Raw genomic sequence first — 115,096 nt, forward strand, 5'->3', positions numbered from 1 at the left:
ATGCTCAGACAGGGCAGGGAGACGGGACCTCCATGTCAGAGGCAGTGCACCACTAGCTCCTTCCAGTGCTAATGCCAGGCCATGCTCAATTGTATCGGTGACCTCTGTTTCCCAGACACACACCACTTAAATTCAACACAAGCCAAAGTTTACCAACTAATGGCTCTACCTTTGGGCACCTCTCTCCCCTGTGGAGGGAGGCCATCAGAGCCCAGTGACTGTCAGTAAAGCACATGCAGAGTTTCCTTCCTTGCTTCTCTCTCTGTTTTTCTTTTTTTTCTTTACTTTTCCAGCTCTATATATTCAATTCTCTTTCCCTTTCCCCTCCCTTCGAACTCCATTTTTGCCCCTTTTCTTGCCTCTGTGTCCCCACTTCCATCTCTCAGGTCCCTCCATGCACCCTCCTCCGGTGTGTCTTTGTCTCACACGTAAGTCCCTGTTTTGTCAGACTTTTCAAATTCTCTTTTTCCAAACAGCAAGGCTGAGCTTCTGCAGAGCCCACGTTCCCCTGAGACCTCAAACAGTCTCATTCTTTGGCTGAGGTAAGTTTAAGTGCAGCTGAAAGGGAGCATATAACTCCCCGAGTGTCTCGGTATGCTCCCGCTTGGTTCAGTCCTGGTGAGGAGCTGTCGAATCCGTTTGTTAGCAGCATCCCCTCGGGGGGGTTAGTCTGTCTGGCGGTGTTTTCATTACAAACCTGACCTTTTTGGGTGCTTATGGCTATTTTGTAAAAGTACACTCAAATATGGGCTGAGTAAATAGAGCCTCACTCCAAGGATGCTTTAAAAGCAAATTGGGATAAACCAATCTTTATGTGAAAGTATTAAAAATAGCTGGGATGGATCCTCAGCTGTTGTAAACTCACATGGCTGGCCTGAACAAGGTAAAGGGATTAGCGTGTTTTAAGTGTTATTTGTATCTTAGAAACTAAAACTGAATGGAAACCGGGAATGAGTATTTTTACATTCCCAGATGCCCACTTCAAAGAAAAATGATCATTTTCAGCTCTAAACCTCCTGCTCCTTCAAAAACATTACAAAATTGAGGGGAAATAAGAAGGGGGAAGGGAAGAATTTTGTGCAGTCTTATGTAAACTCAATCATTTCTTGTAAAAGCCTTTTTACATAAAAGATACCGTTTATGAAAGGTTGCCAGTCATCAGCCTGGAATGGCAGTATTACGCATTTAGTTGGGTATGCTATAGACTTACTAGCATCCACCCTTATGTCAGTATTCTTACTTTTAACTTGTACTAAAAACTGGTTTGCTATTAGAAGAGATCTTAAACATCCATATGGCCTTTATGTGATTACAAAATTGTAATGAGACATTAATTAGGTCCAATTAAGTTATTTCTGTTCTTAAAAGAAGTGAAGTTAAAGGAGGTGAATCTCTGAATTTCAGCGTTGTTACCTCCTAGATAATTGTTCAACTACAGCAGTAGTAAAAATCTACAGTGTCATATATGTGAATCTTCATATTGCTCATCTCACAAGTGCACCAGAATTTCAGAAGTTCTTCTTTCTTTTGATTCACTTTAAATGAAAGCCCATATTTGTTGGTTTAAAAGGGTTTTTTTGCATAGCTGGGATTTTACTGAACCAATTCATTCTGAAACATGCAACATTTCCTTTAGTGTTTCTTTCTGTCTTCGTTGGTACAATACCTAAACCACCCTGAAGTGCACGTGAGGACAGGAGGGACAGCACAGCATATCACCCAGCCTAGTGCAGGAGCAGTTTTCCAGCTTCTCTCTTACATGACCACAATTAACACAGATACCTTCCCCATTCCTCCAGCAGATACTTGTCCAACTGACATCTGCCATACTATCCCAGTGTCAATGAATCTACCCCAGAAGAAATTTTTTCCTCCCATGGGAAAACACACAGCAGAAGGATCCAGTGTCATCACCTGTAGGCAAGGCTTCAGTGAAGCTACAGCTTTGGCTATGCTGGGTAGGCTTAGGCTTCTTCTCAAGAGGGAGCCCAAGAAGTGCCGTTTTGAGATCACCTTCACACTAAACACCTTCTACTATAAAAACTCTCATATCAGAATTAGGAAATATCACTCCAAATTAATCATTCTAACATTAGATTTGACACAGTATGTTAACAATCATCAAAAAGTCCTCAGTTGCTTTAAGAACCCAGAACGAAATACCTATTTTTAGCTTTCAGTGCGGTTGGTAGCTCTTTCTGGTTCTTCTCAAAGCCTCAATTTTACTGAAAGCTAGCTGTCTATGAGTAGGCATTCAAATAATTATTTGGCCTATTCAAGTGATAATGCACTACAGAGTTTACAGATTTTTGAAGACTAAGAATGTGAATACATCAGCTATCTAAAAAGATAATTTTCTCATGAAAGAAATGAGAAAAAGCATGTAATGTGAGACAGGAGAATTATCTTTTTGTCCTAAAAACTCTCTTAATAACGACAGTATCTAATTTGTTTAATCTTTCACACTATGTATCCAACAATGATCTAAATTCAGCAAAGTGGTGCAAGTTTGCTGACTCTCGTATAAGAAAAATACACTTATCTATATCAGATGCCTATACAGATTTATAGTTTATAGGTGTGGAAGTCACCCAAGGTATGGAAGACCTCAAATCAGTTGTCATTAGTGCCTGGAATAACCTGGACATACAGTTCATGCAAGAATATCCAAATTTCTGAGCTGTCACCTGAGGGTTACACCTTGGGTCTCACTCAACGTTTCTGCTTTAGGTCAATAATTAATGTTCAGTGAAGCAGAAGCTGGCCCAAATCATTCCCTCGGGCAACCCGCACAAAACCCTTCTCAATCTCTTGTCCTCTGTCTTGGAGAGGGTACAGAAGGCAGAAGAGGCCCTTTCTGCTTGTCTTGGCATTAATTTGGGTCCCCAGAATTTACGCAACTATGATTTACATTTACGTTGCAAAGATTTTTGTAAATCACTTCTAAGTTTTCTGCCTCTCTCTCTGATGTGGCTGAAGTTGGCCAGTGCCTTCCCAAGTTACCAGCAGTGGGCTGGCTGAGAAATGGAGGCTTCATACCTGCAACTCTCACTAAGACTGTAAAACCCAGCTGGGATCTGAAGCGCAAATGGCTTAGCAAGTCTGGGCACCCACCTGTATGATCCTAGATTGTATAGACAGCAGTTTGCGTCACTGAGTAACACAGAAAATGAAAGGCAATTTAGGTGGTAATACGCAATTCTCACACTTGTAGTTGCTTTTGGAGGTGTCCATGAGGCTGCTGCTTGCGTGAACTTGTAGGCACATCTGAGAGGTCAGCATATATCTGCCCTGGGATAGGATGCAAGCGAGGAAGCAGCATGGAGAGCAGCAGCAGCCAGTCTACCCACAGCCATGCAGCAGCCAGTCACACAAGGAACCACTTACTGTGAAGGGGATACCTAGCACCTATGCTTCAGTGAGCCACAATGGTCTTTCTTCATCATCACACCCCAGGCTCACATATGGCCTCTTCTGACATCAAATACACTAATTGTTCTTTAAAAAGTCTTAAGAGGTGTGCAGATTTTAGGATTAGAAGAGGCACTATAGTCTGAATTCCTACTGAATCAAGCCATATGTTTCATTAGTGAATCCTAAATACAGGAAGATAATTGTGTTTTAAACTAGCATGTATCTCAAGAGCATTGACTTAAAACAATGAGGAATTCACCACTCCCCTCAACAAACTGCTCCAACTCTTAAAACCTCATTTCCTGTTTGAATTTCACTGTTTTGGATCAATGGATGATATTATACCCTCTGACATCAGGAATTTTCATCTTTGGCATGTAATTATAAGCTGGGAAAAATTCCATGACACCTGTTTATTAACGTTGAGCCCTCTTACTCTCTTGCTATGAAGCAGCATTTTTGACACCCTCAGATTATTTTGGCAGCTCATCTCCAAGGCCTTTCCAGTAGATCAACAAACTTTGATCTATTCTCACCCATACAATCAGCCACACAGCTCTATTCTCAAATATTTTGCAGACTGAGTCAACCATCAGCATATAAACAAAGCCAGCCTTGTGAATACACTATTAAAAATGAAACTGATTTTCAAAGATCCTCAGCAACAGACAAGCATCTCAAAGTGGTTTTATCCCTGAGGTTAGATAAGAATAGTTGTAATGAGCTGCTGTTATAGCGGTATGTTCCTAATGCTCCTCATGTCTCATTACGCCGTTTTTCAGTGCTGCTGTTGTCATAGTAGTCCATGAAGAACCTTACATAAGGAATAAGATGATGGTTCCGCAGTATGATTACAAAAAAAGCATAACAGATAAGTGCTCATGTTCTAGATTAGGGATTCTTACTCCCTTACTCTGTGCTGGATCATGTAACCACATGAATCATTTTGATTGCGAAGTACATGTTCTCCCGTCAGCTCAGAGGGATAAAATGGAATATTACAGAGTCTACTCATGAAACAGTGGCAGTGGTAGGACAAGAAAAAGCTTCAAACATACAACCAAAACCAATAATTTCTAGCTGCTCATGAAAATTTACTCCTTTGACTTGTACACGTTTTATTTAGAGTTCCACATACCCGTGTGACTGCGTTTGCAAAGTCCAGGGCAGCTCAATTTGGAATGATTCAGTGGGAATTGCGGGTTTATGATGGGCAGGGCCTCAATGCCTTTCTGTAATTTTCAGATATGTCTGTAAAATACGTAGAATTTTTGCCAAGGAGATGCAGTATTTGGGGATTTAGCTGGACTTCGGGGAAACATTCTTTCAACCTTTTGTCTTCCTATTGATTACTTTTGGCAGGAAACAACTTTCCTTTGCACACCCAAACAGGTTAGTAGCTGCAAGCTGTGGGTAGGGGTTTGGCTGGTGGAGCCATTCTCTCTCCCTGTTCACATGAACCTACAGAGTGAGGTAATTTTTCATTGAGATGAGACTTGCTGGGCCATGGGGGAAGGAGAGGGAAAGGCTTCCGCTGCCGTAGAAGCCTACCAAACACAAGAACTGCAGGCGGGTTATTTAGGAGGGCATCACTGTGGCTCTGCTCCCACCACAGACAACCAATTTATCATATGCTTCAATGGGAACTGGCTAGACCAATGCCAAGCAGGCTTTGTAAGCCCATATTTAATAAAACAGCTCACCTTTCCTCCCTGACAGGGCCCTCATGGGTCCCCCTGGTCCCTGCCAGTTCTGTCTGCACCTTCAGCTGGAACATGGCAGTGGCCAGCGAGAGAATATAAGGCAGGTTGTGCTCCTGTCACTATTAGCATATTGGGTCAGGTATTGCCTTGAAGGCAATACACAGGAACAGCGGTCAGTTGGTTAGTTTTTACATCCTGTGTTTTGCAAGTTCCCAGAATCAACGGGGAATTTCACCCCTAAAATCCCTTGTCCTGCACCTTCGTTCTGTCCCGCTGTCTTGGGGTGTTTATGTTAGGTTTTGGTGTGTGGCAGGGAGTAAGGGAGTGATCTTTAGGGTGGGAAGTAGAGTGGGTAGTGCAGCTGGGACCACGTTTCTGTACATCCCACTGATGGGGTGTTCACTGCTGCTAATGGGAGATTAGAAGCTCCGTGGCTCTCCAGCCTTCTCTGATGCACTGAACATCGGTTATCCAAGGCAGAAATAGAAAGAATACATATCACAGAAAGATCTCATCTGCTTTCTGATCTGTCCTGGACTTCAGCCCCCCCCTCCCCTAAGTTTTTTATCCCTCTTACTTTCTCTCCCATTTCTCTCATTTCTGCCTTTTTCTCTCACCCCTGTACTTTGTGCTACTTCATCTTTCACTGCCACTGCCATGGGAAGGCAGATCTTCCCGGCAGAGTACAACTGAGGTGCCTCCAGGCCCTGCAGTGCCACTGAATTCTTTTTGCTCCTTTTCATCCATATGCAAGATTGCTCAGAAAGGTGAAAATCCCATCGAAATGTCATGTTAGCAAAAAGCACGCATTAAAAACCCTGTGGGGATGGCTGCAAAATGGTTCCCCTCACCAGAGCCACCTCCAACACAGAAACTTCAGTTACTACTCTCTTAGCTATGAACTTAGAAAATGATAATGTCTCTCTAGTGACTTATATTTCTGAGAATCCCAAAGCACTTAGTAAGTCACATCCTCCTGAATTACTTTATCTGTGGCTGGACACAACCAGATCCAGGGTGACAACTGGTAAGTGTTTAACTTCACATGCCCATATTAAAGAACAGCTCTGGACTCAAAAAGAATCTATCCCCATTTACTGGTGTTGGGGTTTGTTTTCCCTTTTTTCTTAGGATGCAGAAAATGAGGTGCTAGTGCAGAGCTTCAGTCCATTTGGGCTATTCTCAGGAAACACCATGGAGTCTTCAGCATCACCTGGATGTCAGCACCTTGGTTTTACCTTTTAGCAGAATACAGGGACCCTGGCAAACAGCAGTCACTAGGGTGAGTCCTGCGCACACAAGTGAGGGCACTGCCTGGAGCTGCAGCCCTGCAAACGCTTTAATCACTGGGTTGGTCTGACGGAGAGGTTCACACAAACCCGGGGTCAGGACAGAAGGAGGTGGCTGCAGGCAGGAGGCAGGCAGGGAAGCCCTGGCTGCATCTGCAGCTCAATGAGCCCGCCAAGCCCTGGCTTTCAAGGGAAGAGTGTGACCTACTGCGTCACCTCCTGAAGACGAGCTGCTACAAAGGACAAATTACACACCTCACCCTCCTACTCCCTGCTCTGTTCTCCCGCCAGCTCACTTTTCAAGAGCCACTGGTGCAAAGGGCAGCTAATTATTCCAGGAATTCAAATTGGTTGCTTTCATGGTAAAGATCAAACAAAAGCAAACCCCCAGCAATGTGAGCTGGTGTTGGCTGACTGCCCCAGCGGCTGGCCAAGTGCTGGGAAGATGCATTTCATCCTCCCAACGGCTCATTATCTGGATAGAAGTCACTAGACCACAGATGGGGGAAGAATGGAGAGGAAGACAAGGATGGCACGAGGCTGAGGGAAAGGAAGCAGCAAAAAGAAGTATGATTGGAGTGAGACGCAGGAGATGAGGCAGAGGTTACCTTGGACATGCAGAGTGGCAGCACCCCTGACTGCAGCTCTGCATTCTTAAAACCACTTTACTGGGTACTGCATATTGTCTTAATTCTGTCTCCTGGGTCACCATGGGACATAGCACAGGGCTCAGGCCATGCACACCCAGGTGTGCTCATCTCTCCCCACTGCAGACCTACCTCCTTAACCAATATCCCCATGCTAAGGACATGGATCTGCACAACCTGTTTCGCTGGCCAGGACCACAGAGTGCATTTTTTCCCCTTCTACTCACTATGCCAAAACACCAAAAGCAGCCCAGGGATGTGTGGCAATGACATTTCCCATTCCCCCAAAAGCCAACCTCTCCTGTCACTGAAGAAGCCTCCCTCCTGCGACCAGGGCTCCACAGAAATAGATCTGCCTCCAATGACATTTCCCATTCCCCCAAAAGCCAACCTCTCCTGTCACTGAAGAAGCCTCCCTCCTGCGACCAGGGCTCCACAGAAATAGATCTGCCTCAAGTTAACACATTTGTGGAGAATGGCTGAATAAGACCATAACGTTGTTTCTTGTTGCCTTGACAATACACTCAAGCACAAAAGAGCTATTTTAACCCTGTACTGGGGTAATACCAGCTGATGTAACCCTGCTGGAAACAAGGCAAGTGACAGACTGGCAAACCCAAGTTTTCACACATGTGGTAGGATCATTAGGATTAAGTGGACTTTTGCCCCTGGAGTGGCTGTTTGCCCAGGAAGTCTCCAGTCTTGCACTCTAAAGGCTAGATTTTCAAGTACTACATAGCAAATCCTTGCCCAGTACACTGCTATTTCTTGAAAACAGGGCTTGAAAATACAAAAATAATGCCAAATGTTCAAAACACTCATGCTCTTTAACTAGAGCCTCATGCAAAAACTGCTGATTCCGAAGATGAGCTGCAGCCAACTTCCATGGGCAGCCAACTTCCATGGGCTTCAGGGCTGGATAACCAGGAGGTTGTTGCTTACACAGAGCTATAATTCATATTTTGCAGAGCGCTGTTTCTTTTAAATTGCTATTAATTCCAATCACATCATATCTAATTTTGGAATTCCTCAGTGACCAATATATTTTGGTGCCATGACAGCAGCATGTAGCAGTGAGAAACCAATTAAAAGCGGTTTCCTAAGCTCAGTCCATTACTTGCTCTCCACAGAACAGTGCCATTTCCTAAAGCGACTCCTCCCTTGATCGCTCTGTGTAGCAACTCCATGAATAAATCAGAAATGGGCTTTCTTATGACTGTCATCGCCCACCAGAATTGTCCTGTAGTGATGGAGGTTCAAGAGTCCTGTTTCTGAGAAGCACTGAGACATCTGTTTGAGGTCTCTCCATGCATGGTTGTATGAACAATGGTTTTCAGACCTGTCGGATGCATTGAGAGCGGAACAGGCAGGTACCGCTCTAGCTCTTTCTAAATTCGACTCTTTCTAAACGCAGTTACTCAACTTCCTGCGGCAAGGCAGAGCAATTACACTACAGATGATGAAATATTTCCTTCAGTTTACCCTAAATTCCAGTGAGTGATGTAACCAGCAATCCCTTAGTTTTGCATTGCCAAACACAGTAAAGAGCAGGAACGAATCAGTTCTCAACAGACTACTTGGGTATTTAAATCCCCTAGTGAAGCCTTTTCTGTTTTACCTGTTTCAGTTCTCTTTCACATCTGCCATCATGGTGTCCTTACACGCTTCGTCCTGCCAAGGTTAATAGTCAGAGCTGGGAATGTTCCAGCTCATTTCATTGCCTTGTCTGAGATGACATTTTAAGTGGCAAGTGCTTTGAGTTTAACTGCTGTAATGTCAAGTGACTTACCTCTGGTAGCCAATGCTGTTAGCTTGTTCAGTCAAAAATCAGCTAAATGCCTTGTTCACATAATTACGATAATTGCCTCGGAGAAAAGATAGAGAAGTGTATCTTCCATTGAAGAAAATGCAGAACTGTTAGCCTACGCTCACCTTTTCCTGCTGTTTCCTTCTCCTTTGTGAATGAATGTTATTAGTGGAACCTTCCCCACGTCTGCTCCTTGTTCTGCCCTTCCTGATTTCATCTCGGTGTGGCATGGCCAGCAATTTGCATGGATTTTTTTAAAAAAGCAGGAGCAATTTTCATGGGCGTGGATTTTACTTTTCCTCACCTGCATAAACAGGATATTTTGTTGTAAAGAAGGCTAAATGGAGCAACACGGTCATGCACATGATTTTCTGTTTGCCTAATACTAAACACAAACTTAGGGGAAAACAAAGTCAAATGTGTGTTTCGATAAATCAGGAACTTAAAGAAATCACTTCATACATTATCAGCTTCATCAGTATCTTAAACAACTCCCCCAACCAGAAAAGCTGCCCAGAATCAGGACAGGAAGAGCAATCTTTGCGACAGCCAAACCCTAGTTTCAGTTTGACATAATCTCCAGAGAGCTGGGGCTTTCCTTTGGCCTTGGGAAGGCTATGGTTGTTTATGCTTCTTCCTCTAATCCAACATAAGCTGGAGAAACTCTTGAGGTTTCTATGTACAAGGACAAATTCATCACGACTCTCCCCATAGGAGGACAGAGCAATCCCCCTGCATGAGAAACACCAGCTCCCTTTGCCTCAGCTTCCCCACTGCAGTCCCCAGCACGCTGGGCTGGATGCTTGCAGTCTTCTACAGCCCTACTATTTGCAGCACCCTAACAGCTCTCGTTTAAACAACTGAAAAACCCCACAGATTGCCCTTAGATCTGCAAGCCATCAAGAGACACTGAAATAGGCTGCAGCAGGCGAAAGCCCTGGCCACAGTGCTGGGAGGCCTTTGAAGCTGACATCACTTGGGCTGGAGGTGTTTTGAACTGCAGAGAGGAAGCGATATAAAAAGAAAAGGCTTTTATTCTGACAGTCAAGCTTAAGCCTGCCCTTGCTGTATGTAGAGTGCAAAGTCGGATCTCAAAGAGGGAAAAATAAAAGGGCTGGATTCAGCGGACAGTCAGATTTGACTCCAGCTCAGCTGTCAAAGGAATAAAGCCTTTGAAAAAGAACAAACCAAATCTTCAGTTCTTTCCCCCAGCATCAGCCCCTACCGCTGCAGCTTCAAAGGCTGGGCTATGCCATGGAGGTCCCAAAGGGGAGAGCAGGGCTGTCCCAGCACCTCTGCTGCTGCTTGAGCCCTTTGCATGCTGAGCCACACCATGGCTCTTTGCTCAGCACCATGGGACCTCCAAGCTTGTTCAGCTTCCCTGGTTAGGCTGCTGCCCACCTGCACCCCCAGAGAAGTTCTCATTGCCTAGCCCTTCCTGATGGTATTTCTCTCCTTTGAGGTTACTCTCACAGCAGCACTGGGTTTGGGTCAGTGCCGCCTCTCATATGCTCATCTGGGAAATGAGTAATTGCCATCTCCTCCAGCATCTGCTTCTACACTTCCAGACACGCACTGGTGCTCCAGGCGTGGGGGGTGACCTTAGCATAGGAGCTGGCTTGGGAGTCCACTGCAGCTCCAAAGGCAAAGGTGTGTTAAGAAAATTTGCATGTAGAGGCAGCAAATTGAAACGGCAGAGCTGGACGTCAAGACAAAAAAAAAGTGGTTCCTAATTACTTAGGTTGTATTTGCCTTTCCAAAGGGCATAACATTTTACGTGATTCATTAAGATTAGAGCCCCGGGTATATTAATGAGGGCTGTGTTAGTATGGAAATGAATCATTTTAAGGCGCACAGCTAAGCTCTGATGGTGGTTCCCATGAGGCTGCTGAGGCTAGCCCTGGGGTAACATGAAGATGCTGGTGCTTAGCATGGCCTGGCCAGCTCCAGCCTGCAGCAGGGGCTTGTTCCACTAATGATGTGGTAGCTGAGGGCGCTGGCAATCCCAGCCACAAGCTTGGCTTGCTGGGGCAGGAGAAGGGAGGGCAGTATCCTGGGCCCTGCCATGCACCAGGCAGGTATCACTCAGCAGCGCAACATCAGCAGTGAGCAAGACCCAAGGTTTTTGTGTGTGCCTGCGTCAGCCCTTGTGGTGGTTTAATAGTGGCCAAAGCAGCTAAAAGGAGAACACTGAACCATTGCTACTGCTGCTGTAATCTTGCACGCTGGTATTTTTGGTCCTAATCCTCATGGGCTGATGCTTCTCCACTGGTAATGGTGAGGATGGGATCAGTGAGGCAATGGGTAGGATGTTCCAGCCTGTGAAGACCTGCAGAGATCAGGTGTTGAGAGTGCTGGTCCTTTCACAAGTTGGACTGCAGAAGGAATAGCTGCTCCTTTGGCACTGGGTCACATACAGGCAGGAGCAGGTCTGGGTCTGGGCTGCAGGATGCTGTACACTGGATGCACATCCATCTCTGCACCTCGAGCCACCTATCAGCCCTTCCTAACATGATATTTAGTCATTACTGGGAGAAACTAGTTCACACTTTTAAGTTCTCTGAATATAAAAAACCCATTTGAGAGTACTTTAAGGATTGCTGTATAGCAAACTCAAAGATTTATTACTATTATACTCCTGCACAAAGTTCATGAGTAATTGCAGCTTTACAGCATCCTAACCTTTCACATATTTATATTTCATGTTGCATCCTTACCAGGAATAAGAGATAACTGCAATCATCTGCAAAATGCCTTGGGTGAGACAAGATCATCAGGAAAATGGCAAGAAGTAAGGTGCATGCTCCATGTTGCACTGACTTCCCTGTCACTTCTGTTCAGTTTATTAGCAGAAACCATACTTCTACTGCACTCCTGCTTTCAGATTTAATCTAGTGCAGGAGGTGCACAGCCACAGAGGGTTCTTTATTCTTTTTGCTTTGCGATATGATACTGATCACTCTGAAAAAAAGCCTTTCCTCTGTGCTGGCCTGCTGGCAACAGCAATTCTACCCAGTGACGCAGGAAGGAGAATAGCTGCGTGTTCCCAGTGTCTCCAGCCTGACCTAATCCGTCAGTTAACCAAGGCTGCTGCAAGCATCCATGGGACGACGTTTCTTTTGGCGTAAAGCGAATCTCTGGCAAGTTTGCTCAGTAAGATCTCACAGACTTTCCACAAACACACGCCTGACGTAGCAGAAGTCAGGGGACAACGCCAGAGACCTTTACAAAGGTGGCGTTAGCTTTGTTCTCCCATACAGAAATGGAGCTTCTCAACAAACTTCAATACCTTTTTTTGATCAGAAACATCCCACACCTTGGTCTTTCTGACACAAGCATCTCTCTCCAACACTGAATCTCATTATGAGTTGAAAAGACTGGCGGAAACAGCACAGCTGTAAGAGGAGGAAGTGCTAAGGTTGTTGCTTTTGTTTCCAAAGCATGAAATAAGGTATTGAATAATGAGTTTTTCCTCGTGTTGCTTGAGCTCTGTGGGGAGATTGCTACAGCTGATTCCTAGTCATGTATTTAACAGACTTACAAGCAAGGTCACTTGGTCACATATCATGTACAGGAGCCCCATGTGTTCTTTGTGCAAAAAGAGAATTAGAAGCAAAAAAAGCTCAAGCACCAATCTCTGAGTTCATCAGAAACCCAGCCAGAAACAGCCTCTGGAATAAATGCTGTAATCCCTCATCTCCTGGGGAAGGAGCGACTGTCTGACCCAGGGCACTGCTGGTTAACAGGATTAGCTTGGGGAAGTTTTGGGCTCGGTTGCCCAGAGACTGCATGTGGTCTGCCAAGGAAACTGTTTCTCTCAAAGCTGAAATGGTCATCCACAAACTCCCCATAAGAGGAAATAATAACCACAAACTTTCTCGTTTTGACACCACAGGACTGGCTGCATTACAAATGAACTTTTCCCATTCATACTCAGGTTTCATCACACTAAGAAGAAAGAGAAAAAACACTGCAACAAGGGAGAGGCTGGGAAGAAAGATCAGAGCAAAGTAACAGTCATTATAAGTAACATTTCAGGTGGTCCTTTTCAGAAATAACACAGGCAGTTCACTTAATATCTTACATCTGAAATGGTGATTCCATGTCTGGTATACTAGAATAAAGACCATTAGCTATTAACAATATGAGCTAACAGGCTGACAATACATTATCTTAAACCCTGATTATTATTAAGCATTCTAAAAGCACTCGATCAAACTCATGCCAAGACACAAACTTTCTGTCAGGAAGCTGTGATAGTACCAAAGACAAAACCAACAAAATCAGGAAAACTGTTACAGGTCTCTGGGCACTGGAAGGGGACTCCCAAGAGGAGGTCCCCATTCTACCTCCAGCTGCACCTGAGTGCTCAGCACTGGCTCTTGTACACCCCCAAAGGATAAGATTTGGCAAGTAATAGAAAAATTAATGTCACCACCCCCTACTTCCTTCATTTCAGCCCTGAGCAGGTTAGCACTGTCGGGGACATGCTGGAATGTGCACCAGGGGTGAGTGTAGACTTCCCTCGGTTTGCACCTATTTTCCTGCCAGGAGCAGGATGAAGAACAGACCTCAGAAAGAGGCAGGAGCTCTTCATGGTTTTACTTTGCTGTTCAAACTTTTTCTTCCTGCCTTAATCTTACAGCCCTGAGTCCATTACTCAGCCTGTGTCTAAAATTGAAATTATGGGGGGAAAAGGCATCAGTTGGATTCATTATCTGTCAAGTGTTATAGAGGGATTGAATCGCGAGGGAAATTTTAAAACCATTCTTCTGACATGAGTCACAAGAGTAAGCTATCAGAAGCCACGTCAAAGGCACTATAGCTGGCAAGAAACATATAGCATCTTTATGATTATTCCTTTTATAAACCCCAAGCCATAAACAATAGAAACAAGGGAAGGGAGAGAATGTAATTTCATTAAAGGAAACGTGACATAAATTTAATAATAAATAATAGCCGTTATCTAGGAAAATATGAAAAGCCATTTTCAAAATCATTAGCTCTAATCACAAATGAAATTTTGCAGCTTCTTTTCTATTTTGCACCTCTGTAATGAACTCTGATGAATTCAAGGGACTGCATGTTAAATAAAGAGAGAGAAGGGTCTAATTTGCTGCTTCATTAAACCGGCTTATTTCTGGAACGCCTTGCATATTGCTCTGAATTTCACATCTCTGAAAGGTGAAGACAATGGACTATCTGTCACTAATGTAGTGTGGCACACAATTAGGGATTCAAAAGGACGTGAATCTCTTTCCATCGGAGGTACATGCAGCGATTATTATTTTATTACCAAATACTGTCAGCATTACATATTTCCAATAGCTACAGTGACACCTGACTTGCATGTTAAATTTACACAAAGTGTTGCAAAGAAAGTCAGGCAGAGCTTATTTACACTGCATTATTCCTTCTTACGTAGGCCTTTAGTGAGTCTGGAATGGTTAAATACATTTGGAGTTCAGCACTGAAGATTTGCAGTCAGGCAGGATATATAGAAGATGACCTGACATTCGGATGTATTTTTAACATAGTGATATAGCACAAACTCAGCTTTACAAACTCTGCTTGCAAATCAACAGAGCCTTAAAGAGCACCTCTGAACCTATCTCTGGCTATCAAAGCACTGACACATGTGGATCTGAGACACTGTTCTTCTCAGGGGTAAGTTTTAATGTAATTAAAGAGCTTCCAGCTTCAACTGAAACTTAATTCTTTTTTCAAAACACTCATTAACCTTAAAGTTCTGTAACCTCTACTTGGCTCTGGCTTAAAGTGGACATGCAGCAGGAAGGGGGTTGAAGCAGTCCTGGAAACAAACAGACTCAAAAAGGCAAGCCCTTACCTGACAGAACAACACAGATGTTTCCTTAGATGCAGTATGAGCTTGGCTTTTACATCCACAACCAGAATATACGTAGTGATCTACAGGATCTGAAGAGCAGCAGAAGGAAATGATTGAGACATATTCTGCCTTCACATATATACACCTGGTACACATATATATACCTTCATATATATATATATATATACACACACACCCCTTCACACATGTACCTTGTGGTCATGATTACTGCTTATGTACCATGGCAAAACAGGTCTTCAAAACCTTGCTTGCATTCCAGCTGCTGAACAGCATCTTCCCTGGATTTCACCCTCCTCTCATTGCCCTTCTCAGTGTGAGATGCTTATGGCTGGAAGGGAGGCAGCAGATTTTGTACCCAGAGCTGACAAGTTATCCTAACAGTTTAACAAATTTATTTTAAAGGAAAGCCAGGCAGTCATTATTTTATACTAGGGTTTTTTTATGATAATTGCTGTGAAATTTATTTTAATGCTAGATCAGTATCACTAGTAAGAGAACAGGGTAACTATGTCAGGGATTTATTGAAAGTCTTCAGTACGTACTCCTTAGGATACCAAGTCCAATTGAAATTCAAAGCACAGTAGACTATTTCTTTTAATGACACTTAGCGAATATCTTCCAAATGTCTGAAAGCCTCATCTGGGAAATAAAGTAGGAGTTTAAAAGAGATGTGCAAATTTATTGGCATGAAGATGATAGAGCAAACTGGCGTGACATAACTAAACCCAACTCCACCCCACTAAAGGTACAAGTGCTAAACCTCAAAGCAGACAGGCACTGTGATCTCCTGCTATCTTTTTTGCTTCACAGACACCCAGGCATCCTGCTGGAGGACAGTTACGTCCACACATGTGCCCATGTGTGAATCGGTTCAGGAGCAGCACACACATGCCCATGTTGAGGGCCATCAAAGGCTCCCATGCAGATTACTAATGACATGTGCTGTCCTGATTCACCTTTCATTTTAGAGGTGAATGGCAGTGATCAGTGTAAAGGTTTGTGATACAAAGAAAGCTGAACCCAGTCTTGAAGATCTATGAATAATAATTGTGATCACCTTTACATGAAAAGAGTCTTCAGCCACTTGCAGGATCCAAATTGCTGTGCCAGCATAGAGGAGAGAAAGAGATCTAGTACACTTTAGAACTACAGGATGCAAAAACGAAAGAAAGAAACTACCCAGAATATTGGACTAGAGAATTTAAACTCACAAGTCAGGACATTCAAAATCATGGTTCCCGTAGCACCCATAACTTACCTCCTTGCACATATGTCGCATGTACTGCTGGGTATGAGGTTATATTTATGTCTTGCTCTTTCACTGCCAGGAACAGAGTTATGGCTGTTGGGGGAACCATAAGTTTGATTTCCAGACTTTTGTGCATTGAATCTTTAAGAAAGGGAGAGAAAAAAACCTCCAGCACTCATTTGGATGGAAGGAACCATGTCTCTGTTTGCCTTTACTTCCACTTTCTTTTCTGGTCCTCTGCCTCTTCACAGCTAGTTAAAAGTCTGGACTTTACACATGCAAAGAGGAATAGTTGTTAAAAAGAAGCAACCTGTGCCTACATGGGAAAACACCTTCCCATGCACTCCCAGTGGACTTGATTGCGGAGGGTTGCATTAAAAAAACACACTAAAGACTTCTAAATAAATTTTCATTACTAAAATATTACTTGCAGCCACCTTTTAAGATAAAATCTACTCCTTTCTAGTGGGTGATCTGCAACAATCTCTAAGACACAGCTACCTCTGTCTGGAGGGTGCTTACAACATTGGTTCAAAGTTTATCAGAGCATGACTCTTATTTATAAAAGGAGGAAGGCATGGAGCAAGGCAGAACCCCTGTTTCAGAGCCATTTACCAGCGCTCATTGCACTGTGGCACTGAGGAGTGAGGAAGACTTCGTTTCCCTCTTCTCTTTGCAAGGGTAGTAGCTGTTAAGTGGCCTTTTTTGCTGGAAATAGTATTTGGGAAATTGGCACATACTTTCAAGAAAATTTCTTCTTCTGTTCCTCTGCTCAAGTTTATTAAGTAACGCCTAAGTAAGTTGCACTTACTCAGATGTGGTTACAATGAAGGGACTGTGTCTTTGCGAAGGCGGTGGGAGCCCATGTAATGGTTCCCATTGACTTTGATAACCCTCAGATTAAGCCCTAAATTGCTTCACCTCTTTGGCTTCCCCGCTGCCTCCCCAGCATTCCCAGTTACTGTGCTGACACCCATCATGAACAACGGCAGCAAATGCAGCAGTGCGTGTGTCCAGGCGTTTGGTCACAGCTAACTGTGATAAAGAGAGAAATAAGCAGCATTAACAAAGTTAATACTCGTCATTTTGATGTTCAGTAGAGCACTGCTGCAACGGTTCCCTCTGTAAAGGGACTGAGGCTTTTCATTCCCCTTGGTCATTTATTTATAGGAGGAAATAAAGAAAAGGAAATTAACCTGGATGGGGCTACTGTGTCTCTACTCTGTGATACTTTCCTGTGGAAGATTTACCGATTAAAAAATGCTCTTGATTTGATTTCCTGGAACATTATGTTATTTTCTACTCCAATAAGGGTTTATTTCAGACATATTTCAGATGCTTTGAATGAGCAAAGATGCAAGGAAATGTATTACATTTGGGGAAATCATACAAATGGTAGATGTCTTTTCAAATAAGTTATAATGATATTTCAAGGGCAGTTTAGACCTATTCAAATTGCATATTCTCATTACCATTCTTAGCAACAGGCATAAGTCCTTCAATCTCCACACAGTTTTGTTACTCTCTCTCCACAATTTTCAATTTCCTTACAACTATTCAGCTGATTTATTATTTCCCTCCTGTATTTTAAATGCATTGTAACCTCATACATTTGTTTCACTCTCTCAGCTTCAATACTCAAGGTCGTTAATACCCCCAGAATATCCTTTGCTTATACCACAACTTAAAGTGTGCTCTTTCTTGCCCAGTGGCTTGTTACACAATTACCAGTGGCGATATCATCTTGTTTTTATATTTTTATGATTAAGTAGATAAAAATGAACTCAACTGAATAAAATGTAAGGAGATACTTGCATTCTCTGTGCCAATGCTGCTGCTCCTATTGCACAGGCAATGCAGAGATGCAAAATTAATCTTTCTTGCTGTGCTGCTTGAAAGTTAACTAAGATGAAATAAATTATATGGCATTAACATTTGACCCTTCTGATTAAGTGCTGCTTAAACGCACATCAAATTTTAAATTGATTTCATTGTACAGAGAGGCAAAACACATGCCAGCAGAAATGGTTCAAATTCCTCTTAAAAACGCAAGCATCTTTGCCAGCCACATTCCCAGCTTCCCCACCTTAACGTCTCTGTGGGTCACACTTGGATGGACACCATCCCCTTGGTCCTGTGCCCATAGAGAAGCTGGCTCAGCCTCCACACAACCCTGGCCAGTTTTGCTGTAAAATGTAAATTTGTGGTTCACCCAAGTCTCCAAACCTGGCAGTGGAAGCTAGAGGCTCATGTGAGGCCACTTATCCCTGGCTATGCTGCAAACGAAGGGCACACAGGCAGCATCCCTCCCCCTCATACAAAACCAACCCCCTACAACCCTTCACAAAACATCACACTCATCCTCCGAGCACATCATAGATCCCTGGGAATATACCATTTGTGGGAATTTGCGGTTTTCCTAACTCTGCTGATGGAGACAGCCTGTCCGAGGGAAGCCAGTCGCACACACAGAGCAGGATGTCACTGATTTAACGCAGGGTAATGGCTGCTGCCTGCTGCCATATGGGAATGTCAGCAGCGTTCACAGTGCAGAAACACAGCTGCAGGGCTGGAAGGGACCTGGGTAGACGAGGCAGCTGGTGCCTTGCCCCGAGGCAGGATCAGGCCCTGGCAGACCCTCCCTGACAGCTGATTTTCCAACTTGCTCCTCCTGGAGAATACTCCTGCCGCCTTTCCAGGTCACCCATTCAACACTGCCTGGCTCCACCAGCCAAAGGACTCTGACATCCCTGCCACCCATTCCTGCCAGCTCCGCAGCCAAGCCTGAGGAGCACCAGCTCCTCTGCAGCAACAATTTTGATATAGGCACACAGGGGAACAGTGATGCAGAACACTTCTGTTGTGATTATTTTTTTCTCTGTGTTCCTTAGTAACCCATTTTGTGTGCTGGAAACAGCAACATAACTAATGTCTGAACTCCTTAAATCTTTAAAAAGATCAGTACAAAGTCTATAAATGAAGGGCATTAGATGAAGCCATGCAGGTTTGTGGCCAGAGAGGTCTCCCCAGGACTCCTCACTTCATGCACATCCTTTCTGCTCCCAGCCCCCTTTCAGGTATAAATCCAATGAGGGAAAAAAAGAGGCATCAGTGCCCTTCCTGAGACATCCCTGATGGGGCTGAGATCACTACTGTGTATTCCATTGCAGACTGGAAGAGGTGTGAGCATAAGACATGCCAACCTCCTGTGGTGTGTTTACAGGATGGATGAACACAGGAGCTCAGACAAGAGAGAAAAGTATCTGCTTTCACTCTCTCTAACCCAGACCCTCCCCTTGCATCACAGGCTTGGATTAAAAACCAGAGGTTTATGTAAACATATAGCTTGCTTTTAGTTTGAAGCTACAATTCCTTCTTCTCTGCTAAAAAGGTCTGTTATTTTTCCATGTGACAACCTGCCTGGTGCAGGCATGGAGAGTTCTTGGAGCTGGGCTTGGGGAGAGCCAAGTAAAAACCATTGCTGAGAGGCTGGTGCTGAAACCCCCCATCCTGTCAGTGCCTGTGATCCTGTGGGTCTCAGTTCCTATGGCTTTGGTGCTTCTCTGGTTAAGAACAGTCCTGCACACCCAGGGGAGATGCCTGATGCCATTTGGGAGCTGTGGCCAGTGGTGGGTTCAGGGATACGGCGCAGCCTCTCCAAAGCAAAGTTCAGTCTCACGTTTGACTTGTGAAAACAAACAAGATGAAGGGAAAAACCCATCCTATTACTCACTCCCGGGGCAGCAGGGCTGTGTCGCCGTGGGTGTGCTGGTTCGCACGACCTCAGGCAGTGCATCCCAAGCATCCCAAGCCAGGCGCAGCAGGGGCCACGGGCTGACTCACACCCGCAGGTGTCACGGGGCTCCTGCCACCCACAGCCACTGTTCTGTGGCTGGCCAGGCTGTCTGCAGCACTGCAGGTACAGTAACCACTGGCTCCAACCCACTCCAGCACTGCGGAGAAGTCTCAACGCAGAGCGAGCCTTTGGCTCTCCTCTGTGGAGCCACAGGAAGCTTTCCCAGCAGGTTTTCAGCTTTCTTCCGCTGAACTGACCCTACTTTACCTCTGCCTCAGCGGGTGCACAGGATCCTGCTGCACCTCCAGCAGCACAAACACCCCATCTCCACACTCCTCAGTGTTTCAGCATCTTCTTGCACATTTTATCCAAGTAAAATAGCCTTTGACTCGTTTTTTGCTGGGAGTTGAAGTAAAACTGCCAGATAGACTTCACTTGTTCACTCAACTCAGGTTGGTGCAAAAAATACATCCCCACAGATGCTCCTGGACCGAATACCTCAAATACTTCAGTCTTCCACACCAGGCTTTCCTGGAAGAGGCTGCAGCAACCTCTTGGGTAGCTTTTATTGCCAAGAGATCATTGCAGCTGAGCCCCTGCTGCCACACCTTGTACCCCCACATGGGGTGGTTTTAAAAAGGGAGCTTTAGTGAGCTAGGTACTAAGAAAATACAAGAAATCAACCCCAAAGCCTGCACACATACACACAACCTCCCTTGCATCACCCCCCTGCAAAAAGCAAGCAAATTTTGCACACAGTTACTCGTTTCCATCAGCGAAGAAGCCACCACTGGTGCATCTGCTCTCTCGGCACGACCCCAAGGAGCTGGAGCTGCCATCCTCAGGGACCTGCTAATTTAGCATTCCCTGACGAGAGCTACAGAACCATGCTGCTGACTTGCTTTATGTTATCAGGACCATTAAAACACTCATTAGAGAAGGTCTGGGTTTGCTCTTTGGCCTGTGGAGCTCAGTTGAGATGCTGAGTAGCTGGTCAGGTTCCGGGAGGAGCATTCTTAAGAAAGTAACGTCTGATGATAAATTCCCAGCTACAGCAATTGCATATTAAGTGCATTTTACGCCAGCTAGTTCTGTGTCACAAGTTGTCAGTACAGATTGGTGGGGAAAGAGTATGAAATATTCATGAAGTTATCAATGGCAGCAAGATATCTAGTTAATTATGTTGCTTAGCACTTCCTCCCAGGCTCTGTCTGAATACCCAGCGCCGACTGGCTCTTTAGCGTAACTGCAGTTTGATTGTGCCTTTGTGGCAGTGTGTTCTCCGTACCACCGACACACCACTGCGCCCTTGGACCAGCTCCATCTTAATTAGCTTTGCTGCCACTGGAATTTGGCGACATGTTGTAGAAGTCACTGAAATTAACTTCTGACTCTTCCTCAGACAGATGGGACCTCGCTACCCGTGCCTGCCTCTTGCATCTGTTTAATCATTCTTTAAAGGACTGTCACAAAAAGACAATGCACCACACCGTCTGGGTGCGTCACAAATGAGGCCTTGGCTTCAGCACTGGGTTCTGAAAATGAAGGAATTTCTTAGAAGGCGTATGAATTATGCCAGGCAAGTTAATTAGTAATTTGGATCACAGCACAGAGGTTTCCAGGTAGTGGGGCCCCTTTGGCTTGTGTTACAACCCAAAAGAGCACCTGCTTCCAAACTGGCATCCTGTCCTGTCTCTTGTGCCCACTGCTGCTCCTCAGCACAGGCTGTTGATGGGGCTGGGGTTCATGGTGATCTCTGCCATTAAGGTCCCCACCACTGCACATGCTCTAGTCCATACACAGAACTGGGCTGATGGGCTTTGCATGAATGAGCACAGCAAGTGCAGGCTCTCCATGCTCCCCTGATCATGCAAAGCTTTCTTCAGAGAGCATCAGCCCATGGCTGATCTTTGACACTCAACAGACAGAGTGTCAGTGCCCTCTGGGGCCCATTCCAGCCATCAGCTGTGTCCTGGGTTCAGCAGTAGCAGTCATGTTTCTCCTCCTTGGTAGCTGGTGCACAGGAAGATGTGGTAGAGCTACAGCATACTCACACCACATGTGCATGCTGACAGCATCACCTTCTCAAAGCTGTCTGTGCTGTGCTAGTGAGTACAAGGAAGCTGGAAGAAGCTGTAACAGGGCAGGATGGGATATTCTGGAGTATTTCAGCCCAAATTCCAGACCAGAAAACTTTAAGAAATTACTACAAATATTAGCAGTGCTTGAACGGGTCTGGGGTAAGGCTGTTCGGAGGTCACTGTGCTGGAGACCTGGACCCACTGCATCTCCAGTCCCACCAGCGAGAGCTTTTGCCTGCCACAGGCATGGTCCCCTCCCCATCCTAGGAACAGCACCCAGTGAGGATTCTTTTACCCAGCCCTTGCGTTATTTTGAGCCTGGAGCCACAAAGGGATGGTGCAGCTTCAGCTGTAGCCCCGTATTGGGATGCAGGAGTGGCAAAGCAATGTTCAAATTGCTTCCTCCCTGGAGGTTTGCTTTCAAGTTTCAGCTTCAAACAAGCCCAGATTTCAAAGTTCCAATGCCTGCACTGCTCTGCACGCAGGGCGAAGGGTTTCCCTGCAGTTTCCAGAGCTTCATAGCAACAGAAATAAACCCACATCACCTGCAGGAGCCAAGCTGACGTACATGCGTGTACATGGGTTTGAGGACATTTTCTTCAGTTCTCTCAAGATGTTTTGTAAGATACCAGCAACACCATTGCTCTTTTCTGAAGTGAGAGCATCTTACTGATAGGACCATATTGCAGCATTTGCGTAACTCACAGCTAGGAGCTCCAAAAAGCAGTGCTTCCACCAGTCTTTTGAAACCCTTCATCTTACTACAGGCTTCCTTTAGTGCTGGCACTAGTGTAAATTTCATTAGATAACTCTAACTTTTAAAGGCAGGCTTAATCTGCTGTACTGTGACCTGTCTGTGTCAAGTCATCTTTCCTTATTTCAAGCAATTTAGACCCTGATGCAGCAAGGCACTTAAATACATGCTTAAGTGTCATCCAATTCAATGCAAGAGCTTTATCTCTTACCAAGACAGAGCTATAATGCCGTAAAATCTTCTCCTGCCTTTTGGCAAGCCTTTATGTGGTGTGATGCCTCTTCCATGAGGTATGTGCTGTCATAGGGTCATGGTCTTGCTGACACGGAGCCTCCCAGCTGAGCACAATGACTTCCCGCGGAATTAGGAGGAAAGATGTTTCCTAACCACAACCACATTTCTGCAAACTCTGGAATGAGGCTATCAAACCGAAGTGGGTTTGGAGGCTACGCTCCTAGTCCTTGCTCTGCGTTCTTTAGTATTGAGTACTATTCACACAGAAATAGCCATGGTTTGGCATTTATTCCTAACCCATGCTAAGCTCTTCTGTTATTTTGGTGGTGATCTCTCAGTGTTGTTCCCCCCCAGTGAGATCAGTCACTGTCCACAGACCCACAGGCCCATCCACTCACTTTTCATGGCTCCAGGAACACCATTGCCCTCCCCATGCAAACTGCCTTCTCTATAAAGGAAAGAAGTAGCTATCCTCCTCACAATAGTGTGCAAATAAGGACATGATTAAACTGTACTGGGTGCTGAGAGGCAAACTACTGCACTATGATGTTCAAAAAGCCAGAATAATGTGATGGTTATAAAGACAGACAGCTCAGGCAGAGACTGCCTAGAGCACAGAATGATTGTCAGGATGGGCAAAAATGTAGAAAATCATGTGAGTGTGTAAGCTGCCAAAGCCAATTAATCCAAAGAACATTTTGCAACCATTAGGCTTCTATTACTGTGCATGCATCGTAATTGCTATGGGTCTGCCTGGATATGATGGCAAATCTTTAATGATACTAAGTTTCTATTTGAACTTTAATTATTTTCATTGCATTTGTTTGTGCTGATTTGTTGCAGCATCCAAAGTTGGGAAAATTGACTTATTTTTCAATTTGTCATTTCAGGTGGCACTGCACCCCGACTGTCCTACAGCAAAGTACAGGAGCTTGGAAGGGCTGCTCGGAAGAGAAGAGAGGTACTGTGGTGTTCTCCTGTCTCGTCTTTACAAGCAACTTGTGCTGTTAATATCACAGCAGACAAATAGCAGGCACATGGTGATCAAGGGAACTTCTGCTGATAAAAAAATACAGAGAGCACTTCAACAGGCAGCTTTCACTGGATCATCACCCTCTATGGTAAGATTAAAGCAGCTAGAGCTTAGGAATAAAGGTGAACCCAAACCTTAAGGAAAGAACTGGATCCACATTTAACACTGGCTTAAACCAATGTTGCAACACTAGAACAATCAGAAACACCATGTTGGGTAAACCTGAGATTTCAACTCTGTTATTTGGGTTTATCCTTTCCCCAAAGACAAAAATCATGGGTTTATGTCAAATTTAGTACTTGATTGGCAACACATCCTTCCCATTAAGGACTAACAAAGCTGTTTATTCAAAGTAAAAACATGATGATATTTATCAACTTGCTCTAGTGCTGCCCCCAGCATTGTGCGACAACCACTAGTTGTCACTTTTAGAGAAATTAAATGGGGCCCATTTTTTAAATCTAGTGAATATTCTTTTATAACTTCTATCCATGTCATTAAAACTACTGCAAAATGCTGATCGTAGGAAAAAGATATGACAGGGTAAGATAGCTACAGGGGCTTTTAGGTTCCATCCTAAAAATTTAAGACACAAACCACACTGACTTGCCACCAGTTGAAGCATCTGAAACTTCTGAAATTGAATTTCCAGTCTGTAAATTTCCCACCAGATCTTGACATCTATGGAGCTGACACCTCTTCCATACTGTGGTTGCCTGCTAAGTTATGGCATTCATTTTAGTTTCCTGGACAAAAAAATGCTAACCTGCACTCTTTGAAGTCATTACTACTCTTCCAGCCCTTTTCAGCTGATTTTCAGCCCAAAATTCCTACCTGGCTCCTCCTGGCTTCAGGCCTGCCCATCAGCTGGAGCAGAAAGAGCCATTTCCAGCCTCCCTTCAGACTCAGTTCTCACCCTTTAACATTTTCCCTCTAGGGGTGCTTTCACAGCTAACCAGGTCTGTGCCCCCCAGCCAAAGCCTCCCTGCTCCACCCTGCACAGATGCCCCACAGGTGAGAGACTTGGGCAGAAAACTGCAGACACCTGGGGCAGCATCAGCCCCATAGGGTGTTTGAGGTGCCCAACCCACCATGGTCTCCATACCTTGCAGCCCAGTGGGAATTAAACAGAGATCAGACCATTCCATTCAGGCAGCACTTACCTAGGCTAGCACACAGATTTCCAGCACAAATTGCTGCTGGGAGAGACCAAGCTCTTTGTCCCCACTGCCAACCTCCATCTCCCTCTCCTATTTCCTTACAACCATTAAACCAAACAGAGGGTCTTTGCAACCCTTTGGCATATGGCAGAGAGCAAACACAGACTGGTGGGACCAGAAAACTTGTTTTCTGTCTCTACCCTTTGTTTTCTTGCTGTTATCCCTGTTGTTTCCTTGCCCCAGGGAGGTTCCAGGCAGGTGGAGAGCAGTCTCTGGGGAATGGACTTGAACACTGCAAAAGATCTGCTTCTTTCTTCACCACCATCTACCCTGAGTTTTATCTCTCCAAACCTAGATGTGATAGCCAGCCTGCAAGAGATATGCCAATCCTTTGGCAAAGGTTGTGTTGGACCAAAAGAACATACTGAAGAGATCTCTTAATTTCCTGATTAAACTAATCAATAAATAAAAGAATGTATTTAAGATACATCAGACAGCAGCGCTGCTAGTAGAAGAGGTCACCTTAGGGCGTTATCCTAGTCTGGCCGTTTTGAATTCTTAAAGCCATTGAAGAGATGTATTTCTTTAGACAAGCCATTAACTGCTAAACTTTCCTGGTTTGGTGGCACATGACTGTGAACTGTAGGTTACACTTTCTTTTTATTTCTTTACCCAGATTTTATTTTATTTTTCCAAGTTCTATAATTGCACAGTGCTCTGGGCAACTAAGAGAGAGATGCATCCTATGAATATGGCTACCTTGCCTTTCTGCTGGCATTTACCCAGCTGCTTTATAAGAGGAGCAGAAAGGAGGAGAGGCAAAGAGGGGCAGGGAAGCCAGTGAAGAAGACAGAACAGCCATAGCAGAGAGCGCTGCAAACAGGCAAGGACACCTCTTCCAGTGAGGAGATAAACAGAAAAAAAAAAAACAAAAACCCCAAACTGAACTCCCTAAAGCCCCCTATTTCTTGCAGGTCAGAGCACACTGCTTTGTTTGTTTGGCTTCTGAAAGAGTCCAAAGAGAAGGACTCTGTTTATCTGCTGCATCTGCACATAGCCAGCTGAAGGTTTTCAACCTGGTACCCAAGTATAAGCAGCTCCTCAGCCAACATGAGTCTGGGCAGCATTTGGGATGATTTTTAATATGTCTACATTACTTAGGAATGGCAAAGAGATTTGTATTGACAAAACTTACAGCATTGCCTCCCACCTCCCTTGCAGACCAGCCGTGACCTGAAATCCTGCAGGGCAAAGTGAGCCCTCAGCTGCCCCCCTCCATCCCTGCCACCATGGGCTCCTCTTCCCTTTTCTTTTCCCCATTCTGTATAAAACACGCAGAAAAGTCACAGGCAGTTCTGTAACCCGCAAAATCTCTGCCCTGCGCAGATCTTCAGGGCTTATCATTGACCACCGTGTCATGGGAATTTACAGCTCAACCCAGACACAAAACTTGCTCTAAAGATAATCACCGACTGCAATACATCCTCATGACTAATAGGAACAATTACTTTAGATGAAGGCTCACAGGTATTTAAACAAGTTAAAAGTGCTTCAAAAGCCTGATTATAACCAGCAGGCCAAAATCCAAATACAATTTTCTCCCTGGCCAGCCTTAGAAGTGGTCATAAAACACGACTGGTTGTAATGCTATTAATTATTGTTACAGTTCCTTTAGCAGCATCGTGGAGACATTGTACAGAGATCTCATTACAAGTCGAATGGACAGCTCTGTAGTGATCAGAAAGCCAACGAGCACTCATGGAAACATATTTTCAAGTTATTATTTAATAAATCTGTAAGAATACGGAGTTGAATTGTGCTAGGAAAGAGTGAGTGGTTAGCTCCTCACCATGCAGAAAGCTTTCCTGGTTTGTCTGCATCAAAGACTCATATCTGCACCTCCTACTCATTTGATCTTAATTCAGCTGAAAAAAGCTTCGCTTCATGCATTTCTAGCTATGACTTAGACATGAAACATGACGCAGTGGTCTTTGATGAATAAGGAAACATAGACTGGGAATCGTCTGTGCCAGGAAGATCTGATCTGATTTTCGGAAAGAGGTGAACATGTAGCGATGCACGCACATACCTGCAGCTATAAATAAAGCAGGAGCTGTTTGCAAGGGAACAGGAGCTGAAAGCCACTCCCCTGATTCAATTCACTGTCCCAGTTCATCTCTATAATTTTATCACCATAAAAATATCCATGCAGCCAGCATTCTTTATGCAAATTGCTTCAAGCAAAGCGCAGGGCATCAGCAGGTGCGAGGGCAAACCCATGGGGATGAAGCCAGACTGGCCTCTTGCTCCCGAGCAGTGGCTGGTCGTGGCTCCATGGGGAGCAGAGGTGGTGCTCCCCAGGCAGGAGCCTGGGTTGCCAAAACTCCCAGTCTGGTGCCTGCCTGCTTCCCACAGTCCCTCAGCAGCCCCAGCTTCCCAAGGAGAGACTGCAAAAACCTGCCAATAGGTCCTGTGAGACGCGTTAAATACCTTAACTGCCTTTGGGGACTTCTTGGTCACTTGAATGTACTGGAATGAAATAAATGCTGTTTCCAGTGCTACCTGACAGACTGATGGGCTGAAGCAGGCAGTGTGGTGGGAATCAGGGCACTGAGAACAGCCCAGAGTTTGGGGTCCACTGCTGACCCAGAAGTCCATCAGGCTCTCACAAACACATTGCTACCCTGTTCCCACCCTGCTTGCAGAGAAAGACCCTGATTTCTCCCGAGACAGGCAAATAATATTTCAATACAAATAGTTAATCACTTGAGGACTTCTTCAGCTCCTTCACTGGCAATGTGTCTGCTCTCAGTGTCTGCTCATGGGGCTGTGCAGTGTATCTCTCAAAACAGTGATAACAAATCATTATTAAGTCTTGGCTACTGTCGTGCAAAGCAGAAAACCATGGGCCAATGGTTTCTGTCTGAGAAGCAGCAAATTTTCTCCTGTGTGCCTTTTGATGCAGGACAGCTTAGGTGAGGAGTGCCCAAACTACTGAACACAGAAATCAAGGTGAAGGAGAAGGTTTGGCAACCACCAAACCTTAAAAGGTGTAGACACAAGACATTTTGAAGGACTCAGACATATGAGAAAAAGGTATGCTTTTATAGCAGATAGACCATGCTTAATGGATGGACAAACTGAAGAGGCCTGTGCACACCAGGGGAAGAAAGATTCATTATTCAGAGGACAAAATACACCAGGGACTGAAGATCCTCCTAGGACATGGACTTCAGTGCAAAACGTGCTCCAGAGTGGTGGAGAAAATACTTCACAGGAGTTTGCACAAGCATGGCTTTCATCTCCGACAGTGCCTCACTACAGACCAGAGCAATTGGTTTATGGAATCTCTAAGAATGCTTGTACCCCATTATCCTATTCATGGGGGTGACCTAAAGGTTTTGAGAAGAGTATGTCACAGTTAAGTGACTGTTAGTGAGTGGAAAGAGGATGTAAAATTGGGGCAAGTCATTGAGGCCATTTCTGCAAAGGAGCAAGATCCCAGAGCACTGGCCCAGATTGCAGATGTGGTGGAGGATGGACACTGCTGCAACCTCCCTGGAGGTAGGGAAGGTGTCAGTGGATGCCTCAGCAGGTCCTGAGCAATGCCTTCTTCCATCACCAGGGAAACCTACCTCAAACCAGGGAGAGCAGAGTGTCAACAGGCCTTTCTCTCCCAGGCAAGAGCAACCAGCACCAGCTTGCATCATGAGTGACCTCAAAGATTCCAACCACTGTAGAAGCCCACAGAGCTCTGGTTGGCACCATTTGGTTGGTGTTTGTCTGAAAGACATCCCAGCAAGGCTTGCAAAGCAAGCATGCTTCATAAACCACCATGGAGCAAAGCTCAGCTTGGTCTCAAAATCCATACCCTTCTCAAAAGACCATTCAGTGATCAATTAGATTACAGTAGTTTAACCAAACTAATACAGATATTTTTAAGTTCAGAGTCATGTGTTGAAGCAGTGCTTGCATTGTGGATATATGGCTCTCAGTACACTGTTCCCCATCTCTTATACCCTAACACAGTGTGGGTAACTCCCCAGTCGCTAATAGAATTGCAAGAGCCAGTTGTATATCCTAGAAATCTGTTGGATTCTTGCAACAAACTGGTTCTGAATGATGACAGTGGGCTAAAAAGGCACTGTTATAACATGAATGCTTGACCCAAAGCCTGCTGACACCCACAGAAATCTTTTAGTGACTTTAATAGGCTGTGGATCAAGCCTGTAGAGAGTATCACCCACAGTGCAATTCAAAATCAGGACAAACTCAATCACCTTTGTGAAGTACCAAGATCCACTTCACTGCAGCCTCTATAAACACCTTCTAATGGCAGGGTGCAGGCTTTGGGGGTCAAATAATAAAGGCTTCTCTAACATGCAAACCAGCAAGTACTGATTTTTGCAAACCTCCTCCAGGACACAGGCATTAGCTCAGGGGGAAGCGCTGTGTGCCCACTGCTCCTGAAGTTTAGTCACTTGTCTCCTTATTACAGCTTTCAATAAGCTTCACTTGAGGCAGATTCTAAAATAAAACCCAAAGCTTAAGCGAAAGCCCTTCATCCCATCCCTGTCCTGGGCAGCACTTATTCCCTGCCCTCAATCATTTCATGTCCACCTCTGATGCCAAAGGCCATGGGGTTGTGTCAGGCCCATTCTGTGAGATCAGGTCCTGTTGCAGTGTGTTATTCACTGGTTTATTGAAGATATGGTGCCAGACCCCATAATACAAATAATTTCAGAGAGAAGAATTATTCTCTACTGGCAACAGCACAGAGCTGCAGATAGGCCAGAAGAAAACAACCTGCAAGGCATTTTGTGAACGTGAAGAAATGAAAAGGCTGTTTGCCTGCATTTCACCTTGCACAGATGAAAAAGTAGTTCACGGGCACACTGACACTCATCACCTTTAATAGGTGTCCTAGGGCTAAATACTCACTCAACATGCTGGAAATGCAGAGGCAAGCCTGCAACTCATATACCTCAATAATAGATGAAACCCTTTATAGAGAGTTGTGAAGTATTTAGACCTAAAATGTTTCATTTCACTTAATTTAATAACACTTAACACTTGGAAAACTTCTATAAATGAAATGTCTGGAGATTCAGATCCCTACTGTGTCCTAATGTATCTGGAAAAGAAATGTGTCCATTTTCTGTGCAACAAATGCTCAACTGCAGATTTTCTGGATAATAAAATTTCCAGCCTAGCTATTTAATTATTCAGCTGACTGGCGGAAGAATATGAAGTTACAGAAATCTAAAGCCATGTGCTGGAAACTCTGGAGTAAGCTATAACAAATGTTTGCTTTAAAGACACCAACTAAGCTATTCAGGAGCTCATACTTATGAGATGATTATTTAACAATTATGCAAGAAAGTGCCATCTTTGCTCTCATAATCTCTCCTCATACGGTAAAACAATATTTTCTTTTTTAAAGTTACATTAAATAAGAGAAGTCTTCATGCCAGTGTTTTCAACCAAGACCTTAATCCTGTAACAGGAGGCATATGGCCAGACCCAGCCATTTCAATGGGTGCCCATACAAGCATAAATCACTGCGCTGAAAAATGCCCAGTCACACTATTAGGTGCACCCTCCATTTATTGTGCTCCTTGCTCCCTACTCTTCTGCCCTAAGCACCTCCAGGAAGGTCATCACACCTTTACCACCACTCATGACACTAATGGTGGAGACCAGCCAGCTTGTGCCATCTCTGCAATGTACCACAGAGAAATGAGAATGTTCACAGGTTGTAATGCTTAAAATCCCCATACAATACACACCCACAGTCAGTAACATTCCCTGGTTGCAGAAAGCCTCTGATCACAAGGAGGGGAAGGGGGAAACGAGGATGATGTCTATGGTCCATGCAGTTGGGATTTCAAGGAGAAAAGGAAGAAACGAGAGCATTGTAATGCTAACCCAGCCCATACTGCTGGAGTGCTGCAAGAATCGCTTCACCAGCCACTCACCCAGAGGTTTCCTGCCATTGAAGGGTCCACCAGGATTTGGTCTTTTCTACCTGCTGGTGGAGCCATGCAAGCAGGCAGCACACAATCCAGGGCCAGAACCATGATCCAAACGCATTCTCATGGCACAGCCTGTTGCTAGCCACAATATACTTCTGGCATTAGGAAATTTATAATTACATTACTAATTACATCACCAGTTGATTACAATCTGCCATTTCTGGAATTCTTTCCCTAGCCAAACACTGCCCTTGAGGCATTAAAAATATGCTGACATCCAGCAGCAGAAGTGGCAAATCACAGCATCCTTGTTATCACAAGATTCCTGTTGAGCTACTGCTGCTAAGCCCGTAGGAGCTTCAGTGTGCTCCAACCAACTCAAACTGTGCCTTCCCTCATGCTGTGGTAGCCAGTGCCACCCAAATCACAGAGGAGGCATATCAGAAAGAAGCATCGCCCACACCAGGGCAAGCCCCTGCCTCCCAGGGCTCACATCAGGTGATAAAAGCTCCTGGCTACCCACAGAGGTCCAAAAGAGACTGAAAACTCTTCTCCCTCCACTGAGTTTTGACCATCTGGTTCAGGCCACGTTTTCCACAGGCTCCTCACTACGCTACAAGATCATTTTTTCCTACAGCCTAGAGACACGGCTGCCCTGATGAGCAGACAGCACGCAGTGGCAATCAGGCACTGATTTGGGACAGATAGCACGGGATGTGCGGAGTCATGTACATAAGCGTGCTTCTTCAGAAGGACCTTGTCACAGCAGCACAGAGGCCTTGGAAGAGGGATAGCAGCAGTCAGGCACTGAGCCAGCCCCCTTGCTAAGGAGGCAGCTTGCAGCATCTCTGGGGAGAAAGCCAGCTTCCAGCTAGCCAGCGTGCTGGCATGTTTGCCATACACCCCAGGCCTCTTTGGCAGCAGTGAACATGCAAAACGTGGCTTTGGGAACAGCTTCACTGGCTTTCCTCCACCACAGGCTAACCCCACATGTAGACACCCTCAGGTGGCTCTTCACCATAAAGAGGTTCCTCTGTACCACTTATGTGGGTCTGGAGATTTTCTCCATCCTTTAAACACCCTCCTGAGAAACAACCCAGGAGAGTTATCTGCTTTTTCAGACTATTTTGCCCTTGGGGGACAGGGCCTGTTAAACTGCACCTCCTCTTCTTCCACCCCACCTTGCCCCCAGTTTGTGCTTAGCCACTGATTGTTCTATCATCACACACTTCACATCCAAACCGCTCACAGAAAATCTCCCACTTGCTGCTCTGCACCTCCTTCCACCAAGCTTGGTTCCTCCTGGCTTGTTACAACAAAGCCAGCCAGTCAACTTCTCTTAGCTGGTTTATTTTTAACACTTATCTATCCACCACTGCTATTACATCACTGCTCCATGCAACAGGGAGTTAACCATTTAACTCAAATAACTCTTTTAACCCAGCTTTTAATGACTTCTGCCCCTTCAATGTGATCTGTCTCCTGGACAGCAAGGGCCAAGTGAAAAGTCATCACATTTGTAGAACACTTCCCCTCCCTCTGCGTTGATCTTTCCAGACTTGACACAGCTTCACTCCCTACATCAACTGGCTGCCCAGGAGGTCTCAGTAGTTTCTACAGTTGCAATATTGGCTGGTTTTGCTTCGATACAGCTTGTTGGAGACACCATTAGGGCAAATCAGTGATGGCCTTTGGACTACTGAGTCCCAATGTGGACAATATCCCTGGGAGAAGATACCTCCACTAAAATATGAGAGACAGCAACCCAAACACATCACAGGATCACAATTGAGGTGTGCTGAGGCCACCTGTGGCCTGCAACCCAAGGGGGATGCTGTGTCCCCCCGTCCCCAAACTCTGTCCCTGCTGTCCCGGGTGATGGCACAAGGTATCTTGGGGAAGACTTTGCCCTCTCAGGTGCAAAAGCTGAGCCTGGACATGAGATGTTTTACAGAAGGACTGATATAATCTTTCTTGACAACTTGTCTCTTGTTGTGTGGATTTGTTCAAAAGGGAGACAGCAGTTGTTAAAGTCTGTGGGAAGGGAAAGAAAACAGTCACTGCTCCCCTGGTTCAACAAGCCTGCTGCTGCCACTGTCTTGTCAGGGGAAATTAGGCTGGAGGGATGCGAGTCACACAAAGAAGTTGTGTTTTCTTGCAAAACACTCTTTCAAAGACCTCAACTGGCCCCTTTCTGACAGTGATACTTTCCTCCAGAAGTTTCCACTGGCTCAGATTTCCCTCGGAGGCAGAAGCTGGGCTCTTCAAAGCTGGGGGGGGAGAGATGGTTCCCTGGGAGTGGGTTCCTTAGGAGCTCTGAGCATCCTGGAAGCTGAACTCTACACGAAAGGCACGTTGAGGACAGACAGTGAAGGAAATACAGATAATTTGCCTAATGAGCAGACAAATTTTTCCTAGCTGTTTTCACTGTATTTCCAGTGGAATAATCCTGATTTCTCCTGCCACGCTTCTGCTGTTGGTCTGTGCTCTGCCTACCATTGCCGTCATTCCAGCTAGCCCTTGTCTGCTCAGGAAATTCATGGTATGTGTATTTTTGTGCATGGTGCTCTTGAGATGTCTGAATAATGTTCCTGTGAACCAGGCACTGATGTATCACTCTCTGGAGAAGATAAATTTCTGTCTGCTTCCCGCATCTCTCTGTTAAGATACAGTGTGAATACAAATTCGCTTAGAAAGGTTGCGTTAAAACAATAATATGCCTTTCTCTTCTTATATTTTATATAACACAGCTATTCCCATTTCACATTGAAAATACAAGATACTGGTATTTGAATAGAAACTGAGCTTTGTTAGTTGAAGATGTCTTATAAATGGCTAATGCTAACCTTGCCTTTAGGATTTTCTGTCTGATTTTCATAAGTAAAACAGAAGAAAATACTTAGTCTTTGGTGGTTACAACTGTTCTGCAGTCCTCTGCAGACCCCCTCGGCATGTCCCCAGCCCACTCCAAGATTTCATTGGCTGCTCTGAACCCCTCCTGCAGTGAAACCCCTGGGCTGGGTCAGACCTGGCTAATCCTCAGCAGCTCTTGGGCAAAGCATATCTGAGCCCTGCTGGAAGCAGACTGAAGCCTGGTGGTTCCCCCAAGGACCTGAGGGCAAGGATCAGGCCTCCAAGTGCCACTGGGATTTCCCAGTCCTGTACAAGGACAAGACACAGCTGATTTCTGTCCCCTGCAAGGGGGCTGTTTGCAGTGGACTGGCAACAGCAGCACAGCCTGGTGCAGAGAAGAGGTGGTCACTGACAACCACCCCGCATGGCTGGGAAGATGCAGGGCAGCAGCAGCAAGAGGTGATGGCTATGGCAGGGACCCCATCCTCCTCCCTGTAGCCCCACTTCCAGCACCAAGCTAAATGTTGTGCCCATTGAAGCTAATGGTAAAAGTTATTTAACAGGGCTCTGGGGCCAGCCAACAATGATGAATGGAAAATTGTTTAATGGCTATATAGCCAGAGGACAGACTCTGCCCACCTTCACAGCTGCGTACATCCTGACAAGATGAACCCTCTGGGCCTGACAGGCTTTGCAATTTCAGCCATGTCCCTTCATGTGCAGGCACCACGGTACCAGCTATGGGGCACAGGGGCCAGGCACTGCCTCCCTCCTCTGCAGGCAACACACAGGCCACTGCCAAACCAAAGAAAAGCCAAACCAAACTTCTTCCAAAAGCACTGCCAGAGGGGCCTTTTGTTGCTATCAAAGCACAGGACACCTGCTGCCATGTAAGAGAAGAGTGGTTACTGAGTATATGAATAGCAATCTTTCCCTTTCACCAGGTCTTTAAGTCCAAGATGGGAGTCATGTGCAGACATCAACCACTAGAGTGATGGAGAATGATTTTAAATAGTGTATATTTGAGTTTGTGGAAATTGAGGCATTTCACATCCCTAGTTCACAGCCCTGCACATTCAGACCTGGGGATGCAAGGGACAGTCTGCTCCTGGGGTGGAGACAGGAGCCTATTTCTGCCAGCCATCTCAATTCCAAGCAATCTTCACTAGCCCCTGCTAGAAAATGAGTCTTGTGCTGTAGCTGAAGCACAGAGGACTCCTGCTTTTATAATACGTTGCTCCTACTGCCTGTCCTCACAGAGCCTGGCCATGGTGCCATGGGTATGCCCGTGAGGAGCACCACAGGGAGCTTGGGTATGACAGGTAAGGTGACCAAGCACTTGGTCCTCCTTCCATCCCTTTGCAAACTGTGTAAGACTATAAAAATACTTCTTAATTATGAAACTAAGCAAAGAAAGCACAAATGTAAGAATATTGTCAATGAGCATTTTGCAAAGGAACTGAAAGTACAGAACTGCTTTCAAGATAAACTCACAATATTTTCCAGACAACGAACCCACAGGAAACTCCTCCATCAGCTTGTTGGCAATTCCCAAGTTAAATGCCAGTAATCTGGCAGTGAAGAACTGGCATCCAGCACATCACAGGTTTAGAAGCTCACCAGATTCACCCCCCTTTTCAGGGCTTGTAGCGTTAACCTCATTACTCATTACAGACATTACTCATGTCTGTAAAAAAGATTTATCTTTACACTTGTTTTGCACCCAAAGCAATGCATCCCTTACTCCCACCATGGTTGCAAAGCAACTTAATGAAAAACTGCCTTCCTCTCAAGCCCGTAAGAAGGTAACTGAGATGTTAAGAAAATCTGCCATCCTTTGTTATAGAAACACATAAAGTATATTAGCTAAGAAAGATTTATTTTTGTCCCATGTTAATGCAGTGCCTACTCCAATTTACTCTAAATATAATGAGATCTTTGTTCATGTTGTTCAGAGTCCTAGTCTTTCCATCCTCAGGTCCCATGACATATAAGGAAGACCACATAGTGTTAATATGCTATTTAGTCTCCTTATAGGCAGATTGGAAACTCTTTAATGTACTAAAATATGCACTCAGTGCCGTAGAGATGCAGCACCTGACAAATGCGGACTGATAAACAACACTGATCTCTGATATAGATATGGTTGAGGAATAAAGAAAGTCCAGCAGTCACAACTGCTCTGCAATGAGCATCTCTCCATTGCACACTTTTGACACGACCATCCTTCACTGAAATTAAATGGGCAACCTCAGCACAGATATAAGCACAAAGGGATGTTTTCCCAATAAAACAGCCAGATCTCAGATGTGAAAGATGAGCAGCAATTAGCAATATTGCCCAAGAGAAATGGAAAGAAACAGAGAAACACATCTAGACCTTTCCTTGGGCTGGGAACTGGCAGTAATTTGTAGGCTCTGCTCTAATATTCTCAATGGTAGTTCATCTTACCCAGGCAATTTTCAATAAATATACACATCCTTAACATCCTACATATATATATATATACACACATATATATATATCAGACTTATTTTACAGATAATGACAAGAAAAACAAGGAGTTCCCCTAGTGATGATGTGCCCACGTAATAGAGATTGTTTCAGGATCTAGGAAGGGAGAGGAAGAGCAAAAAGCAAGCTATTTCTTGCATGGTGGAAAAATAAAAGACAATTTGGCTTATGATATGTCCTTGCACAAAACTCTCTTTTTGGCCACATTTAGGGAAAACTACCCTATAATGGCAACAAATGAGACTTTGGTCTGATCAAGAGTGAGTGAAGAGAGAAAGATTTGGACTTAGCAAACGCTTGCTTCTGCCTCCACGTTCTCCCTCTACAGTGTCTTGTTACTGAGGATATTGGATGGCACGGCATGAAACCACTCATTTTCTCACCTACAAGGCTGGAATACTGGTACTGAGTTCACAATTAAAAAGAGAGAACAGAAGCAAAGTGAGCAGCAAAATATCTGCATTGTTGTAAACTGCTAGGTCGCAGGAACTGTGAAGTCCCCAGGCTATCTTAGGATAATTTGGCACCTTTCAACTGTCACATAAAATTTCATGGGGGATGATGCTTGGCATTGTTTATATGACATTAGCTTCACCTTTCATCCTACTGGGGACCATCAAATGCAAAACTGGATTGGATTTGGCAGATCACATTATACATGGGGAAGTGAGAAATAATGCTGTATCACAATTGATTCTCCCGAAGGCACCAGCCAACCTCTGATATTTTGATACTGAGGCGATAAATAATTTCCATATTCAGTAAGCTGAGAAGTTTTTCTCAGTATGCAGATGAGGTTTATTTAAAGCACCATTTTATATTGCTTACAATTAGATTGATCTGGATGGCTGCAGGAGGAGTTTCGTCTTGGGAGCAGAGGTAAGTCCTTCATGCAACATAGGCTTGCCTTTGAGCTAAACCAGATTTGCTTGCTGGGCTTGTCATGGCTGGACAAGAGATATGCCAGAGAGGAGCCTATAAGTGATCCGCAGTTTTATGCCTTGGATACCACAATTATTGTACTTGGTTGTAAATATTTGGGCAGACACTGAAATCAACAGGTCATGCCAAAGGTCTGAGCGAGCCTCTAAACCAACCACAACAGATGGAGGGAACTTTCCAAGTACCAACCCCCTGAGCAGATTGCATTTGGACTGGGTCTGCAATTTCCTGACTTCTCATTTATTTTGACAACAGAATTGAAAGTCAACCAACACAGTCAGGTCCACCAATCTTGTAGCTGAACATAACAAGAGGATAACAAGAATGCCCAGAAAGTGAGTAATGAATTTGACAAAAGGGAGATCTTGACCCAAATGTCCTTAAAAAAGAAACTGGTCACCATCTTTATCAGGATCTACATTTCCTTCATAATACCAATACTAATTGAATAGACAAAGTTCAAAATGATTGTGCACCAGTCCACATTCACTGCATGCTAGATACAGCTGAATTTCTCCACTGCCTTCTCCTAAACCTCAGGAGAAGGCTTTGACCAACCCAGCAGGTTCCAGCCCTCTCCATGATTTGGTGAAAACCCTCTGAGACATTTCTGATGGGCTGTATCAGAGACAGAGCAAGAAGCAGGGGAGAGACAGAGTTGGAAGGAACGTAAATAGCACAAACAAAATAAGTGGAAGCTTGTGCAGTGGCGCTCTCCCACCAGCACTTCTCACCCTGGGACCCAGGAGAGCCCTCAGACAGGGACTTTAGGATGTGCTGTACAAGCCTCAGAGGATGAATTAGCAATGAACAGAAGTCTTTCCTCCAAACAGCTCCTTCCTTTCTCACTTGCAGGGATAAAACAGCCTCTGGTAGCACAGCACTGGGAATATACAGCAGACCACCCCCTTCCCTGGCACACAGCCCCCCTCAACCAGCCCCGGCTGCTCCCTCATCGCTCTCCAAGAGATGTTCCCTCAGCATTCCCTTTTGCTGGCTCACTGTTCACTTGCGCTCACCCGGGAAGACAAGGTTTATTATTCTGAATCATTCTTACTGCTGCTGCTCTACTGCAGGCCCCGCTGTGAGCAGCACTAACGTGCCCCTTTCCAGTTTGCACACCACGTGAAAGCAGTTTAAAGGAAATTTAGTCCCATGGAGAGAGCCAGCACTAGGTTGATGCATCTCGCAACCTCTAGTTCATTGAGTTATACACAGCCTTTACACACGGAGATGGATTTGGCTCTCTGACTACATTTGCATTCATCGCTACTGCAAGCCTTGTGATATCTTTAAGGAAAAGCCTGCCCTTCCCCAGCCAGCTTCACATTGCACTTTCAATGAAGGTGTCTGAGGCATTGGAGAACAGCCTATGGATTCATCACGTTTGCACATGTTTGCTGCTGCTGCTGCTGGACATCTCCAGTGGTCCTGCACTGTCATATGGTCGTGCCAGTTTTAAATTTCCTTCCTAAGGCTCCACTTTCAAGCTAGAAGTCTCCTTCTTTATTTAACTTTATTACTTGCTTCTTTCTGTCTCTCTCCAGCTGTGCCTGGTTAAGAATCTCTGCTAACATAAATGGGCACCTTGATATATTTTTGGTGCTATTCCTCTCACTTGGATCTGGAGAAAGTTTGATCGCATGAAGAAAACTCAGTCGAGAAAGTTTTAAATCCCCCTATAGGGAGATTTGCTCTGCTTTTTATAGAGAACTACTGCCTGTCAAGAAGGTATTCCTAGAAGTGGTCGATAAACCAGAGACCCTTGATTCTTTATGCACTAACATAAAAACCCACATTCATTTGTACATCAGCCACTGCATGTGCCTCAGCAAGTACTGGAGGGGTCAGTGATCTGTACCAAATCAGCCATACGGGGTGCTGTGGCATAGCAGAGCCATCAAGAACCAGCCTCCTCTGATCCTCATCCCTCCTTCTTTAGCAAAAGAAAATGGTACCTAAAAGTTCAGTGCCCATCTTTAACACTGTTATAGGAAATTACATTTATGAAGTAAGTCCCTTACCAATAGAAGACCCCTTCTCCACATCCCAAGCAAAGCACTCCAAATTCAATGTTGCCATCTACTTGTCCTCTGGAGAAAACGTGGGAGCAACAGAGCAGTCTATAAAATGAAGCCTGTCCTCCACCCAGGGGGCTCAGCCCCTTCCCAGAACTTCAGCTTCAACTGAACATGAAGGAAAAGAGAGCAGAAGATGAGTCACTCACAAGTTTTTCCTCCTTAAGGCTGTTACAGGCATGATAAGCCTTTTTTTGTTGCTGTTGTTTGTAAGTGCTGCCTAGAGTTTAATAAATGCTCATATGTATTATTAATCTGGAACACTAACTCCAAATCTTGTAATAAAATGACTCAAGCATTTCAAGCCATCTCAGAGGCTTGCAAAATCCTTACAAGTTACTAATTAAGCTACATTGGAACTGTTCAGGAAATTTTACACTCAGGTTTCATCTTCTCTTTAAAAAGGGCAGACTACAAATTTATGCAACATAAAATGGAAGCTAATGAATTTGAAGCATATTCAGTATGGAGCATGCATCTAGTAAGTGGGAATAATAACATTAACAGTGCTTTGAGATAATAGGCTATTTAAATTCATATTTGTGGAAGCCATAGGCTAATTCTCAGTGATCTACAGTTTAGATGCTGTTTTCTTGAGGGTACAATCCAGAATACCTAGGGATACAAATTTTCAAGTGGAAGAAACCTCAAACCATTATCCCAGGTTGTGACACCCAGCAAAGAGGCCCTCAGATAGCACACTGTGCTGGAGATCTTGAGTGTGGAAACATCATATGGATTTGGAGGTTTGCTTTGTGCTAGAGGAGACATCCACCATTTGGTCTCCTTAGGGCTAGGGTTGCCCCTAATCTGCTTAACCAGCAAATAAGAGATGCCCCTGTCCAGGTAGAAACACTCCACCCTGGTAAGAGCCAGTGCCCAGACCGTGCTTAATGGCTGTCACAATCAAATTCTATAAAGTAAATAAATGAACTTATTAACAACACATCTGGCACTTTGGGGCTTTATGTAATGATTTTTTGCATGTTGGAGTATCTGGAGCTCTCACCAGTGGTTACAGCATTCCCCGTCTGCATGACAGGAATCCAGCCCTATTTATTTCCGCAACTGGAAGATGAGTTTTGTAAGGATAAATACTACAACTTAGCAGGGCTTAAGTTCTGGTGTCCAGCCAATTCATAAACCCTTATAAAGCCTCTTCTTTTCCTCCATACATGGCTGAAACAGTACTGGCATGTGATGAAAACAGTGAATCCCTTCCCTAAGCCAGCCAACACAAATCATTTAATTCCTGGTCTGCCAATGGCTGCATTCTAGCATTGTCTCACCAGACCTGGAGCTGAATGAAATTTGGACAGCCATTATTATAGCTGTGCAACACCACATCCTGGCTTTTGATCTCCAGCACTGGCGTAAATCAGGTCCTCAGGGACCAGAAGTCCCTTGGGGTAGCTGTAGCCCACATCAAACACTGCTGGGAAGCATAGATCCAGCCTTTAGTATTTATATCATGTTTCCAGTTGTCTGCAGTGTTACAACGCCAATGATTTATTCATTTATTTGTTTCATCCTTTGCATACAGTTTGTGACACAGAGAGCAAGCAAGATGCAATCATGCTGTAGCTACATGTACTATAGGTTTTTGGGAGCCCTACTATGTGTTTAGCTGGGCAAGTGATGGCCCCCTGGCCTCCAAGAGCACCCAGGAAAGCACTAGCACCACTCCGTAGGTCCACAAGACACAGCAAAAGTTGACATAAGGCAAAGTAAGGAAGGAGTCCCTCTAAAAGCAGCACCCCAGGGCTGGGCAGAGGTGGGAAGGGTAAGAGAGATTCAGACAAGGGAAAGTGGAAAGCACCACAATTAGCTCTGTGATGAAATTCAGGAATTCCCTGGGACTTTTTTCAATGGACTGATGGGAATTGTTAAAACATGAAGTCTTTAAGAAGTTAAGACAAGTCAAGTCTTGCAATGCTCCTGCCCCTTGGACTGCAGTCTAACACTGGAAGAGGAGATTAGCTTAATACATGCATCATTTCACCCTATTTACACCAAAAGGACACCAAGCCTTTTTCTCAGGGCAGAAACAGATCCTATGGACAATGTTCTTTTTCAGAAAGCCTCCCATCAAAGCCCTGCCCAAGAAGCTGTGAGTGTGATGTGCACTTATGCCCCTTCTCCAACCTCTGTCCCTCTCTGGAACCACAGCCTCTGGTCAAGCCCCCGAGCTGCTCGATGCTCCACTATCCCCACTGTGCCTGAGCAGTACGTACACTTGCACAGAGGACCAATGTGGTTACTTGGCCCTGAGTGATGTGTTTGCACTGCGGGAAGCTGGTGAGTCTGAGAGCATGTCTAGAAGTTGTCACGAGTATAGGTTTTAATGAGGGCTGGGGCTCTGTTTGGGTTCAATACTCAATTCATAGCAGCTGGCCATACCTCTCACAGCAGGGGAGGGTATAAAACACTGCCAGAGACTTCTGGGTATCTCAGAGCTCCAGTGGCACTTGCTGGGTGTCTGGTCACTACTCGGATACAGGTGTACAGCATGAGTTACTCCGTGGTACCTGACCCACAGGGAGAGCTGCACACTGCTCCAGGCACATGCTTCACAACACACACATCAGTGCAGTAATTTGCTTACATTGATACTCTTCCTGATGCTGTTCATATAACCTCTAATTCTTTGCAGATGATGGAAAGCTTCTCTATATCCAGAAGGATCAAGCGGTGTCAGGCAGCTTAGCAAAGCTCCTCAGCACAACAGAGGAGACTTATGCAGCTCTAACCTCACGCAGCCCCTCTGGAAGAATGCCAGACAGAGTTTTGTTCTTGCAGTAATCCTCACACCGGCTGCTTACACAAACACGGAATGAACCAACCCAGAGCTTCTCAAAGTTACAGTTTTAAATTGAATTCTTTGGACAAGACCTGAATCATCTCAGTGCTCTTTTGTCTTGTCTTAATTTTAATTCTGATCAATGATTTTTAGAACTAAGATTTACAGCTCTCATACATTCCATCCTCAGTTTCCAGCAGGTCACTGGCTTTGCTCTGGCATCTTTGTTTGTGTTTAGCATCGACTAAACTTTCTCTGTACCCTTCCTCTGGCTCTCTAACCTGGCAATGAACCTTCCTGGGTCATTTGTGGGCAAAATGGGAATGATCATGGACCGCAGGTTGGATATGGGTTGGGCACAGTATTTAGCCTTGAAGTGAAGCCAGGAGCAAAGGTTATTGCTGTGATAGTAGCAAGTCAGAATAAAAATAGGCCACACTTAATTCTACCAATTTATGTGCTATACTGTGGATAAATGTATAAAGCTTGACCAAGTCAAGGGGCTCTTTATCCAAGGCAGGAACTCTGTTACAATTAAAAGCCCTTACGCACTTAATGAAGAATTCACCAACGTAACTTCCACAAGCATCCCCAAGATATTGCTGTGCCAGTGATCAATTAGCATTGTTATTGCCATGGTGCAATAATCTTCTTTATTAGTTTTCTGTTTAAAATTCAAATGAGGAGATGAGGTGTATTAGATAATGCACACACTCAGACAAGGAACAAATACGTTGCTTGTGCGCAAAACATGTATCAGAAAGTACAAGCAGTCTTTGAGCAGATGTGTTAATGGACACAGACCCTGTGCTGTAACCAATTACTTCGTCATTAATAAGGAAAACCAAGTTACACATCCCAGTAATGTAAAAGGGAGAACAGAAAGTTCATTAAAGATAAGCCTGAGATGGAGCAGCAGCACTTTTACCTACTTTTCTGGGTGCCCACCACAGCACAGTATTCTCTTGCAGTACCAAACCTCGCACATCCTCTATCAGCCTTCCCATGGGAACATCACCCCTCTGATTGAAGCTTTCAAAGACTTCTTTCATGTGGTGACTGGAAGGCTGCGAAAACCTGGTGCTTTTCCTCTCCCTCCAGAAAGTCTGAAAAATGGAAGTAATAAGCTCAGAAAAAGGGTCTTTCCAAGCTACCCAGCACTCTGCTCACGCTGGGCACCTGGGGACGACATAAGGGACAAAACTGGTTTCCACAAAATTTGGAGGATGCTGGACAGCATCTTTCTATCACCTGTCCTGCACTGTGCATGACCACAGTGCCGGCAACAGCAGGGAGTTGAATATGATGCAGCAGCCACCTCTGTCTCCTCTGAATTGAGGACAGCTTATGATGAGCAGAACCAAGTTGTCATGAGCAAACAACCTTCAGATTTTGACTGAACAGCACCAGTGCTGGCCCTAGAGCATTTCATTGCTGAAATTTCTGTGCAAAACCCTGACACTGACAACAAGCTGACGGATGAACATCTTGAAGCTTGTCCTAGCTCTGAGGAAAGCAATAAATTAATGATGTAGGAAACCCCCAAGCCCCTGAGTGCTTTAAAAGCAAATAGTGAAATTTAAAATCAATGGAAAGCCTGGCAGAAAGGCAGCACAGGGGCTGGTGTGCAGAAGGGACGTGCAGCTATTGTTCAGCTGGGGTAAGCTGCCAGCATGCTGGATCCTATAAGCCAATTTTACTTAATAATCCTACTAATATGGAATGACACTGGTTGTAATCCTTCAGTGATTACAGCGTGGACCAATGCCTCGGCATCTCTGGGAGGATTTAAGAGAGTACAGCATCTGGAAAGCTATAGCCAGACTTTTCCTGTCAATTGGAAGGGAAGAGAATATCAAGGCACAGAGGAGAAGAAGCTGCTGCATTCTCGTCCATATTTCTATCTGGAGATATAAAAGAGGGCAAAGTTGGAGATTCCTCACTGTGCTATCTGCCAAATGCTTCTGCAAAGTAGAGGCCAAAACCAGAGAAGGAGTAAAAGGGGGATATGCACAACAGCATACAGCAAGCAGAGAGCGTGGCACAGCATGGGAGAAGTATTTGAAGAAAACTAGTCCAGAAAAATCAGGGACCACATTTGTGGTTCAATAAATAACAAAGAGAGAAGACAATATTTGCAGTCAGGGTGGTTGTGAACAGAGCACTTTAACTCTCTCTGCTTCCACAAAGTCGCCCCAAGAGAAGAGCCACTGGTGAGCAAAAGGAACCTATTGAAAGGGCTTCCTCATGATCTATCTTGTCTCCCTGGGGATACAGAATCATAGAATGGTTGGGATTGGAAGGATCATCTAGTCCAAGCCCCTTGCAGTGAGTAGTGACTTCTTCAACTTAGACCAGGTTGCTCAGATCCCCATTCAACCTGACCTTGAGCATTACCAGAGGTAGGGCATTTACCACCTCTCTGGGCAACCTGTTCCAGTGTTCCAACACCCTCATCCTAAAAAAAATTTCTTCCTTATATCTCACTTGAATTTCCCCTTTTTTAGTTTCAAACCATTAACCCTTGTCCTGTTGCAACAGGCCCTGCTAAAATATTTGTCCCACCTTTCTTACAAGCACACCTTAAGTACTGAAAAACCACAGCAAGGTCTCCCCAGAGCTTTATCTTCTCTAGGCTAAACAATTCCAAGGATCTCTCAAGCACCATTTCAGGATCTCTTGTCCACACTGCAGAGTTTGCCTTACCACCAGATGCCCGACAGCTTTCACTGAAGAAGACTTCAGATAACATCATATCCCAGAGAAATCCACATCCTGCTGCGCAAGGAAACACCAGGCAAAACCCAGCTTATCTGTAAATTGCTACCAAGAGTTTAAATTACTGCTAATTCATTTGAACTGTCACTTGTACAATATTTTCAATGACTGTCGCCAGCCTGGGAAGTGAGAAACTGGAGCACAGTGAGGAGGTTTCACAGGCTAGTGAATCACTGCGGGGGGTGTTAGTAAATTATCAGCTGTATATTCAGAACAGCTGGAACAACTCCAAGAGCCGAGGACAGATGCAAAATTGTTGGAAGGATTGATTCAACATCCTCACCAGCAGCCTCGTGGAAGCAATGCGGGCCAGGAGGCCTGAGGAACAGCTGGCCAGAGTGGACTTGCTGAATTATTATGACAAAATTAGATGAAAAGCACAGAGGAAATGACTGCAGCCCCTTACAGCAAGGCAAGAGGCTTTCCATGCAGGACCAGCTGGAGGACTCAAAGAGATCGCTCTCTCCCAACAGTAATCACTAGATTAGTCAAATTCAGCCGGTGAAAATGTTTCATTATGAACAGATGGAAGTTCAGAGTTTAACTCCCTGCTTTGTGTGAGGGTATTCAAAGCGGCTGGTAATCCCTCTGGCTCAGTGGAGAAGAGATCCAGACAACAGAGTGCTGGGATGGTGGGGAGCTGGCTACAGCTGGGAGCTGCCCAAAGCTCAAGGCAGCTGCAAGAGGGGCAAAACTGAGGCAAAAGCTTTACACCACCACCAATAAAAGTGCCTACATTGCTTTTCCCAGGTGAATTGCCTCCAATTCTTCTCTTTAGCAGTATTTTCTCTTCTTGCTCCAGCTGGCCATTCCCACAGGTGACACATGTCCTAGCTGGCTGACACCACTTGCCTAAGCTGCTGGCATGCCAAGGTGGTCTTCTGAAGGCAGAACATCAAAGAAGGGTGGCTGTCTTTTGGACTTTTATCTTTCATGAGACTCAAGACGGGGGGGAAATGTCTTCAAAGTAAGTTCAAACAAAAGGCAAGGGGTAGTGCAGAGCCATCTTTGCTGAGGGTGAGTGCACAATGCTGCACCCCTGGAAATGCCAAAATGATCAAGCTGATGGCTCTCCACACCCTGCATCTTAGTTCTAAAGCAGCACTTCTTCACAAGGCAGCAGCCTCCTAGATTAAAGTTAGAGTAAAAAGTGAAAATCAGAGAAAAATCTTCCTATGCCTCAGATGATTAGAGGATGTTGCATAGCTTGAATCACAAGGGTTTACATTTACATCACAATCTGTTTGTAAGGAGCCTTGTAACTGTTCACTTGTTTTTTGAATATTACGACGCACTTGGTATAAAATGCCTCTTGGGCAGGATCAGGTTTTTTCCAGACATAGTTGTGTTGTACCTCTGAAGGCACCCAAGGCTGCGGAAGCAGCAATGTGCCCTGGAGAGGCACCCAATAGGCTGGTAGGATGCTGCTCGAAACCTAAAGCAAACCCAGAGATGCCTGTCTGCTGAGAAATGAATATTGCCCCTTATGAAAATCACTTGAAATTTCTTCTCTTTCAGTAAATGAACATGTTCCTGGCAATATGAAGCATTTCATCTCATATGACCTCTTTCTCCATGTTCTTCACTTTGTGAGCTGTCCCTCATCATTCAGCATTTCTCCTAATATAGACTCTCTCCCCCCATCACCAGTACTCTGGGATGAATCATAAGTCATATTTGCAATTGTGAACCCACATGCCAACCTACATCTGGAGAGATGACTCTTTTCAATAGCCTTAAATCTGCAGCTCACTTTGTCAGGATGAAGTTTTACAGGTTGTTTTCCCTTTCTCTGAACAAAGAAGCTTTGAAAGAACCAGTGTTCAGAAATGCTGCCTTGTTCATTCTTCCCGTGTAGGCAGTTTCCATGAACTTTGCTTATCCTCATATTATATTGATAAGGAGACCAGGAATGACTGAGCAATAGCAACTTTATGAGTTTCTTGCAACAAATTTGGAATTAACTCAAAAACTGAGGAAATTTCTGCAAGGAGAAAGAAGAAAAGTAAACTGTAGCAACCACAGATTGAATCTTTTTGAACATCTAACCAGAACCATGCATGATAAGAAGTTCTGGAAACATGCTTGTTCTGTCATAGACCTCTGTATTCACAGTTCAAAGACTTCAGCTGAAGGAAAACCCCACTTTCAGCCTAACTGAAGCATTTTCATAGCTTGGACCACAGCAGGGAAAGGGCAGCTCCAGGACCTCCTCCCACCTGCTAGGTATTTGGTAAAATCCCAAGTGAACTTGAACAACACCCAGAGGAGGTGGCAAACGTCACAGGTATGAGGATGTAATGACCACATTTTGGTTAATGACTGTGTTTCGGTTAACTGAATTGTACTCATCCAGAAGCATAAGTCATCTTGGGGACAGTGTCTATGAGCCATAATGGCTGTGGTATTCTCAGCAGACTGCATAGAGGGAAACACACACTAACTAACAGACCACTAATTTCAAACCTTTCTAAAACCACTGGTTAATGTTTGCAAATGGGAGCGCTAATGGCAATGCGGGAAGGGGCAGCTTCCAGAAACATCCCCAGTGACATCCCCATGTGTGACTCACAGCGTGCTGGTCCCCCTGTTGCTCAAGCAGTTCTAAAAGTGCTGGTGCCTCTCACTGCTTCTTTCCCTTTTCCTTGTCTGACTGAGAAAGGGAAATGATTTGCATTGAGAGATATGTCTTCTGCTCTTCCACTCTGCAACCTTAGACCTGATCCTCTGCCAAATCAGTTTGTATAATTGTATACATAAAAATACAGACCAAATGCAACACTGCTGCAAAAAAAAAACCCAAGCAAAATCATTCAAAATCATTGAGCAAAATAAGAAACAATGCAGAGCCCGGCTTGAAAAGCAGAAAGCTCTGGAGAACCCTTCGCTGTGTGATGCCACTAGGACAACAGGTCCCCCTTAGCCCGAAGGAGCTGCCACATTTTAGCCCTGTAAGATACAAATCTGCTTTTTTTTTTGTCTTGACTGAAACAACTTAAAAGCTCTCAACAGCTTTAAAGCTTTTAAGAGAAAGAAACCTGGGAAGCTATTCACTGCAAAGCACAGATGTTCCTGGCCCATTGAACAGTACACAAGCTATTCCTGCCGCAGCCCTCAGTGTCACCCACCTACGGGGACACATGCCATGGCCCAGTCAAGGATTTCTGGGGATAAGTGTATTGATGACAAATGTATAAATGCAAAGTGCACTAGAATGCTGTGGAGGAGCTCTGAGGTGGCTGCTCCACCTCCAGGCAGCTGGTACTGGGGAACACTTGGATACCGAAAGGGAAAATATGCTCAGGAAAACAGACAATAACTCATTTACTTCATTAATTCATTAGAAAATATTCATTATAATAATGTGCTTCAGAGGCACCGCCCATCCCTGCCCTCCTGCCCCTGCATCCACAAAGGGCAAACCTAGTTTTAGCATGCTTTTATACTCCAAGCCAGCACAAAGAGGAGTCAAAGCTAAATCCCCTCTCTGGGGATTTCCACCGGACGTGTACATCAGCTGCTTTGGATGAGGGGGATACAGATGTGCAGACATACACATTCTTGGCAGGGGGGGGGGTTAATCATCCCAAAAGATGGTTTTTGCGCACATACTGTATTCTTGGCATTGTTTCTGCCTTTTAAGTATTCCCCTAGAGCTCTTCTAAACAATGAATTTTGCACCTTCCCTCCCCAAAGATGATGTGCTTTTATACCTGAAAACATTTAAGTGGGATTTTTGACTTGGCATCTTTGTTCGCATTGTTAAGCAGATCAAGCTACAGTACTTTGGAGAAAAAAAGAGAAGAGAAACAACGTTGTTTTGTCTGGTAACATGATTGATAGACAAGTTTCAATTATTGTATCTTTAACTAACTGGGAAGCGCTTAGAAAGAGACAGGCTGCTGAAAGATGGGTTACTTCCCAGCTCAGCGCAGTTCCCACGGAAAAAGTATACAAGGATGCTCTCTGGTGGCAGCTGTAAGGCAGGGCTCTGCTCTGCCCACAGCGCTTTCAGTTCTTTTTATGGACTAAGTGACAGGGTGAAACCTTGTTGTTAAAATACTAAATATCTATATATAAATAAAATAATCACTAATTGGCTTGATTTATTTTGCTTTAAAAAATATTATCTCTGGAGGTGCTTTCATTATCCTCAAGTGCATGGGCAACTGAAGGGTTTGGTTTTACACTTTCTAAAGAAACCATGCGCTTTACCTGGGGCCCTGCTGGGGACAGGGATGTCGTGTGCTCCTGGCAGAGGACACTTAGACCCAACAAGGGCACAGCACACGCCTCACCAGGCCCAGAACCTTTTTGCGGGACAAGTGGTTTGTGTCACTTTGATTCCCGTGCTTAAGGCTCCAAAATGACCCAAATTCATGCCTGGAAAAGGAGGTCAGCGATGGAAGTTAAAGTGATGTTTAGAAGGGCCAGCAGGTTCCCACAGCTGAGGTTTGCTCTGACAGCAGAGTGCAAAAACACAAGCATGAACCCCAGTTTACTGACAATGATTAATTGTTGCCTGGGTATGAACACACTTTTGATGCTGCTTCAGTGCTGTCATCAGTATCTTTTCTGTTGATTTTTCTGAATATCTTCCACATCAGCCCATTTGCTTCCCTGTCCTGGTGAGGAGCTCTTCTGCCTATGACAGTCCCTGGGGAGATGCTTCAGAGCAGATCGGCAAGACCCTGCCCTGGAGAGTATCCTCAGGAAATAACCTCCATTAGGCAAAGACTGGCATCTGCTAAACCTCTTCCCCTTCCCTCACCAACCTTAACCCCCGACTAAGCAGAATTGCAGGATCTCCATGCCCTCACACCTGTCCTTCACATGCAGGCGAGCCTACTACAGGTATGCATTAGAGACAGAAAGCATCTTAATCATCCACTCTGCTGAAAACACATTTGCAGGGCTTTAATTGATTAACAGACAGTCCTTGCCAGCAAATGAGCGTTTGGCTCCAGGGAGCTCTTGCTTCCTTGTTTTTAAACAGTGCAAAGTGGGAAAATGGAAGGAATAAGCAATGAAAGCTCTAGGGACCAGCAAGATGGGAGGGTTGGTGGGAGGAAGGCAGAGCTGCTCCATGTGCTGACCTTATTACTGCATGGGAAATGGAGGTCAAGTGGTAGCAGAGCAAAACACTGCAGGGAACAAGGAGGAATTAAACAATTTGAAACCCCAGATCCTAAGCTCAACTTCAAGCCATGGGGGCCAATAGTAGTAACACTCTGAGGAACTTTAAAGTAGCTAAGGCAGCGCTAAAATTGCCTAAACCCCACTGATGTGTTCATCTCTGGTGACACAGAAGGAACAAGTGATACCCCATGTCAGCCAGGCACAGCTTTGCACACCATTTACCAGCACTGCTTCAACCAGGATGTATGTGCCTGTGGCCTGGGAGAGAGCAGGGCCACACACCAGCTTCTCATCCCTTCTTCCAACCATCCTTGGTCCAGGAGGGTTGGCCTGATTTTAAAACCCCTTGTAAACCTGAGAAAGGCAGAGTTCATGGGGAAAATGGCTACAGCCGATTGGACAGAACACCAGTGGCAGGTACCACCATCAGTGAATAGAGTCCATTGATGAACTATTGGTCCTCTGATGGACCTGGCTCTGCTGCAGGCCCCTAATCATCACGATAGCAGCTGCTTGGAGAAAAGCAGGACTGCCGGTCCCCTGATGAAGCTGGTGTGCAGGGAGATGTTCACGGGCCTCACTACACCCCAAAATCCCTGTAATTAAACTAATGCAATTAAAAGCTGGCGCAAAACCTGAGTGTCCCTGGCAGTGCAGGCAGCCAGGTGCATGCCCTCACCACGCTCTGCCTGGGGCAGGCTTTGCTGCAGAGTCGTTGTCGCCCCACTGCGCCCTGGGTCCCACACTGAGGCTGAGCCGTTCCCAAGCAGCTCCAGGAGAGGACAGCCTCTCTGTAACCAGTCTCACCGCCGCCTCCGAGCTTTCACCCACCGCAGCCCAGCACAAAGCACCTCGCTTACACGAACCATTAAGCTTGTGCAAACTGTCAATCCCTGTTTCAGCAGGGGAAGGAAAGCAGTTTAACAGGGTGGCTGCAGCTAGACAGCATCCAGCTGCCGGCGCACACAGCACATGGGAATTCATTTTAAGCCAGTATTCACAGCGCTCCTTCCTCTCCCCTCCAGCGCGCACGGCTTCTTCCTCCAAGTGCCTGTGGTGGCTCCCCCCCGGGCTCTGCATACCTGCCTGGGATGGGCTCTTTGCCTATCTAGACTGATACTTTTCAGGTCTCGGGCTCAATCCTAGTGAGCCAGTGTACTCTGTCACATGCAGACCTCTCCGCTCTAGGAGCAGCACCTCAATAAACCTCTTGACAAAAAAAATCCTGCTCCTGGAAACCTCTCCAGTACAAAACCAGTGCTGGCCAAGGCTACTTCTAGAAAGCAGGTTTCATCAGACGGGCAGAATACTTTTGGGACAGAAAAAGGGCTACTAGATGCAATCACTGACTGCTTTTATAAATCAGATGGTGCAGGAATACTGTGCTTGCTGTATTTTCTTGCAGTCTTGAAATCCAGATTATAACAGAAAATGAGAGAAGTTGCCCATCTGGGTACAAAATCCATACCATCAGGCTCAGAAGCTCATTTACTCCATGCAGCCCAAAAGGGAGATGCAATATGCTGCAGCATTGGGAATCTGGGGCAGTATCCAATAGTAGGAAGACTCACATCAGATTCCAAAACACCGTGAACCTCAGCCAAATCAAATTACTCCAGTCGCTGAATGTATCATTTTCCACCTCAAGTGGAACAGCCTGCCTGCCCCTTAACGTGCTGCAGCCTCGTACCAACACGGCGCTGAGCGCGCTAATAGAGATGTCTTTCCCAGGGCTGTCACGGCCGCCCACCCGCTGTTTGATGACTTTACACACGTGTGGCAGGTAGTAATGTCACTGACAGCCTCTCCCTGGCACCCAGCTTTTATTCATACCAACACCTTCTCTGTCTTTGCCATTCCAGGGGAAGCGCTGTGCTCACTGCTGAGCCTGAGCCCGCTTCCGCTCTCACATTGTTGCTTATCTTTGCTGAGAAGTTGGACTTAATTTTCTGCTGCTTCATGATGCCAATCTATACCTCAGCTGCAAAGGCTAAAACCCAGATCATGACAGGGCAGGATCATAACAAGCTGGCAGCAGAAGAAATATACACAGTGTCAAATCCCTCGCAAAAGCACCAACAAGTCTCCTGACAGAGGATGTATCAGATATTAAACTAATACTACACTCAGGCTGAGCCAAAAAGCCAAAGAGAAGCAATCCCAAAGGGGAAAACAACATCCCAAACCTTTGCCTGCCCGCTTCCGCGCTAAGCTGATTTTGACTCAGATTCTTTTTGAGTATTAATGCTGTGAGGACTGGCGTTGTCCCTGTTGTGCTGTCATTTCAGCTTTCTGCAAAACCTCTGCTTCCACTGTGCTGGGGCACAGTGGGACCCCCGCTCACACAGCCCCCTCCTGCTTCTCAGTTAGAGCAATGCCAAGGAGGTGGCGACAAATGCATGTCTGAGAAGGAAAGCCAGCTCAAGCAAAGGCTAGAAGCATGAGGGAGCAGAGTATTCCCTTCCCATTAGAGAGGTTTTCCCTCTAATGCTTTTGCTCATATCCAATATTCAAACTATTGGGGACTCTATCAAAATGGCTGTCTTCTATATTGCTGTTTCTAAAGACTAATAATAGAAGTTATTAGACTATAGAGAGTCTCAAATGATCACTGAGAAGAGTTAGTAGAAGTGGAGAAGCAGTATGAAATAAAGCAGGCAGCAATCCAGCAGCATGAGAAGCTATAGCACTTAACTAAGAATAATTAGCTGTAAAAATACAAGACACAAAATGAGTGCTTAGGCAGCAGCCCTGCAGAAGAGGACTTGGAAATAACAACATGAGGCAGGAATGCCCTGGTTTTGGAAAAGAAGAAATAAAAAAAGCCAGTATCCCAACAGGAGATATTTCCAGGGGTAACACTAATAGGGACTAGTAAGTGCCCAGGGTGGGAATGAGCAGGAGGAGCAGAGATGGAAGGGAGCAAGGATATGGAGCACAGTGCTTGCTCCATGGGGATGTGCATAGGGAATGAGCAGAATTCAGTTTAGGAGAGGAAAAGCCTCAGGGAAGAGATGGTAAAAGTCTCAAGATCCATAAAAGGCTGCTTCAGAAAGGGATGGTGTTCATTTTCTCTACTGCTGAGAAGGAGGTAGGGCTTGAACTGCAGCAGTAGAGACACATTTAAAGACATTTAGGGGGGAAAAATATCTCTCACTGACTTTCAAAGGCTGATTGAACTCTCTCCTTCCTGAGAAGGCAGGGTAATGCACAGGGGAGAGCTGGAACCAGTAAGCCTTCCCATTCTATGTTAGCTCTGGCTTCCCCTGCTTTGGGCTAACAGAGAAAGCAAGCTGAGTTCATAGCAGCAAACCCAAGCCCTGGGCCCCAGTTCAGCCAGATAATTAAGCGAGTGTTTAGACGTCTAAGCAGTCCTGCTGGCTACTGCCCCAGCATTTCGGGAAATGAAGTCATTGTTTTGCTTCCACCAATATCCCCCATAACCGTGAGACCCGGGAGATGGCACATGGAGGTGAAACCCTCCCATCACTGGCCCCGTGAGCCCATGGAGGTGGTTTTTCGGGTGAAGCTCAGCTCTCGCTGCTTGCAGACAGAGCCTAGACATAGTGAAATACTACCAACTTCCATTTGTGTTTTAGAAAGCACGATGATGTTAATTAGTGTTCAAATTTAGCAGTAAGATAGAAGTGGGCATATAATGGACCACTAATAAATGCCTGGAGTATGTTGAGAGATGAAGGTCTTAGGGAAGAGTGATTTTAATCACCAGGAGCATATTAATGATGGCCCATAGACTGCCTTATTGCTGTTCCAACATGCTGGAATGCCGAGTTTTCCCATTAAAACACCCATCAGCCTTCAGCCCACTAAAAATCTATTAGTGAAGCCATGTTCTGCTCATCTCTGCTCTATGTTTGATCTAATTGACGCCACTGAGGGGGCTCAAGCCCCGCTCCAAACACCAACCTTGGTTCAGAAAGCCTGCCCAGCCTGGGTAGAACTGGGTGGTGGCTCTGGGGAGATGGCTGGGGCTCTTTGGGTACCTGCCACATCACTGTGAACACCAACATCACAACTGAGAGCCAAAAAAGCCCACGCATCCCTGCCTGCATGGGGAGCATGCAGAGTGCCCGGCACTAAGCTGGGCATGATTGATTACACAATGGCATCGGTTAAAATAATTGTATTTTTCATTTCTATGTAGATGAATTACTTCTCCAAAAAAGCCATTTGTGCTTAATGCCATTTGTCTGCAGTACGGTGCTAATCAACTGCAAAGACGTTTTTGTGCTGAGATTGATTGACTCCATGTAAATAGGTGGAACCTTTAATTAAAACACAAGCATAGACGCAGTGTCTCCGCACGCTGACAACACGTGGCACAGACCACTTAAGGGACTGATTCTATTTTAATCTACCTTGGCATAAATCAGGAGAAAGACCCAGTTCAGCAAAGCACTTAGCACATGTTTAAGTCCATCATATTCAGCAAAGTAGTCAAGCATGAGCTGAACTGCAGCAAAGGCAAACGATATCGCAGAAAGATGACAGTGCTTGTTGAAAGGACGTGGCTTGTGTGTGACAAGGTGATTCATTTACCAGATTTCTCCTGCATCAAGAAATACAATAAGTTTCTGGCTTTGGAGGAAAACTGCCAGGGTTCACAAAACCCTGTTGGGTGACAGTTAACCCACCGAAGAGGATTGCAATAAAAGCCTTAAGGAGGTTAAGCAACAAGAAATTAGCTGGCTGGCTAAATGGCAGAGCTGGTTTCCACATGATGGGGTTTTCAGGGCACCCTGGCTTTGCACCATGAGATGGGTATTCATCTGCACCCAACTTGGCCACTTCTGGGGATCAGCACCATCTAATGCCTTGCCTGCTCCTGCCTGAAAGCACTTGGCTTGGCCAGCTGCCTGCACAGTCTTGCACTGAAGGTAAACAGGTTTTTTGCTCTGTAACATCTAATTTCCAGGGCTTTTCCAGGAGCTGCTGCCTTCTGATGAGCTGGGCAAGCAAAAGCGATGGAAACCCTTACACTTTAACTCCAGCACAGGAGAAAAAAGACCTTAAACAACACAGCCACCACTTCTATGGCAAAGGAAGTAGACGGATGCCAAGATCCATATGGCCAAGGACACACTGCAGCTCCTTCCTGTGATGGGGATAACTCCCCAGCTCAGCTGGGACTCTGATAAAGCCAGTCATACCAAAGGACATTTTAGCTTTTGCATCCCATGCATGCGGAGTTTGTGCTGGTGGGGTAAGCTGAAACAAAGGATTAAAACCAGCATGAAAATATTATTTTTCCTTCAGGTTAGCAAAATAACAACATTAAATTCAGTCTACCAGTTCCAGGCTTGGAAAAGAGAACTCCAGGACATGACGACACACGAACAGCAAGAGGAATTTCTTATTCATTTCTGCTTCTATCACTAGAACAAACCCAGCCTCGCATTTGCCAGCTAGCTGATGGCAGCAAACAGGTCTGAAAAATGGACTTCCTTGCCTTCCCTCAAGCTTTGCATCAGGTTGCACCCAGTGCTGGAGGTCGGTACCCCTGGGAGCAGCCACCCCTTCCCATGCCTCAGCAATGCAGCAGCTCACCCTTGCCAGGCTTAGTGATGGATAACATAGATGAAGCAATGGATTGCATCAATGCAATGCCAAGCGTGACCGGGAGAGGTTGTAATGTGAAGTACTAGAGGAGGAACAGCCAAAGAACAACTTTTGCTGGTCTGACCTGAGCTACTGGGATTGAGACAAGAACTAAAATGGCTTTTGACAACTCAAAACCACTGAATTCCCTTCCAAAATGTATTATTATTGCTTTCAGTTGCTTGAGAATTATTAATTTTGTGTTACTGAATGACACAAACAGTTGCGGTCATGCAGTAGAGCAGGTCACCTAATACTGTCAGGACACTTTATTTCCATGTCATATTATGCTGATTTCCTTCTGATTACTGTGTTTCTAAAATCCATTATTAGCAGCTGCAGCTCAATACCAACTAAATATACCATAGTGTTTTCTAGAGTGAAGTACTTCTCCTTTGCATCATAGTGAAGCAATTTGACACTTTAAATAAAATAAGCATTAATTATAACAATTGATGGAGCAAACCTAGAAAGATGATACCAGCCTGACAAAAGCATGTTAACTTGGCCTACCCAGATGGAAGTGGTCGCGGAGAAGATATCAGAGAAGGTTGTCACTATGGCTGTTGTAGGAATCCTGACTTGAACCTAAGAGGAACAGGAGGAGAGGGCTCTGGTTTACTTTGAAACCACCTTTTCTAGACAGCTAAACATACTGGCTGCCACATGGAAGTAGCCATAGGGAAACACTTCTGCAGAAGGAGGTGTGAAGGCTTCCTGCCAGTAGGAAGGAAATGGGATGGAAAGGATCTGGGTGAGTTACATTTGAAAACACTGACTCCTGTATTGTTAGCTTTCACAAAATGTTCAGATATTTGTTTTCCAGGATCTCACCAGCTCTATTAGCGACAAGTAACTTATTTACCAGGGAAGTTTATGAATAAATAGCTTATTTTCTCAATGATCCCTTAATGCTTTGTAGCTGACAGTAAGCAGTGCAGCTCTGCTCTCGATTCGCAGCAGGCAGTTTTAGGAAGAGGTGGAAGAAGAAACAGCTAAAAGCACAAATTATTGGAAACTCTTTCTCCTCCTTTCCTGACACAGGGAGAAGTATCTCATATGCTCTAATTACAGCTTTCCCTCTACCACTGCATTATTTTTGTCCGAGACTCAACTGCACATGGACTGTATGATCTGAGACTGCAGAACCACACATGTACAGTGACTAAAAGGCTGAGATTGCTGCAGGGAGATGGGTCAGTGCCTACAAATGAGACCAACACAAGTGAGTGGTGCAACAGAGCTCACGTTAGCAGCACTTAGCTGCTCCTTGTTGCAGGCTGTGCTGCTGAGAATCCGCACACAAGAACTCCTGGAAAATGCTAATAGTAACTTTTTAAAGGAATCACATGTTTTCTAATTGCAACTTTCCACTGAGCCTGCTGGCCTTGAGGACTCATGCCACTGCCAGGTTAACTAGCTCATCACTGCCCAGGCACTCACACAGTGAATGGGTGCCAGAGTCCCTGCTGTCACTTCTGAAAAGCCTTCAACTTCTGTAGGTTCTGCTGAGCTACAAACCAGCTGCAGAGCTGACCTTGACCGAGACTAATACAAGTACAGTAAAATACCATCATTATGCATACAGGCTTACTGCCTGTAGTATCATCTTCTTCACCTTTCATGAATGAGGAGCAATTTATTGGGTATGACCTGGAAACTGAAGTACAAACGACACTGCTCAGCGAGGGCTGCGAGTTTCCTCTCGAGTGACTGATGCAAAGCTACAGCAAATCCAGCTCCCAGGAACAGTCTTTTTCCTAAAGAGATTTGACAAACACAGTTTACCCCCTGTCAGGAAATTAAAAAAGACAGACTTTCCCTGTGAAAGCAGAAAGCCCTACATGCAGACCACATGCAGTGTCCTGTGTTTTTTGGTGAGTGTCCCTTGCCCATGGTTCATTGGTGAAACACCATAGATAGGCACAGTGTTCCCAACAGTCTGATGACTTTGGATGTAAGAAAAGACTACATTTTGCAGGGGAGAAGATAACACTCCTATCTCAACCATACTGATTTAAATCTCACTGCAAGTCATCTATTTAAAGCCTCCATTGAAAGAGCTGGAGATCCTGAGGGTAGCATCCCAGGAAGGGATACCACAACCTTAGCAGATAGATAGCAAGAAATTCTCAGTTGCTGCAAAGGTAACATTGAACAGAGAAACACGTGATGAGCTTATGCCTTGCACCCTTAATTGATACTACCTTCTTTATGAAACAGACCACATGAACATTAAAGTTTAGGGCTCTCATCCTACAAAAGGACTGGAGTAGCAACAGATAAACCCAGCTTTCATGAAGACTGCAGCCCAAAAGTGTCTTTTGTAAATTTGTTTATGTTCAAACCTTGAACAAAATCAAGATGACTTTTGCCTGGGATACTTTTATGGGTCACTTGCTTCCAAAGGTTGTGTGTAGTTTTGTAAATCTCCAGTGTCTGTCACAGCAATGTGACTCTCACCCTTCTTGTTATTAACAGCAGAAAATTTCCATCTATATATTATGAAAAGCAACACGCATTTAACGCATCATGCAGCTGTTGGTATGTGCCCTACACCTGGGCTTAGGTGCATTGCAGGCAAGGAATGGTCCCCAAGGAACAGGGATGAGAACCTTGAGCTCGCTCACTCCCTGGTCACAGAATCACTCTCAGATCCAGAACCAAACCCTTTTGTTCTTAGTATCATTACTTCAGGCAGAGCCACAAATCCTTCTTTTCCCTATATTTATCAAGGACCTCTGAACTTGAACCCCCCATATTTGTTCATCTTTCCCATGTGGAGGGCAGAAGCACAGTGCAGCAGCCGGAGGAGCAATGTTGCTCTCAGCAAAAAGATGCTCTCACCCGATGTCTCGATTCCCTTTCACATCCAGCTTTACTTGCACTCTCACCCGCCAGCTTTATTATTTTTCACTCCCAGCTTGGAAATGTTCAGATCCACCCCAAGAGGTGGCCGCACTTCATTTGCCAGCCAATTGTGTATGAAGCCCATGTAAACTAATATGCTTTGGTGAGCATTTGGAGGGAAGGGCATAAAACATGATTATGTATATCCTTCCTCAGCGTATCCACCATCTGCTAGAGGCTCCCGGCTAAGAGAACAGGAAAGGAAGGGATTGACCAGCAACATCCTCTCCCTCAGTCCTTAAGAAGAGCCATAGGAAGGGGCTGGAGAGCTGCGTGTGCCGGCAGCCAGCACCCAGTCACTGCAGGGCACAACTGCCTGTGCTGCATCATTGCTGCTTAAACTGTTAGCAAGAGCCTGCAGCAGCGGAGATTTCCCAGCTGCCAGGTCGGATGGAGAGCAGCCAGAGGCGCTCGCAGGGTGACCAGTACCAGCCAGCACCACCTCCTGGCACGACTCCCTCTCCCTGCTGAGTGTGGCTGCAGTGCCATGCAGGACCACATGTCAGCAGGCTGTATATTTAAATACAGAGAAGACACCCACAGGGCACCAACACCATTCCTGCCCCAGTATTATCTACACCTGCCCTGTTATCCCTCCCGGCACAGTGAGGTCGACGGATGCGCTGTCTGGGAAATGAGCTTCCTGAAACAGTGGGAGTAGTTACCATGGAAATAAAGAAGGGCTTCTCGTCCCAACTCCACCAAAATATTGATTTGCCTCCCAGTGTTTCACAAGCCACTTATTAACAACAGCAATAACAGCAGCAAAGCTGGAGAGATGCTGGGGCACAACTAACAAATTGGGTTTGGAAAGAACTACCAGGGATCACTGTGTCTCTGCTGGAGAAGTCCCCGATGAGCAGGACAAGCCCATGAATTGCCTGAGGATTTCAGCTCACATCCTGCATGCAGACATGCAGGTACAAAAGCATGCTTCACCATCCAAAGCCTTGAACGGATTTGTTCAGTGACATCCCAGGTTACATCCCTGAGCAGGCTGCAGTTTGCCCCTGTTCTTTGAGGATCCAGAGCACATCAAGGTAAACTGAATTGCTGCATATTGCCTGGGCTGGTGCTCTGCTTTTGATCCTAAATACATGTCCAGCTCTCTCCTAGCTGCTGGCAACCAACACCGTTCTGTCTGGGGCAGCATGTGAAGGAATGTTCACAGCTGAGTCCTGGCCAGTTTATAGCCAAATGAGGACCTTATCAGATGCTTAAACCACATCCCCTGAGCTAGACAGGGATACAAAAGTTGCTTTCTTATAACCAACCCCCTTCTGAAATTAGTAGGAGGGCCAGCAAAACAAAGGAAAACAGAACTAGAAAGATGGTGGAGGTTGTTTTTTCCTGAGGGGGACCTCTAAGAGCATCCTGAACACACCAAGGCTCCACCAACCTCTTAGCACGGCATCAGCTCCAACCCTTCACAAACTGAGCACCTCACCTCATCCTGCACTGTGCTCCACCTCTTGTGGTTTGGAACAAGCATCATGCTAAAACACCACTGAAACCCTTTAGGCTTTTCAGAGGGCAGAAAGCATCAGAAACATGGAACAAACAGCTAATGAGAGATGCTTAGACCCAGAAAGCCTGTGAGGCACCTGTGTAGCACTGAGGCCCCTGCCTGTCCTCAGAGATCTGGGCATGACAGCCGATTGGAAGCTGGTTGGAAATGAACTGAACCTGCGCCCTTTCACTCACATTGCTGTATCATTAAGGATATTGGGCAAATCCTTTCCTGGGGAAGTAAACATCAAAGGTGCTGATCTTCCTCACTTCCTATTCCCTGCCTGCTGCTCTTATGTAAGGCTGAGAGGGAAGGGCCTGGAGCAGCCCTAGCAGTGGGGATGGGCAGATCTCAGCCGTCTGCATGCAACGCATTAGGACTGCAGGGATTTATGTTAAGAAAGCCACTCTGGAGTACATTGGTCACCTGGAATTAGTAAAATAGAGTCCTGAATAAAAGATACCAAATGCAGGCTTTCTTTGATAAGATCATATTGGGGGAAAATGCAATAAAGAGAGTATTTTTTGCATTAGTGTGTCCTGTCCAGATGGGAAGAGCAGCTTAGCTGCCCTGTACCAACAGTGCTTGGGGTGACTTTTTCTACACCCGGGTTACACATGCTGCAGCAATTTGGGCAGTCAGCCTGTCATTAACATGCATATCTAGGAGTGTCGTGTCTCATCAAAACTGCCTAGGACATATTTTAGCACATCAGAGCTTAGAATTGAAGATGCTTACACAGAAATACACAGATGGGTATCGGTGCAAGATGGAAACACTTCAAAATATATGTGGTGCTTGCAGCAAACTTTGCCTTGCTGATCCTTCCCTCCTTGGAAGAGCTTGCAAAAGTCCTTGAGGGAATCCAGACTATATTGTGCTTGTGGGAGGGAAATGGGATGCAATTAAAGCATAAAGTCATATCTTCACTGAGGAACGGGCTTTTTGGTTTTTGCACAACCTTGCCCCAGAAGCACAAGTGCTGCTGGTCACAGGTGGGGTTGCAGCATGCTCTGGAGCTGCTCAGTGTTATTTCTTGGCTATCTGCAAATGCCAGCCTGCCAAGCTGCATTTAAAATACAATTGTCCCTAGAATCACTGTGTGTAAATCACTGTCTGGGTCTGCCCCCTCGTATGGCAGCCAGCTGAAAGGAGTGTCCAGATGAACTTAAAGAGGTGCAAACAAAAGCAGGCAGGAGGAGGAACTCACAGTCACCCCCTGCCCATCGCAGCCTGTGCGCTAAAAGCAACTCAGCCTCATCTACAAAAGCCTGGGGGGAAGCGAGCAGCTGAGCTGTAAGTAGAGGTAAATGAATCCTTGAGGGAATCAGTCCAACAACCACTAGCTCCAAGGGGCTGGAAAGCAGCCCAGGAGGGTGGCAGATCCCACACTCGCTCCAAGAGCACACATGCTCTTATGGCCCCGGAGAAAGTTTAATTTGCTGCAACTGTTTCAACAAACCCAAAGCCTGGTAATGCTGTTACACACTGAAATCGCTTAGCGTGAAAGCCTGCGGAGCAGAAACGCCGTGGGCACGGATGAGCCCCTCAGTGCTCATCAGGCACCCGGCCTCGGCACCTGGGCTTTGTGAGAAGCAAAAGCAGCCTCCAGAAACACCAAACCACCCCAGAGCACTCACAAAATATGTTGTGTCAAAGCAGGCTCTTAATTTAGTAGTGGGGGCTGAAGGGGTAAGAGGAGATGCAGAAACTCCATGTAACATCCTGGAATGTGCTTAAAGGGGTTAGTGAAGGACTGATGCTGAATTTATTTGTAGTCCAAAGAATGAGGTATTCAAGAGGACAAAGAGGCACTTTTTGCCACAGCCAAGTCCTCTGACACTGGGGCCTGAGCACCCTGCATGAAGTTTCTTTACACCCACTCCTCATCACCATCACCTCATCACTACAAACAGAGGTATCCACACCACTGAGAAAATAGGTTTTGGCTGACAGGATCCCTAGAGCTTCTCTCTTCCCTTCACCTCCTACAGCCACGGGGCTGCTTTACCCAGCCAAACCACCCAAGCCAGAGCAGGTTTCTCCTGCTGATGTTTTCCATCTGGTTCCTGCCTGACATGTGAAGCTCCCCAGTTTGTATCTTCATGGATAATAACTCTTCTCCCTCCAGTGTCAGGCCCTGCTTGGATACAGGGTTAATTCTTAACACGCTTCTCTGCTGTCTGTTCTGGACATGGCTGCAGTCATCTGGACCAATTTAAATCACACTTGCTGTTCACTCTGACTAGGAAAAGATGCTTGTGCAGGGGTGGAAAAGTGTGAGGACAATACAGCGATCAGGTGCTGCGGGGTTAGTTCTGGAAAGGGTGATTCCTTTATTTTAAGGATCCTCAAAATCAAGAGGAATTGATGTCAAGAAATTTAACACTATCTGCAGCTGCAAGGCCGGATTCTGATCATGAATATATTGGAGATGCTAACATTGACAGTGTGATGGAGAGGGGCTTTGCTGAAGCTGTAAGGAAGATATGTCCCTGACTGGAGTTTGAACCAGTTCTAACTCCAATGGCAAACGCAGGTGATTCCTGCAGGGACCAAAACTCACTGGAGGGAAAGTAATGCAAATCCTTGGGCAGGAAAACAGGACTGGGCTCGCGCTGCTGGGGGAAGCTTGGTCTGCAAGCAGTTCCATGCTCTGGGAAGCTGGCAGGCAGCGGGTCAGGCTGCCCAGGAACTGCAGGGAGAATCAAACTGGAGGAAGACAAGCACGGGGCTCCCATCTGGCAAAGGGTAAGAACTGACAGCATGGGAAGAGCAGTCACCTTTGAGGAGGGAACAGAAATACAAAGGAGCAGTTTACCGCAGAAACTCACTACCTTTATGTTAGCTTAATATCCAGCTTGCACAGACTGGTGAGAAGGAGAGAGAGCTCCCAGCTTCCAGGCATTGACCATGGCTATTTAATTCCCCATTATCAGCAGCCAAGCAAACTCCTAACAACACAGCACTAAGCCATCAACCCTCAGCTATGACCCAGCCATGTTTTGGCCGTAACTATGGCAAGACACGACTGCAGTTTGGCAGGACAGCCAGCAATACCCCTACTCATGTAGGCACAGGTTTAATGTTAAACACCACACACTTGTTCTGGCTTACATGGGACTTCTGCACCTTTCCCTGCCCAAGCTGCACCGGCTCCTGCTCGTTCTCCACCTCTGAGATGTTACCATAGACCTGCTATTGAAGCTGATTAATCCACACTGGCTCAGTATGCCAGATCTCCAGCAGAAACACTGGGATCCTGTGCCATGGCACGGGGCCCAGCCCAGGGCTGCTGTGGCTGCTCATCCCTCATCACTCCTAGCCCTGGCATCAGTGAAAATTCCCAGGGCGAACAGGCATGAAGAACAGAAAAGAACTGGGATCCCTTACACCAGCCTTGCTATCGAGATCCTGGTGTATCACAGCTCTAGCTAAAAGGTTTCATTGGAGTAGGACTTCTTGAAGGGGCCAGAGATTCTTCAGCAGCCCCCGCACCATCCCCATCATCCATCTCTTTCCCTTCTCCCTGCGTCACATCCTCACCCAAGCTGATTCAGCCATGGTGAATCACACTGAGAACTGCTTCGAGCTAAAAATAAACCCGGGGGGGGGGGGGGGGGGGCGTTCTTGAGATGTTATTTTAAGCTGCTCACTTCCCCCACCCAGGTCACCACACAGCCCCCCCAAGCACTCACACCAGCACTGGGGAAGGGACCACCTTTAGAGCAGCCACTGGGGAGGGCTCATCACAACCTTGTTCACAATCATGAACAAGTGAAGTTCAGCATTCAGAGACCTGCCAGAGCTTCAGCTTGCAGCACTAGTTATCTGAATTTGGTGCAGGCTTTGGTGCACACCTTGCTTACAGGGTGGTGCAGGCAGCATAGTGCAAACCCACAGCATCAGGGACAGCCAGGTAACCGGTCCTCTCAAACCCTAGCACTGTGCCAGGGATGTGTGTCAACACATACTCTGTTTGTTTCTGCACTTTGCTTCTTTTTCAGCTGGCAAAGCTGCTATCTCAATAGAGAGCAGCTTCAGCCAAGAAAAATAAGCATTACCTTACATTCCCAGGCTTGTTCATCATTATCATGATGCTCTGCTCTAACTGGGAGGCCGCATTATGCATCATGCTGCCTACTTTCAAATAATAAGCTACATGTGTAAATAGGCTCTGCTACTTCGAGTTGAATAGCTAACAAATGAGCAAACAGAAACTCCACAGCCCACCACGCTTTTGTTTAACTGACGCAATGGATGCCTTTCTGCATCCCAAAGGTGATACATCCATCACACTCACAGCTCGAGCAGTTTCTGCATCACTGTCAACATCCACACGCACTCGCTCTGGCTGCAGCCAGCACGCACATGGCTGAGGGTCAGGCTGGCACTGCTGGCTTGTCTGCTGGTCTCAGACCTAAAATTGATGTGATACTCACTGCCACTACATCATCATTATCACAGTTGCTGTGGAGGTTGGAGATGGATTCAGCTGTGTGAGGTACACCTCCTCACACTGGGCAGGAAGGGGAGGGTGTCACGAGGGTGTTTAATCTGAGCAGGGGTCCTATGGGACACCCTTGCTCCAGATTACACCATTGCAGTGTTCACATAATGAGTCCATATGAATTTCTAAGTACTCTCCTGCTGTACAGCTTTCCCACTCTACTAAACCCTCTGCAAATCATGTTTCCTTCATCACAGCTTCACCTCCTTTTGTATTCCTCAGTTTTCTTCCATTGTCTGTATTATTATCTATTGCAGGAAGAGTTATTTAAGAACCTTTGGACTATAATGGGCTTGGCATTACAGGAAAATAAAGCAGCTCTCCAGGAAACTTGCGCTGATTTCAGCCTTCCCATTTACACTGTGATGCATCACACTGTGCTCTAATGTCTCACTAATCTGCAGCTCAATCTGCTGTTAAACGGGCTCATGATGCAGAAGCCCCTCACTAAGGTTGCTTGATATTCATCTGTTGATTGAATCATTTGCTTCTTGTGATTTGCAAATGCGCCAAAGAGCCAGAAGCTCTTTTTCTTCCAGAAAAGTTAATTGGATCAGCATCCTGCACTGGCAGGAGGTACCCTGCTCCTGCCCAGACATCCGCTGACTCCAGCAACGTGGAGAGGCCAGCCAGCAGGGACGGGGCCTGGGACCAAAGCCTCTGCAAGGTCCAGATTCCCCAAGCAACCATTTTCTGCAGGAACCAGACACCCTGATTTCTTGCAGAGGCCTTAAGTTGCCCATGCAGACGTGTGAATCGCTCTGCTCCAGCAAGGCAGAGCCCTGCCCCAGAGCTTCAGCCTCACCACAGCATGGTGGCAAGGCTTGCCACCATCAAACCTTGCTTCCATCAGACATTCCCTGTAAGAGATTTACCTCTCCATACTTCCACCTTTCGCATTTTTGAGAGCTAATCATTACCAGCAGCCTCTTTCAACACGCCCCACATGTCTATTTGCAGTTACAACTTCTTCATTGTAAACGAAGTCCCTTCTTCAGCAGCATTTGATTTTAGTTATTTTTCAATGCTCTGACATACGACACACCACTTTCTATCTTCCTCAAAAATTAAGCAGTTAGTGGAATTGTCAAAGAATCAGTTAATGACATTTCTATAAGGTTTCCAACCAACTGAGGTCCCAAGCAAGGACATATCAGGTACCAGGGCTGCATCTCTGTGATTATCTGGCTGTAAATAACACCTCAGAATATATGGTTTATTGTGGTGATAACATACATTTTGTAGGTTACATAAATTGGAGCAATCCTGCTGACAGAGGAAAAATAGTGGCGTGTGATGGTTTCCTCTGGTTGCTAGGAAATAGAGTTAGTGCTCGGATCCTTACATGCCTCGGTGCACACTTGTGACAGATGATAGATTCAGCACATGTGTGGAGCCCAGCCTGTTAGCAAGCCCTGACTGAGGGAAAAGCAGCAACACAGTGACAGCAAGATCCATTTAAAAAAAATATATGCATTTTTCATTAAGAGAACTGCATTTGTTTGCCCAAGGCATCTAAGAAAATGTAAGCAAAGAATAAAGTTAGATCTAAAGAGACAGGTGGTCCATGCAGGCAAACCCAGAGCGGCCACACAGATGCACAAGGCGGTCTGTGTTAAAGATTTTAACACCCGTCCTACTTAATGTGAATGAGCTGTGAGGTTTCAGAATGGTCTTTCATATCACTACAAAGCTCACGCAGCCTAAAGGGCCAAAGCCAGTCTCTGCCCTGTGGTCACCTCCTCATCAGTGGCTTACTACAGCTGGGAGGCAGGTCCCTTTCTCCTCCCCTTGTGACATGGGGGTATAGTCTCTTGCATCGAGAAGCTCAGCTTGGCTCCTGCTTCTGTAAATATTTGCTAAAGCAAATTGCAGTTTGTTCGATTGGTCTCATGCTCCAACTTGCTCAAAATAACACGGCACTTGGTCAAAGAACATGGAAAGTGGACAGGTAGCAGCAACCAGGGAGCACTTTTATATGGGGGGGGGTGTACTTCTTCATCTGCTTTTTAAAAAAATACATACATATAAATGTATTTACATATGCACACACACACACAGACACTGTTGGGTCAGCTAATCTATCACCATCCCTCAGGGCAGGCACAGCTCTACCAACCCATCCCTGGGTGCACTTCTAACCTGCTTTTAATTACAGCAAAGCTGAATTATAAAGACAATGTTAAACCACACAGCTTAAAAATAAATAGTTGGCATGATTACAGCTATGCCCTGTCCACAAACAGGATATTTCATACACAGCCAAGGGAGCTGATCTATCTTCTTGTATCGTTATTATTGCTTTTGTTAGTGTTGTCCCATCAGAACCGCACAGTGCCAGCAGCCCTCTCTACAGATGCTGTACTGGCTAGCTTGAACCTACTTTTCAGAGTGATTAAATTCTCCCAAGATTGTTCCTACAGTAAGCTGGTCTCTCTGTGTTGCCCTCTCCAAAGCAAACTGGACATCCTCTGCCAAGTTCAGCACAGCAAGTTCAGAGGAAATAAGAAAGGGGCTGGAGGTCACAGACTGCTTGGTTCCTATAATTAACTATCTGGCACAGATTTATGGCCTCTAAGAAAACTGCACTGTGAATGGGACACAGCAGCTAAAGGCTGTGCTTGGGCTGGACTCAAAGGACAGTTAAACACTTTCTTCCAAAGTGTTTCTGCAGCTCACCACCACTAGCATGGGTGTAGGATCTCCTGAGCTTGGTGTCTAAGGAAGAACCTATGGTCTCATCAGGACTCAGTCCTGTGCCAGCCAGGGTTGTCACTCCAGGAGGCAGAACCTCACTTCAATAGCCTGATAAAAAGGGTAATTTGATCCCAGTGGCACAAAACACTCCCCTAAACCTTTGAAAGTCCTGATAATCCTTGATTTACCCTCAAATCTTGACATTCTCCTAAAGAATGAAGGGTGCATTGTCTACTGAGGGCCTCTACACTTAATGAGGTCATTAAGACATATTAGGGTGTACAGAAGAACATTCTCTCCTGGCTTTGGCAAGATCAGGGCTTTTGTCTCTCTTAATCCAGGTCCTCCTCATCTTCTGCTTTGCCGCTCATGGCCCCAGCACTGCAGTGCCTTGAGTTTGTCCCTGCTTGTTCACATAGATGGCCATTGCTTTGCTTCAACATCAGCAGGAAGTTACTTGCACTGACTTTGACAGAGTGCTTTTGGTATTACACCTTCAGGTGTTTTCAAAGAGCACACTATACTTTTTCCTTCATGGCTAGAAGGTAAAGTGTTTCATGAATCCATATATTTACCTTGAGGGTCTAACCCAGATGTATATCTTGGGGTCTATCAGCTGATACAGATATTTAATATTTTTAAAGCAGAAATCTGTTTCCACAGAAAGCACAGTTGGTTTGGGTATCAACCCAGCAGCCTTAAACTCTTGAGTGAAGAAAGGTCACTTCCTTTAACACAGAAGGAAGCAAGGATCTGACTCATGCCCAGCATCAGGACAGGAGGACAATGTAGATCCACGTTTCTGGCCTGTCTCCATCTCCCATCACAATCATATGGGAAAGGGAATATGTTTAAATAGCTGGGGGCTCGAAGCAAGCGCTTGCTTTCAGCAAAAGTGAGACATACCATTTCCCCAGGATGCAATATTAAAGAAGAAAACCTTTGCCAATGTTATGCTTTATAATGCAATGATTTTCATAACAGCCCAACATGGTTCATCAGCATGTGATCTGGCAGGAGATCAGCTTTCCCTTAAACCATCCGAATGGGCTGTGGGAGGTGGGGGAGAGAACAGACACAGTATCTGGTTGGGTTTTCATATGCAATCTTTGCAGCAGCCTCAGTGCATCTCAACCCACACAGACTTACACCTTGCTCAGAACAAAACTGGGCTGCAGCATCCTGTTCCTGCCTCAGGCCAGAACTGGGCAATCTCGCTCACCTTAGCACACCACTTGTGAGCTAGAGTGCACCTCCCTAGCAAGTCTGGTACCCCCACATTAATAGGATTTGTTTTGTTTTCAGCTAGAAGCTTGTCCCTAGGAGCTTATCTCCATTTACAACCACGGTGGTTAAATAACTACCTACCATCTCCTGAAAATGCAAGTTAGCAGTTATTTGATCACTTAAGAAGGAAGAGAATGGCAGCACCCCAGCACACAGACCCCCCAACATATGCAAGCAGCTGCATTGCCAGCTCCCCTTGGTGAAGCCTCTCTAGTGCTGTCACACCAGTGTCTTCTCTTAGGTCACTTAGGATGCTCTTACGCACCAAATAAAGGAAATACTTTATCTACTCGTTCTTTTTTTAAAAAAAAATAAAGAAATTCAGCTCATTTCAGTGATGTGATTAACAGAGCAACCTGCAAACTGTGTCTGTGACATTAATGGATGCTGTGGTAAGGTGTGAAATATGGGTGAGAGAACAGGGAGCAGGTTGTGTCCCCAGTGCAAACCCTTCTGCAACTCTACCTGGAGCAGTGCCCCTTGCTGTGTCCGGGGGAGCCACCAGCACAACAGCCCCTACTCACACACGCAATCTTTCACCACTTCTGCTTTTGCACTGGGACCGTGTTTTGGGAGGTGGGAAAGGAAAACCAGCTGCAGGACTTCCCAGAATTAAACCCTTGCTCCTTGCCATGGTGCAGGATTATTTATAACCCAGATGTGGTCCCCGGCTTGTTTGGAACTTGTACCAGTGAGGAAGGGCAGCACCTGAAGGTATAAGCTCCAGGGAGAATCATACTCAGAAGCAAGGCTAAGGGGGGGCTTGAGTAAAGACCTGACCTTCTAAACCTCATCCTTGACTTTACAAGAGCTGGAGCATGTTATGCAGCACAGTTTGGCATGCAGTCCCATGAAGGCTTGAGCAACTGGGAAACAGCATTCCCCAGGGGAGCAAGGAGCTTTAACTTTTGTAGCACAGCAAGAATGCAAGCGCGGGATCTTGAGGGAATAAGAAAGATAAGTTATGTCATTTCATCGCTGTTCTTGGAACGAAGACAAAAAAGCAGAAGAAAACAAAACAGAGCACCCCCTGGGATCCATAAAGAGGAAACTAAAAATACAATAACTAGGCTGGATCATTATTTTCTGCAGATGATATATTGCAGCTCATGTTATATAGCTGCATTCTTATTGTCATGAAGGATAAAAATTTTGGCACGAAGTAAGTAAAGGCAAAAAACTAAATTTCTGCCATACCACAAACTAATACATACTGGTGAAGAGCCATGTACTAAAAACACAAGCCAGAAATTCCAGTCCTGCAGGACAGGAAAGGAGGAGAGCACCAGCTTTCCTTGCCAACAGCAAGCAAAGGGTTAAGCAAAGGTGTAATTCATCATGTTAGCTTAAACATCAGGAGAAGCCAGGAGAATTACAAGATCACAAAACAACTGCGAAGTGTGTAAAGATAATCATAAATCCGAGGGAAATAATACGTGCTAATAAATGCTCAGGAGATTATGCTAAAACACCTTCTGGTTTTATAATCAAGCAGCAAGAGGAGCCGGGTACCCCTCCTGCAGCATGGGACACCATGGCCTGCATTGTGATTTACACACAGAAAGGGCTCCCAGAGGAATCTGCGGATAAAGCAGAAGAGTGGAAAGACAAGTAATATTAAAAATAAATTCAGGGAAGGCAGAAAGCCGGGATCCTTCATGCAGTTTTAAAGGCGCTACAGCATATCAGAAACAGCAGCCAACAGGGATGGAAACCTCTCTTTTAGAGTTGCTTGGCACCAGGCGTGAAGTCTTCCCTCTTGGGGAGGAATATATACATTAGCCCGTTGTGACAAGATGTAACTACCCCACTGGCTTTCCCAGAAAACAGGGGTCACAGAGCCAGTCTCTACTCAGAACTGGGGATTTTTTCCTCATTTTCTTCCTGACTCTGCTAAGTCATCTTGTAGCAAAGCCTCTCCTGGCATAACTGCTGTTCTTTTAACTCTTGAAACCCCACAATGTGACTGGAAAGGTTATGAATTTGGGGGTGTTGTGGTCCATAAGGCTTAAAACCTGTTCCTCCCCCTTCACATCCATACTCCAGGAGGATGTGGGTAGGTTGGGATAGAGCTGGAAGGATGTTCAGGGCAGCTGGCTGGTCCCCTGCCTCATCCTGCTCTGGAGCCAGGTAGCATAGGTTTCACATGGGCTTTTGAGAGACCATCTGAACAGCTCAGAAAATGTAACCTCTTAAAACCTGATCTTTTAGCATCACTGAATGGTAAAACAGACTCAGGAGGTTTAGTTACACTGGCAAAATGCCACACTGAGCAGAGGTTAAAAGCACTGGTTAAAAAGTTTAAAAGGTTAAAAAGGTTAAACCCCTCCTTATTCGTGAACATGAGGGTTTGTAGTACATCAAGAAAATGCCTGTTCAGGTTGGTTTGGGTTTTTTCCTAGTTCAAACAGCTCTGAGCAAATGATCCCCTACCAAAACCATCTCACTGCCAGGTATGACAAGAGCATATTGATGTACAGCTCAAATGTAGCTGCGCACCACACAGAACACAGGGCTGCAGCTGCCCCCGACTCATAGATCTCCTCCAACAGCAACACAGCCATGATGCACAACCTGCATGTGAGCACTGACCAGGTAATCGAACCACGCAGGACATGGCAACCATAGCTCTGCCATGGAACACCTCGGATTTGTGTGTGTGTGTACTCAGGCAGCTGGCCCAGCGAGTTTTGTATATACCAGCACCGCAGAGGGCAAGTTCAGCTGCTTACCCAAATGCGAAGGAATAAACCCATATAATCACCTTTTTCTCTGCATTCTGGTGGTTTTAAACTTTGCTTTGCCTGAAACATGTTCTGTAAACAAGGCTAAACAGACATGAAACCCATTTCTGATTTCCCTGAGCACTGTGGGGGCAGTGGTAATAACTTCCATGGGAGATGGGGACTCACAGAACACATTCCCCTGATGGAATTCCAAAGGAAAACCCATCCTCAAATGTTTTTCCCATCTCAGAACATGCGGTTAGACCCCTGTGATGAGGACAGCTCGCAGACCCATCAGCAGGCTCCATCCAATCCACAGCTCCATCCTGGGAGCACTGCACAAAACATCCCCTTCTGTGGACCAAGGAAAATAACCCCAAGTTACAAAATGCCTTACAACTACACCTTCACCTTAGCAAGAAATGGAGTACCATCAAATACTGATGGCATATATCCATCTTTATTCAAGGATAACCCTTTAAGCAAAGGTTTTCAGCACAGTTTGGTGGAAAAGAGCAAGGGGAAAGGAAATGATGAAGAAAAGCAGCTGATCAACTGCTTAAAGTAGCTCCTGTTTCTAGCTGCCTTCTCCTGCACATTCGAACCAGTCCTTGTACACCTCTGAATCCTGGGCTTTAGGAAGATACATGTACTACACCTTAGCAGGCTCCAAACAGTCAAGTTTAATCTGGTAAATAATGAATAAAAAAATAAATCCAAAACCCAACAGAGCTGAGTCTTTGCATTGAATCTAATACCTGGATAAATCCCTATGGAGCACCACGGGAAAAAAAAGCAAAGCAAAATGCGTATAAAGTCATCTAATATAAGCCATTCCCCCTTTATCCCTTCATTTCGTAGCAGAAACACAGTGACTATTCACATTGCAGAGTATCTCAGATGAAGTAAATACTGCTACATCCATCCTTCATTGGAAAAACATGGACCTGCAATTTTCACGGGAGTTCATTTCCAGCACTACAGCCCCATCCTGCCTTGGAAGTCATTTCTTTCCTTAATTATACCGATAAAATAAAGACTTGCTCCTTCCATAATTAAAAAGGACACCATTGATAGATATCTATTTCTGGTCAATGATCTCACTTTGTGCATGCAGGAAAATTTCCAGAGGGTTCCAAAGACAGGAAAAAAAAGGTACCCACCCCCCCCCCCCCCCAAATTATTCCCAGACTTCTCCAGCCTGAATGTATTTATTAGCAATAATGATTGCGGCTTTATGCGAGCAGATGGGCAGTCCCTGAGAGGATGATTTGTTTCCCCTCTTTTCTTACTTCATGATGTATTTTATGATTTCAGCAGGTCAGTGGCTGCCATGTGTTTCTTTCTAATCTGCGAGCGCTTTGCGTTTGCCTCATTCTTGGCAGCCATCGTATTTACCAAAGAGATCAGACACGGACAGATGATGGCAGAGATCCAGGATCCTTGAGAGTTCAGCGCTTGGATGTTGGCAGCAAATAAAGATAAATGGGTTGCTGTTGTTGGTTCAAACTTACAGGGGCTTTTTCCCTTATTGTATTTCAGTTTATGTGTGCATATATATGTACATATATATATAGATGCGTGTGTGTGCTCACACACGGGTTTTTAAAATCTCTTTGTAATACCCTCGACCAGCTAGAATACAGATGATCTGTTACACAAAGAACAATAGATGTCAACTAGATTACTACCCCCTCCTTTTATTTTTCTTTTTTTCCTTTCCTTTCGTCCCCATCTTATTTTATAGGCCTGGTTTGTTATAAATCCTCTATGCCCATTAACCTCTGAACCACACTGATGATACCTCTTCTGAGCTAAATTGCCTGCATTTCCAGATGTTTGTTTGTTCACTTAGGGGTCTATTGGCAGCAGGAGGGGGAGGACAGCCCGTTGCTGAATAGGTCTCATGGATTATAAATGAAAATTCTTTCTCTCCTTGTAAGACAATGCTCTGAGACCTGTAGCAAATGGACAGCTCTAGTTTATAAGCTCACAGGTGGAACCCAATAGTAGAAAGTTAATCACACCGATACCAAAAATATCCCAACAGCATAGTGGGAGCGCTGGATCCATCCCCGTAGCTGTGTCCTACGCAGCAAAACCTCTGTGCCAACTGAGACAAGGAGGCACAAAAGTACAAAATGTAATCAGTTCTAAGTAATGTTAAGTTTGATGGCTTTGTAATGGAAAATAACTGCGGTGCTTGGAGGTAGTTGACATAGTTTCAGGCCCTCAGGGCCTCAATACAAAGGGTGTGAGAAAAGCAGAATAGAAGGACAAGACCTGGGATGGGGAGTATCCCGGACTAGCAGATGTCCAGGATGAGAGCAGTTTAACTGATAAGTAGAAGGCCAGGATGATTGCTATGTCTGTAATGTTAATTAAGCTTGTTGGGAAAAGTAAACGACCCTTAAAGACCACCACATTTTGTATGCATGCCGGAAACCTTTCGGAAAATGATGTAATATGCTCAGTAACCATGTAAGGATGACCTGTATAGCAATTCGGGGACGCACGTTAGGAGGAGCTATCCCCCGTGTCTCCCGGCGCCGCAATAAAGAATACCTGCTCGTCAACTTGAAACTCTGTTGGCGAGTTTGTTCCTGGAGTTTTCTCCGAATCACAATACATGAGGTCACCTGCTGTCACCACACTCCTGCTGCAGCACTAGTGGCGGCTGGCTGAGCATGCTCCCCTGCAGAGCCAGGAATGGGAACACATCCCCCAGACCAGACAGAAACGGGGACAACCTCCTGATCTAGGGGCACCACCAGAGATGGAGCTGGCCCTATGCAGCAATGGGAAAACTGCAGGTCTGGTCAGTACTGGAACTTTTGCTCAAGGCTATGTCCCGGGAGCAAGCAGCCTGCTCTCTCCTTGGGGATGCAAAGCTACCTGCAAGGATGCAGCATGCAGCACTGCCACCCTCTGCCCCTGCCCAGGACCCCATTGGTTGGGCACAGCCTGCTGCCAGGCTCCTTGGGAATCTCTGCCCTGGCTTTCCCTGCTGCCCACACTTGTGAAGTTATTTTAAATCCTCTGATTTTTCTTCTACCAGAATGAATAATGCCTTGGCAGGCATTAGTTGGTTGGCTCTTTTTTAAAAAAGAGCAAAATATTTTGTACAGCACAATACAATTGAGATGCAGCATTAGGTGTAAATTTGCTTCCCTATAGCGCAGTATGCCTCTGCTTAACCACAGGCTTGGTGGGAGCTACGGGCTTTGTCCTTTGGGTAGCTTTGCACAAAGTTGGGCCACCAAAGGTAAGACTCCTGTAGCTGCCAGTAGCTCCAAACAGCCTCCAAAAGGACCCACCATACAGTTGCTTAGTAAACATGTCCTTAGCACTTCCAGGAGGCATTTTGGCTCATTGGAAACATGCTGAACAGCATTTCCAGTATCCCGACTTTAAAATAAAATCTTGGAAGCAGTAAGCATGCTGGCATTTCCAATGCAGACCTCCTGCCTTCGTTACTGTTATATATATTTAAACTTATCGTTCCAAAATAACATTTTCCTTCCATCCATCATTACACCATTTAAGCACAGCTTCCATCTGATCCATTCTTCAGCCAATTCCTCAGTCTTTCCCTCTTGCTGTGTGTGTGCATCACTGACCACTGCGGGTGGTGCAGGAGCAGCTCCCAGGCTTTACACTGAGAACATCCTCCACCAGCCACCCGTGGCTTGTGGAGACTATTCCCAGGTTTCTGCCCTGCCTCTTGGTTCTCTCTGTTCCCTAGGAACAGGTCTGAAAAAGCCTTCCAGGTGGGCTACACATGAATAATGCGGGAACTGCTGCCTACAGTTTGTCACACCCTGCTCTGACTCATATCAGGGCTTTCCAGCTGATTTCCATGTCCTGGTTATAGCTCATAGCTCCTCTGGACTGACCAGCTGGCCAAAGCCAAAAGCTGCCATAAAGAGCATGGATTACATGCACCACATACGTGCATACAGCTGCATACCTGCTTTTCTATGCAGTTGAAGCAGTAGCACACATGAACATCTTGCCAGCAAGGAATTAAACACTCTGCGATAGGTTTTGCATAGCAGAGGGTAGGAAGCTACAGCAATCCATATTTTTTCAGATCATTCATGTTTTTCCTGCTCTCAGTAACAACTCCCAATTTCCATGGCAACCCTTGCATGCTTCAGTACGTGGTACTTTTTGCTTATGTGGAGCACTGTTCCCACATACTGGGATGACCAAGCTCCCCAAACAGCCAACAGAAAGCTCCCAACACAAACACTTCACCATCCCCATCCTGCTGTCCTGGCCATGCATCTGCACGTTTCCCAGTGCCTGGGAGAGAGAGGTATCACCAGGATATGCACTACTGTCTGTTCCCCATCCAAGAGCTCATTTTAAACTTGGCCGCAGTTTCTATTTTAATCCCACACAGACATTTTTGGAAACACTTACTAAACCATTAACACATTTATATGAAAGGAAAGATGGTGATTAGCATTTCCCCCCCATCATTTCTTTTTGTGTCAATTTTTTGGCTCGTGCGCTGCAGCAGAACGTGGTTACAGCCATGCATACAATTCTAGCGGGTGTGAATTCCTTCATAGCATAAATGTAATTTACCTCTGCCTCCCTTTGTTTCTCCTCCATTTCTATACATACTATTTCACCAACAATCCTGTGGCTGTCACAAGCTTGGTCACAAGCTTTACCCAAAATGCACCAAAGCCAAAACGAGAACTTCATCTGTGTTCAGTGTAGGTTTTTAACAGTCCTGTGTTAATGGTTTATTAAGACAGACAGTTGATTTGCCTGGTCTGGCCCTTATGTATCTCCTTTCTACACCTATTGAGATGTTTTCATAAGTAAGAATCATTTCCAATGTAAAGAAGGAGCAATTAGTACATTTGTTTACTTTACTGTAATTCACACCACAGCACCGGCAGTCTCTGATGGCCAAAACACAGAATGAATTATCCTGAACTATCTTTAATTTCTCCCGTATGATGGGTCAGATGAAAATCAAGGCTGCTGTGGGATCTCTGACAGCACGAGATCATATGTGCAATGATGCAGCCAGCAAATTTGTGCAAAGGAGAGGGCTGGAGAGCGGTGTTAATAAAGTGCAGCAGCTCTCCAGCAGAGCTGGAGAGGTAACCCAGCCACAGAGCTCCAACAGAGCCCCAACAGAGCCTGATTCCTGGGTAGAAAGTTATTCTGACTTAATTTCCAGTTGCATTTCTTTCTTGACTGCACTGAAATCTCCTTCAACACTTCCAAATAGAGGAGCTGCATTCATTGTGGAGATGATACCCATGACTAGGGGATTGCAGGCATAGACAAGGTACTACATCTGAGGACCACAGAGGAGGGTACAACATGAGATACTGCCCAAAACAAGAGTGCCAAAACAAGTGAGGAGGCAAGAGTCCTATAACTGGGAGGTGTTTTTATGGCAGGAGAACAAGAGTCCTATAACTGGTGTTTTCATGGCAGGAGAACAGTGCAGATGACTTGCTCTCTATAATTAGTCAAGGAAAAAAGCCCAAAACAAGTGAATTTTTGGAGTAAAGACAACTCTGAACATATCCTAGATCCACACTGGCTGGGCCTCAGAAGCCATATTTATCACTTGTGAATTTAGAAGAATGAAATTATGTAGCTTACAGGTAGGGTTTGGCTTTCTTTTAGTTTTGAAGGCACTTCTAATATTCCCAGCACTGGCCATTGGATTCTGGATTCCTGACAACAGGCTTGCTTCACTTAGCTGCCCTTCATGGGCCTCTTTAAAGTTCCCCTATGTCCTGCTGGACATGGGTCTAGAACAGCCTCACACTTCTGCTTCCACAGCAAAAGCTCAGCTTTTCTTAGAATTCCCACTGTAACTCCCAGGCCAGCTAACAAAAAAGAAACAAACATCTAAGAAAAGATCATCTACCCACATCTCTTGACATCATCGCTTGCCTGAGACGTTGTGACACTGGTATTCACTCTTAGCATAGAAAAGAAATACCCTGAATAGCAAATGGCATCATCCACATAAAGCACTGAGCTGGCGAAAGTAAAGGCTGGTTTGACAGAGCTGAATTGAACCAGGTGCACCCAGCAAAACCCCATGCTCAGCCATAGGGCAGATAGCCAGATTTGAGCATGTGAAGGTTCAGGTGGTGGTCTTTCCATCTTGCATTTTTGATTCAATGCATCCAGGCTGCCTACTTTCTCCCCTGGCAGAGTCTTCACAGCCTCCAGACAAGGCATCAACTGCAAACCTGCTCTTCCTGGCTTTAGATTTACCTCTGGACAGAGCCCCTTCAGGACAAAAGCCATGGGTAGCCAAGAATTTTATCTGCCAGTGATTTCCAGGAGAGACACATCACACTCAAGTGCATCACAGATGTTTGTGCAAACAAAACCCTAACGCTGACATGGAAGCTCCATCAGAATAGCTTCTTAAAACCCTGAGACATCTTTTTGGCATCCGATTTCCCCCCTGAATTTGATGCATATCAACAAGATAGTGGGAAAAGCCTATTTCCTCTATTTTTTTCATGAAAGAATCTAATCTAGTCATTGCTGAGACAGCAGAGCCATTGGTACAGAGAGCTGAGAAGCATAGCAGGGAGGGAGAGTACCACTCTCCTTACGGGCCTGCACAGGGCAGAGCAGAAAACCAATATATTGATTAAAAACTCCAGGCCTTTCCCTTGACTTATAGCAACTACAAGAACAAATGAAAGCCAACTCATTTTGTAAAAAGCAGCTCTCAACGTCTCTCATTTGCTTCTGGCCCTGGAGGCCCTGGACTCCTACTTGCATCTTTTGAAAAACCATTCCCATGCTTTTATATTGGGCACGACATTACTTCCCACCTTCTTTGAAGGCTGTTCCTTGACACCGGGTGAAATCTCATAAATGCCAGCAATCCTTAGAGCTGCACTGGCAAGGAAGGACCATTCCATAAGCTGAACTTCAAGGAAGACATACAAGGCTAAGGACCACACAAGAAATTGGGGAGGCTGGAGGGAGGGTGTTGGATGTTTGAGAGACAGGCCAGCTAGTGCACTGTAGATCAACTCTTTTTACATGACAGTCAGTAAGGCAGCCAGCAAACATTACTGCAGACATGGCTGACAAAACCATCATAACATGTTTTGTAGAAAGAAAGGAGTCATGGGAGTTTACACTGGCATTCAGACAAAGAAATATGGGGAGATGGGTCTGTATGGCCTCCACGCACATGTGAGAGTCCAGATCACAGAGAGAAATCTCATGAGGTTGAGGACAAAGACAGAGGTTGGACTTCAGAGGTGGAAGTCCTCGGCATGTTACCACCAGCTACAGGTGGTCACCACATGAGCAAGGAAAAACATGCCTGCGAGTGAAGCGATGACAGGACTACAGTCACGAGCAATTTTCCCTGAGATGCATTTAGGCATCTGCTCCAAATTAATATTGTTTTACTTAAAATGAGCATTTTGGAGTTAGACTAGATAAGTAGCTGCACCCAAGCATGAGGAGAGACGTTGGTAAGCAGACATGAGGACAGTTGGCAAGTTGGGTAGTCAGTTCCATCACTGAGATAAGTACCAGAGCACATCCTCAACTGTGTCAGGCGACAATGAAGAGCAGCAATGGCTCAGATGAGCAGTACAGGATACAGTCACTGAAACAAAATGCTGAGTAGTGAGGACTTGCAGTTTAATAAAGTTAAATAAAGAGGATGAAAATTGTTGGTCTGCTTCAGCTAGAAACTGTGAAAGCCAGGGTTTTATAAGGGCAGGAGTCCTCTGTTTTTATGGCAGAACAGTACAGATGACTTGTTCTCTACAGTTACAAGATTTTTGCCAACTCCACCTGGCTGGGAAGGGGCCATGAACTGGTGTACTCAGCCCTCGTTTAACCTCAATGTTCCACAATATCCAAGTTGATTTTTAAAGCCCTATATAAAAAAGTCCAAATTAATAACCACGCCATTCAGACTCACATAGTACTCAAATACAACCAATAACCATGCAGATGAATGAACTAGACTCTACATGAGAGAGCAGGTTCAAAGGCTGAGTGGTAAGATATACACAAACACCTAATAAATATGACAAAAAACCCATTACGACCAAGAGCTGACCTTGACCTTGAGGCTGAGAAAGCCAAAGGAAGCCACTCATGAGGCTGAGGCAAAACGAAAGTAGAAGCAGGCAAAGAGTTTCTGAGGACCAGCAACGAACAACAACTGAGGCAGTCGAGGCAGGGCAGTGCTACAGCTTGTCCTCAACAACCAAAGCAGGTTTGCACCTCTACAAGCACCGATTCAGAAGTGATTGCCCTTGTCAGCCAGCAGTACTCCATCCCAGTGGGTGAAAGAGGTTAAGCCTAAACCTTTGGTCAAAGACAGAGGTTCAGCCTTATGAAAACCAACACAAAGGGATGGGTTTAGGCACACAGAAACAGTTGCTTCGGCACTAACTCACTCACAGCAGTAACATGCCCTCCAAAATCCAGGTTAACCATCTGCAGTGCCTGACTGTCCCAGTGTCTGGACATGTCTGGTCATATTGCTCACCACTGTGCACTTAAGGGAGGATGACTCTGGAAATCACACCCTTCAAAACCCAACTCTACAAGCACATATAGAGCCAGTAACTTCCAGCAGCCAATAAACAACAGCTCTTGAGTAGTCCCCTACTGTCAGTTTAATTTCTTCAGCCTGAACCACAGGGCACAGATGACAGTCTGCTCTTTTACAGAGTCCAGAGCACACGCATTTCACATACATGTTCAAGTTCAGGTTTCCTTTTCATTTCTTAAAGACACTTAATTCCTTCAGTGCTTGGGTTCCAGGATCTTAATAGCTTTAGCTCTGTTTTTCCCTCTCTTGCTCTGCATCTAATACTTCAGCTCATAAGTCTTTGCAAGCACACAGCATAAAAACAGATAAGGAAAGCTGTATAGCCATAAAACATGCTGGAAAGAACCAACATAAACCCCACCCAATATAGGGATTATAACCAACAGAAGAAGAGGCAGAGAAAGTCAGATAAAGTGGTGCTGTCAAAGTTTAAGTAAGTCTCAGAAAAGGTATTGTACGATAACTTAATTAAGCTACAGTAGATACTAATCAGCAGTTATGATTCTGCTGATAGAAGAGCTCCAGAAGAGATGAATACAACACAGACTAAGTTTGGGACGTTTCTTTGTGAATATGGTGCTGTACTAATGGCTGAGGGTTCCTCCCTCCCCACCCCATCTCACCTCCCACAGCCTTGTACACCACCCCTCTACCAGGGACACAGATTTGGAAGGGGTCTTTTGGACCTATCTTCTTTAAGGAAAACCTAAATGCCCAACCCATTAACCATCCTTGCCTGCAGTATGCATACAAAACCACACATGGCATTGCCTTCTGCATCTGTGCAATGATGGCCACAATTAACAACTATTTCACTCCATAGGTTTAGTCCTTTTCCTCTGGGTAATTATGATCTCTCTTCCTCTCCCCAGCACTCATTTCAGATCCTCATGGGCAATGTGCACTCATTTGATTTCACATTTATCTCAGTTCTAGTTGTTTGACACACTTCAAGCAAGCTCTGCTGAAAAAACACCACAAAGCCAAAACCTCCTTCTCGTTAATAACATTCACATCACCCCCTTCTTGGCTTCTTTAACATGCTGCTTTTATTTGGTCTAATTGCAACTCTCAGCATGATTAATCACAACATTTTTGTGGGGAGCTGGGGAATTTGATAGCCCTGTCCTCATATGGATCTGATCACATTCATGCTGAGAGTCCAGGCATGCTTCCTGCGATCTAAATGTAAAAGCTTAGTATCAGATGATCCTTCTTGTCTAGTACAAACTAATTACTAGTGCTGCTATATTCACCTATGTCCCAAACATGGACTGAAGATGGAAGCTAGTTCATGTGGTTCCACCCTGGGAGATAAATTTTGCCTCTTACAAAGGTTTGTATTATGGTACATAGGTGCTCCTTTACCTAATTTCACCTCTGGACCTAGACCATTTACCAGGTAGAATCATAGACTCACACAGATTGGAAAAGACCTTTAAAATCATCAAGTCCAACTGTAAGATCATCGAGTCCAACTGTAAAAGGTTAGCAGGGATGCTGGAAGTTTTAAGAACTAAAATTACACCCAGGCATACCCTTAATCCAAGGAGCCAAAACCCTCTGTGTGAAACAAGCACTATGGAAAGCAAGCTCAGAATGAATCTGTGGTAAATTCTCACATGGAGAAAGATAAGTATCAAAGAAACCTCTTCAAACCCAAGCTTGATTACAGCTTAAAAATTAAAAAAAAAAAAAATTATTTTTCAGTGCTACTGCTGAAAAGTTCTTAAATCAGTGATCTTGAATAGCATCTTTCTTCTCATAGAAGGTAGTGCAAACCTCCCATTGATTCTAAAGAAACACAAAGAGCATCAGTGTACATTTCTGAAGCATCATCTGGAGGTCATACTTTAATATTTAAAGACAACACAACCTCACTTCCCACTGTACTAGTAAGAGCAGTGTGACTGCAGTCAGTTAGCTTGTCCAGCACAGACTGAATCTTTCCCAGTTAACTGGTGATGTTTTACCCACTCTTTACCTGCCAAGACTCCCCTTCCCCCCTCCCAAAACAGCTGGAGAAAGGGTCCAGGCTGTTTCCCAGGGGTGGATGTTCCTCCCCCATTTACTCCCTCCAAGGCAGGCTGTCAGACCAGAATAAAACCGCAGGGACACCACCAAGCATCTCCTACTCACTGCTCTCCCGGGCTGTACATTCTCCACATCATTTGCTTTACAAAGCCCTTTAATTAAACGGTAAAGGCCCACTGATTATCACCTACTCAGAAAACACCATTTGAAATAAGGGCATTAACTACAGGCTCCTACTCCATACACCCGGGAGTTTCATCTTTTTCCTGATGATCTCCTACAAGTGCTATTCCCCTTTTGGTGCTTCACCAGATGTTACCACTTCTACACTGAAAGGCTGAGAAAGCAAAGAGCTAAACACGGGATTCAGCATGGTGTGTGAAGGGGGAAGGGGCCTTTTGGCAGGAGGCAGGAGATCAAATCAGATCAGGTACCCCACATTGCTATGCCAGTGGCTGCGTGTGTGGAGGGGTGACTGGCACAGCATGGGCAGGGAGCTGTGATGTGTGGCACTGTTGAGGCACATGAGGGGCTGCAGCCAGCATGAAATCTGCATTTGACACCAATCCCAGTGCTGAAGAGACAGGCACTGTGCAGAAAACAGTCCCACATTCCCATGCAAGCATGTATGAAGCTGGCTGGGTACCCACTTACTATACCCACCCTTGCTCCAGTGAGCAATAGCTGATGGGGTGATACCCGCACAACTGCACCATCAGAAGGTGACAAGTATGCAATAATAGGATGTGATGTTCCTAAAATCCTCCACCTAAAATCTCTGGTTGTTTACTGGGAATTTCTCACACAAGCACATCTGCAACTCTTTGTAGCCCTGACAACAGGCTGCATGTGAAATGGCATCTCCAGGTTTAAGATACTCAGTAACAAGCCCCAAAATAAGGTGGAAATACAATCTCTGTAAAGCCCTGCAGAGCACAGGATAACCCTGCCAAAACCAACACCTCACAATTTCTCACTTATCTCAGCTGGTCTCCACACCAATGCCTTTTCCAGGTGCCCAGCTCCCAGACTCCCCCCACCAATGCTTGAGCAAGGTTGGACTGTAACAACAAACAGCCCTGAAAAAGCTTTGTTTTGTTTGTGGTTTTGAGTTATTTGAGAACAAAAGACTCTCCTTTGTTCTATAGTAAAAAACCAACAACCAAACCACAACTCTCTCATCTCCCCCCAAAACCCCACCTAACATTCTAAAATACTGTTAAATTGCATTTACACAGGTACATGCTGTCATGATCTTGACCATTACTTGGAGAAAGAGAGAACCTGTAGGAAAAGCCTTTGTCACTTCTACTGAAATAAGTTCAAAATAACCACAAATAAGATAACCGACATTATCTCGCTACAAAGAATAAAATTTATTACCTAAACATACCCTTTCTCCAAGTTCCCCGTTTAGATCTGCCAGGTATAAGAGATGGCATGAGCCATCCCGTGTTGATACAAGGCAATCAGGACAGCTTAATGGACATTTTTGTGTTCACATAGAGCAGTTGCAGGTCGATGTCTGCACAAGCTCATCTCAGCCATGCTGTCCCTGTTATTCATGGCACTGAGCACACTTGGAGTGAAGGAGGAATAAAATCAGCCAGTTCTGGGGCCTTTTTCCTGCTATGTTATGCTACGCACTGTCAGAAAGTCTATCAAAGTACACATCTGAGCAGCCCATTTTGGCCTTTAGTGTTGCTTAATATAGACTTCTAAGGAGTATCTTCCATTCAGACACGGCTAACTTGAGATCACAGCATGAACATTAAACACAGACAGCTTTGAAACACAGTGGTATGCACAGTGAAGCAGCAGAGCTCAGACCAACATAGGACCCCATCAAGCTGGAGAGATTTGCCAAGCAGGTCCCTTGTCAGCAGCCTCTCTCTGTCCCCAAAGGACTCCTTTGCCCTGCAAGGGGCAGGAAAATACCTGCAAGTTCACAACACGTCCTTGTTCTGTTACACACATTACACCCCTTTCTGCTGATTTTTCTCCCCTCTAATCACTCAGCCAAGCACATTCTCAGGCAAGTTGTGACTGGAAAGGAGCACAGAAGCAGCAGCAGAAGGTACAGCCTTTATAGCACACCAATGGCAAATTCAGTAACGGGAGAAATCACTAGGTAGGCACTGCACGCTGCACCTTATACCAAAACATCTTCCTTCCATCAGGAACCATTCTTCCCTGGATAAACACTGGGCCAGAACAGATATAGATTACTAAGAGGATATCCTCATGGATGACAGCACACAACCATACACTGAATTTAGCCTTCTTTTCTTCAGCTCAGCGTTAACAAGAACCCAGACAAAGCAAAACACCCTACACATCCTTCCTCCCCACCAGCATCCAGCCCACGGGGCTTCTGGCAGAGTTTGGATTAAAAAGCACATGAGCAGCCCCCTTGTTTCTCATTGATAGAGCTGCACACTTTGTGCAAGCTGCATCGGACATGGCTGCCTACAAGCAGCAAGGTTGCTCAGCAAGGGGAGAACTGTGAAGGGAGCAGAGTTCACCTGGCCCTCTTGGCCCAATCTGCATGAATGTTTCCATCTCATATCATCTAACCTGGCACACTGCAAGGAATTTTGGGTTGTGCTGCTTACAAATAGAAGAAATTTCCAAGATAAAAGGAGTGCTCACACCAAACTTGTCTGATTTTTATGCACAGAAACATTACTAAGCAGCAAAACCACAGTAAACTCACATCAGTTTGGTTCAGCAATTTAGTTGGAGCCCTACGGGAGCTTGTATTGTTTGCTCCATCCTGGCATGTGTTCAGACCATTCATTCACTGCCCACGCTGCCGGGCCCTGACTCACCTCCCCAGTTCTTCTCTTCCTGGTGAGTTCAAAAGATGTTGCATCTTCCCAGGGGATTAGCACATCAAGCAGTCATCTCCATCCAGGATTCTAGTCTTATCAGTAGCCTGTTTCCTGAAAAATGGGAAAGAACAGAAAAAAAAACCCACCCAAACAGATCAGCAAACTATGATCTGCTTGTTCCCTGTTCTCCTTAAAATATTAAGTAGACATTGACATACCGTAGTACTTGCTGCATGAAACATGCTGCTATAGGGGATAACCGGGACATTACAACGGGCTATGAATCAACTCAACTGCTGAGGTTTCAAGTCCTTTTGCTAGGCAAAAGTGAAATATGCTCCCTCACAACCAAGTGACCATTTCAGTATTTTTTCCAGTTATCTCCAGAACATTTATTAGATTAGGAGGTTTTATTTATGGACTCTGAATCTTTGCTGTTTCCCAGCAAAGAGGTTATTATCTATTTAATGTTCCTTTTGTTCTTCTGGACATTTGCATTTATTTATTTTGATTCATTCCTGCACAGGTATGAGGCTCCAACTACTCATTGTTTTAAATACACTCACAACACATACATCTTTGACATTTAAAACATCTTTCCTCTAACAGCCTCCCTAGAGCCAGAGTATCTCCACCCCAGGTGAAACCCATGCATCCTAGGATCAAACCTGCTTATGACAGCTAATACTAAATTTTCAAAGGACTCATGCAACCCTATGCAAGTGTGCTTCGTAGTTTTGGACATTTATGAGAAAATCAGAGCTTGTTACAACTGATTTAGTTGATAAGGATTCATAGATAGGGATCATTTCTCCAGTGCCTTAATACCGGGATGTTATTTACCCTCCAAATTAGCCCATTCAAAGCTGGCCTTGCTAGCAGGGAAATTTCACCTACATGTCTGCCTCTGCCCATTGGCAAGATTAAATATGTACCCCCAAGTGATTTGAATTTAGGACCAAAAGCAGAAAATGTTTGCCTGTACCCAAGCCATCAAATTTGTATGCAAGTTTCAGGTTAAATGATCTGTTTAACATTGATGAAACCAAACCCCAAGCTGCAGGCTAGGGATCTGAACCGTGCTGCAGTACCAGGGCCTGAGAAACAGAGAGCCCACTGTGCTTCTGCCAGAAACAAAATGAGCATGAAGCAAGTTTCCAATGGAAACCAAGCATGAAGAGTGTCTCCACCCCAAAATACCGGATTTCAGCTTTGGCTGGACTCAGACGAATGTGTAATGTTACTCAGAGCATCAGTCACCAATCTTACAGTGCTCAGTAGCAGCTTTCCTTTTAACAGGGGTGACGGGTGCATGTACATGCCTGTGTCTTATGCCCAGGCTTTCTTAGGTGCTGCATGTACTGCATATTTCAAATTGTATGGATATTTTTAATGCCTCTCAATTAGAAAATATCTGGAACCAGATAATACATGAGCAAAGGCATCATATACAACATGGGATTTGCAAGTTTTGGTGGAACTTGGATATAAACTCTGGGGACCTTTGAAATCAAAGTTGGTTTAATCGGTTAATGCAAGTAATGGATTTGGTGTGGCCCTGTAAAACAGTTGGAAACTCAATGCATCAGGCTGGTTTTGAGGTGGGTTTTTAACCCCAAGCACAACTGCTTGTGGTTCAACAGATGGCCATTTGGTGAAGCATTGGCCCATTTCAGATTGAGCACAGGCACAATCTTCTCACTGGACATTTTAAGTTTGCCACAGTGGTGGTGTCTGAATAGGAACCGCAGTTGCTTTAATTTCTGTACTAACAGCACAAAGCATCACCCCACTGCATGAGGAACTGCTGGTAATGCCACCGGCACCACAGTGACACAGAGCTAACCATGAGCAATTAGGACACTAAAGGAGCAGAGTATTCAGCAGAGGTATATTAAACCTTAGCCATCATCCCATTTCACAGACAAACACATCTCCTGCTTTTCAGGCTTTCTCCAAGAGCTCTTTCTATCTCCACCAGCATGTACAGGGCATCCACTTTAAACAAAGTAATCTTTAGCTGTGATGATATCAGCTCTGCCTTTGTGAAATCCAAATTCTGCTTTTGAAGACAGCAAGGAAGGGAAACATGAAGATACTATCCTGAATGATACTCTACAACCACTCTTTTTCCCCCAGCTTATCTCATTTCACATATGTAAAGAACCACAGGCAAGACATCTCTGAAACCAGACACAAGAACATGCTGCATCACCTCAAAATCAGTGGCCAGTTTTTGTTTAGGCAGCGCCAAGTTTTAATCTGTGCAAAACCTGAACCCAGGGGGCTGGAGACCACTTCTTGCACTAAGGACCAGGAGGATCTGCTGAGAAGCTTTAGCTTCTGGTGATGGCTTTGGGATGGGTGCACAGCCCACAAGTCAAATCAGGAAAGCACTGCTGGTCCTGAAGCATCTCCTGAGCAGGGACCTCACAACCATCTTTCTGACAAAACCATACAACAGGCATAAAAACCCTTCACTTGAAAAAGAAGGGGGGAAAAACCTCAGTCCAAACACAGAGGATCTGCTTTTGAACCCATTTAACAGAAGAGTAGCTTTCACAACATAAATAACATGGCTTTAGACAGAGCTGTGTACAGAAGGATGGGACTGAGGTTGCCGGAGATGCAGGTGGTGAGGAGAGTGCCTGCAAATGAGCTGATCTCCATGTTCAACGTTTCTCCAATCATTTTCATATTAGCATATCTCTAAGTGCATATAATTTTCACATCAAAGAGTAATTTTTTAGGTATTTAAAAGGAAAAAAGAAAGAAAAAATCCTCAGATTGAAGTCGAGAATAATTTCTTTGCTGAAGTCTTTCAAGCAGCTCCTCTCTATGGCATGACAGAAAAATTACAGAGGAGACAAGCGTTTAGAAAACTCTTGCCTGGAATTCAGATTATTCTTCAAGCATACAGTAAAAAAGGTTCAGTCAAACTGCAACAGAACGTGTAAAGGAAGCCCTGGTAGCACCATCCACCCAGAATCTTAACTGAGGAGTAACCTGCATCCTCTGCTTCTGGCTTAGGGGCTGAACTCATCAGCCTTCAGGAGCTTGTGGTGGGAAGAGGAAATCGAAGATGAGCCTGAGCCCTTTTTCTCTCCCACTGGTCCTTCCTGGTTGGGGTGTGAGAGAACAGCTGTGAGCATCTCTCTCTATTTTCCTCTACATTGCTCATCCTCTGCTCTGCTTTCTACAAAGCCCTTTTGTTCCTCTGGGCCTGGACCAGAGCAGCAGGGACAAGTGCCAGGCGCTTCTCTACAGCCCTAACCAGGTCCTTGCAGGGGCCCATTTATTCCCTCCTGCCTCTTGAAGCAGCTCATGAGGCCAGCCTTTGGTGCTCTGTTCCAACAATCTCAGGAACTGGGCTTAGGCAGGAGCTCTCCTTTAATGAGATTTTATTAAAAGACTGTATTACAAATAGCCACTTAAGCAAGTGAACCTTTGGAGCCTTTAGTCCATGATGTCAGTACTGTGGCTAGAGGTTTCTTGAGAGTATTAAACCTGATGCTAATATAGGGCTGTTCTATATGACAGCTATAAAACTGCTTAAGCATACCAGGCAGGAGGCCAGCAGGGCTTTTTGTTGCCTATCAGGGCTTGGCTAAAGGTCTCCTGCAACAAGACAGGAGGAAGGAGGGTGCTAGGTTGGGATTCAGCTCTCCCTCACCTTCCTTGCAAGGGTGGAAAATCCCCTGAGACTGGAAAAATCCACATAGCAAAAGGTACACAGCGAAGACTTGTCTGCACCTATGTCTCCTTTGCTTGGTTAAATTATCCACCTCTGTGCCCAGCATGTGGGGCTCCATCTGGAGCAAGGAGGCCCCCAAAGCAGTACTGCATTACCACCCATAAGTGATACCCCACACCACCTCTCCCTCCACATCCTAACTTGCAGCCATGAGCAGTGGCTATAGGAATACCCAACAACTACCCTAAGCCAAGTGAGTTTGTTCACACATCCGATAGCACCATTTAGACAAGCCTGGCTTTTAGCTCTGCCCTCCCCTGCTCTCAGGGAGCAGGTTTGCCAACCTTCCTTCTTCACACATGCATCCCCAGGGCTACGCGTGTCCACCAGCAGCTGCCTGCCCGCAGCAAACCCTCTTGTTTGCAAATCACACCCAAGATACACAAGGAATGCGAACAGTGTTTGCCAACAGTAACTGATACTAAAACTAACAGTAGAACTGGTTTGACCCACCTGTCAGCTGGGGAACGATAAACAGAGGGCATAATAACATGCATTAATCACGTCCTAATCTGCAGTTTTCCACCAATAGGTGGCACCAGCAATTTTTGGATACGCTACAACATGGTACATCTGTTCCCTTGCCACAAGGCATCCAGCCCAGAAGATGGATGGACCATCTATTGCAATAGCAGCATTCAGCCCCTCTCTTTTCTGTTTGAGTTAGGGAAAGGTTAAAACTCCTGTAAACCAGTTTTTCCTTCCTCAAACTTATTTTCAGGAATGAACCTAACCTGAGTAAGCCTTTCAGGGAACATGGGTCTGGAAGCTATATGCAAATAGATCAAACAATTTATTTAAAATGGAAGCACACAAGAAGGCAAACAGCAAGCACACAGTTTAACACAGCAAAACCCAAAGCTTCTTGTAACCAAGTCTGGTCACTCATGTGAAAACATCGCTGTTACAGTCTAACACAATTTCAGCACATCATATAAATGTATTACCTTGATTAGTGCATCCTACAGGAGAAAACACCAAACCACACACATGCCCAAGATACACATGCTCAATCCCCATGCACACAATAAAGGAAAAGCAACCCATTCTAGATCAAACTGAGCCTGCAGCTGGCACAGTTCCACATGGAAAACCCCTCAGAACCAAGACGAGGCTAGAAACAGCCCAACAAGCAAACTCCCATCAGCCATCCCAAACCCAGTACAGGTGCATGGCATCTAGCAGCCTCAGCTTACAACTCCACACAGCTGAATTCAGCTTGTATAAATTATTAAAGAGTCTGCAGAACATTACACAGTTCATGTAGTTAATGATTATAGTTCAGTGTCTAGGTCAGATATAATTAGATGTTACATTAAAATAGCTTCACAGAGCCATTTATTCTGATTTAATTACTTAAAATGATAATATAATGAGCACTGCTTTCAAAGAAAAAAGAAATCTTTTAATGAGCTCATTTTAAGTTAATATAAGGCAAATTAATCATTTAACAAAATGTGGTAAAAGACAAGTTCATATTTTAAGATATGTTTTGCCTGTGTCAAGGAGGTTAGTTTATTGTCATGGTGGGAGATACACGAACGGGTGGCTCTTGAAACAACACCACATCCCAAATACCGTATATCTGGAATGTCTTTAAACCATCTTTTCTTCCTTCCCCAGATATACCTGTTACATGAAAGCCCTTTGAAATACAACCTGGGCTGCAGATTTATGACTATCAAACTGCATCTTTATTCCAATGTGAAACAGAGCAATAGCCATGCAAAGCAGTTACCCGAAGTAGGTGAGCTTGTGATGAAGGGTTAATTGTGGTTTGGTTCATTAATCATTCATTTGCTGGCTCAGAAAATTAGCTTTCACTTGTTTGTTTGCTCAAGAAGTGATAAGCCCATTCCCTCGCTAGCTCATCTATTTTCTTCCCTTTGCATTGTTTTAGAGATTTTAATCCTTTCCAATTTTTGTAATCAGTCATTTCGGTCTTTTAGCAGGAACATTTCCAAGCAAGCAGCAATTATTGGAGTGAAAGCAAGAAACTCTCTGCAGGGAAGGCAGCAGGCTCTGGTTCATAACCCTGCCAGAAACTGCATCCCTCTTCTTGTTGCCCCACATGGCAGCTTATGCAGGAACCAAGCAGAGGTGTCCCCTCTTCAGAGTCAGAGATACCCCATTTCTAAGGCAGACAGGACTCCCTGCACTTGCACAGGCATTTGAATAAACATTTATATTGTGTTGAAAAGCAAGTCAAGACATACTGAGAGGTTTGCAAGTCATCTCTCAGCCGCCACTTATCCTTTTCTATCCTAACCTGAAACCTCAGCCTCAGTAAGCAAGGAGTGAAAAGCCTAGAGGTATTTGTGGAGGAGGTAAAGGAGGGTCCTACTCCCAAACCTGTATTTTTTCCCTCTGCATAAAGGATAAATCAAAACCAACAACACAAACCTCTCTCGATAAGAGGTTTGCAAACATTTCCATGCAAAACACATGGTCTTTCAGCTCAGGCATCACTTGGATACCCTGGTGAGAGAGTAGAGACTGACTGTCAAACAGCGACTGCACTACTGCCACTAGGAGCATAAATAATTTGGGGCTACATGTTTCTTTCTTAATGTATCATCTCTGCTCCCAATTAGGTAAAGCCAATGGCTTTCAGCTGCCATGCTTCCTCAGCAGCAGAAACAGGAGCAGGAGTTTGGTGCTATGACAACACTGTGGGTGCCACCTCTCTCACAGGTGGTACAGGCAGCCTTCGGGTGCACCCACCCATCAACTCTCACCCCATCCCTCCCAGTTACTGGGGCTTGGGTAGACCAGGACTGGGATAAGCAGGATGTGAGCAGCCAAATGCAACCTCAAATGCCGCTCCCTCCCCTTTCCTAGTCCGCAATATGGATTTTGAAGAAAAACACAACATCTCTGAGCCACAAGGCCCCAGCGTGAGTCTCATGTCACACAGCCATTAATAAGGCTTTGCAGACAAATCTGACTGCAGTGATAATAGGCTTAAACAATTAAAAAATATTAAAAAGTCCTGTGATGGAGCATTTTTCTTCACTATTCATTGTAATGATTTTCTAGATGCAGCTCATTTTATAGCATGCAGACAGCAGTGTTCCAGAGCTAATCAGGCCACATGTTTTCACTTTTTGAAAAGAAAACTAATTAAAAAGAAATGAAAAATGGAAAAAGAAAGAAGGAAAGAAGGTTTGCAAGGAGGACTGGGAGGTTTGGGTTGGAGAGGAGTGGTGAAGGAATCCTTCAGGAATGTATACATTCGCTCTGCTCGGCTCTGCGTTTTGTTTTCAGAATTGTTTCTGGCAGAAACCTAAAGAAAAATACGAACCAGATGTGCAAGGAAATAGTTTGTTCATCAGAAAGAAAAGAATAGCTCTCTGTCTGCCAAGAGATTTTTAGCCTTTACGTTTTACCAAGGTGATGTTAAAAATACCTTTCAGTGATGGCTTCTCCTTCAGCAACGCCAGGGGCAGCCCGGCCACGGGGAGAGCATCTCTGGGCATGGGGATACCCGAGGAGAGCAATTGCTCATGGAGGAGGTCTGCAGACCTCAGGTGCCTTGAGGTCTGGAGCACGCAGTGGCAGGCCCTGTTGTGCAATCAGTGTGTCTGGCTGCAGAGACCCCATGGTCCCAGTGCTGCTGAGCTGGTGCTGACGGGCAGGCAGCCAGCACGTCGGGCAGGTAGCTGGCAGGCAGCTGCAGCAGTTGCATTAGGGTTTTTCCAACCACTCCCAATGATTTAACGTGCCGGGGGCTCAATCCTGAGCCATGGCCTCACGGCGCTACGTGCTGCACAGAGACCAGCTCTCCCTGAAGCTGGTTTAGGGACCGACCAGCTGGGGAGACCCTGAGAGTCCAGCAGCCAGAGGGATCCCCAGCCCAGTGCTGCCCGCAAATGCAGTGATGGGTCTGCTGTGGAGAGGGCAGGCAGCTTGGCATGGAGCTGCAGCAAGTTCTTCATAGCTTGGGGCAGCCTGGAGGGAAGAAAGGGTTGGAAAGTCTCATCTGAGAGCACCCATTGTCAGAAGGGAGGTGGGAAGTACCCAGGAGCACCCTGTCTGCTCCTTTGCAGGAGGGGTGAGTGTTTAACTGCTTTCTCTTTCATTGCCCCCTCTCCTTCATTTGCCACAAGAAGCAAATCCCCTCCAGCAAGAGGACACTGCTGCTTTCTGCTCAGGGATGCTGACGCTGCCTGTGCTGGCGTCAGGCAGGCTGATGACTGCTCTTTCAGCCCTGCCCTGGCCCTGACTCACCCCACACCATTGGGATGATTCCCCAGTGCCCATGTCCACCTCCCTGGGCATCCGCAGCAGGCGGGGTGAAAACACATACAGCATCTCTGCTGACAGAGATCTTCCCCTGCCTGTGCTGGAACACATGGGAAAGGTCCCAGGAGCGGGTCAGAAGCTTAAGCACAGCATCTTCATGGAGGAGTGAGGAGGGAAGGAACTGAAGACCAAACGGTGGGGAGAAGAAATAAAACCAAACTATTCCCTCTGACCCAAAATACTGACTTCTGATGAACTAGCCACAAGCAAGAGAGGTGGTGTTGAAGTGCCTCCATGCCTCATGGGGGCTGGAGCTGTGCCTGAAGTCCAGCTCCCCTCCTGGGCTGTGTGCTCTGTGTCCCTGTGGGAGAAAGGGGTCCCACCACACCGGGTGACCTGTGTGAAAACACCCCGTGTTCCCACACTGTCGCCTGTGCATGCTGCAGGGGTGCAGCTGCCTCTCCAGCCTGTCAGGGCCCCTGCAAGCATCCCCAGTGCTTCCAGCGAGGTCAGCAGCTCGGGAGGAGAGTTCAAGTGGAAATTAATGAGGACAGGAAGAGGGCAAGAGCGAGCAGCCAGGGAACTTTAATCTCATTAAATACACCTCAAGGCTTAATTTTGCTAAGAGGAGTCTTTTTCTTCCCTTTAGCCTTGCTCCAGCCTCCCTGCGCCAGGAACAGGCTTCAAGGGGGCTTGTCTCTGCTTCAGGCAGGTCAGAAACCTTTCTGATCCCTGGATTTGAAAAGGGAAAATAAAAGATGCTATGAGCTGATTTTCACCTGATTTACCTGATTTTCAGGGAACCGCATCAGGCCCAATGAACAGGCTTTCTGACGAGGCTCTCCAGCGGCAGTAGCAGGCAGTGGGTCTTCCCTAGGTGTTTGTTGCCCAGAGTAGATGAATTTCTGTCTCTCAACAGCTTTTAATTCCAAGAAAAAAAGTTTCCCAAGGTTTCACAATTAAAACTACGGAAACCCAAGGCCTTACTAGAGTAGTGTTACAGGATCTTTGTTTTCTGGCCAGCTCTGCTTAAAGACAAACAAATGCTGCAATCTCTGAAGCTGGCTCAGTGAATTGGCTTAGTCCTCATAGGCACTAGCTAGTACAGAAATCAAGAAGTTCAGTTTTCTGCACTGCAAAATGACAGCTTCATCTGTTTGAAAGCCAGCAGCATCAGCTTCCCAGGTCTGTCACAATCCCCCATAAATCTCAAAAGCTCAGTTTTATTTCACAAGTGTCTAAAGCAGCCGAGATTTCACACGGGACACCCAGAAGAGAAGTTTAACAGTGCATGTTTCATGGTGATTGGCAAATTATCAGGTCATTGCTCCAACTTCCACAAACATCATCAGCCAACAGCAATAAAAACACAGGTTTTGGTCTCAGGAGCCTTCAAACTGTTTTCCAGAGTTTGACTTCATGACAAGATGCTCACTACAACACTACAGAAGCACTGAGATGCTTAATTAGAATAACACAGATGCAGTTCAGTTTCTAAGTCAATCAGAACAATAAATATGGAACCACCAGATTTCTGAAAGAATTACTCAAACTTTTTGCTTGCTTTGTGTTTCAAATAAAATTTTTCTATTTTATCAATAAGTAACCCTGATGAATCACATTCCTTCTTAGGCAGAGCAGCCTCTCTTCAGCTTACCTGGGATTTGCCTTATTCAACAGTCTCAGCACTAGGAAATTCCAGCATCCACATTTCTTTCAGCTCCCCCACCTGACAGGGGAGCCAGCATGTGTACAGGGTGGATATCTCCAACCTCAACATTTCCCTGACAGCGCTATCAAGAAAACACTCCAGGGGGTTTGTTAATAGAGAGGAACTTCAAACACCCTTTATTCCTGGATTTAAGCAGGCTGTAATCCTATAGGGCTGATTTTTCTCTCACTGGTGAGAACAGATACCAACGAGTTGTTTCCTGAAACACTCACAACTCCTACTGATGATTTTTTTCTTTCCCTTGCTTGAAAACCTTTAAGTTCCTTGGAATAACCAGCTGCCAGGCTCTCCCTGTCGTTTCTCCCCCAGCTTTAGGGAGGCTGCTGACTGTGCTGGAGGTGATGGGGCACAAGCCTGCCCCATGCCCCCTGATCCTGTGGGAGCTGGGGCTCATTGTGCCACATCATCTGCATCCATCTAGCCAGCAACAAGAGCTGTTTTGCCCCCAAAATCACTGCTTGGTGCAGCCCATCTGCTAGGGGAGCTTCAGATGCCGAGCATCCTCCTTTCCCTGCTTGGCGGTTTGTTCCAGTCTCTCTGGCCTATGCAATCTGGCCTTAACCAGGGCTTTGCCCTGCCTGCTCCTGCCCTGCTGCCTATGCTGCCTTGGTCTCCTGGGGCTGAGCAGCATCGCCAAGGGGATATAGGGTTGTGATTATGCACTGCAATTCCCTGCTCGTGTGGGCTGGCAGAAAATTACTGCTCAGCCAGAGAGGAAAATAACATCTTATTTACTGTCTCTCCTGGGACTTGTCTGAGGTCTGAGCAAGTGCTGGCTCACAGGCTGCGGAGGAGAGGTGCCGAGATGCAAAACCCAGCTGCAAGCATCATCACATGCTCCTCACCTCGGCTTTGCTGGAGCCCCGCACCAGCCCCTGTACTGGCATTGGTACCCATGCCAGCAACAGCACCCCCTGTTCCTCCTAGCTATCCCTGAGGGCAGGCTGGCAGAGGATGGGGACCTCCTGCTTTCAGACACTGCAGGCAGACAAAGGCAGTTTGCTGTGACCAGCGGGTGACTGCCCCTCTGCAGGCAGCAGATGTGGGGCTGGTTTAGCAAACACACTCAGGGAGTTGGGGTGCACTGGCCAGGGGCAGGCAAGGCCCCTCTGCGTGCTTCTGCCCCACAGTGCAGCCACGATAGCCAGGAGTTTTGATAAAGGATGCTGCCTCCCCATTTCACTTTCCTGCTGAAAACATCTGGTCTGCTTGGCACCTATGCTGCAGCAAATATAGCAGAGCATCTTGCTCATGGGCACAGTGCCACCATAACAGATGGGTACGAGCACAGGCAGCCAAGAGACCTTGTATCAGCATCAAGTGTGTTTGCTAAGGGCAGGATTCGCAGCCAGAAATGTCAAAATGGCTGAGTTTCCATGCCTATAGATAACAGGGAGGCGAGACTGTGCTGAACTGGCTCTGGGCAGGATTAACTCTGAAATGAGGGGGGAAAGCTAATTTCTGTGGCTGTGGAGCATAGGTTTCTGGTCGCGTGGAGCTGGATTAGCTTCTGGCTCAGGGATGTTCCTGCTGCCTTGTCCCATTTCCAGGCGAGAAAGCCCACAGATCATCCCGGAGCTGGCGGGACACCATTATGGGCGAGAAACCCATAATCCCACAGCCGGGAGGAACATGGGCAACAAATTCATCTTTGCAAAATGGGTTGAGACCTGCTCTCAATTAACCTCAGGTCAGTGTGACAGGCACGGGGAGGTGCCAGCGTGTCCCTGCTGTGCACACCCTGGCAGCCCCGGGCAGAGCTATGCCTGGCTTCAGCGGGATGACTGCTGCCTTCGTTTTTCATCGGGGAAAGAGCAAAGGACTAATTGCACTAATTAGCGTTGCCCTCATTTTGCAGCGATTTCAGGGGCTAGGCAGAGCGCGGAGCCTCATGGTGGGATGGGAAATGAGGAGGGAGTGAGGAGCAGCAGATGTTCAGCAGCAGAGGTGTGGGATGGGCTCCACAGCCATGCCCATGATCACCCTGGGTGGCTGGGTGAGAGCAGATGCTGGGTGGGTCTGACAACAGAAGCCATGGGTGCACGACCGAGCATCCTTCATCCCTGCAGCCACTGCTGCCTGAGGCTTCCTCTGCACCCCGCCAGCCGCCACGACCCTTCCTCCATCGGCATTAGGAGAGAGAATGGAGCAGCGCTGGGCAAAGAAAGACGGAGCTGCCTGTGCCATGCATCCCGCTGTGCACAGCTTGCCCTCCGCCGCCCGGCTCCTTGTCTCCGCTGGCTGTAATGAGCCCTCTCTGACAAGTGATTGACTCGGCCATTATATTCCTGGGTGATCAGAGAAACAAACACACTCCATATAAAAATCTCAGCTTTCTAATCCTGAAGGCACTTCCTGTGGGAAAACTTGGCTGGTTGCTCAGAGCGAGATGGAGCAGCATGGGACAAGCTATTCAGAGAGGTTGGGAGAAATTAGGAGCAGGGCAGCAATGTTTTTTCTCCCTGCATTGTTATAGCCTGCCTCGCTCTTTCTTCAGCTGGTACTTGAAGCAAAAAGTAACACAACACACACCCTGAATGGGAGAGGAAGGAGAGCTGGCAGGAACCAGCACGTCTGCACTTGTTTTACATTTTTATATTTATTATAATGCTCTGGAAGTCTCTTGCATTCCCGCAGCCTTTGGAACAGCACTGAAATGAGTTACACGTTGGGAAACGCTCCATTTCCAGCAGCTCTGGACAAACATGTCTCCTGAAGGGACCAGCAAGGGTGGGCACAGGAGTAAGATATCTGTGCTTAACCCCACCTGTGAAATGTCCATATTCTTCTGTCTGAGCCATTCTTACAGAGGCAGGAGTCAGCCTCAAGCTGGCCTCGAGCAGACCATGAGGGTGCTGGAACCAGGGTGTCTGAGCACCTTTGAGCACGTATGAAACACTCCACATGCACAGATGCCCTTTCCTCCTCTCCCACAGGCTGGGCAAGTTGTATCTTCCCCAGTGTGAGCAGCTCTTCCAGACACAAAGTCAAGTGCCTGTCTTGGGACAGGAGAGCTGGGAGAGGCACAGCTCTGCCAGGTAGATGGAGAGGAGGGCACTTGGAACAGGAGGGCTCTGCTGGGCCGCATCCAGATCCCACTGGAGTCAGTCAGAGCCTTTGCATGTTGGGCCAAAGCCAAAACCCCATAGAAGTTCATGGGTATCTTTCTTTGGGGGTTTATGGGGTCTTTTGGTTAAGCTTTTCGCTGAACCTAAACCAGGCTTGGTATCATTATTACTGCTATCCATCCACCTTCCGAAAACACTTCAGCTTTTGCTGTCTCGTCATCCTCTGCCTTTATAACCTAGGGTTGGCAGGATAGGAAAGAAAAAACCCCAAAGATATTACTTTAATGCAGGATATTAAACCTCCAGGTTCTGAGCTTACAAGGAGAAGGATTTCTGGTTTCTTGCAGTCACCTTTCTGACTCCTAAGAGGCAGCTACATCTGCCAGGGAGACAGCCCTGTTTTAAATACTGGGTACCCAGGACTGCAGGGATCACCCTGTTACTAGACCCCATTTCCAGCGAGGGGCAAGCAGCCAGTTAATAGATATTTGGGGTTTTACCCACAAAGCATCCACTGTCTCCAGTAGCTCTGACAATCTCCAGTACACAGTTGATATTGGAAATATTATAAAGAAAGTACTTAAATACTGAAAAAAAAAACCAAAAGAGAAGAGCTGGAGACTGCTGGCAGTGCCCTGACCCTCTCAGACCACAGCAAACCCCAGTGAGGAAGGCAAATGCCCAGACAGGCCAGTTTTGGAAGAAAAGTGCCACCAGCTTCCAAACCTGCCTATAAGCCCAAGCAGGACACCAAGGCACAGGATATACCCTTACTAAATCAGGAGTAAACATGCTGCTCAGCACTGGTCTTTAGCTATTGTCAATCCTCAGTGCTTTAGGGAAAAGCAGAAAAAAATCTTTCTAAACTAGAAGATAAGGAAGGAAAAATTACAGCTATCCTTTCTTCAGGTAAGCAGCAAAGGATGCAGATCCCAGAAAGCAAATGCAGTACAAACCACTACCCACTCATCACCTTCAAGTCCTTCTATAGATGCTTCAGATCACCCTTTATCTGAGGACAACTCATGCCACTGTGGGAGATGGTGGCAGGCATTGAGCATCCTCAGCCTTCACCTATGCTCTCTGAGGATGCAGGGGAGTGCAGCCACATTCAGTGCTGCTGCCAATGGCATAGCCTCAGGTGGGCTTTGCTTGCTGGTTGCAGCAACCCATGCAAGCAAGTATGGGACTTCCTTAAGGGAGAGGCAAGGGGAACCTCAGGGCTCCTAATTTCATCTCATCCTTTAAAATTTCTCTGTATGCTCACACACTGGCTCACTGCCTTTGCACTGAATCCATTTCCAGGTAAGAGGGGGGTTTGAGCATGGTTTTAAAGCTCAGCTAACAGCATCTCCAGCCACCAGCAACTGCAAAGAGCCAACAGGATCAAAAACTGTACCTCTTCATGCCCCTCTGTGGTGGATGTGTGGGTGGTACATGTCTTGTATGTCCATCACGTACACCAAAGGAAAGCTATGGAAGGGGCACAGATTCCCTAGTTCTTTCCAGAAAATGCATGGACTTCTGTCAGCATCCCTCTGTGGAGGCTGCATTCTGCACTGCAAAGGAGTAGGGAGAGGAGAGCTGCTTGTGTTTTGAATAAAGGAGATCTAGAGAGAGGCTTTGAGATTAAAACAGGCATTTAAAAATGAAAAAGTTTCATTAAAGCCTAAATGCTTTTCTCCTGCCCTGCTTCCCCATCAGAAAAGGGATGGGCTAAAAGTCACCAGGCAGCACGGGGACAAGGACAGAGCTGGTGGCTCCTTCCCTGCAGTGATGTTCAAGGAGCCCATTGTCCCTGCCAAGGCACAGGCTGCTCCTTTCATCCCCTGGGCACTCGCACCTCAGACCTCCAAAATCTGGCGGTGTTTTCTTGTCCAGCTGCTTGGAAACCACCCAGCACTGCAGCCAGAGGCACAGGCTGCTGCCAGCTGGAGCAGGCAGAGCCCAGGCTGGCATCAGCACTGGAGGAGCTGGCTTTGGCCACTGCCTGCAGCAGGGCTGGCTGGGACATAGAAACATTTTTGTTCTGTTGTGCTGAATGGGACTGGTGCGTAGCAGAGCACGAGGGAGGAAAGCAGCTGGAAACCGAAGCAATGCAATGATGTGAAACCCACTGTAAAAATACCTCTTCCTCCTCCAAAAAAAAAAAGCTATTTAGGAAGAAATCCAAAGTGAACCCAAGGCAAGGAGTGATGGCACAGGTGAAAAAAAGGAAATAAAAGAGCAGGAACTTGCTTAGGCAGCTGAGAAGGAGAGAATAGGGTGGAGTCTGTGCAAATACTGAATGAGGAAGGAACAGGAACAGGGTAAAATTGCCCATATCCGAGTGATATGGTTGCTCAAAACCCTCTAATTTGCCATAGTCACATTTACAACCCCCCACATCTGTTATTTGGAATGTAAATCCAATGCTGATGCTAACAGTACCTGGCAGCTTTGCAGATACAAGAGCAAACAACAGAGCCTGGCTGCAGGTACAAGGGGAAACACACCTTTCACCCCTTGTATTGGGGAAAAACTGCAGTCCTGAGGGACCAGACAACTGAATATTCCCTAAATAAAAGCAGCTGGTCTATAAACACCCTGCAGCTCCAGACGGCTGCCAAAACACACTGTGAGTATCATGAAGTCTCATAAAATACATGAAGTATGTATCCGATACCCGAGTTCTACAATGAGGACACAGACATCCTTTATCCCCCTGCAATTACCTTCGCACGGCTCTGTCTTATTCATGCACTCTGTAGTCTCCAGACTTTGGATATTTACCTCTTACATTGACTTTATTCTTTATTCTTTTCAGTTGTGAATATTACAGCTTCTGAGATAAAAAGAGGTTGGGAAGAAAGAGAACCCCTTATCTGTGAGGAATGAACAAGAGGAATAAGAGAGCACAAAAAAAAAATCACAGAATTTCTCTGCACACCTTCGCATTCTTTATTTTCCACAAGATGCAATGAAAGTGGTAAATCAAAAAACCCTGGTCCAGGACATAATTCCACAAACCATCAGGAAAAGACTAAATCTGTGGTGCTCATGGACCCAGCAAATTAGGAGCACCCAGCAAAGACCTCGAATTTATTGCTGATTACCAAAGTAGACCCAAACATGCTACTGTTAAAAAATTAACTAGAAAGAGACCTGGAAGTGGCTAGAATCCCTCCAGCTCGGTGAAGAAGGAAACTAACTAAAGGCTTCCTTCTGGTGCTAGTAATTAGAAGGACTTCTGAGGCCTGAGTGGGAGATTAGGTTGTTACAGTTTTGCCTTTATCAAATAAATTAAGGTCTATCTGAAGCCAGCAGAGATTCCCCAGGAAGGCCTTGTCTCCTGCTGCGCAGGTTCTCTGCGCTCTGTGGCAGCACGAGTGACTCTTAGACCGATACAGAAAATGGCATTAAAAGGGTAAAAAGGGAAATAGGCTGAATTACCCCAAGAAAAAAAGGCCACTATCAATATAACAGCAGCCAAAGCCTCTACCAATGCCATGCCTGCAAGTGAGAGCAGCATCATTACTGTGTCTTCAATGGGAACCTCACCCTGGATGAAATAATAACAGTGCCAACAGCCTGCTAATGGCCTGGAAAGAGGGAGAGGTAGAAACTGCATTGCCTGTTGTAATTTTCCCCTCCAGGTTCTGGAGGTTTGTCCTGTTTTGTCCTAAATGACTCAATGTGGGACTTCGGTAAGACAGGCCCTAGGTGAGCTTTTCCCCAGTGATGACAATTAATGCCATCTAAAGGGCTGCCCAAAAAGGGTCTTTCTGTAAAAGCTCTTTCTCCAGCTAACCTCTCCTCCAATTTAGTACTTTACATCTGAAATTTTGAAGCCAATTTTCTTTTTACTGAGGCTTTAATGAAAGGAGCAAATTACTTATAATGGCAGTTGTTACTCTGGAAAGAGGCAAGTGAAGCTCTTAGGACTTTTGCCCTGGACCTCGTGGCACTGCTCTGCACTGCAACAAAGACATGCTCACAGTTTTCACTCCAGCAGCCCATTTTTTCCACACAAATTAACACAATTACAGAAAGGCTCTTCCCTGCCCATGGCATGGAGACTGCTGGGGCACCCTGGTGAGCAGGAGATGCATGGGAGGGTCTCACACAGCCCCACATGGTCTGCAAACATGAGGTCTGTGGCCAAGCCAAGGGTGGCCCTTGAAAGCAGGCACCCATCAGTTCCAATCATTGGGTTTTGCCTTCTTATTACGAGGTCCTCCTGTAGCCATGCCTCATTCCTGCGATGGGGCACTTCTGAGTGCCAAGTGCAGTCCTGCTCCATCCTACTGCCCCACTGCTTAACACAGGTGCTAGCACAGTGAGTGTCTTTGCAGCTCTGGACCCCAGGCTGTCCAAGGTGACTCATTTAATCCATTATCAGCTTCTAAAACTAAGGCCTTTGGGGACAGGGGCAGCTGAGAGCAGAACACACATTACTTGACTGCGGGGAGGCAACAAATGCTCCTGGGCTCACTCAGCAGAAGTGCCTGAGCCTCTGGAGGTGTATGGTGACCGCACAAACACTTCAGCTACTGTGAAAAGTTGGATTATTGTTCATAAGTTGCTCTGTCTGAGCACTGCCTGAGTCCTGAGAGGAGTGACCAGATCCTGAGCATCAGTTTTCTCTCTCAGTCATCAGAAGCAGCAGCACGAGACCCCAGCAAAAAAAACTAGACAGAAAAGGAACCCAAAACTGTAACATTATTAACTTCTGAGTTGCATAACAATCTGTGTATTTTATTAGTTGAGAACTGAGAGTAGGGTGAATATTATTTGGGTTAAATTACATATGTAAGTGAAAAAAACTCCAGTGACTTAGAAGAGGGGTCTGAGAAGTGAGAGGCACAGAGGTAGGAAACGACTTATTGCTTCACAGTAAAGCTTTTAAATAAAAGAGAAAGAGGTGGGGGGAGAAGGAGAGAAAAGAGCAGCAGGAGCCATCTAACAAAGCAGATTCTACCCAAATTGCCAGCGAGGGGCCCACAAGTCATGAGAGGGGAAAAAAACTCCAGCAGCCCCAAAGATGTTGTGAGAGCTGGGGAAAACCCTTTGCAGAGTAGGAACAGCCTTCCCTACCACTGGGGGTTTTCCTTCATTTCCTCTGTTCTGCAAATCACCATCTATTCACAAACACACATACTTTTCCAAAGGATGGTATTTTGCAAAGGCAGCCCTCACCCAGCGGGTTGGGCTGCTGCTGTCCCCAGCAGCTGGTGTTGTACAGCCTGCATTCCCTTCTGCGCTGAAGTAACTCCAGGGCAGCTGCACTCATCGCTCTCCTCCATGGTTTTTCCCTTCAGACCAGCTTATACCGAACAAATCCTTAGAGCAGAGACAGCATCTTGTCTGAACAGCACATCCGTTTTATGAACAAGACTTTGACTAAGCCAATGAGCAAATGCTTCTTGAAAAATCCCCCAAGTTGCTCCTCACTCAGTGCAAACCAGCAGATTGCTTCGAAGCTCACTCCATAACCCGCTGCATCCTCTGTGCTTGCAGACAGCATGCAGCTATTGCTCTAACAGATCTATTACTTTACAAATGTGTTAAATAAATAACTTGTCACTTCGTTGAGCACTGCCTCAATTTACCAGCCAGTCAAAGTGGGCAGTAGAATCTGACCTATAAATTCCTCTTCTTTTGCTGGTGACTGAAAATCACTGTGACTCAAGGCTGACTGCTTCAGTGCTATCAGAAGCCGCATTACCCACAAAAGAGAGCTCCCAGCCAGAGGACCAGCCTCCACAGGGCAATGCTGCAAGAAGAGACTTTGAAGCTGTATCCATTCTTCTCTTTCAAGGAGCGATTTATGGTGGAGCTCAATTCCACAAGATTGATGGACAAAAGGGCTGGATCAGCTACTGCATAGTCAGAGGTGAAAGCCTGGATCCATCAAGGTCAGTGGCAAAACCCATTGACTTCAATGGGGGCAAGAATTCAGCCTGGCTCTGCACTTCGCTGGATGCTCTTTTACATGAAAACCTTGTGTCACAGCTAGATGGATGTTAACTTCAGCTTCTTCAACACATGCCTACAGTGACCCACTAACCAAGGTGCTTTGAATACTCTAGGCTTGGAGTCCACAGACACGTGCACACACAAACGCACACCCCCTTTTCCAAAGGATTTTAAATCTTGCAGGTTTGCAGGAAAACTCAGTATATGAAAATAAAGGAGTGTAAATTATCCCAGCCTCAGGACAGCATGCCTTCCTGCCAATGAGCGCTGTAGGTTTTATGGGCTAGTTTAGTCCAGTGATTAATAAAATATTTGGTACTTAATGGGTACTTGTGCGCTCTCCTGGATGCAGAGGTTGATGTCTCCTCTCAAATATATGCTTGGTGCCTAAGTGGCACTCAGGACTTTGTGCAAGGAGCTGTACACACATGGCTGAAGGAGGATCACCCTCACATCTTACATCATTGATACAGGACATCAAGAGTGCAGACACTGCTGTGAAGCTAAGCCAGGTGGGGTTTGAATGAGCTGCTGCAGGTTCTAGAAGCAGCCTGGTTACAAGACAGAGACAGCTTAGCCCAGGCTGGCATGGCTGGACAGTGCCTGTCACCCAGCCCTGTGAGCCATTCCCGCACTAAGGACCAAGCAGCAAAACCCCAAGTTAATGGGCACTTTGCTGGAGAAGTACCTGATTGCAGTGCTACCCACCTGAATCTTTTAATTGACCCTATGGTTTCCAGCTCTGCTTCCCCTGTGTAAGCATTCATCAGCCCCACACTTATCTGCATCCTGGCCAGTGCTGACTTGGCATTTTTAAGATGTCAGTGGAAGAAACATCACACACATGTGCTTTAGCATCACTGTATGTCAGAAACTCAAGGTCCACAAATACGTTTCCTCCTTCCCCTGCACTTTTTTATGCATTTTACCAAGTAAGCAGTTTTGCACTTAAATTTTCCTTCACAAACATTCTTTTTTGAGCTAATCTTAATACTCAGGAGCGATGCAAGTCAGGCAGCACAGGAGAGTGAGGTTTTCTCCTTCCAGAGGAGATAGCGTGTTCCACACCAGCAGGCATGCTCGCTAGATGCCCCTGGGATAACTGCCACAGAAAAGCCCCTGGAGATAGCCTGCAGAGCAGTGAGCATTTTTTCCTCTCACTGTCCCACTAAGCCTGTGCTGACGGACAAGGTAACTGCCTCGCCATTCCCAGTCTCTCTGAGCCATCCCTGTGTGAGCAGAAGCATCATGTTCAGGTTTTACAGGATGCCCAGGCAAGAGCAGCTCCAGCACACGAAATCAGGTCCAGTTCCCCACCAGCTGAGAGGAGGGCAGCAGGAGGCAAGAAGCCAGTGAAGAAGAAACACGTTGGCTTTTAAAGACCCGCAGGGTTCCCTGGACCCCTCCAGCTGGGCCCTGCAGTGATGCTTTCTGGCCATGCCAAATCAATGGTCTGACCCTGTCTTCTGCAGGGACCTGCTCCTCATTGACACCCCAAGAACTGGTCAAGCTGTGCCTACTGGCAGCAAAGCCATTTCAGGTGGCTTCAGAGGCTAGAAAGGCTTTGAAAGTTAGTTTGCAGTCACTGAAGTTTTTTAGAGCTTAGGGCTAAAGCAAATGAGGGGGCTGGGGGGCACTCCCAGGCTATGGCTCTTCAGACAGGGCTTCATCTTCCCACTCCTGTAAAAGGGAAAGGTCAGGTGGATAGCCTTGCTAGCTCTGAAATAAAGCACCCTCCATCCAGGTGCGAGTTCAAACTACATTTTCTAATGTATCCCCAGAGATTTTTGCTCTGTTGTTTCTGTGCAAAAGGCTTTGTAATGGAATGGAGATGTAATCTGTTATTGGTTACTGCATTATTAAAAAAATAAGAATAAAATTAAGTCAGTCTTTGAAGGCCAGGGTAAGACATTGTAAGAAACTCTTAAGTTTCACAGTAACTCTTTAAAAAGTCTTTACTGCTGCTCCCTTTCCCCAGTACAAATCTCACTGCCAAAACTTTACTCTTGTGCTGGTTTATATCTCATTGTTTTATTCTGTACCTGTCCACTGCAGTCCCCATGATTAGACTGTCCCCTGTATCCCAAGCTTTTTTCATCATCTACATTTTTCCCTCTGTCACCTGCTGGTACTTCCTTCCCCTTGCATCTGTCTGGAGCCACATCTTTTTGCTCCTCAGGTATAAACTAACTTCGGTTACCACATGGGGTTCTCTTTATCAACTTTCCATCAAAAGAAACCCTGAAACCACAAAACACACATGTGTAGGAAAAAAACTCTGTACTTGGCTTAAAAACTCTAGTTTGCTCTAGTTTGGAGACATTTAAAATTATTTGGGGCAAGGACCTTATGTCCCACACCATGGTGTTACATGACATGGTTTTAGTGCTTTAGAACTGTGAAATGGTGAAGACAAGAGGATGAAATACCAAACCAAGCCAGTTCTGATTCATTTTTGTAGGCAGGAGGAGGGACGGAAAGAAGGAGTCAGAGCAAGATAGCATCTGCCCACAGATACCTGCAGAAGTGATTCTGCATGCTGGAAGGAGGGAGCATCTACAGCAAGTGCCAGGGGCTTCCTAAAATGAGCTGCGGGAGCCGTGCCTCACAGGGCATGAAAAAGGTCAGATCCACCATACGTGGACATGTGGGGCCAGGGATGATCAGCTCAGCACCACAGCCACCAGCCTGGTGCTCTGCCCTTTCCAGGTTGCACATTGCTTGCATTTTATGGACTGCATTTTTACAAGCAACCCAATATTAAACCCAAGGATCTTGGTAAAATGTGTGTATTAGGGTTCACATCATAAAAAAAGTACACGGGATATGCAATACAATCACGCTAATAGTGTTGGAACCTTACCTTTTGGCATCCTTTATTGTTTTTTGCATCCTTTTGTTATTTTAACTGCAAATCTAAGTCTACTTTAAGATCTAAGTGGTATTTTAACAGAGGTTTTCTCTTGCATCTTGTACAATTAGGCTTCTCAACAGTGTTTTGGGATAAGGGTGCATTGGAGATCAAAGCCCTGCAGCTACATTTTCCCTCATCACCTGGAGGACCACAAAACGAAACTATGCAGATGTAGATTAGTTTACAGAAACCTCATTTAAGGTGAAAAATCCTGTTAGCTGTAATTACTAGATTCTTAACAGATGTTGTGCTGGAGCCAGCAGCTCCACACTATGGCATCTATTGTGGAAGAACAGTATTTAGTCACGAGACATTTCTTTCACAGCACACTAAGATGCTTGAACCTCACGGAAAAGAGGAAAATAATTTCATTTAATACATTTTAAAACAACCTTGAACCTGGAGCCGTTTGGAACAGGCTTGTCACTGAAGTGTCTGACTATAGAGCTGTCAAACACGTCCCTGCCTTCCTGTGGCTGAGAAACCTGGCTCTGGCTGGGGAAGCCAGAGTGGGAACACTGTGAGTCACAGCCAGAACATCCCCTCCCTCTGCCCAGGCAGCCACAGGGCTGCCCAGAGGAGCGACCTGCAGGGCAGGGACAGATTGAAACACAGGCACAGCTCTTGACAAGCTGCGACTCGTGTATCCCAGTGTGCCAGCTGCAACTGAGCACTGGCAGCAGCTTCTGCAAGTGCCAGACGGGAGCAACTGGGATGCTGTGATTTCAGAGAAATACCTGGTCTGAAGATGTTGATTAAAAAATAAATTAATTGAGCCAGTTTCTGACCAGAATAATTAAACCACATCAGAATAATGATTTTTTTTGTAATGGGGCCATGCTTTCCCAGTCACTCCAGACAACACAGAGATTCTAGAAATGAAGAAATTCCCAAATGCTGCAGATGGAAAAATACTCCTGAGTAGCACATCCTTAGCTCTGAAACACAGAGTGCTGGAGCTGGGCACTTCTGCAAATCCTTCTGTTGTGGATGCACCAGCAGCGGTAATGCCATGTGCCATCTATTAGTGGTTGCACCTTTCTCTACGTGGTCCAACCCTTTGGATGTCCAGACCATCCCTGCAGCCAAATTCACAAGCTGCCTTTGCTGCAGAGCCGCACTCTGTCTTGCTGGCATGGCACCGAGGTACAGAGCCCTTCCTACACTCAGTGCCCGACAAGCAGCACTCCCTTTTCAGGTCTCATAAATCACAGTGTCAGGCAGCTTTTACAGTCTAATTGAGCCCGGAGTCCTTCAATAATAAGCTCTTAAGAAATGGGGGCAAGAAAGTATTTCATAAACCCGAGCTCAGCAGGGTTCTCACCCTTGCCAAGGACTGCTACCCCCAAGGCACTTTTTGTTGAGCACACCCAGCAAAACAACCATCATAGGCCAGCAGTGATTAAGTGTCAGGTAAGTGTGTCAGGTAACTACATGCAGAGAAAACTGTGCTCACTCATAGTGAGAAAATAAGTCATCCAAAGGCCAGAGAGATAAGGCAAATCCTGCTCTGGATGTCTTCTTAACTCTCATGTCTCTGGTTTGTGGAAATGAAACATTACAGCCTGTTAACTCCCCAAAGTCTGGGAAAAGATGGGATCTTACCCCTCAGCAGAAAAGGGACTTTACAAGAGGAAGATTACAAGACTAGAGCTACCTGATCTGAGTTTGAAGTTCTGCCTCGAGGATGGCTGGAATAGGTGACCTCCTGATCTCCTCCATGTTCCATTCTGGTGTGATTCCACGGGTGGGGGAGAGGAAGGGGAAGAACACATCTTCGCCTGTGTCGTAGTGACAGTGTACGCCTTTAGCCACATACCCATTCCCAGCCAGACTTGAAGGAATGGGTTCAACAGACTGACTACCCAATATATCCCTAGTTAAATCAGCCACAGAAATGACTGATCCAAGGCAAAATGACCTCTTCATTTTCTCTTTCACGAGGACCAGCTTCACCTCCCATCCGTCAGAAGTCATCACGTTTACCCAGATTACCTTGCTCTCAGATATGTTCATTAAGCTTTTTACTTAGGTAAGAATGATTAGACCCCTCTAGTTTTCACAGACTTCAGATCAGTTCTGGTATTCTGTGCACTTTTAAGCATAAGTAACTTCCAGTTTAAAATCATGGACTCTGAAGCTCAGCCATTGATAATTGATGGACAAATATGACAAAACAGAACCAATAACCTCTCAGCACCTTCCAAAGAGATCTCAGTAGATGCTCACCTTGGCAAAGAGATATTGGCACAGAGACCACAATCCTGGGTGATCCTGAGTTGCTTGCACAAATCAGGACGGGCATCATTTTAAGTTTAAGGACCCCTTCTAAGGACCTTCAGGATCTTGTATTTAGAGCAAAAGGTGAGGGAAGAATGAACAGAGCAATTGTTTGCAAGCATGCAAGTGTTGAAGTAAGAAATCAGAGGTGCTAGGTTTAAAATGAACCACACTTTTAAATACTCAACCAGTTAACAATTAACTTTGCTTCAAGCAGTCTATTAATTAGTCCATGAATGGCTTCTTTCATCCTCTATTTTTAAAGGATTTCTCAATTCCAGCATCTTAATTATTTGCCTTCCTATTGAATCATCTCAGTGTAGACAAAAATCCTTCTCAAGTAGCAATAATTTTTCTCTTCTCTTTTTCTTCTGCAGCACATATGTTTTTTGTCTTTCACTGTTCCTTACCAAGAGTGAATACTTACTAGGAGTTTTAGACATGAATTTAGGAAATTCAGAATTACTGGGACATTTATATATAAGCACGGGTACATGAAATAGCAAAATATTTCCTTTATCACGTGTATACATTTTGGAGGTAAATCTCTTTAATATTTGACCATTTGCCTGTGAAAATCAGCAGCACTCCTGCAGATGAAGAGTGCTGCAAAGATGCACTGAAACATGGGCATGCCACTATCATGGACAAGTTGGGAAGTGTCACTTGCACCCTGATCATTCTTTCCTTGACATCAGCTTAACACCAGAAGGCAAGAAAAACATTCAGGTTCTGCAATTAAGTCATTCTCCCTCCTTTTGATGGCTTACCAGCTGTAACAGGTACCTCAGGGTGCTGAGGGCTGAGCTAGCCTTGTGCCAGCACCGCAGGATGCTTTACATGGGCTAGACTCCCAAAAATCAGATCCTTCCACTGACTTCAGTGAAGTCAATGTGCAAGAGAAGCCTCCGGCCAAACCTCTCCAAACCCACCAAGCATTGGCTGGCAAGGAAAGCTCAAGTCAGCAGATCTGCTCCCATTCCTCAGAGATCAACCTTGTAAGTTCGTGCACATTGAGGAGCAGTAACATCGATGCCGCTTCTGAGACAGATTTAAGGTTGGCATTGGGCCCAGGGATTTTGCAATTCTTTTCTGTTCTGTACAAAGTACTGCCTTGAAACATGTTCCCTCAATAGATATTTACATTTTGTTCTTATTCCAACATTAAGTACAACTACTTTGCAAGGAATACATCCCCCACTCTGCTTCCTACCATCTTTCCTCTTCCTGCATGCACAGTCCCCACATTAGTCAGAGCTCTGGGTAAAGCTCTTTTCCATGCTAAATATGCATCCAACCACTGTTAATGAGCTTTGGCCAGCTCGCAAGGAGTTTTGACAGGCCTGTTGAAATGGTGCCAAGCAGAGATGAATGTTTGGCTTGGACCAGCACAATGCTCTGTTTGTCTCATTGTTGCATTGGAAGTGTTAGCAAACTAATGTGACAGGATGGAGACGCATACAACTGAAAAATGACTGAAAATGTAATTCCATGTCAGCAGTGACTCCTGAAGGATTACTTGTCTCCAGTGACTTTCAGGGAACTTTTCTTTGCAGGCTCAATATAAAGACAGGTCTGTGTGCTTGGGGAAAGTGATCAATTAGTTTTAAACCTAGATGTGAGGAGCTGCACTCTGCTCTCACTTCCTAAGATTTACTTTTCAATCAACAAGGAATTCTACCACAATTAGTTTTATTTTTTTCCCTTTCCAAAAACCTATGTATTTGGCTGCTTGCACAGCCCTATAAGGGCTTGAACTCTGCTCCCTGTAGTGTGGATGGACTCCAGCAAACCCTGTAAGTGGGGACCCTCTAAGTCTGCGGGTATAGGAACTGAAAGATGAGGCAAATGATGTTCAACCCCAACCAGTACCAGCATTTCAAAAGCAGAGTGACGGATGATTCACCATGGACTATTATAGAGTTAGGCAGAGTATAAGGAGTGAAGAATAATCCATACCACATACCTTTTCACCTTCTGGCACTCTACTGTGTAGATACCTATAAGGCTGGAGACTAAACCACTATGTTTAGTAGCCCTTTGGGGATCTAGCTCTTTACTTTTTCTTCTGGGGTCTTTTTGCTTGTTTGTTAGCTTTGGATCTGATCTTCATTCTTCTTTCTGCAGCGTCATTATCCCCTTCACATCATATGAAGAATTTTATCTTTAAAAAAGCAGAGTTATAATCAGACTCACATTGTTCTTTCCCATTAGAAAGCCTGGGTCACACAGGAATCCATTTAAACTTACTTCATCCTCTTTGTCCTTTGTCCTAAACTTACTTTGTCCTCTCCAGACTGTGGGCTTCCCAAGTCAGTGCTGGGCTTGTATGTTTAGCTGTACGCTGGTCTTCTGGTTGTAGAACAGATACAGGAGTCTGCTGACCAACAGCAAACACCTGCTGAGCTGCACGTATCCGGCAGCTTCACCCACTTACAAGATACACTTCGTTTTTGTTACACAATAAAATGATTTTTCTTAAGTGTTTGCATTAAATATATTTGCAGAAATGTGACCTTAATGGCAGGGCCCCAATTCCCCACCTAGAAAACATCTCTCCCATCCTTCAGGCTGTCAAGTTCTGGTTCACATGATAATAGGGCAGGGAGGGTTTGTTGGCTTTTCAACAGACATGTAGACTTCTAGAGATGCAGATATAAACTTAGGGAGACTTAAAAAGGTACCTAACTCCTACTGAAAGTCAAAAGGAGCTAAGAATCTTATTCAGGCTTCTTTGTAAATCCTAAAAAAGAAATTTGTCCACTGCTTTTGAGTCTCATAAACCTTTGTAAACCTGGACCATGGCTGTAGATTATGTTGTTAATGTGTAATAAAGGTGGATACCACCCCCAGAATTACAAATTCTATATGCTGAAGAAATACTCAGCTTCAATGCACATTTTATAGTTTGCTTCTTTTGCTTATATAGCTAGCATTGCGCTGATAATATAGCTGTTTAGCTAAAGTCAATGTACTGGAGGCAGAAAAGAGATAAACCGTGAACATTTATAGTATTCATATATGTATATATATAAAGTCTATATTATTGGTGCAATAGTATAAAAACCAAAGCTCATTATGAAAATCATGTAAAATACTCTGTAGCTAAAGCCTGGCTTTGCAAGTTGTTTTATATCTGTTTTCACCTGCTTGCATGTCAGAAAGAGACAAGCTGATGCTAAATACGTCCAGTTTGTTGAGGTTTCATTTGGCTCTTCATGTCACTGAAAGATTTACCAAAAACTTGAGTCTTATCTTGTCAGGGGTTATTATTTTCTTATTCACATGACAGTTTACTAGGAACAGAAAGTGTAAGTATGTATTTCACTCGGGCAAACGGCTAGGATCCTTGTCCAAAGCTCTCAGAGGGACTGACAGGGTCAGCAGGTTGTCATTTGAAGGATTCCATGCGCAGATGTTATCAGCTGCATCTCTTTGGGTATGATGACTTGATTGCTGCACATTCTGCTCATGCAGGGACCAGCACAAAGGGGATCCACTATAACCCCACCAGAAAGGACTACAAACTTGGCAAAACATTCTCTGAAAAGCCTTGTTTCCATTTTGCAAACCTCTGGTCCACTTATGTGGAGCTTTTCCATGCTGTCCTAATGAAAACTGGTTCCCAGGAGCCACGTGTTGCTGCTGAAATCTGGGGCTTTGGTAAACATAGGAAGAAATTGATATTGCATGAAAAAGATAGTGATGGAAAATGTTAACAACACTGATTGTTTAGGCTTTCTTCCCCTTTTCAAAATGAAACACTTTTTAAATCAGACTTTTTTCACTGGGATCTTTGTGAGCACGTTTTTTCACCTGGTTCCAATCAGACACTCTTGCAACACAAACAAAGAGCAAGAGCATCCTGCAAGGGAGCAGGCGAGAGCAGGCTCCCAGCGCAGCAAGGCTTGCTTGTCCCAAATTCCCCACCAAATCCTGTGGCTTATCACAAAGGAGCCCAGAATAAACATGACTCAATACACAGCATAAACTTTCCAAGGCACAGAGCAGCTTGGAGGAGTGGTAACAAAAGGCCTCCCCTCCAGAGTGGTGGTTTGGTGGCTGGAAGGCGGCAAAACCTCTTTCTCCCTGCTGATGGTTTACCGGATTTACACCAAACAAGATGGCAATGGAGGTCCAGTCCTGCTGAAGAAATGTCTCCTTCAGAAGAAGCTCAGAAAATACAATTGAAGCATAGCACTGGGAGGTCTGAGCAGGGATGAAGAGCACCAGCAATACCCCTGAACCATCAGGGGATTTGTTGAAACGTGCAGGTGATCCAGCCAGAAGGACTGTAGTACAAGCTGTGGAGAAGAGCAAAGCAACCATCTGTGGGGCAGTGCCACCCATGGGGACGGGCACTGGGCTGCCTCTGCCTGTCCCACTGCAGATCTCCATGCCCCAGCTGCCGAACACCCACCCTTGCTGCACCCCTCTGCAGCTCCTCAAAGGGAGGGGGCATGAAAACAAACCCTGAAAGTCCAATATCCATCAATGGTAAAACCCCCAAACCCCTCCTGGCACAGTCCATGACCAGGGGAAGCCTGAATCCATGGAGGGAAAGAGCAAAGTTTAGGTAAACTTTGTCCCTCCCAGCTGCGCTGAATTCCAGCACTTGGGACCCCAGACACCATTCCAGTGCAGCTCTGCTGTCCTCTCCATCAGCTTATCAAACTCTGCCTTGAAACAGTCTTGGCCTTGAACAGATTTGTTGAACAGCCTCATATGAAGATCAAGGAATAAAGATGAGGAAAGGCAAAATTAGATTAATGGTGTAGATAGTGTTTGAGTATAACTAATGCCAGATAGCCAGAGGGCAACATGTCAACAATTTAATAGGGCACAAGGTAAAATAATGTTTTCAAAACAAGCACTTCATTGGTTGCTTCCCCTTTGAATCAGATAAAGTGTATCACTACAGAGAGATTTGCTTTGATCTGTTCCGCACCAGAAGGTCAAGGGGGTCTATTCAGAGCTTGTGAGTAATAGAATTAAATGACTTAGATCATTGGGTACGTCTCTGAGCTCTCAGCATCCCCCAGATGTGGGACCAGCTCTGGGGCAGGGAGCTGAGCCTGTGTCCCCATCTGGCAGCTGAACTGGGTGCTGGCTCTGAGCCTGGGCTGCTTGTGCCACCCCCAGAGCTCCCACAGGAGCAGCTTTTGCTGCTCATTGAGAGTCACACATGAGTGGCAGCTCAGGAACAGCGCTGTCTGGCAGAGACATCAACCCCAGCTCACCTACACACTCCCATCAGTTTAAGCTAATGAGCAGGAAGGTGTATGAACCTGTCACGACATCCCTCAGGGCTGAGGAGGGATCTGAACCTCAGGTTTTCTGCACCGACGTTTGTGCAGAAAGCATTTCTAATCCTGGGAAGCCAAGGCAGCACCTACCTCCATGAAGGATTTATCCTGCACAAATTCATTCACATTTAGTTCTAGGCATAACCAGGTATTTATGAAACCTCATCACTGTGAGGATGATTTAACCCGAAAGCAGTTTTCCACCCATTCTGCCGGTAACAAGCCCAAGCTCTGCCATTCCAATGGGTGAGAAAGATGCTTGTGGGGCACAGCACTCCCCTCCCTTACAAAAGGAAAGACAAGGTGGGAGATGGAGGTAAACCCTAAGAGGAAAGATTAAAACAAAGCATCACATGTGTTTCTCATGGTTGCAGTACACAGCACTGCAGCATGCCATGGTATTTCACTGCCTATCTCTGCTCTTCCGACTGTAACATTTCAGTAGAGGATTAGCCCATCCAGCACACACCTGGCAAAGGAGATGCCACACAAATCACCTCCAGAAGGTCCACACACAGAAGATGCCATCTCCCAACGAAGGAGATGATGGCATCAGGCTTGTTCTTGGTAGGGGCACTGTGCAGTAGTCTCAGCACTCTCCCAAAGCAAGGGTATGGAACTTAAGAGCAAGATCAGGTTAAGAGCAAGATCGGGTTAAGAACCCTTGCAAGCACCACCCGCATGAACACACACAGCTACACAGGAGTGCTGCAAGAACCCTGTGCACCTTATGCACTGTGCTGCTGGGGCTGCAGCAGCTGCCAGAGCAGCACAGGGGCCTCAGGGGACTGCCTGGGAATGAAGGCAATAATAGGGCTCGTTTATCTTCGGGCTGTCACCCCGATAGCACACTGCTGGTGTGGCACTCACACCCGCTGTGTAGCTGCTGTGCTCACTGGCTGCTGGTACCCGATGGGAAAGAGCAGCTGGCACAGGGTCCCTCTGCACGGTTCCCTGTGGATCGAATGGCTCTTGAGGAATTGTAACCTTGCCTCACT

At 45.6% G+C, this 115,096-nt stretch overlaps 1 long non-coding RNA gene across 1 annotated transcript; it reads right to left on the reverse strand.

Annotated features, from left to right (window-relative positions):
- Positions 1 to 37,805: 37,805 nt before the first annotated feature.
- Positions 37,806 to 89,643, reverse strand: LOC130606498 (uncharacterized). Its single transcript, XR_008973984.1, has 3 exons — positions 89,543 to 89,643; positions 84,839 to 84,952; positions 37,806 to 37,938 (listed from the first exon to the last, which is right to left on the reverse strand). It is a non-coding gene; the product is annotated as an uncharacterized LOC130606498 (long non-coding RNA).
- Positions 89,644 to 115,096: the final 25,453 nt, after the last annotated feature.

Source organism: Pezoporus wallicus, unplaced genomic scaffold, assembly GCF_028554395.1.
Source record: "Pezoporus wallicus isolate ANWC-B61680 ecotype Strahan unplaced genomic scaffold, APGP_CSIRO_Pwel_v1 contig_7073, whole genome shotgun sequence".
Taxonomy (NCBI): domain Eukaryota; kingdom Metazoa; phylum Chordata; class Aves; order Psittaciformes; family Psittacidae; genus Pezoporus; species Pezoporus wallicus.